This window comes from Budorcas taxicolor, chromosome 21, assembly GCF_023091745.1.
Source record: "Budorcas taxicolor isolate Tak-1 chromosome 21, Takin1.1, whole genome shotgun sequence".
In the NCBI taxonomy this organism is placed as follows: domain Eukaryota; kingdom Metazoa; phylum Chordata; class Mammalia; order Artiodactyla; family Bovidae; genus Budorcas; species Budorcas taxicolor.
In genome coordinates this window covers 4979159-5101054 of record NC_068930.1, presented here as the reverse complement: position 1 = coordinate 5101054, position 121896 = coordinate 4979159, and the positions used below count along the sequence as shown (strand labels likewise).

At 42.8% G+C, this 121896-nt stretch overlaps 1 pseudogene; it reads left to right on the top strand.

The window, feature by feature from the left end:
• Window positions 1–20496: 20496 nt before the first annotated feature.
• Window positions 20497–82882, top strand: LOC128066964 (eukaryotic translation initiation factor 4E-like; annotated as a pseudogene).
• Window positions 82883–121896: the final 39014 nt, after the last annotated feature.

Here is a 121896-nt window from a genome sequence, read left to right as displayed (position 1 = left end):
TTTCCCCTACTTTCTTCATTTTAAGTCTGAATTTTACAACAAGGAGCTCATGATCTGAGCCACAGTCAGCTCTCAGTCTTGTTTTTGCTGACTGTATAGAGCTTCTCCATCTGAGGCTACAAAGAATATAATCAATCTGATTTCAGTATTGACCATCTGGTGATATCCATGTGTAGAGTCGCCTCTTATGTTGGAAGAGTATTTTTTTTTTTTTTACTAGTGCATTCTCTTGGTAAAACTCTGTTAGCTTTTGCCCTGCTTCATTTTATACTCCAAGAGCAAATCTGCTTGTTTCTCCAGATATCTCTTAACTTCTCACTTTTGCATTCCAGTCCCCTATGATGAAAAGGACATCATTTGTTTTTTTTTCTTTTATGGTGTTAGTTCTAGAAGGACTTGTAGGTCTTCATAGAACTGTTCAACTTCAGCTTCTCCAACATTAGTAGTTGGGGCATAGATTTGGATTACTGTGATATTGAATGTTTTGCCTTGGAAACTAACAGATCATTCTGTCGTTTTTGCAGTTGAACTCAAGTATTTCATTTTCGACTCTTCTGTTGACCATGAGGGCTACTCCATTTCTTCTAAGGGATTCTTGCCCATAGTGGTACATATAATGGTCATCTGAATTAGATTTGTCTGATCACATCCATTTTAGTCCACTGATTCCCTAAAATATTGATGTTCACTTCTGAAAGTGAAAGTCGCTCAGTTATGTCTGACTCTTTGTGACTCTGTGGACTATACAATCCATGGAATGCTCCTGGCCAGAATACTGGAGTGGGTAGCCTTTCCCTTCTCCAGCGGATAGCCTTTCCCTTCTTCAGTGGATCTTCCCAACCCAGCAATCGAACCAGGTCTCCCGCATTGCAGGCTATCCATCTGAGCTATCCATCTCCTATTTGACCACTTTCAATTTACCTTGAGTCATGGACCTAACATTCCTTGGCCCTATGCAATATTGTTCTTTACAGCATCGGACTTTACTTCTGTCACCAGTCATATCCACAACTGGGCATTGTTTTTGCTTTGGCTCCGTCTCTTCATTCTTAGTGGAGCTATTTCTCTACTCTTCTCCAGTAGCATATTGGGCACCTACCGACCTGGAAAGTTCATCTTGTGTCATATCTTTTGCCTTTTCATACTGTTCATGGGATTCTCAGGGCTTCCCAGGTGGCCCGGTGGTAAAAAAGAATCCACCTGCCAATGCAGGAGGCACAAGAGACACTGGTTCAATCCCTGGGTCCAGAAGATCCCTGGAGAAGGAAATGGCAACCCACTTCAGTTTTCTTATCTAGAATATTCCATGGACAGAGGAGCCTGGTGGGCTACACAAAAGAGTAGAACTCTTTTGGAGGAGTTCCACTCCTCGCAAAGAGTCAAACATGACTGAGCGACTGAGCACACACATGGGGTTCTCAAGGCAAGAATGCTGAAGTGGTTTTCCATTCCTTTCTCCAGGGGACCATGCTTTGTCAGAACCCTCCACCATCTTGGGTGGCCCTGTATGGCATAACTCAGAGTTTCATTGGGTTAGACAAAGCTGTGATCCGTGTGATCAGTTTGGTTAGTTTTCTGTGATTGTGTTTTTCATTCTGTCTGTCCTCTGATAGATAAGGATAAGAGGCTTGTGGAAGCTTCCTGATGGGAGGAACTGGCTGTGGGGGAATCTGGTCTTATTCTGATGGATGGGGCCATGTTCAGTAAATCTTTAATTCAATTTTCTGTTGATGGGCAGGGCTCTGTCCCCTGTTGTTTGGCCTGGGGACTAACTATTGCAGGGGTAATGGCAACCTCCTTCAAAAGGGCTTATGCCAGCACTGTTGTAGTCAGTGCCCCTGACCCCATGTCAGGCCACTGTCAACCCACGCCTCTGCCAGAGACTCCTGGACACTCACAGGCAAGTCTGGCTCAGTCTTTTGTGGGTTCACTGCTCCTTTCTCCTGGGTTCTGTTTCCCACAAGGTTTTATTTGTGCCCTCCAGAAGACCGTTTCCCAGTTCTGTGGATGTGCTGTAATCAAATCCTAGTGGTCTCCAAGGTCAAATTCCCTAGGGGTTCTCAGTCCCTTTGCTGGATCCTCTGGTTGGGAAATCTGTTGTGGGTCCTAGACATTTCAAAACATTCCAAGAACTTCTTTCGTATAATTTTGCTCCAATTTGTGGGTTGTGTGCTCGGTGGCTTTATGGTGGGGCTGATGGCAACCTCCTCCAAGAGGACTTACACCACACCCGGAGCCTCCCAGGTCTGCTGCAGCCACTGCTGACCCGTGCCAATGCAGGAGACACTCAAACCCTCAAAGGCAAGACTGGCTCAGTGTCTGTGGGGTCTCTGGGTCCTGGTGTGCACAAGGTTTTGTTTGAGCCCTCTGAGCATCTCTGGTGGGTATGATGTTTGATTCTAAATGGAATTTCACCCTTCCTAGCCCCATCTTAATGGGGCTTCTATTTTACTCTTGGATGCGGGGTATCTTTTTTGGTGGGATCCAACATTCTCCTTTTTTTGCCTCTCTTCTTTTCACAGCTATTTGTAAGGCCTCCGCAGATAGCCATTTGGATTTTTTGCATTTCTTTTCCATGGGGATGGTCTTGATCCCTGTCTCCTGTACAATGTCACAAACCTCATTCCATAGTTCATCAGGCACTCTATCTATCAGATCTAGGCCCTTAAATCTAGTTCTCACTTCCGTTGTATAATCATAGGGGATTTAATTTAGGTCATACCTGAATGGTCTAGCGGTTTTCCCTACTTTCTTCAATTTAAGTCTGAATTTGGAAATAAGGAGTTCATGATCTGAGCCACAGTCAGCTCCTGGTCTTGTTTTTGTTGACTGTATAGAGCTTCCCCATCTTTGGCTGCAAAGAATAGAATCAATCTGATTTCAGTGTTGACCATCTGATGATGTCCATGTGTAGAGACTTCTCTTGTGTTTTGGAAGAGGATGTTTGCTATGAGCAGTGCATTTTCTTGGCAAAACTCTATTAGTCTTTGCCCTGCTTCATTCTGCATTTCAAGGCCAAATTTGCCTGTTACTCCGGGTGTTTCTTGACTCCCTACTTTTGCATCCCAGTCCCCTATAATGAAAAGGACATCTTTTTTGGGTGTTAGTTCTGAAAGGTCTTGTAGGTCTTCATAGAAACGTTCAACTTCAGCTTCTTCAGCATTACTGGTTGGGGCATAGACTTGGATTACTGTGATATTGAATGGTTTACCTTGGAGATGAACAGAGATCAATCTGTCATTTTTGAGATTGCATCCAAGTACTGCATTTGGGACTCTTTTGTTGACCATGATGGCTACTCCATTTCTTCTGAGGGATTCCTGCCCGCAGTAGTAGATATAATGGTCATCTGAGTTAAATTCACCCATTTCAGTCCATTTTAGTTCGCTGATTCCTAGAATGTCGACATTCACTCTTGCCATCTCTTGTTTGACCACTTCCAATTTCCCTTGATACATGGATCTGACATTCCAGGTTCTTATGCACTATTGCTCTTTACAGCATCAGACCTTGCTTCTATCACCAATCACATCCACAGCTGGGATTGTTTTTGCTTTGGCTCCATGCCTTCATTCTTTCTGGAGTTATTTCTCCACTCCTCTCCAGTAGCATATTGGGCACCTAGTGACCTGGGGAGTTCCTCTTTCAGTATCCTATCATTTTGCCTTTTCATACTGTTCATGGGGTTCTCAAGGCAAGAATACTGAAGTGGTTTGCCATTCCCTTGTCCAGCGGACCACATTGTCAGACCTCTCCACCATGACCCGCCCATCTTGGTTTGCCCTGTGGGCATGGCTTAGTTTCATTGAGTTAGACAAGGCTGTGGTCCTAGTGATTAGATTGACTAGTTTTCTGTGAGTATGGTTTCAGTGTTTCTGCCCTCTGATGCCCTCTTGCAACACCTACCATCTTACTTGGGTCATGTATGGATGTGAGAGTTGGCTGAGCACTGAAGAATTGATGCTTTTGAACTGTGGTGTTGGAGAAGACTCTTGAGAGTCCCTTGGACTGCAAGGAGATCCAACCAGTCCATTCTGAAGGAGACCAACCCTGGGATTTCTTTGGAGGGAATGATGCTAAAGCTGAAGCTCCAGTACTTTGGACACCTCATGCAAAGAGTTGACTCATTGGAAAAGACTCTGATGCTGGGAGGGATTGGGGGCAGGAGTAGAAGGGGACGACAGAGGATGAGATGGCTGGATGGCATCACTGACTCGATGGACTTGAGTCTGAGTGAATTCTGGGAGATGGTGATGGACAGGGAGGCCTAGCGTGCTGCCATTCATGGGGCCACAAAGAGTCGGACACGACTGAGCGACTGAACTAAACTGAACTGAACATTCTCCTGTTGCTGTTCAGCAGCAAGTTGCAGTTTTGGAGTTCTTACAGGAGAAGATGAGCACACAACCTTCTACTTGGCCATTGCTCCTGTATAGGGATGGGGGTCCCCTAGAAAGCGCAGTGGCTGGGAGCTGGAGTGTAGGGATTGTGGAGCAATCCCAGGGTGAGGGTTGCTGTTGACTGTGGAGAGAAGGACAGAAGTGATGTGAGGGAAGAGACTGTGGTGGGAAATGCCTGTGGAGGAAATCCTGGCAGCATGGAAGCAAGGCGATACTGCTGAATCATGTGTTGGGGATGGAGGCATCACCATCATTACCAAGATAATGTCAATCATGGAGGGATGCTCAACATCACTAATCACTAGGGAAATGCAAATCAAAACCACAATGAGATATCATGACATATCCCCTGTGAAGGTTAGTATCAAAATAAAGCATAAAACATTAGGTGTTGGCAAGGATGTGTAAAAACTGAAATGTTTGTGCACTGAAGTAGGAACGTAAAATGCTACAGCCAATGTGGAAAATAGTATGACGATTTCTAAAAAAAAAAAAAAACCTAACTGTGATTATACCCAAAACGGTTGAAAACAGGGACTCAAACATGTATTTATGCACTCATGTTCGTAGCAGCATTATTCACAATAGTCAAAAGGTGGAAGCAACAGAAGTGTCCATCAATAACATCAATAGATGAATGGATAAGCAAAATATACAATGGAATATTTAGTTTGGTTCAGTTCAGCTGCTCAGTCATGTCTGACTCTTTGAGACCCCATGGACTGTAACACGCCAGGCTTCCCTGTCCATCACCAACTCCCGGAGCTTGCTCAAACATGTCCATTCACTTGGTGATGCCATCCAACCATATTATCCTCTGTTGTCCCCTTCTCCTTCTGCCTTCAATCTTTGCCAGCATCAGCATCTTTTCCAAGGAGCCAGTTCTTCACATCAGGTGGCCAAAGTATTAGAGTTTCAGCTTCAGAATCAGTCCTTCCAATGAATACTCAGGACTGATTTCCTTTAGGATGGACTGGTTTGACCTCCATGCAGTCCACAGATGGAATATTATTCAGCCTTAAAATAGAAGGAAATTCTGATGCATTCCTTATATCATGGATAAATTTTGTAGTCATTATGCTAGGTGAGATAAGCCAGACACAAAAGGACAAATACCTTATTGTCCCAGTTACGTGAGGTACTTAAGAGTAGTCAGATTCATAGAGACAGAAAGTAAGAGAAGCACTATTGGGGGAGGGGAGAAAGGGCAGTTATTTAATGGGTGCAGAGTTTCAGCTCATGTTCTGTAACACTGTGTTTCATAGTTAACTGACGACAATTTTTTATAATAGGCAGATATCATTTTGATCTTTGACATCAGAATATCAGTATCATCTCACACCAAGAATCATAGCTATGTCCCTGAGGTTTTTACCACATTTTTTGAAATAAGGGCACAAATCCACCGGCTTCCTGATGATAAAAATGCTAGCTTTTTTAAACACATGCAATGTGATCAAGCATTTATAGGCAGATTCAGTAAAAGGATCTCCATATGCGGTATACCTTGAACATTTCAATATTTTTAGAGATTGTCCAAAATTCTCTTCTTTGGCCTCTTCTTATTGAATCACACCTTGAGAGTAAGGCTGAAAAGAACATATTTTTTTAAAAAAGGAAGTACAACTTTACATTCTACCATGTAAAAAGGGGGATGTGATTCTTGGCTACACGTAAAAAATGCAGTTTCATGTTTATCCCTTTAAAGTGAAAAGTGAAGTCACTCAGTCGTGTCCGACTCTTTGTGACCACATGGACTGTAGCCTACCAGGCTCCTCCTTCCATGAGATTCTCCAGGCAAGAATACTGGAGTGGGTTGTCATTTCCTTCTCCAGGGGATCTTCCTGACCCAGGGATCAATCCTGGGTCTCCTGCATTTCAGGCAGACACTTTAACCTCTGAGCCACCAGGGAAGTCCTTTAAAGGTGCATTCTTAAACAGGACCTTGTGCTGGAGATGCCTGTGTGGTGCTCTGCCTGAGCTGGAGAGACCAGCTTGCAGCCTTAGTCCCTGTACCCTGGCCTTCCACCCTGCATGTTCCAGATCCACCAGAAGGCGCTGGAGTTGAATAGAAAACCCTGGCATTCAGTGTTTTCTCAAGTGCCAGTCAGAATAAACCAAAGTCCCTGATATACAACATTTCTTCTGGGTTGTGCACAGGGCCCTGCTAAGCCTGTCAGTCCCCTGAGTGAAAACTCCTGCTTGAATGAGAGGCATGGACTACTGTGAACCTGGATGTCTCATGAGGAGCCTTTCTGCTTCTCTGCGCAACCTCTCTGCTAGCCATCCCTCAAAGGAGTCAGGGCAACTGCCCCCCTTGTTCCCTCCTTCTGCTCTGAGGGGTCCCCAAAAGTGGCCAGGTACAAAAATCAGAGACCCAACCTAAGGCTATTGAAAGATTTCTTTAAATAAGGATGTACTCCTTAAGATAATAGTCCCGTATTTTTGTGGAAAAAAAATGTTTGCAGATATGCTATATATGCTTACAGATATTATAATCACATTTTATAAATTATTTCCATACATTCTCAATCTATTATGTGCTGCAGAATATTAAGCATTTCCAGGAAAGTAATGGGGAGGGAATATACCTGGGGAGGCTTTTATTAATTCTCCCCTATATGCCTCTCCCCCCGCCCCCCACAGCAGTGAGAGCTCTATAGTGTGATTTTAATTCCACTGTTTAAATGGCAATGGTGTTAATTTGATTCCCTTTAGACACAGGCCTAAAGGTCTGTGACTTTTCATAGTTTTCACTCTGGTTTTCATAGTTAAGTGTAAGTGAGAAGCAACCTTCTGTATTCCCAGCACTAAGTATGTTTTTACACACATTTTTCATTTCTATCTAATCTCTAAAGCTTTGGAGGCAGTGACTGGTGGTGGGGTAGGGGTAGGGGTAGGGACCCAGGTCCATTAGATCAGTCATGTCAGGTGACACCTACACATTACAAAACTAAGTTAGGTAACATCCTCAAATACTCCTTAGAAAGTAGATAGCTATCTAACTGGTTCCTATAGACGGGCTACCTTATTTCTCACAGAAGACTGTGAGTTATATTCTAATTCTTTTCCTTTTCCAGATGAGGAAAATTGAGGCCAGAGGAAGGTGATCAACAACAGCAGGTGGGAGAGCTGGGATCTGAGCCCAGGAGATAGACGATGGTATTCTGGCTGAGGAAAAGCTCAAAAAATATTAACTAATTTCCACTTAGAGGTTAAGAATGCTACTTTTATTGTACATAGACAAACCAAGTTAACTCTCCAAAGTGGATTTGTTGTTTTCATTCAGCCTCTCAGTCGTGTCTGACTCTTTTCAACACCATGGACTTCCCTGGGGTCACCAGGGACAACAGGCCTCCCTGTCCATCACCAACTCCCAGAGCTTGCTCAAACTCATACCCATTGAGTTGGTGATGCCATCCAACCATCTCACCCTCTGTCGTCCCCTTCTCCTCCTGCCTTCAATCTTTTCCAGCATTAGGGTCTTCTCCAGTGAGTCAGCTTTTTACATCAGGTGGCCAAAGTATTGGAGTTTCAGCATGGAAAACTAACCAAACTGATTGCATGGACCACAGCCTTGTCTAACCCAATGAAACTATGAGCCATGCCGTGTAGGGCCACCCAAGATGGACAGGTCATGGAGGAGAGTTCTGACAAAATTGGTCCCCTGGAGAAGTGAATGGCAAACCACTTCAGTATTCTTGACTTGAAAACCCCATGAACAGTATGAAAAGGCAAAAAGATAGGACACTGAAAGATGAACTCCCCAAGTAGGTACCCAATAGGCTACTAGATATCAATAGAGAAATAACTCCAGAAGGAATGAAGAGGCTGAGCAAAAGCAGAAACAACACCAGTTTTGGAAAGTAAATTAAAATAATTTAATTACTTTTTATATGATTGAGTATTGCTCAGCCAAAAGAAGAATGAAATGATGCCATTTGCACCAACATGAATGGACCTAGACATAATCATGCTAAGTGAAGTAAGTCAGACAGAGGAAGATCATTATCATATGATACACTTACATGTGGAATCTAAGCATGATACAAGTGAACTTATTTACAAAACAGAACTAGACCCGTGGACACAGAGAACAAATTGTGGTTACCAAAGGATAAAGATAGCTGGGCAGATAAATTAAGAGTTTGGGAATACCATATGTACACTACTATATATAAAATAGATAAACCACAAGAACATATTGTATGGAACAGAAAACTATACTCAATATTTTGTAATAGCGTAAAGTGGAAAAGAATCAGAAAAATAATAGATATATATGTATAACTGAATCATTTTGCTGTACACCAGAAACTAATACAATATTGTAAATCAACTGTGTGTGTGTGTGTGGTAGTTGCTCAGTCATGTCAGACCCTTTGTGACCCATGGACTGTAGCCTGCCAGACTCTGTTCATGGGATTTTTCAGGCACAAATACTGGAGTGGGTTTCCATTGCCTTCTCCAGGCTCTCTTTCCAACCCAGGAATCGAACCCACGTCTCCTGTGTCTCCTGAATTGCAGGCAGATTCTTTACCTGCTGGGCCATTGGGGAAGTCAATACAATGTTGCAAATCAATTATACTTCAATAAAAAAAATGTTAATTTCTTTGTACATAGAACAAATTTATTCTCTGAAGTAGATAAAGTAAATTAAAATAATTTAAAGGTAATACTTTAAAGGGTTCCTCAGTGGCTCCTAGTCACCAGAAAGACCAAACCATGCTTAGAAGCTTGGAATTTTTCCATCCCACACCCTCACTTCTCTAGAGAGGATAGAGGGGCTGGAAATGGAGTTAAAATTGATTCTGCCTACATGAGGAAGCCTCCACAAAAATTCTTAAAATATTGTGTTTGGAGAACTTGTTGGTTGGTGAACATATTTGTGTACTGGGAGGGTAATGCACCCCAGGCTCATAAGACAAAATCTCCTGTGCTAAGGACACTCCCAGAACTCGCCAGAAGTATTTCTTCATCAGGCTGTTTATCTGTATCCTTTCTCATGTGCTTTAATACACTGATGTAAGCGAATGTTCCTCTGAGTTCCATGAGCTGCTCACTCTAGCAAATTCATTAAATGAAGAAGGGGTTGTGGGAACTTCTGACTGTAGCCCAATGGGACAGAAGTTGTGGGCAACCTGGGAACCCACAGCTTGAGACTGGCACCTGAAATGGGGATGGTCTTGTTAAACTGAACGCTTCACCCATGGGCTCTGATGCTATCTACTAGTATATGGGGTCATGTAGGACACCGCATACTGAGTTAAGCTGTAGGACACTCAACTGGTGTTTCAAAGTTGCTTGGTGAGGGGAAACCCATATGTATGGTGACCAGAAGCCCCAGATGTGACATTATCTGCGTGGGGGGTACAGGAGACATGCAGGAAGGAAAGGTTGGGTGTTTTCCTAACATGATAAGATGTGCTCCTTATTAATGTATTAAATAAGCTGGCACCCAGTTTAACAACTCCAGCAGTTCTGCAGAACTGATGCTTGTATCAATATTTCATGATAGCTATACCAACCATGGCTGTAGTTGGGCTTCCTTTGCAGCTCAGACAGTAAAGAATCTGCCTGCAATATGGGAGACCTGTATTCAATCCCCAGATTGGGAAGAGCCCCTGAAGGAGGGCATGGCAACCCACTCCAGCATTCTTGCCTGGAGAAGCCTTATGGACAGGGGAGCCTGGCGGGCTACAGTCCATGGAGTTGCAAAGAGTTGGACATGACTGAGCAACTAAGCACATAGCACACCAACCATAATGTAAATGGAAATAGCTAATTGCTATCGGGCACAAAAATAATTTAGGGTTGCCAAATAAAATACAGTATTGCCAGTTAAATGTGAATTTCAGATAAAAAACAAATAATTTTTTAAACATAAGTGTGTCCCAAATATTGTATGGGATCTACTCTTACTCAAAAAAATTATTTTGTTTACAAAATTCTACTATATAGCACAGGAAACTATACTCAACTTCTTGTAATAACCTAAAATGGAAAAGAATCTGGAAAACATTCCTATATATATAAGAAATACATATGTATTTGTATAACTGAATCACTTTGCTGTATACCAGAAATAGACACAACATTGTAAATCAAATATACCTCAATTTAAAAATAGATCAAAAGCCGCATACACATGTTGCTTATCTGAAGTTCAGATTTAACCCCGCTCTGCTCCTCTCCACTGCTTTGGTGCCTGGGACTCCCTTGCTGGGACCGTAGGCCCCCCTCCACATCCTGGGAATGAGGGCAGCCCTGGGAAAGCTGAACTTCAGAGTCTCTTCTGCCAACCACGTTACACCTTGCAGGAACTTGATGAGCCCACTGTCTTGTTTGGTGGCCTTCACCTTTGGATTCCTCATTCAACTGATGTGCACCTTCCTTTCCAACTAAAACCTCTGCAAGGGGCAGAGGGTTATGTTATTTATGTTTAAATAATTTCCCTGATAGCTCAGTTGGTACAAAATCTGCCTGCAATGCAGGAGACCCCAGTTCGATTCCTGGGTTGGGAAGATCTGCTGGAGAAGGGAAAGGCTACCCACTCCAGTATTCTGGCTTGGAGAATTCCATGGACTGTGTAGCTCATGGGGTCACAAAGAGTTGGACACGACTGAGTGACTTGCACTTTCAACTTTTAAACATAAATATGTCCCAAATACTGGGTTAGTTAGTTAAAGTTGCTCAGTCGTGTCCGACTCTTTGCGACTCTATGGACTGTAGCCCACCAGACTCCTCCGTTCATGGGCTTCTCCAGGCAAGAATACTGGAGTGGGTTGCCATTTCCTTTTCCAGGGGATCTTTCCAACCCAGGGATCGAACCCAGGTCTCCCGCATTAGAGGCAGACACTTTAACCTCTTGGTCACCAGGGAAGAGCCTACTTACTGGGGTGGGTGCTCTTTTTCTCTCCCAGTCTGGCTCTCCAAGGACTGGTCCTGGACCTGGGACGAGGGCTACGGGAATCTTTAGGATGTGTCCTAATCACCCTGCTGCCTTGCTCAAGAGGTGAAGTGCACTCTCCTAGGGACCCTGACCTCATACGAAAGGGACTTCAAGGGTGCAGAACTTTAAGGTAAATCTGAAGACTTAATGTTTAGGTTTTGTAAAATGTCTCTGTTACATATATGTGAAGCAAACGAAAACTCGGCAGGCACATGAAGGAGGGGTGCTTTGCTGAGTTAGAGGACGGATATATTCCTGAAGTCTTTTTTCCTGCCTTCCTCTCTGCCGCTCCTGCTACCCCAGGTCTTGTGAGTGACAGAATTTAGTGTAAAGGCCACCCATCACCCTTGGCATGCTAAGGTATAAAGGAAGAGAATTTAAAAGCACATCCTAAGAACACAATAATGAAACATCACTAGTGAACAAGATAGTGATAGATTCGCTATCACCCCATGAGTGTCCAAATTTATTACAAAGAAACACATTTATGGGAGTGTCAGAATCACAACTGGCTGGTGAACAACCATCTACTGGAGGACATTGGAACCCACAAGAAAAAAGTTACCCCACATCCAAAGGTGACCCACTAACTGGAGAACAGTAATTCCAAAGAAGTTCTCCCACTGTAGTGAAGGTTAGGAACGTCACGTCAGGCTTCCCAGCCTGGGGACCCAAAAAAGGGACTGGGAATCCCCAGGGAATTTGACCTTAAAGGCCAGTGGGATTTGATTACAAGACTTCTGCAGGACTGGGGGAAACAGACTCCAGTCTTGGTGGGCACAAACAAACCCTTGTGCACACCAAGACTCAAGGAAAGGAGCAGTGTCTCCACAGGAGACTGAACCAAAACTACCTGCTAGAGTTGGAGGGTCTCCTGTGGAGGCATGGGTTGGAAGGGGCTCACCATGGGCACAGAGGGACTGACAACAGCAGTCTGGGAAAGTCCCCTATGGCGTAAACCCTCTCAGAGTTTGCCATCAACCCAGCCATAGAGCCCACTGATACCAGGGCTGGGTCACCTCAGACCAAAACACTATCAGGGAGGAAGCACAACCCCACCCATCAGCAGATAATGGAATTAAAATTTTACTGAGAAAGCCCTTAGTTTGAACATTCTTTGGCATTGCCTTTCTTTGGGATTGGAATGAAAACTGACCTTTTCCAGTCCTGTGGCCACTGCTGAGTTTTCCAAATTTGCTGGCATAAGGTGCAGCACTTTCACAACATCATCTTTTAGGATTTGAAATAGCTCAACTGGAATTCCATCACCTCCACTAGCTTTGTTCGTAGTGATGCTTCCTAAGGCCCACTTGACTTCGCACTCCAGGATGTCTGGCTCTAGTTGAGTGATCACACCATCATGGTTATCTGAGTCATGAAGATCTTTTTTGTAGAGTTCTTCTGTGTATTCTTGCCACTTCGTCTTAATATCTTCTGCTTCTGTTAGGTCCATACCATTTCTGTCCTTTATTGAGCCCATCTTTGCATGGAATGTTCCCTCGGTATGTCTAAGAGATCTCTAGTCTTTCCCATTCTGTTGTTTTCCTCTATTTCTTTGCATTGATCACTGAGGAAGGCTTTCTTATCTCTCCTTGCTATTCTTTGGAACTCTGAATTCAAATGGGTATATATCTTTCCTTTTCTCCTTTGTCTTTAGCTTCTCTTCTTTTCTCAGGTATTTGTAGTTCAGTTCAGTTCAGTCACTCAGTCGTGTCCGACTCTTTGCGACCCCATGAATCGCAGCACACCAGGCCTCCCTGTTCATCACCATTTCCCGGAGTTCACTCAGACTCACGTCCATCAAGTCAGTGATGCCATCCAGCCATCTCATCCTCTATTGTCCCCTTCTCCTCCTGCCCCCAATCCCTCCCAGCATCAGAGTCTTTTCCAATGAGTCAACTCTTCGCATGAGGTGGCCAAAATACTGGAGTTTCAGCTTTAACATCATTCTTTCCAAAGAAATCCCAGGACTGATCTCCTTCAGAATGGACTGGTTGGATCTCCTTGCAGTCCAAGGGACTCTCAAGAGTCTTCTCCAACACCACAGTTCAAAAGCATCAATTCTTCGGCACTAAGCTTTCTTCACAGTCCAACTCTCACATCCATACATGACCACAGGAAAAACCAGAGCCTTGACTAGATGGACCTTAGTCAGCAAAGTAATGTCTCTGCTTTTGAATATGCTATCTAGGTTGGTCATAACTTTTCTTCCAAGGAGTAAGCGTCTTTTAATTTCATGGCTGCAGTCACCATCTGCAGTGATTTTGGAGCCCCAAAAAATAAAGTCTGACACTGTTTCCACTGTTTCCCCATCTATTTCCCATGAAGTGATGGGACCGGATGCCATGATCTTCGTTTTCTGAATGTTGAACTTTAAGCCAACTTTTTCGCTCTCCTCTTTCACTTTCATCAAGAGGCTTTTTAGCTCCTCTTCACTTTCTGCCACAAGGGTGGTGTCATCAGCATATCTGAGGTTATTGATATTTCTCCAGGCAATCTTGATTCCAGCTAGTGCTTCTTCCAGTCCAGGGTTTCTCATGATGTACTCTGCATATAAGTTAAATAAGCAGGGTGACAATATACAGCCTTGACGTACTCCTTTTCCTATTTGGAACCAGTCTGTTGTTCCATGTCCAGTTCTAACTGTTGCCTCCTGACCTGCATACAGATTTCTCAAGAGGCAGGTTAGGTGGTCTGGTATTCCCACCTCTTTCAGAATTTTCCACAGTTGATTGTGATCCACACAGTCAAAGGCTTTGGCATAGTCAATAAAGCAGAAATAGATATTTTTCTGGAACTGTCTTGCTTTTCCCATGATCCAGCAGATGTTGGCAATTTGATCTCTGGTTCCTCTGCCTTTTCGAAAACCAGCTTGAACATCAGGGAGTTCACAGTTCATGTATTGCTGAAGCCTGGCTTGGAGAATTTTGAGCATTACTTTACTAGCTTGTGAAATGAGTGCAATTGTGCGGTAGTTTGAGCATTCTTTTGCATTTCCTTTCTTTGGAATTGGAATGAAAACAGGTATTTGTAAGGCCTCCTCAAAAACCATTTTGCCTTTTTGCATTTCTTTTTCTTGGGGATGGTCTTGATCACTGCCTCCTATACAATGACATGGAACCTCCGTCCAACAATACGTGAACCATGAACTTCCAGATGTTCAAGGTGGATTTAGAAATGGCAGAGGAATCAGAGATCAAATTGAAAACATCTACTGGATCATCAAAAAAGCAAGAGAGTTCCAGAAAAACATCTACTTCTGCTTTACTGACTATGCCAAAGCCTTTGACTGTGTGGATTAAAACAAACTGTGGAAAATTCTTAAGAGATGGGAATACCAGACCACATTACCTGCCTCCTGAGAAATCTGTATGCAGGTCAGGAAGCAACAGTTAGAACTGGACATGGAACAACAGACTGGTTCCAAATAGGAAAAGGAGTACATCAAGGCTGTATATTGTCACCCTGCTTATTTAACTTATATGCAGAGTACATCATGAGAAGCACTGGACTGGAAGAAACACAAGCTGGAATTGAGATTGCCTGGAGAAATATCAATAACCTCAGATTTGCAGATGACACCACCCTTATGACAGAAAGTGAAGAAGAACTAAATAACCTCTTTACAAAAGTGTAAGAAGAGAGTGAAAAGTTGGCTTAAGGGATGGGATGGAGAGGGAGGTGGAAGGGGAATTCAGGATGGGGGGACACATGTACATCCATGGCTGATTCATGTCAATGTATGGCAAAAGCCACCACAGTATTGTAATTAGCCTCCATTAAAATAAACAAATTAATTTTAAAAAAAAACTGATTTAAATCTCAACATTCAGAAAACTAAGATTATGGCATCTGGTCCCATCACTTCATGGCAACTCACTGGGGAAACAATGAAAACAGTGACAGACATTATTTGGGGGGGCTCCAAAATCACTGCAGATGGTGATTGCAGCCATGAAATTACAGGATGCTTGCTGCTTGGAAGAAAAGCTATGACCAATCTAGACAGCATATTGAAAAGCAGAGACATTACTTTGTCAGCAAAGGTCCATCTAGTCAAAGCTATAGTTTTTCCAGTGGTCATGTATGGATGTGAGAGTTGAACTACTATAAAGAAATCTGAGCACAGAAGAATGGTGCTTTTGAACTGTGGTGTTGGAGAAGACTCTTTAGAGTCCCTTGGACTGCAAGGAGATCAGACCAGTCAATCTTAAAGGAAATCAGTCCTGAATATTCATTGGAAGGACTGATGCTGAAGCTGAAACTCCAATACTTTTGCCACATGATGTAAAGAGCTGACTCATTGGAAAAGACCCTGATGCTGGGAAAGATTGAAGGCAGGAGGAGAGGGGGATGATAGAGGATAAGATGGTTGGATCATGTCACTGACTCAATGGGCATGAGTTTGAGTAAGCTCCGAAGTTGGTGATGGACAGAGAAGACTGGCGTGCTGTAGTCCATGGGATCACAAAGAGTTGGACACGACTGAGCGACTGAACTGAAGACCTCGATGAATTATTCTTTGACTTAAGGGAATGTTGTGGCTCTTTTGTTCCTCTATCCAGACCACTAACACTTTCTCCATCTAAGTGATAAAGCTGTGTGGTTTTCTTACTATTTGTGTGTTCACTGGAACAGTACTTTTAACCTCTCTTTAGAACTTTTCCTGTGCATTTACAACTTGGCTAACTGTTTAGCATAAGAGGTCTACTACTTCTTGGCCTATATTGGATTTTGGCATGCCTTCCTCAGTAAGCTTAATCATTTCTAGCTTTTGATTTGAAGTGAAACATGCAACTCTTCTTTCACTTGAACAATTAGAGGCCATTGTAAAGTTGTTAATTGGCCTAATTTCAGTACTGTTGTGTCTTAGGAAATAAGGCTGTCTGAGGAGGAGAGAAACAGGGGAACAGCTGGTCAGCAGAGCAGTCAGAACACACATAGCATTTATTAATTAAATTCACTGTCTTATGTGACTGTATTTCAAGGTCCCCCCTCCAGAAAAGAATTATAACTGTAACATCAAGGATCACTGACCACAGATCACCATAACATATATAATTTAAAAAGATTTGAAATATTGCTAGAATTACCAAAAGTGATAGAAGCAAGAAGTGAGCAAATACTATTGGAAGAAATGACGTCTAAGACTTACTTGATACAAGGTTGCCACAAACCTTCAAATTTGTAAAAAATGCACTTATCTATGAAACACAAAAAGCAAAGTGCAATAAAAGAAGACCTGCACATACACCACTGAAGATCTGGTGGGAGCTAACAAGGTTCTCCTTAAGCTGATTGAGCTGACACCTTACTGCTTCAGAGGAGCCTCTGACTCAGAGACACTGCATGTCTTCATGCCAAGGCTATTTCACTTCTACAGAAAAGAAATGTCTAGTCTGTGGTCTGCTTTCTTTTTTTTATGTTCAGTCTTTCTCTTTATTGACTCCCTTTCCTCTGAAAACGTGCTTGTCCCCCTCATTCCCTCAAGCTCTTCTTGCCTCTTTCTCCTCTTATGTTATATTTCGAAAATCTTCCTTGGAGGCAGACACTAAGTTTGCAAAGACAGCGCAACACAGTTCCTGTTTACAGTGCAGCACAGAAGCTAGAGCCAGGCGATGATTCCAGACGGAGTGGGAACGCCCATACAGACGGTCACACGGGTCTCCAGAGCCAGGTGATGCTGCCAGATGGGGTGGGAACGCCTGTACAGACAGTCACACAGGCCTCCAGAGCCAAGTGATGATGCCAGATGGGGTGGGAACGCCCGTACAGACAGTCACATGGGCTTCCAGAGCCAGGTGATGATGCCAGATGGGGTGGGAACACCCATACAGATGGTCACATGGGCCTCCAGAGCCAGGTGATGATTCTAGACAGGGTGGGAATGCCAAATACAGACAGTTACATGGGCCTCCAGAGCCAGGTGATGATTCTAGATGGGATGGGAACGCCCATACAGACGGTCACATGGGCCTCCAGAATCAGGCGATGATTCTAGATGGGGTGGGAACGCCCTGTACAGACTGTCACACAGGCCTCCAGAGCCAGGTGATGTTCCAGACATGGTGGGAAAGCCCGTACAGACAGTCACATGGGCATCCAGAGCCAGGTGATGACGCCAGACGGGGTGGGAATGCCCATACAGATGGTCACGTGGGCCTACAGAGCCAGGTGATGATCCAGACTGGGTGGGAACACCCATACAGACGGTCACACTGGCCTCCAGAGGCAGGCAATGATGCCAGACGGGGTGGGAATGCCCATACAGGTGGTCACATGGGCCTCCAGAGCTAGGTAATGTTCCAGACAGGGTGGGCACGCCTATACAGATGGTCACACAGGTCTCCAGAGCCAGGTGATGATGCCAGACTGGTGGGAACGCCCCATACAGACAGCCATATGGGCCTCCAGAGCCAGGTGATGACTCCAGATGTGGTGGGAATGCCCGTATAGGTGGTCACACGGGCCTCTAGAAGCAAGACCATCTGAGGGAAACAGGTGCAAGTAGCCTGGAGAGGACAGTGTGAAGAAAAGGTCTAGAGAGAAATGCTCTGCGAGGTGATTCGGGAGAGTAAGGAAGCAGGGACTCTCTGAGGAGTGAGAAGAGCCCATTCAGAATCCTTTGAAGAACCTCAGCCTTTTTGCTATGTCTGCCTCCAACCCTGCACTGAAATCACTCTTGCAAATATACCGAGAATTTATCATTGGCCAAATGGATGTTTTTTTCAGATATATTTCTGCAGATTCCCCAGCAGGCTGGAAAGTAGGCTGGGCCCTGCTTCCGAGAGGCCTTGCCCCCTCAGCGTCCTGGGTGCTCTTCCCTGCCCTCTCTTTGCCAGCTTGCTTCTGAGCCTCCTCAAGCGTGGTGCCCTCCTCCTCGGCCCCACCGATGGCCAGCCCTTCAGCCCCCACTGAGATGACTGGACCGACAGTGAGGTGCCTCACCCACCAGGAGGGGCGTGAGGGCCTGGGCACCCCAGCCTGGCTTCTCCCATGGCTCTCTGCTCCACCAACAGCCTGTCCTGGAGCCTTTCACTCTGTCAACTCACAGAGCAAGGTATTCACCAAATCCCATTCACTTTACCTCAGGAATGTCTCTCAAAGCCATCATTATTTCTCCACTCGGCATCTTAGGAGATGCAGAGACTTCCTCCCTGTCTGCTGTCACCAGGACACCAGCGGAATTATTTTTCTGAAACACAATTCTGGTGTCTTCCCTGTCTTAAAGGGCATCCCACAGTAGAGTTCAATCTATGGAATGTGGTTGAGCAGGCCCTTTGAGCCATCCACATGGTTTCAGACACATATGAAAGGCGGGGTAACCTCATGGTTTGGGAGACAGAATGGAGAAAGGACCAGGTCAGCTCAGCGGAGCAGCCCCCAGGGCAAACCTGTGACGCATGCATCCGCCTCAGGTGTGACCACTCTGCCTCCTGACTGCGTCCTGTTATTAGTGCTTGAGGCGGAGGTTCTGCCACTGAAGGAGACACTGCCCGCAGAGCCCATGCCAGTGAGGTGGGTGTTACCAAGAGGGATACAGAAACCTCGTTGTTTTAAGCCCCTGCAATCCTCGAGATATTGTTACTCAGTATAGCCCAGCCTGTCCCAATAGACACATCAGAGAAAAAACAGATCTGGACAGCAGTTAAAGTGGTAAAATTAGAATTTACTCAGGAGCTATGGCAAGAAGGGAAAGGAGACATCAGTACAGAACCAGGTGCAGTTTTGAACATAGCAGAGCCAAGGGCCTGTTGGGGTCAGAGGACACAGTTACTAACAGGAGACAAGGGTTAGAGATGCTGGTGAAACCAGCCTTATAGGATCCTTGCTGAGGGCGTGCCAGATGAAGCAGAAGTCCTTGGGAGGTGTGCGCTGGGGAGGGGGGTGGCGGGGTGGTTGACGAATCTGGTGAAATTTCAAGTGTGACCAGGTGTTGAGGGTGGGAGATGCTGGCTTGACTGACCGATCAGTCATCTTACTAAAATCTGGCCCTTAGGATCATGCCAAACGGAGGGCCTAGGTGAAGAAGAGCTCAGAATTGCCAATGGGAGTTTGGCCAAGCAGAGACTGTCAGTACGCCTTGTTCCCCACCAGTAACACTTGTCAGCCTCGCTCTGTTCTCCTCTGGTAAAGTCCTTCTCCCTCCGTGTGTCGTTTCTCCCCTTGAAATTCCCATGACAGCTGAGCCTCCTCGCAGTAGCATCACCCCTGTACACACTTCACAGGGCACTTTTCATTCTGAATTGCAATGAGCTGCTTCCTGACTATGTAACCTTGTCCCTGCAACCCTCATCAAGAACCCTGCTCACTATCAGCACTAGAAGGGCTTCCAAGTGTAAGAAGTCCTCTTCCTAAGCACCGTCTCAAAGCCTCTGCTCAGAAGTTTCTATTTCATCCAATTTTGCTAATCAACTTCTGAAGCCTTCCTGAATTACTTCTGGAAATTTGTAGTCAGTCTAAAACTTGCTGTCAAGTAAATTGTTTTTACTTTCAAACAAATTGAAAGTATTAAAAAAAAAATCTGGGCTTACATAATGGATTGTTGAGGGGAGGAAACATGATGCACATACAGTTATTTTCTTCACCCCAAGTTCTTTTTGGAAGCTTTCAAGGCTCTTGCAACACATGGCCTGACAGCTCTGTGAGGGGATGGAATGCGTTTACTCCTTCTTGTTTCCAGGCAGCTAGCACAGGGCCCAAGGTGGAGCAGGTGCTCAGCCGATGTTCTCTGAACTGAATTTAGTGAGTACGAAAACAGTGCCTATGAAAATAAAAATCCTGCTTCCTTTTCACTGCTAGCTGCTCTGTCCTGAGCAAAGTCTTTCTTATTCTTCAACTTCTGGAACCAAATACAGGGAGGGCACTCTCTATTTGTTTTGAAAATGATGTACTGAGTGCCTTTGGGAGCTACAATAAAAGAAGGAAAAAGAGGGAAGCGGAGGAAGGGGGAAGGGAAGGGGGAAGAGGCAGCGAAGAGAGACAGAAGGTGGTGCTGACAATAATGCACAACAGAAAACTGAGGGGAAAGTGTTAAGCATCACTACCCAGGCCGATAAGTCTCACGGCGTGAGCTTGGGTGTGCAGGGCCCTCATTATCTATAGCCCTGTAGGGCTCTGGGAGCTGGTGCTCCCACCGCGGTGATGACGGGGACAGGCAGGGGCAGCCAGGTAGCTGGCCCAGGACTGAGGCCCTGAATGGGAGCAAGGGCAGCCTGACCCAGGGAGCACACTCTGTGGGTTCTGACACCTCCACTGCTCCAGAAATGAGGCTACGGTTGCCAGGTTCTGGCTTCCAGCTGGAGGTTCCAGTCTGCAGCGGAGAGCCTCATCATGCTGGAAGTTGGCTCACCCACCCAGCTCTGAGGAAGAAGAAAATGCTGGTACCATCTTTTGAACTTCCATTCCTGTAGCCAACCTCCCTCATCCCCCTGCCCCATCCATGCCCCTGCCGCAGGCCAGCCTGCTCCAGCTGGTCCTGGGGTGGCTGGCAGAACTTGTTCTAAACACAGGGCCCAAGGCTTGCAGTGGTCCATGGAATTGAGGAGAAGCAAGTGGTCACTCCCAACTTTGGCTTTTACTGAGGTATACTTTCCATACAGTAAAATGAACAGATTTTAGTGAACAGTTCTTTAATTTTTTGTAAAGACATAACCATACTCCAGAGGTCTCCACTTGCCTACCCTTATCACTGAACAAATTTCTGTACCTGTTCTTGAATCTCAGTTTGGTGTCTGACTTCTTACCAGTGAAATATTTTGAGGTTTATCCATGTTGCTAATGTGTATCAATAGTGCTATTCTTGTTGCTGGTTTGTGTTCCATCCCACGATTATGTCATCAGTTCTCTTGATGATGAACATTTCGAGTTTCCCAGTTTGAAGCTATGATAAACAACCTGGCTTGAAATATTTCTGCACAGCTATTATTGGGAGTGTGTATTTTTATTTCTCTTAGGTCAGCACCAAAGTGACACTGCTGAGAGATGGGGTGATAGGGTAAGAATCCATCAAACTGCTTTCCAGAGGGGTTGTGCCATTTCACACTCTCACCAGTAGTGTGTTAGTTTCCAGGCTGATCTCAATCCTAGCCAGATTTGGAGTTATAAGTCTTTTCAACTTTAGACATTCTAGTGGTGTGAAGTGGTATCTCATAATGTCATTGACATTTTACTGATATGTATGATATCGACCTCCTGTTCATATGTTCAGTGGTTGTTTACTACCTTCTATAAAGTATTTACTCAAGTCTTTTGCTTAATTTTCAAAAGAGAAATTAAGTTCTTTGTCATTGAGTTGTCATAGTTCTTCATATATTCTGGATACAAGTTCTTTGTTGAATATGTATTATAAATATTTCATCTCCTTTTGGGTCTTTTCTTCTTTGTGGCTCAGCTGGTAAAGAATCCACATGCAATGTGAGAGACCTGGGTTTGATCCCTGGGTTGGGAAGATACCCTGGAGAAGCGAAAGGTTACCCACTCCAGTATTCTGGCCTGGAAATTTCCATGGACTGTATAGTCCATGGGGTCACAAATAGTCAGACACGACTGAGCGACTTTCACTTTACACTTACAGTTTTTGCCTCCTTGAAACATTCTTGCTTTCAACCGGGGCAAAAGCAAGGGCCACTTTGCTTCTAGCCTCTAGCCCATATGATCCAGTGGCTAGGACTCTTGGTTTCCATCCAGGTTACCAAGGTTTAATTTCTAGGCAGGGAACCAAGATCTCTCTTCAGGACTGCTCACTGCTACCCTCTGAGATCACTCCTACTGGACTGGTAAACTTGGACAGTCAGGGGTTAAGTGGGCAGGATTCCCCTGGGAGGAGGGGTTTGGTGGGGAGGGAAGGCACTGCGGCAGACAGAGCATATTCTTGGCTATTGTATCTCTAGTACACAGAGATGACGAGATCTGAGAGACACTTGCAGAAATCAGAAGGAACTCTAGAAACTGGACCGAATCCCAGAGGGAAGGGGGAGTTCATTTGACATCAATGGTCTGCCACAGATGATGGACTTGATTTCTCTTGAATGCCATGTGCCTTGAACTAAAGTGTTGAATAAACAAGTCCCCATTCAAGATAATTGAGATTGAAGACAGTGAAATTCAGTTTTTTCTTTTGTTTTTAGTGTGGGAAACACAGAGAGAACTTCACAGGAATAAACCCACAAGACTAGTGTGTTGAGACCTGTCCCTGACTGCTGTTTCAGAAGGCCTCTTGGTTTTGACCACTGGGGAAGATGAAGCTCAGAAGAGTTCGCCAAAAGAACGCTGCCATGGGTCCATCTCAGTGTTTCAGGAGAAGGTCCACAGGCTAAAGGGAAGAGGAGCTAAGGACTGCAGTGTCTTCATGGTGAGCTGCGGACAGCTCGTGGCATCTTCTTCGTCTCATCATCATCCGTAACTTTCCATACGATCACTGAACCTTGCTGTTGGTTTGCAGATCTCTTTTCTCCAAGACTTGCATTTGATTGGAAGAAAAAAGCTAGGAGGAATAAACATCTTCATATTTCTTCTTGGGCTGTTGCAGATAAACAAATGTGTATCAAGAAAGGGCCATCACTCCCTTCTCCCTGATCTTTCCTGGGTGGGCCTTCTCTCTCTGAGAGGAGAGATGGTTTAGGACAGAAGCCATTTCCTGAGAAGCACTGTAGAGAAAACAAGTCCTTTGAGTCCTTGCTTGGATTCCTGCAAGTGGTGTGATTTTGTATGAGCTACTTAACACAGAGGTCATGATGTATCCCCATCCATAAATCAGAAGTAATTATATCTTTACCTGTTCAGGAGAATTACTATAAGGATGAAATGAAATCATTTGGAGATGGACTGTTTCATGGGACCCACACAGAAATCACTACCAAATCCATTCACCTATCAATCTATCTGTCCCCCTTCTTTCTTATGTGTGTGTGTATATCCATCCATCCATCTGTCCATCAGACTCTCCATCTCTCTACTTACCACTTAGCTCTCAGCATCAGGCAGACAGCAGACTCCAGACTCTGGGATGATATATCAGCTATCTAGTGGCATCACTGACCCAATGGACACAAGTTTGAGTAAACTCCGGGAGTTGGTGACAGACAAGGAGGCCTGGAGTGCTGCAGTCCGTGGGGTTACAAAGAGTTGGACACGACTGAATGACTGAACTGAACTGAATGGCATAAAACTGCCACCCATGGTCAGAGGACTTACTAAAAGTGGAAGCAATGTGATTAATAAACTGTTTGGCAGGTATCAAGGAAAAAGTTGCCTCAATGGTTATCAGACCTGGGATGTTTTAGTGGCTCTGGGGGATTTGCTGAAGCACCACTTTTCAGTGTGTCTGCTGGTCTACAAATCCAGTTGACTGTTTCCCCTAGGTGCTGATGGCTTGGTTTAAGAGTTCACTCCCAGCTGGGGAAGGAGTAGGTGGGGCAACACTTCTGTGCCTGATGTTGAATTGGGGAGAACCACTGCCAAAAAGGCCTTCATGGCAATTTTTAAAAGATGACAAACCCACAGGCACACTAAAAATCACCATATATCACAACTTTTCTGCAATGCTTTCAGAATTTATGCTAAAAAATAATCCTCCAAAAGAGAGCACTTATTCAGTGGCAAAGTTAGTTAATAGTTTTGTCTCCCTCCATGTAACAGTGATGTTGCTGCAGGGGCCTGAAGCCTAAGGCTCTCCTATCCTTGCTCTTTCTCTGTCCACATCTTTCCCGTACCTACTTGGAATAAGCTTCTCTTCTGTGCACACAGCAGAACTGTGTATTGTTCCTTAGAACCAGCTGCTTCTCTCTTAACCCTCTTCCTAGGGGAGGTGAAACTCTCATCTTCCAGAGTCCTTCTCTTGCCCTGTTTCATCTGCTGAACTGTTCTATTTGATCTTGTGTCCTGTCAAGAGCTCCATCAAAGGACTTCTGCATCAGGTAAGGTCAGATGCTGCCCAGGAAGCAATTCTTACTCAGTCCTGATTGCCTGTTACAATCACCTGGGGGCTAAAAATATCCACCTGCCCAGGTGCCCTGCAAACTCCAGAAGGGGCCTGCTAAGTTCTAGAAACTCTGTCCTGTTCAGCCCTTCCGTCTTTGTGCTTAACCAACCGTGGTTTCTGCCAACAAAACAAACATGTCCAACATGAAAATGAGGTTGCATTCATTTCCAAATTAAAGAGAAAAAATAAAGTGAGTAGAAAGAATTTTCTCAAATTTAAAAATTTTCCTATAAGTTTTCTTAAAACTTTCAAGTCTTTAATACTGCCTATGTGAATTAGAATACGTTGTTGCTCAGTCGCCAAGTCGTACATGACTCTTTGCAACCCCTTCAACTGCAGCACACCAGGCCTCCCTGTTCCTCACCATCTCCTGGAGTTTCCCCAAGTTCAGGTCCACTGAGTCAGTGATGCCATCCAACCATCTCATTGTCCATCACCCTCTTCTCCTTCTGCCTTCAATCTTTCCCAGCATCAGGGTCTTTTCCAGTGAGTTGGCTCTTCACGTCAAGTGGCCAAACTTTTGGAGCTTCAGCTTCAGCATCAGTCCTTCCACTGAATATTCAGTGTTGATTTCCTTTAGGATTGACTGGTTTGATCTCCTAGCTGTCCAAGGGACTCTTAAGAGTCCAACACTACAGTTCAAAAGCATCAATTCTTCAGCACTCAGCCTTCTTTATGGTCCAATTCTCACATCTGTACTTGACTACTGGAAAGATCATAGCCTTGACTATATGGCCCTTTGTCAGCAAAACGATGTCTTGGCTTTTTAATATGCAGTCTAGGTTTGTCATAGCTGTCTTTCCAAGAAGCAATTGTCTTCTAATTTCAAGGCTGCAGTCACCATTTGCATTTATTTTAGAACCCAAGAAGAAGAATTAGAATATAACTAAATATATTGATTGATTTTCTTGCATTATGTTTTATTATTTTACATGAGATATAAAAACTCTTCATGATGTTAGAACCCCATATGCTCAGTCAATGGAGCACATTTGCAATGATGCTGATACTTGCTTCTGGATGGGATACTGGTCAGGGTCCTCTAAAGAAATAGATCCAACAGGATGGAGGGAGGGGTGAGGAGAGAGAGAAAAAGAAATCCACAGGGCAAGCCTAGAGATGCAGGGAAGCGTTGATGCTGCAGTTCATGTCCAAAAGCCTTCTGAAGGTTGAACTCTTTCTGGCTTAAGGACAGTCAGCCTGATCTTTCTTGAGGCCTCAACTGATTGGACGAGGCTCAGTCACTCCAAAGAGGGATATCTACTTTATTCAAAGTCTACTGATTTAAAAGCTAACCTTATCTAAAAAACACCTTCACAGCAACATCTAGACTGGTGTTTGATCAAATGTCTGTGTATCATGGCCCAACCAAGTTGACACATAAAATTACCCATCACAGGTAGAACATGCGTGTGCCTCATACATTACACTCCGAGAAACTGCCTCTGAGTGGGGGAGGAGGGGTGAATGTGTGGGAAGCTGCCACCTAAGCTGTGGAGCCCAGGAGAGACCAGAAGAGCTGGAAGGTGCTGTCGGGGGGCGGGGAGGAAAGGAAGGCGGGCCACAGCCTTGCCTTGGAGGGAGTGCTCAGCAGCACCGAGGGGCTGCCTTCCCACCCACAGAAGGTGGGCTGCGAGGTACCTCCCAGGAGAGCGGAGGCAGCTCCACCAGCGTGGGGTCCTCTGGAAGTCATCACCACACATTCGCAGGTGGTGGTACTGTGATTTTCATCCTCCTCTCACAGGTAAAGTTGCTGAAGCACAAAGTGAACCCACCACCCAGGTGCACACTGGAGCCACATGAAGATCCAGGACCAGGGCGAGGGCTCCTGCTCCAGAGTCAGAGAGGCCTTCCCTCTTCACCATTCAGCCTCCCTCTGCATGAGAGTGAAAAGAGCCCTAAGAACTCGAGGCTGACATGGTCGAGACCTTGGAGGAAGGAAGTAACAGCTGCATTCTTTTCTCACTCAGCCCTAGTGTCTCAGCAAGGAAAGAGCTGCCCTTCCAAGCCCAAGACAAAGGCACCCACTTCTGTGCTTGTTGGCATTAAGGGGAGGATCATTTGTCCTGTATCGCTTGACAGATAGTGGCTTCAGCGAGAAGATACTGATTCTCCATACCTGGCCACTCCCCATCACTGGAAATTTCCCAGTGATGGTTTCCCTTTCTTGCAGAGGTCCATTTCTTCTTCTCCAAGTCTAGACACCAGCTGTCCCAAATGAGCACATCTTGGGGAGGACAAGTGTGGTGGCAGCAAGCCAAGGGGAGGCTTCCTGGAGACTCAGGAAAGTGGGAGCTTGTGTGCCAGCCAGCGCAGCTTCTCTGCAAACAGCAAGTGCCGGGGGAGACCAAAAAATGCTCTTCACTTTGACAGACCAGCCTGTCTTGTGTTTGCTCAGGGGCTCTCTTGAGTCAGCAGACCTGGTGCTCTCCTTGACCCCCACACATGCACACAGGGAAAGGGAAATAGTCCATTGAAATAGGTTCTCTAAAAGCTCTTGACCTTTGGCTGCTGCAGAGGTTTGGATGTAATTGGGAGGGAAGGGGTGACACCTGGTCACTGGGATTATAGGTGCAGCCCCAGTGAGGAGTGCACCCCATGGAGTGCAGCATCACTGTCCTGAGAGCTTGTCAGCCACTCGGGTGGCACTCTGTAACCACCCAGACCTGCTGGATCATCACCCGCCTTTCCACCGGGGGTGAGTTTGCATGTGGAATTTGAGAAATACAGCTCTAAAGGGGAGCAAACCTGTTGCTTCCTCAGAAGCAGGCGGTGATGAGGGGAGCTCAAAGCAGGCGCACACATAGGTTTCAGGAAGCCAGGGAGCAAAGCAGCACAGTCAGGTCTCCTCTGTCCTCTGCCTGTGCCCTGGGGCCGCGGTCCTGCTGGGAGGAGAGCCAGGGCCCCAGGGTGGGCATGGGACACCCCGCAGTGTTGGGACTTGTGCCAGCTTGGGGTGCCCCTGACAGCCGATCGCCTCCCTCAGCCCTTCCCCTGCTTTGGGTGAAAGGTATGTTTTCATTAATTTGTCAACCATCATACACACTAGTGATTCCTAAATATGCTGCTGACCTCTCCAATTGGTATCCAGATATAATGATTAAATGACCACTACAGCAGTGCTTCAAGCAGGGGTGTTCTCAGAGGGCTCAGGTGGAGATGAGGGGAAAGGTTGGGTCAGGAATGGTTGTTGGCTTGTGGAAACACTGGTGGGGAAGAGGCTCCCACGCTGGCTGCAGGTGTGTGACCCTGGGGCTGGCTGGCACTCACTAGGCTGGGCCTTGGCTCAAAGGGATGTCCCTGCGCTAACCCTGCCCTAGCCTCCTCCCTGCCCTGATGCTGTGAGTCTGCCTTCTTGAGACCACTGGAAGGGGAACTATAGATGCTGGCAACAGTGTCTGCAGCCAGAAAGACAGGATGGCTGTCCAATCTGCAGAGGCCACGGTCCTGCTGGGACTGTTCTCGAGTGGAAGATGGGACCTGTGGCTCTGGGAGCCTGAACCTTGGCCCCTCTCAGAGGACAAGTTATCCTGAAGGAGGACAAACAGGACTTTCAAGAGGGAGGGCCATACCCAGGGACCCCACAACCACACCTGCCTTCTGGATTTGGTGGCCTCCTGGGAACGCCAGACCAGAGTCACAGGAAAGAGGCAACATGTGCCTTTCCTCTAGGTTCTGTGGTCTGGGTGATGGGATTGAGGCCATTCTGGGACTCGGGACTCAGCTACAGATGCCAGCCTCCCCAGGCAGCACAGGAGACCAGGAGGCCTGCCCACTTCCAGCGGGGACTGCAGAGCCTCAGGAGGATGTGCTGCAAGAAAGACTGTGCACCCTGGGATCTGTGCACTCTCCCTGTGGCCACCTTCTAGAACATCAGGCTGTCCATGAGAGACTCAGCCTCACCCACCTGTGTGAGGAGAAGGCAGCCTTTCTGAACGGTGAAAGAAGAAAAAGGAAAGCATGTTTTGGCATACGCACTGTCTCAGCCATGCCCTGTCTCACACATATGCACAACCACATAAACACATATGCTCACCCACATTGACATACTCATCATGAGTCACCCAGACAGCTACATTGAGAAACCACATGCCATCCGGTCCACACGTGCTTCCTGAGGCCCCCTGCGGCAGTCAGACAGTGAATGGCACTCCCGGAAGAACGCAAAGGTGAGGCCTGGGGTCTCCAGAGGCTCTGCACTAACTGCATATGAGATCATGGAACTGGGCCCTGTGTGCATGGAAGCTGAGGGTCTGGCTAAGGGGGTGGTTCTGGCCCTACAGGGCTCAGGCTCCTTAACTGACTCAAGCTGACAGAGATGGGCGGGGGAGAAGGCAGAGCAAGACCCTTCTGCCCAGAAGTGCCCTGAGGCCCTGCCCAGAGGGAGGGTGCTGAGTGCCTGGTCATGGCTGGCCTAGTTCTGCTTCCCAGGAGTTCCAGTCCTCAACTTTGAGAAAGGTGGCTCCTGGGTTAGGTTCCATGGTGGACAAATACTGAAAACAGTAGCCGCTCAACTCTCCCGACTCTTCTAGGGTCACAGGATGTACTCAGCAGAAATGTAAAAGATTTCACAATTAAAATGTCAGATTCCTACTGCAAAAACAACCCAAACAAGGTCCATGCAATCTTTGTGCTAGAGCTGGTCTCCCTCCTGGACCATGAAGCCCAGCTACAGTCACAAAGATGAAAATGTGGGAGCAGCCAGAACTGTCAGCAATCAGACACCTGCCCCTTCACAGGTGGAAGTCCCTCCCTTGGGCAGCCCTGCCTCCCAAACCATCCTTCTCAGCTTGACACCTAAAAGGTATACTTAGGGAAATTGGTGGTGACTTAAAAAAAATCTTCTGTTGCCTTCTTGGTTGATCTCAAATCGGCATCCTATCAGGCATAACAAGGGCTTGCGTGACCCCGCAGTCTGCTGCCCCTTTGTTACCTTGCAAGGTGGTGGACGTGTAGCTTGTCCTGCTCCTAGACTGCAAAGCTCAGCTTCCCCTCCAGGATCTGCCCATTGTGTGCACTTGTGTGAAGCAGGGATTCATAGATGAGCATCAGGATAGCAAATGTGTTGCTCTATATTTTTCCAACAGAGCTGTCCTTTAACCAGGATCTCTACACTGGGCCAATAGTGAGATCCTGAATTCAAGGGAGGATATTGTCTTTTGCATCGGAGCATCAAATGCTGTTCAGTTCAGTTCAGTCGCTCAGTCATGTCCGACTCTGCAACCCCATCAATCGCAGCACACCAGGCCTCCCTGTCCATCAACATCTCCCAGAGTTCACTCAAACTCACATCCATTGAGTTGGTGATGCCATCCAGCCATCTCATGCTCTGTCATCCCCTTCTCCTCCTGCCCCCAATCCCTCCCAGCATCAGAGTCTTTTCCAATGAGTCAACTCTTCGCATGAGGTGGCCAAAGTACTGGAGTTTCAGCTTTAGCATCATTCCTTCCAAAGAACACCCAGGACTGATCTCCTTTAGGATGCACTGGTTGGATCTCCTTGCAGTCCAAGGGACTCTCAAGAGTCTTCTCCAAGACCATAGTTCAAAAGCATCAATTCTTCAGGGCTCAGCCTTCTTCACAGTCCAACTCTCACATCCATACATGACCACATCACTATTATGGACCAGAAAAGCTAAAATAAGCTCACTGCAAGCCTTCTAATCTATTTATAAGCACCCCTCCCCCCATGTCTGCCTGATTGTCACTTCCGTTGTGACCACTGGGGTCACACTGGAGCCCTTGTTATGTATGATAGGTTTTCTAGGTGGCGCTAGTGGTAGAGAACCCACCTGCTAATGCAGGAAACTAAGAGAAACACATTCCTTCCCTCAGTTGGGAAGATCCTTTGGAGGAGGGGATGCAACCCATTCAATATTCTTGCCTGGAGAACCCCATGGACCGAGGAGCCTGGTCCATAGGGTCGCACAGAGTTGGACACAACAGAAGTGACTTAGCACACATGCATGCAGAATTTTTCTAAAAGGAGTTTTGTACTCATTACAGAAACTCAGAAATTTAGATTTTACCTATTCTTGAGCTTTTGAACTAAAAAGAGGGGGGGGGGGGAGTCAAGGGAAGACATTGTCTTTTGCTTTGGAGCTCCAAGCACTATTATGTCGTCACTATTATGGACCAAAAAAGCTAATATAAGCACACTGCAAGCCTTCTAATCTATTTATAAGGCCCTTCCTGTCTGCCTGATTGTCACTTCCTATTATTTCAAAGTCACCTTTGGTCTCAGTTTGTATAATACCAAGAGCTGTATAATACCATCCTGCCCAGGAACTTTTATTTAGTTCTTGATACTGTCCAAGTGGTGGCTTTTATGAACCGTGCTGACAGATCCAGCCTTCCAAAGGCGCACAGATTTAAAAGGAGCCTGAGACACAAAGGGAGCATGCTGTCACAGCCCTTTCCTTTGCTAGAGCTGCAGGGGTGGGGCCTGGGGGCAAGCTCTGTCCCCACTGCTGTTCCCTGGCCTTTCTCTCATCCTCACATGCCTCCTGACAGCCACAGGGCAGTGAGGCTGGTCCCGGTAGATTTTCACAAAGAAGGAAAAGGAGCCCCACATGCAGCCTTGACCTGTTTCCCCTCCCCCTTCCCCACCCCCAAACAGACAGGCCTGCAGAGAAGCCAGGTGCCCCTAGTACCTCCACACCCCTCCCTTCAGTGCACAGGCAGAACCCCAAGCCAGAGCTGACCCCAGGATCCTAGAGGTCGCACTGGGCCACGTGGTCTCCTCTTTCTTCCTGCGACCTGTTGGTGACCTCATTTGAGCTGAGTCCTGTCTGAATCTCAGCCATCTGAGCCTGCAGGTCATGCAGGGCCCATGGGAAAGGGTCTCCATAGCCTCTGGCCTCCATTCCCCTGCCCACATTTTCTCTCCCATCCTCTTCCCAGGGGCCTAGTTTTCCTCTGATATTTTACAGAAAGGGTTATAATTTTATATTCTGCATTTAATAAGTTTTGTTTTCCTCCTTTCGTTAGCACTAATTAATTTTATCTTCACAAAAACGTCATCTGTGAGGCAACATGCAAGCAGGGACCCTTACCCCCAGTTCACAGATTGGGACCTGAAACCAGAAAAACAGGCAAACATGCTAAGACCGCACAACGAGGAGGAGCCAGGATCTCCAGAGTTTCAGGGGACTTCAGAGCAGCGAATATGCAAGGCTTTCCTCAGCCTGCACTGCTTTTGTCATGAAAGTAATGCCCACTCGTTCTGAATTCAGAATGTCTTGGTTGTTCTATATTTTCTCATTTGGCAGGCAATGAAAGAGCAATCACTGTCTAGGGAAAGTATACACATTTTTTGTTTCTTTTCATTCAAAAAACCTCCTTTTAAAAGGTTACGAATCCCTGAGAAGGGCCAAAGTAGGGTGTACATTCTGCCACTTGTACACAGCATAATTTTCAGGGCATGTTTGCATGCCCAGTCATTCAGTCACGCCTGACTCTTTGCGACCCTATGGACCATAACCCGTCAGGCTCCTCTCTCCATGGAATTTCCCAGGCAAGAATACTGGAGTAGGTTGCCATTTCCTGCTCCAGAGGATCTTCCAGACCTAAGGACTGAACCGGCATGTCCCCTGTCTCCTGCATTGCAGGTAGATTCTTTACCACTTGACGACAGGTAGATTCTTTATGACATCTGTGGTAGGAGGGGTGCAATCATGATAAAATCAAACCCCATACCCACTGGGTGGGCAACCCACAAACTGGAGAAGAATAATACCAAAGAAGTCCTTGCACTGTTGTGAAGGTTCTAGGGCCTGGGGATCAGGCAGAGGGACTGGAAATCCCCAGGGAATCTGACTTTGAAGGACAGTGCGATTTGATTGCAGCACTTATGCAGGACTGGGGGAAACAGAGACTCCTGGAGGACACAAACAAAATCTTGTGTGCCCCAGGACCCAGGAGAAAGGAGCAGTGACCCTACATGAAACTGAGGCAGACTTGCCTGTGAGTGTTTGGAGGTCTCCTGCGGAGGCATGGGTGGAAGTGGCCTGCCGTGGGGACAGGAGGTGTGTGTCCTTTTTGGAGGTCACCGGTGGCCCTACCATAGAGACTGCACACTCTAAGACTGGGTCGCTTCAGGCCAAACGACCAACAGGGAAGGAACACAGCACTACTCATTAGTAGACAAATGGATTAAAAATTTACTGAGTGTGATTCAGCCCACTAGAGCAAGACCCAGTTTTCCCCACAGCCAGTCCCTCTCATCAGGAAGCTTCCACAAGCCTCTTATCCATCAGAGGACAGACAGAAGAAGCCAGAACTATAATCCCGTTTATGACAGTAGCATTAAAGTTGGGGGAAGAATATTCAATAAAAGTAGGTTGATATAAAGAAAAGGCTGGTAGGTATGAGAAATGGAGTATTTCTTGCCGTATCAGTAAGCAAGGATGTCACAGTCATCAGTGATGCTAGCCCTCCTGTGATCCAGCCGCTTTTGCCTGCAGCCACTCCCTACAGTGAGCACTGAGGAACTCAGGAAGTGAAGCACAGGATGCTGGCTACAGACAGCTGAGGAGCATATAAAAGGAATGATTTCTGTGAGTCCAGACTCTTGCATCTTCCCGTACGTAGAAAAGGGCTAAATTCCTTCACTTCAGAAATCTAGTTTTCTTTAATTCACAAAAATACTTTCGATGTTCAGACAACCTGCTCTTTGTTGCAAACTTCTGTATAATCTGACTCCCCCCCCCCACCTCCTTGCAGCAGTTTTCTCAAGGTCATGTGAGATGCTGTCTCTTGGACTTGAAGCCCTAAAAATTCCCACTGAATAAAATATAACTCTCGACTTTTAGGTTGTGACCAATATTTTTTTATGTCAACAAGTGTTCTGGGAGAGTGCTAATTGCAGGAGTAAAGGATGTTTGTCCAACCCAAAGCTGTCTGAGCTAGGCAGTCAGGATGTTGAAGAGAGAATCACTGATAAATGAATGAAATCCATTACAAATCACAAGGTGTGAGGCGCCTCGTACAAAGGTGTCCATGTGAGGTTAAGACAACCGTTAGAGGCTGAGAAGATCCCTACCCTGTGATTCTCACAGTCCCTCCAAGAAGGGCCCCATGAGGACAATGAAGCAGAGAAGCCCTGGGGCAGTTCTGCCAGTTATTCCTCTCCTCCCAGGATCCTCCTCTCCACAGGCCCCTGGGACTGCCTCCTGCAGTGGTGGCAAGACACTCACCCCATGTCACCACATGAGGCCCACATCAAGGGAAAAACCTCTCTCTCCTGAAGAGTGTGCCATTTTCACCATTATTAGGCTTCGAAATCAAAAATTCATTCTGAAGAGTTGTAGTCTTCAGAGCGATTCAAAGTTTGAATGCAGATCTCCAACAGGTGTTCCAGTGGATTTCATTCATGTGGAAAACTTGATGCTGGCTGGGCCAGAGGAAGGACTAAAGTAAGCAGAAATAATAAAAGCAGCTTTACCTGTACACACCCACAGACCCCTGCCTACAGGAGCAGGTGCAAAGAGTTACAAAGGTCCAGCCCAAAGTAGCAGAGCTGTAAGGACCAACCTGGTGGAAATCTGTGCCCGATAGTTACAGAGTGCAGCCCAGAGGACCAGCAGGCAGACCAGTTGAGGAGACGCACAAAAATCCCAACAGAAGATTCTTTTGCTGCCTGCTGGGTTCCCAAGTGACTGAAGCAGGCTTACAGTTTACAAAAAGCAGGCTAGCCTTTAAAATTCTTCCTTTCTTGCTTTGTAACAGTGAAAATATGAGGTGGAGCTTTGTTATGAGTTGACTTGCTCCCTCTCTCTATTCCAGTATAGAAATCCTACTGTCAAAACCTGAGCATCTTGCCTACAGTGACCCAGGGTGATGAGCAAAGATGAGGTCACTCTTGAGTGGGGTGGGCCCCTCAACCAATATGACTGTTAACAAAAAAGAACACCACACAGAGACAAAGAAAAAATGCACACAAAGGGAAGGAGATGGAGAGAGACACAGGGAGAAGAGGCTGTGGGCAGACCAAGGTCTCAGAAAGAATCAACCCTGGTCATACCTTGATCTCAGACTCCTGGTCTCGAGAACTGTGTGGCAGTATCCCTCTGCTGTTTAAGCTTGCCCATCTGTGGCAGCTCCTAGCCCACAAGTATATGCTTCATGTAAATTCCTTATGATACACCTGAAGAAAAAAAACTTTTAATTTAAAACAGAAGACAAGTACAATAAAAAAATTGCCTGAAATGCAGATGACACCACCTTAATGACAGAAAGCAAAGAGGAACTAAAGAGCCTCTTGATGAAGGTGAAAGAGGAGAGTGAAAAAGCTGGCTTAAAACTCCACATTCAAAAAATGAAGATCATGGCATCCATTCCCATCACTTCATAGCAAATAGATGGGAAAACAATAGAAACAGTGACAGACTTTACTTTCCTGGGCTCTAAAGATGGTTACTGCAGATGGTTACTGCAGCCATGAAATTAAAAGACACTTGCTTCTTGGAAGGAAAGCTATGACAAACGTAGACAGTGTATTAAAAGGCAGAGACATTACTTTGCCAACCAAGGTCTGTATAGTCAAAGCTATTGTTTTCCCGGTAGTCGTTACAGATGTGAGAGTAGGACTGTAAAGGAGGCTGAGTGCTGAAGAATCGATGCTTTCGAATCATGGTGCTGGAGAAGACTCCTGAGAGTCGCTTGGACAGAAAGGAAATCAAACCAGTCAATGATAAAGGAAATCAACCTTGACTTCATTGGAAGGACTAATGCTGAAGCTGAAGCTCCGATACTTTGGCCACCTGATGTGAAGAGACAGCTCATTGGAATAGACCCTGATGCTGGGGAAGATTGAGGGCAGGAGGAGAAGGAGGCAAGAGAGGATGAGATGGTTGAAAGGCATCATTGACTCAATGGACATGAGTTTGAGTAAACTCTGGGAGATAGTGAAGGACAAGGAAGCCTGGTATGCTGCAGTCCATGGTGTCACAAAGAGTGGGACATGACTGAGCAATTAAACAACAACAACATAACTCAAGGATACATTCCATCACATAATCTAAAATTTAAATAAATTTCTTTCCAAAACACCCTTGACTGAGAAACTTTATTCTGGTATATGCTGTGCAAAAATGGATTAGACACAGTGTCTCTTTCAAGAGTTTATTCAGGTATAATTGATGTACAATAAGCTTCACACATGTTAAGTATACGAACTGTAAAATTGTAAACCGTGAAAATTGAGCACAACCAAGACAGTGAACAGAACCATCTCTTCCAGAAGTTTCTTCTGTTACCTCTGCAATCCTATTCCTGTTCCCTTCCTTCCTCTCCTCCAGTCCCAAGAAACCAGTGATCTGCTTTCTATATTTTCTAGAACTTTACATAAAAGGAATTATGGCATGGCATTTTTATATTCGCTTCACTTCTTTCAGCTTAATTATTTTGAGATGTTTTTCTACTGTGAGCTTCAGTTCAGTTCAGTTCAGTTCAGTTGCTCAGTCATGTCCAACTCTTTGCAACCCCATGAATCGCAGCACGCCAGGCCTCCCTGACCAACACCAACTCCCGTAGTTCACTCAAACTCATGTCCATCGAGTCGCTGATGCCATCCAGCCATCTCATTCTCTGTTGTCCCCTTCTCCTCCTGCCCCCAATCCCTCCCAGCATCAGAGTCTTTTCCAATGAGTCAACTCTTCGCATGAGGTGGCCAAAGTAATGGCATGTATCAATAATTCATTCCTGTTTACTGTTGAGTAGTAGTCTATCATATGGATATGACTTTATTCACTAATGTCTTGACAGGCATTTGCAACATTTCTAGTTTTAGGCTATCCAAACGTATTGCTGTGAACATTTGTGCGTTAAGTCTTTGCAAGGACAAAGGTTTCTTCTCTCTAGGGTAAATATCTAGGGGTGGAATGGCTGGCTCATATGGCATGTGTTTAACTTTTTAGGCGGTCACCAGATGACTTTAAAAGATGCTATAGCTTGTTATGTGTCCACCAGCAGTGCATGAGTGTTATGGCTGTGCCACACACTTGCCAGTGCATGTAAGAACCACTCTGTTCTCATACGTGTGCAATGGTGTCTCACTGCACAGTGCAGGAACTTTGGTGTGAGCCATTCCCCAGAGCCTTATGATGGAGACTCTATGGAACCAGGATCACAGGTAAATGGTGGACCTGCCTTTGCTAACAAATGAAGGAACAGTGAAGACAGTGCTAAAAAGCGTGATGCTTTTCTTTCTGACACACAAAATAAATTCTAGGTGGATTACATCTGCACGTTAAAAATATGTCCGGATAAACAACAAGGTCCTACCATACAACACAGGGAACTATATTCAGTATTCTGTGACAAACCATAATGGAAGAGAATATTTATATATATATATATAAAACTAAGTCACTTTGCAATACAGCAGAAGTATCACAGAGCTGTAAATCAACTATACATAAATAAATTTTTTTAATATTTAAAAATTTCAGGTAAAAAGAACTATTGTTTGTTCCATAGCAAAAACATGCAAATGTCCTGGGCTCCAGTCACATGGGGCTGCTGACCATCCCTGGGGATACTGAACCCTTGTACATGTCAGCAGCTTTGCCATATGTCTCTGCCAAGAAGTGCTTCCCTGTATTATCCACCTCCAACAACTCCTCCTCACTCTGAAGGATCCACAGTGAATAGGTGCCTCGTCCCTGTGAACCAGCTGTTAACTCCAAACCTGTGTGTTCTTACAGTACCTGTCACATTACTTGAAATGAGCAGGTTATAGGGGTTGGCCTCCATGCACCTGTGAGTCTCTGCTGGGTGTAGGATTTGCATTTGGGGGACTGTGTTCCTGGCACCCAGCACAAAGCAGGAACCAACCAGTGTATGCCTAATAAAAGGAGGAAGCATGTGCTTGTGCTTAAAACACACAGGACGTTGTAGTGGGTAGCCAGACAACCCTGAGTGAGTTTAGCTCACTATCACAGCCCTGGACTGTCACAACCCCCCCATCACAAGCCAAGACCCCCTGACTGGGCACTCCCGGCTCCACCTCCCCTCAGGAAATCCATGGGTTGCTGTTGAGATCCCCAGGCCCTTGACTGATTCTTCAACATTCGTGCCTTCCTGGAGTTGGCAGCTTTGCTGGCCAGCCCCAGTGTGCTGTGAAATTACTGGGTACTTTTAATTAAACATTACCTAATGCCAGGACATCTTTTTTGGGTGTTAGTTCTAAAAGGTCTTGTAGGTCTTCACAGAACTGTTCAACCTCAGCTTCTTCAGCATTACTGGTTGGGGCATAGCCTTGGATTACTGTGATATTGAACGGTTTGCCTTGGAAACGAACAGAGATCATTCTGTCATTTATGAGATTGCATCCAAGTACTGCATTTCGGACTCTTTTGTTGACCATGATGGCTATTCCATTTCTTCTAAGGGATTCCTGCTTGCAGTAGTACATATAAGGGTCATCTGAGTTAAATTCACCCATTCCAGTCCATTTTAGTTCGCCGATTCCTAGAATGTCGATGTTCACTCTTGCTATCTCTTGTTTGACCACTTCCAATTTGCCTTGATTCATGGACCTGACATTCCAGGTTCCTATGCAATATTACTCTTTACAGCATCGGACCTTGCTTCTATCACCAGTCACATCCACAACTGGGCATTGTTTTTGCTTTGGCTCCATCCCTTCATTCTTTCTGGAGTTATTTCTCCACTGATCTCCAGTAGCATATTGGGCACCTACAGACCTGGGGAGTTCCTCTTTCAGTATCCTATCATTTTGCCTTTTCATACTGCTCATGGGGTTCAGTTGACTCACTGAAAAAGACTCTGATGCTGGGAGGGATTGGGGGCAGGAGGAGAAGGGGACGACAGAGGATGAGATGGCTGGATGGCATCACTGACTTGATGGACGTGAGTCTGAGTGAACTCCGGGAGTTGGTGATGGACAGGGAGGCCTGGCGTGCTGCGATTCATGGGGTCGCAAGGAGTCGGACACAACTGAGCGACTGAACTGAACTGAACTGAACTGAATGCCATGACATGAGTGGAAAAACAGAGTAGTAGTTTCTACGAAAAACAATTCCAAAGCTTTGGAAAGACTCGGTAATTGTAAATCATGAAAAAGAAAATAATGTTTCATCATGTGTGCATGGGCGAACTCTTCAAAGATGTGAGAGGGAGCAAAATTCCATAAGAATCTGCATTTACAGTCGTGTGCAAATGTCTTAGTTTCTCACATCACTTTAAATAAGCTGAAATTGGTCTGTATAGAGACGTTATGGCTGTGTGTGCTTTGGACAGGAAATGTGGATTGAAAATTTTCAAATCAGATGATCAGCATGTACATCTACATATTTAAATTTCAAGCTAAAATAAAATGTTATATGTATATATATATATATATTATTGTTGCTTCTTTGGTTGCTAAGTTGTGTCTGACTCTTTGCCATCCCATGAACCGCAGGACACCAGGATTCCCTGTCCTTGACTATATATTAACATATAGACACACACACACACACACACACACATATATGTAACATATATATGTGTGTATATATATATAGGGCTTTCCAGGTGGTGCTAGTGATAAAGAACCTGCCTGCCAATGCAGGTGGAGAAGGAAATGGCAACCCACTCTAGTATTCTTGCCTGGAGAATCCCATGGACAGAGGAGCCTGACAGGCCTTGGTCCATAGGGTCGCAGAGAGTTGGACACAACTAAAGCGACTAAGCACACACGCCAGTGCAGGAGACTGAAGAGATGTGAGTTTGATCCCTGGGCTGGGAAGATCCCCTGGAGGAGGAAATGGCAACACACTTCAGTATTCTTGCCTGGAGAATCCCATGGATGGAGGAGCCTAGTGGTCTACAGTGTAGGGTCGCACAGAGTTGGACACGACTGAAGAAATTTAGCACATATGCATGCATATATGTATATATGCACATGTATGTGTTATGTATACACGCACACACATACATACATATGCTTCCATATATACACATTTATATGCATAAGTGTATGTATATATTTGTGTGGGCATGAGTGTACAGGTGTTTTATATATATATATACACACACACATATATACACTTACATATATACACATTTATATACATGTGTATATATGCACTGGAGAAGGCAATAGCACCCCACTCCAGTCCTCTTGCCTGGAAAATCCCATGGATGGAAGAGCCTGGTGGGCTGCAATCCATGGGGTCGCTAAGAATCGGAAACAACTGAACGACTTCACATTCACTTTTCACTTTCATGCACTGGAGAAGGAAATGGCAACCCACTCCAGTGTTCTTGCCTGAAGAATCCCAGGGACGGTGGAGCCTGGTGGGCTGCTGTCTATGGGGTCACACAGAGTCGGACATGACTGAGTGACTTAGCAGCAGCGGCAGCAGTATATATGTTTGTTTGTGTGGGCATGAGTGTACTTACACACACATGTATAATGATTTTCTACTTTAATATATGATTGAATGATTTTGGCTCTTTACTTACGATCTACTTGTCTTATATGTGTTAGATAAGAGAGCTCCTACTAAATACATAACTTATATAAATAAATATACAATATATAAATACAGATTTTAAATATTTATGTGTATACATTAAACATTATACTTCTGTGTAAATATATTTTGTATACCGAATACTTTTTTGCATATAGATAAGTAGTATATAAATTGAACACTTGTTCTTGTTTTTAATTTTTATGTTGCTTTGGAGTATTGTTGATTAACAATGTTTTGTTAGTTCCAAGTGTACAGCAAAGTGATTTCAGTTATACACATACATGTGCCTATTCTTTTTCAATATTTTGTATTTTGTATTTTTGTGTTTGCAAATCCATGGCTGATTCATATCAATGTATAGCAAAAACCACTACAATATTGTAAAGTAATTAGCTTCCAACTAACACAAATAAATTAAAAAAAAAAAAAGTATTTCCTCCTCCTCATTTCTAGGATAGATGCCTATAGCTGCTGGATTCCCAGGAAGCCAGCTCTGAGGTAGAGTCAGATAGGGAAAACCTTTGGGAGCATCGCCTGTGCAAGAGAGACAGGAAGCTGGATCAGGAGAGGAGGGGCCGGGATGAGGAGTAGCCAGGATGAGAAGAAGCCGAGCAGCGCAGCGGTCCTGGGTGCTCTGGGCTTGTAGAGGTCGTTGTCATCCCAATGGGAAGGAGGTGGCAGGGCCTAGACTTGCAGCAGGAAGTGGGCTGTGCAGCGGGGTGAGGCCTTTGGGGAGTCATCGAGCTGGGAGGCCCTGCTGCCAAGAGGCTGAAGGCTAGAAGCCGACTGCCCTCAGCCCCACTGAGGTCAGGCAGTGAGCCTCGATGCAGAGATTCCAAGCAGCGCAGCCCAGGATCCACGGCAGGAGTGGTTGGCTTTGTTCTAGAGTGAGTCTCCTCCATCACATGGAGGGGATTCCAAAGTACTTACGAGAACGCGCCTGCATTCTGAGTCACTTCAGTCGTGTCCCACTCTTTGCGACCCTATGAACTGATCCTGCCAGGCTCCTCTGTCCACGGGCATTCCCCAGGGAGGAACACTGGAGTGGGTTGCATGCCCTCCTCCAGGGGATCTTCCCGACCAGGAAGGGAACCCACGTCTCCTGCAGCTCCTGCGTTGCCAGGGAATTCTTTACCGCTGAGCCACCAAGGAAGCCCGCCTACCAGAGCACCTGGGTGGAAAACTGGTCCTTTCCTTATTTTCATGCCGTTTCTCTTTTTCTTCATCTCAAAATGTCACAGAGGACAGATCCGTCCACCAGTGGTGAGCATGCTCTAGGGAAGAACTTCCTTCTTACAAAGGGGCTGAAGAATCTTTGCACGGAAACCTCACAGTACCTGCACACACAGTGACACACACAGTGACACACACATAAACACATACGCTCAGGCAATGCAAAGTGGCTCTGCTCTGCTAACAACACACAGATGCTTACATGGAGCTGCGAGGAGGGAAATTCTAGCCTCATAGCTCTTCATCCTACTCAAGGATTCCATGAGTCCACAGTCTTAGAGAGGAGTGGCTGCCGCACTGTTGGGTGGGAGACAAAAACTACAGCAGTGACGACAGGTTACAAGCGTTGAAAGCCTGGTAATAGGCCTGGGTGGGAATTTTGGTTGCATGAGACAAGTTTCTTTCCCTCTCTGAGCCGTTCTTTCTGTTTCCCAGCTCTATACAGTGAACAGTGAGATCATTCATACTGAAGTGCATGCTGCCTGGTGAGAGCCAAGTTTAGAAAAGCAGTTGCTATATTGTCAGCTACTGTTTGTCTTCAAATATGCTCAAATACATAAATACGTGTGTGCAGAAAACCAAAGTGAACAGTGGTTATTACTGGGTGAGGAGATTACGGGTGAATTTTTTTCACATAAATTGTTCCCCATGAATTTTTTTCAAGAGATATTACATTGGTATTCAGAAAGAAAAATAATTTAAAACATAATTAATTAAGGTTAAAAATCGTACTGTTTTCTGCAGTGGGCGAAGCCAACAGAAGAGTCAGTTTTGTGGCTTGACTCCCCCACCTCAGGAAGGAGAAAGTATCATGAAGGCACTTTGACCAGCAGATCTCAGAGAGGCTGGATTACTTGCCTTAGCTGTGGAACAGTGGCTAACATCCTATAGGACACAGGGCTAATGTTTTCGGGCCCCAAGTCATCAGGTGAACCCACACTTTTCCCCCAGCTCATTTATAAGTTTCAGCACCCAATTACTTCTCTTTTAAGAAAAAACAAATACAATTTATTCAAAGAATGGCACCACTTAGCCAGCACAGAGGAGTCCACCTGCTGCTGCCATTGGAATGGTCTGGCCCCAGCAGAGCTCTCTGGTCATTGTGTGACCTCAGCCGTGCTCTCGGAGGCTGCCTAGGAGAAGTGCTGGGTGTTCACATGGGGCTGCCAAGCTGTGTTGGGAACTCCCAAATCCTGAGATAGTAAGGACCATGAGGTTTCATACCTCGAAATTTGGACAAGCTTGTCTTGAAGACCACCTCTGTGCTGAACCTATGCAACTTTGCAAAATGCATTCTATAGCTTGGATTGGAAGCCGCAGACTCACTCCAGGTGAGGTTGCCCTCAGGTCTCCGGTTGTCCCCACTTCCTCCCTGTTGTTGCTGTTCAGAAGCAGCTAAGTTGTGTCCGACTCTGTGCCCCATGGACTGTAGCACACCAGCCTCCTTTGTCCTCCAAGTTCTTGCCTGGAGAATCTTCCTCCCTAGGCAATTCATAATCATGTCACCTCACCTTTCCTTCTTTTTTTCTTTTAAAAATCTGAGGTCATTTTTCTCTCTTCCAATTGCCTTTATTTTTTTTTAATTTAACAAAGCATACTTCTAGTAAAAAAGTGACATAGTAAAAAAAAGAAAAAATCATAAAGCAAAAATTAATGGTTCACAACCACTTACATGCCCTCACCGTTTCATCCGGAAGTTGAAGGTATTCTCAAAGTTGTCAAGTCTTCCCTAGGAGTCAGAGAGCATAACCACCTAGGCCGACACATTTTTATTTCATTCATTAACATTTTGTTCCTTTATGATGATGATCCTCTGTTAACTTCTGGTTGTTCAGAGAGGGAATCATCATACAGCAGCATCCCCTCATAGGCCATGGTCTAGCTGCTCACACCCCATGTTTCAGATTTGTGCCACTCAGGACACCTGGAGTGACACTGATTCTGAAGTGGAAGAGAAGCTCTGCACCAAGCTGCAGAGGGCAGTGGTTGGCTGGAGGTGGGGGTGGGGAGAAGAGTGGGCACATCCTTTTGCTCCACAACTGTTCATAGATGCAGGTTGTGAGTTTGTGGAGACCGCAAGACCGTTCACCCGGTGTCCTCATTTGTATTTATGAAGCCTTCTTAGAAATAGTTTTCTCTGAAACTTCAGCAATGTAAGTTTGAAGGGTTTTCTTAAAGTCATATCACCTTGGGGAGCGAAAGAAGGAAATTAAGAGAACTAAACTGTTTCCAGACTGCGCTTATCTCAAACTATCTTACCTTTAGAGTCTCATGTCTCCTCCCTTGCCCCTTGCCCTGTGCTGGAGGCCTTACCTTACCACTTAGTCAGTTAAACAGGCAGGGAAGATGGCTGATGTTGTGAGCCTGCAATCCGCCTTTCAGTCACTGCTGGATGAGGCTGGGGCTCAAAGCCACCTTCTTGCAGTGTTGGCACTTTCCAGAGTCATCACTTCCTTGGGGGCAGCTCTTCATGTCATCAGCCATGAGTCTGAGGCCACAGAGGTGACCCAGTGATCCAGAGTGCCAGACAGGTCATGCAGAGCTGGCACAAGGCCACAGACAACACCGAGTAACACCAGATGGGCAAAGCAAATACTGCTTCTGTTGAAGCCAAGTTTCGCATGCATGCCCCAGGGTTTATGGTCATTTTACCCCAGAGTTGAATTCAGCTGTTTTCCACTCCACCCTCAGTCTCTGAGCCACACTGTACCTGAAACCAAAGACATGTACACCCACTTGTACCCATCCCATGCTATCCCTCAACTGTGGGTTCCCTTTCCTGTAGCCCCAAGCTCCACTTCCTTCTGCCGGAGCTGCTGCTCTGGGCTTTTCTCTCCAGTCTCCCATCCCTGTTCTCTATAGAGCGAGGCCTTCCTTCTTCTTGTCTGTCCACTTCTCAGACATCGGAGGAGCCAGTGATGAAGAGTGTCAGGAAGGAGGATGGCCAGGTTGGAAGGAGCAGATGATGGGTAGGAGAAGTTAAGATGAAAGAAGGAAGGATGCAGGGCATGTCCTGGGACACAGCAAATGACACTCCCCAGGCCTGTTCAGAGGTATCCATGTGCCCTGAACCACGGTTTTATGCTTCCTTGATTAAGTTCCTTACAGTTGACTCACAAAAGTGTTTGTTGGATTCAATTCTAAGCCAAGTAAAAGTTGGAGAAGCTTTTTTTGCAATATAATCACAGTGAAGCAGATGACAAATGGTGAGTACAGGGAAATGCTGAATCATACATTTGCCCCCTGAGCTCAAATGTAAACCCATGGAAGCTACCCAAGTGTTCATGGATAGGTAAATGAGTAAAGAAGATGTGTACATATTGTTAGGGACCAAACAACGGGCTCTAGGACCTGAGTCATGTTTACCAGAAAGAGACAGGATATGCGCTCATCCTGCCTGGCCAATCATGTAACGCCAGCTACTCCTGTAACTGAGACAAAGAACTGCCTGTATATAAGCCGCCATACTCCTTTGTTCGGGACTCTTGTCGGATTCCATTGTGCTGAAGAGACTTGGGCCCTAGCACGCTAGAAATAAACTCCCTTCTTGCCTTTGCAGTACTGTGGTGGACTTGCTCTCTCGGTCGGTTCGGAGATACGGGCTCGGTGCATAACACATATATACAAAGGAATACTACTTGGCCATAAAAAAGAATGCAATGCTGCCATTTGTGGCAACATGGATGGACCCAGAGGTTATCATACAAGTGAAATAAGTCAGACAGAGAAAGACAAATATATCACTTATCGGAAAAAATAATGCAAACAAATTTATTTACAAAACAGAAACAGACTCACAGACATAGAAAACAAACATGGCTACCAAGGGGGAAAGTGAGGAGGGGAAGGACAAATTATGAGTTTAAAAATAACAGACACGTTAAGAGATACACTGAAGTGAAGTGAAGTGAAAGGCACTCAATCTTGTCCTACTCCTTGTGACCCCATGGACTGTACAGTCCATGGAATTCTCCAGGCCAGAATGCTAGAGTGGGTAGGCTTTCCCCTCTCCAGGGGATCTTCCCAACCCAGGGATTGAACCCAGGTCTCCAGCATTGCAGGCAGATTCTTTACCAGCTGAGCCACAAGGGAAGCCCAATATATACATGTGAAGTGAAGTGAAAGTTGCTCAGTTGAGAGATACACGACTATATTTATAATAGATAAACAACAAGATCTTACTGTATAACACAGGGAACAATATTTTGTAACAATAATGAAAAAGAATATATATTTATATATATATATATATATATATATATATACACACACATAACTGAGTTGCTTTGCTGTACACCTGAAGCTAACACAATATAATAAATCACCTATTTGTTGCTGTTGTTCAGTCAAGCTGTGTTCGACTCTCTGTGATCCCATGGACTGTAGCACGCCAATCTCCTCTGTCCTCCACTATCTACCAGAGTTTGTTCAAATTAATGTCCATTGAGTCAGTGATAATATCTAAATTTCTCATCCTCTGTTGTCCCCTTCTCCTCTTCCTTCAATCTTTCCCAGAATCAGGGTCCTTTCCAATCAGTCAGCTCTTCAAATCAGATGGACAAACTATTGGAGCTCCAGCTTCAGTATCAGTCATTCCAGTAAATATTCAGGGTTGATTTCCTTTAGGATGGACTGGTTGGATCTCCTTGCAGTCCAAGGGACTCTCAAGAGTCTTCTCCAGCACCACAGTTTGAAAACATCAGTTCTTCAGCACTCAGCTTTCTTTATGGGCCAACTCTCACCAAGTGTACAAGACTACTGGAAAAAGAAAGTGATCTCTCTGCTTCTTAATACGCTGTCTAGGTAATGACAACCTACTCCAGAATTCTTGCCTGGAGAGTTCTATGGACAGAGGAGCCTGGGAGGCTACAGTCCACAGGGTCGCAAAGAGTTGGACACGATTGAGCACGCATGTGTTGATGAGGCAGCAACAATTGTGGGGGCTCACCAGGGACTGTCCGAGGAACTTCCAAGGAACAAGGGTCTTTTAATTATCTATAGTTAAATTTTAAAAAGAAGTTTAAAAAAAATAAACACAGATTCCAAATGACTTTTCTGTGCCCTTCACAGCTAGACCCTCAGTGAGCCCCTACTCAGCATCTTCAGTCCTATAGACCATCTTGTCTCCTTCTCAAGTCTAGACATTGTCCCTATTTACACTTTGCTTACTGTGAGTTACCAGCCCCTTGCCTTCCAGTATGTATCCCTGTGACTACTTGCCCAAGATGGTTCACATAGAACTTGTAGTCAGAATCTTGTAAGACTATTTCCCTGGAAGCAGCTTCAAGAAGAATCCAGGTGTAAAAGGAAACATTTCCACTTAGCAGCACCTTCCAATGAGACATCCACCACAGCTGCTCTCAGCTGTGAACTGTGAACTCCGGACAGCACAAAGTATTTTCTCTAATGCTGTGCTAAGAGTCCTAACCAAACTCGTGCTTGGCTTGCAGCTGCACTAGGTTGGTCCTTGAAAGTGACCTCAGGCACCGTGTTGAGTCTTTGCTCGAGAAAACACAATGCTGCCAAACCCTAAAATGCTCATTATCTCAACCCACATTGCCAAACCACTTTCAATAATTCTTCACTTAACCCTTTCTGCAATTTCCCATTTACTCAGAGTCCCGAGTCTCCTTTTTGGTTCACCTGCCAGCAGCAGATAAACAGGAAGCTTGTGGGCCCCAGTAGCTGGTGAGGGTCTGCTGCCAACATGCAGGCCAGGATGGAGAGAACTTGGCTTCAGAGTGGGCAGGACCCCTAGGAGCTGGGCAGCTGGCTGTGGCTGAGACTCTCTGGAAAGAAGAGAAGACAGACTGACAAGCCCGCTGTCTATGCCACTGAGCCCACACCCAGGCACAGAACAGCTTAGCCTTGCTGCCAGCCTGGGCCTGGTCAGGGCAATCTGATCATGGTCTCGGCAGATTTACCACCTCAGAAAATCACTCTTTCCTCTTTAAATTGTAAAAAATGTTTTATTTTTTCCCACAGCTTTTTTAGAATATGTTTATTTTTAAATTGTGGCAAAATACATATATCATAAAGTTTACCATTGGAATCATTTTAAAGTGTATGCTGTAATGAGTTTCAGTACATTCACATTGTTGTACACCCACCCCCTCCAGCCATCTCTCAAAAGTTTTCATCTTCCCAGATTGAAATTCATCCCCATTGGACACAAATTCCATTCTTTGCTCTCCCAGCCCTTGGCAACCACTAGCTGATTTCTCCTTCTGTGAATGTGACTATTCTAGTGACCTCACATGAGTGCAATCAAATGCATATAAAATTTTGATCCTTAAATAAAGGAAGTAGGGGAGTGCTTATGCTTAGGGCCAAGAATCTAAATGAGCAGAGTGCTGGGTAGACATAGCAGTCCCTTTCTCAGTACTGTATTTCATATTCCTAAGATACATGCTTGCTCATATGCATCTGTAAGTTTGACTGTCTCAGACTGAGAAGCCTACAAGGCTTGTCACTGTGATCGCTACATTCCCAAGTCCTAGTAAAGAGCCTGGCACACAGCAGGGGACACGGAATCATGCATTTCCTAAGCTCTTGAACCCAGACATACTTTCCCCAGACGCATCCAGCTTCCACCAAGCTCTCCACACCCTTCTTGTCCATAGACGGGCTTTCTGCACAGAACAGAAAAACACTTTGTCTTCTCTTGCTACATTGCCTCGTGAGAGTTGCTGTGGACTACTAGATGAGGCATTTCTCATCCCTGCTGCCTGGTCCCATCTCTGCCCTAAACCCACAGGGAAGCATAAATAACTCTCTTTCTAAGCTGGAATGTTTCCAAATTGCCACAGACAGGTTAGTGAAAGGCAGGAGTTCCTGCTAAGGAAATAAACTTCGTGTGAGAGAATGAGCTTCAGAGCATGCAGGGAGCCCATCTAAACAGTGACGGGGAGGGCTGTGTCTGCTCATCCCACGTGGCTGATGGGCACTAGGCTGCACTTTGGGGATGACTTTCAAATCGTCAGCCATTAATTTCAACCTAAAGAGGTTCAGGAAAATGCCTGGAATAGTCAGCTCAAGTAACAACTCACTTCCACTGGAGATGGACCTTATAGCCAACATGTCCAAGCCCTCACATTTCTGCAAGGAAGGGTCAGGTGCTGCTGGAGCAGGCCCCTGATTGTGAAACTCGAGTTCGGAGAAGGTGGTCAGAGAGTCTAGGGCTGGACTGCGGGTTCTCCACTTGACACAAGGGAAAAAGCAAGTTTGGAGGAGGGTGGTTGTTAAACCATGTGGCAAGGCCAAGGTGTCAAATCTCAGAAGAGTACAGCACCTAAATGTCCATCGACAGATAAATGGATAAAGTTGGGCTTCCTTCATAGGTCAGTCTGTAAAGAATCTGCCTGCAATGCAGGAGATCCAGGTTCAATTCCTGGGTTGGGAAGACCTCTTGGAGAAGGAAATGACAACCCACCACAGTATTCTTGACTGAAAAATCCCATGGACAGAGGAGCCTGGCAGGCTAAAGTCCATGGGGTCGCAAGAGTCAGACATGACTTAACTACTAAGCCACCACCATAAAAAAGAATGAGATAATGCCATTTGCAGAAACATGGATGGACCTGGAATGATTATACTAAGTGAAGTAAGTCAGAGAAAGACATATATCATGTGATATCACTTATATGTGGAATCTAAAAAAATACAAATGAGATTATATACAAAACAGAAACAGATTCACAGACATAGAAAACAAACTTATGGTTCCCAAAGGAGACAGGTGGGTGGGAGGGTTAAATTAGGAATTTGGGAATAATATATATATATATATATTTGTTGCTGTTGTTCAGTTGCTCAGTAGTGTGCCACTCTTTGTGGCTACGTGAAGTGCAGCATGCCAGGATTCCCTGTCCTTCACCATCTCCCTGAGGTTGCTCAAACTCATGTCCATTGAATCTGTGACGCCATCAAACCATCTCATCCTCTGTCACCCCCTTCTTTTCTTGCCCTCAATCTTTCTCAGCATCAGGGTCTTTTCTAATGAGTCAGCTCAAAACAACAGGTGGACAAAGTATTGGAGCTTCAGCTTCAGCACTAGTTCTTCAAGTGAATATTCAGGGTTGATTTCCCTTAGGATTGACTGGTTTGATCTCCTTGCAGTCCAAGAGACTCTCAAAAGTCTTCTCCAACACCACAGTTCAAAAACATCAATTCTGCAGCACTCAGCCTTCTTTAGGGTCTGACTCTCACATCCTTACATGACTACTGGAAAAAAATAGCTTTGACTATATGGAACTTTGTCAGCAGAGTTATGTCTCTGCTTTTTAATATGCTGTCTAGGTTGGTCATAACTTTTCTTCCAAGAAGCAAGTGTCTTTTAAATCATGGCTGCAGTTATCATCCACATTGATTTTGGAGATCAAGAAAATTAAATCTGACACTGTATCCACATTTTCCCCATCTATTTGCCATGAAGTGATAGGATTGGATGCTATGATCTTCAGTTTTGAATGTTGAGTTTTAAGCCAGCTTTTTCACTCTCCTCTTTCACTTTCATCAAGCGGCTCTTTAGTTCTTCTTCACTTTCTGTCATAAGAGTGGTGTTGTCATCCGCATATCTGAGGTTATTGATATTTCTTCCTGCAATCTTGATTCCAGCTTGTGCTTCATCCAGCCCAGCGTTTTGCATGATGTACTCTGCATATAAGTTAAAAAAGCAGGGTGACAACATACAGCTTTGACATAGTCCTTTCTCAATTTTGAACCAGTCCCTTTTTCCATGTCCAGATCTAACTGTTGCTTCTTGACCTGCATACCGATTTCTCAAGAGGCAGGTAAGGTGGTCTGGTATCCCCATCTCATGAAAAATTTTCCACAGTCTGTTGTGATCCACACAGTCTGTTGGCCACCTGATGCAAAGAACTGACTCATTTGAAAAGACCCTGATGCTGGCAAAGATTGAAGGCAGGAGGAGAAGGGGATGACAGAGGATGAGATGGTTGGATGGCATCACTGGCTCAATGGACATGAGCCTGAGTAAACTCTTGGAGTTGGTGATGGACAAAGAGGCCTGGTGTGCTGCAGTCCATGGGGTCACAAAGAGTCGAACACGACTGAGTGACTGAACTGTAGAGCTCATGATGAAAGTGAAAGTGAAAGTGAAATGCACTTAGCTGTGTCCAACTCTTTGTGATCCCTATGGACTGAATTCTCCAGGCCAGAATACTGGCATGGGTAGCCTTTCCCTTCTCCAGGGGATCTACAAAAGATAAAGAGATCTCTCTGGCCTGTGTCTATCATGGCACAACAGGTCCACCCACATTTAATACAGGCTCTGCTTCACTTTTTCAGCTTTTCTTAGCTGAGAAGCTTCCAAATTGGAAAAGGACTATGTCAAGGCTGCATATTGTCACCCTGCTTATTTAACTTATGTGCAGAGTACATCATGCAAAGTGCCAGGCTGGTTGAAGCACAAGCTGAAATCAAGATTGCTGGGAGAAATATTAATAACCTCAGATATGCAGGTCACACCACCCTTATGGCATAAAGTGAAGAGGAACTAAACAGCCTCTTGATGAAAGTTAAAGAGGAGAGTAAAAAAGTTGGCTTAAAACCAAACATTCAATAAACGAAGATCATAGCATCCAGTCCCATCACATCATGGCAAATAGATGGGGAAATAGTAACAGACTTTATTTTCTTGGGCTCCAAAATCACTGCAGATGGTGAGTGCAGACATGAATTTAAAAGATGCTTGCTCCTTGGAAGAAAAGCTATGACTAACCTATAAAGCATATTAAGAACTGAGACATTACTTTGCCAACAAAGGTCCATCTAGTCAAAGCTATGGTTTTTCCAGTAGTCATGTATGGATGTGAGAACTGGACTATAAAAAAGCTGAGTGCTGAAGAACTGATGCTTTTGAACTATTGTTTTGGAGAAGACTCTTTAGAGCCCCTTGGACTGCAAGGAGATCCAATGAGTCCATCCTAAAGGAAATCAGTTCTGGATATTCATTGGAAGGATTGATGCTGAAGCTGAAACTCCAATACTTAGGCCACCTAATGCAAAAAGCTGACTTCTTGGAAAAGATCCTGATGCTGGGAAAGAATAAAGGTGGGAGAAGAAGAGGACGACAGGGATGGCTGGATGGCATCACCAATTCGATGGACATGAGTTTGAGCAAATTCCAGGAGTTGGTGATAGACAGGGAAGCCTGGCTTGCTACAGTTTGTGGAATCACAGAGTGTTGGGCACGACTGAGTGACTGAACTGAACTGGTTTACTTTGGCTATGTCCACTGAAGTTCAAGGCCTCACGAGGCTAACAAAGTCTTTCAGGTGTTTTACAAGTTCCAAAAAGTGATGAAATGATGAAAGGGTATTTGTTTTAGGATTTCCTGACATTCACACACACAAAAATATTTTGAATGTAGACTTCACTACTTCTAAAACTAGCAACATAACATTTCCTTTAAAATGTCAACAAACTTTCAAAAAATGCTGCAGTCCTGGCCTGTCTGATCTACAGTAAGCCCCAAAGTGAGTTGAGAAGACATACACCAAATTTATCTATCTATTGGCTTGTCAAGGACTTATTGGCCAAAGCAAAATTACAGAGATGCCATCCCTGCAGAAGTTTTGTGTGGAGAAACATTTCTTCATGGACTTTGTGGAAGAGACCCTGATTCAAGGATTTAAGTGCAGGTAGTGTTTGGGGGAGTTGCCTGCTAGGGGGTGGGGAAGTCAAAAGGGAGGAAAGACAGTCTCCAGGGTAGAGGGTGGGAGAGTGGGGAGTGGGGTATAATCAAACAAATAATCACAGGGACAGCTGGAGCTTATCTCAATAGGGATCTCTACCCACAGTGGAAAAGACACCTCAAAGTTATTCCAACCAAGGGGTGAAGAAGCATTGTAAATTATTACCATAAATTTTAATGTTCATCTTTATCCTATGCAAGGCTTTAAATGCAAATATCAGCATTTAACTCATACAGAATCATCAAAATTATGCAATTTGTATTTGGTAGTTGACAATACATTTATATCTCTTACCAGAATGGTGGCCACATGAAACTAACTCATCTGGCTTTATTTCATCCATTCCTTCCACCCTCCACTGACTACCTTCGGCTCACTGGTGAATAAAGACAGCCCCAAGGGAGTGGTGGGTTGGCATATCTTTCCATTTCCTTCTGTCTCTTCACTGTCAGCATAATTGATTGGCTAATATGGGGAAGTAGCAAGCGTAAGAAAGGATGTGATAAGGTTGGTTCCCTAGTTGCTCCTTAATCTGCTCTCTGCAGAAGAAGCAAGTTGTGATGTGATCAGAAAATGTGACCTCCTGGACTGTTGGCACCTCTTTATTCAGTCAGGGACGTGACACACTTACCTTGTACTTACTCTCTCCTGGCATCCGGGACCCCTAAATTCTGGGCTTGTGGGCAATTGGGAAAGCTCTGTGGAAACTGGGAAAGCAAGGAACAACAGTCTGGATCACATATGCCATGGGAATTTCCTCTGCACAGGCCTCACCAATTTCGCTTACAAAAGCCCAAGGATAGAGCTACTCTAATCTCATGACAAGGACAGAAAAGCATTCAACCCAGAGCAGGGTCCTTCTGAAGGTGAGAACCTTGGAAGGCTGGTCCTGGCTAGGATATTACCCATCACAGCCCTCCTGTGGTACACCCGTGCCATGCCAGAGGGATGATGAGAGAAAGCCTTGGGCAGAGATGCAGATGTCTGCCACCTTCACTTAATGTGTAAAGGTAGGTGCTGGAGTAGGTGGAGGGTGCTGGGCAGTCTCCAAAGACATCTCTGAGCTTTGAACAGAAGAGCATTGTACTTCAGGGTTTGTTTGCTGAGTGTGCTGGACTCACCATTTCCCGCAATGTAGATGAGTCAGGAGATTTGTCACCAGGGATATTTCTTATGTGTCAGCCCCATCAAAATGAAGATCACACGTTTCCCTCACCAATTTACCCGTTCCCATAGTTTTAAAAATCGAGGTATGGTATATTTCCAATATAATATTAGTTTCAGGTATACAATATAGTGATTCAAAATTTTTAAAGATTATACTTCACTTACAGTTATTATAAAACACTGGCTATATTTGCTGTACTATACATCACCTCCTTATAGCTTGTTTATTTTACTTTTAAAAATTATCTGTATTTAATATTGAGGTATAGTTGATATACAGTAGTATATAAGTTTCAGGTATATAGCATAACTATGATTTTTTCTTTTTTAAATTATTTATTTTTAATTGAAGGATACTTGCTTTTCAGAATTTTGTTGTTTTCAACAAAACAGAAAGGTATTTTAGAGGTTACACTCCATTTATAGTTCTTATAAAATATTGGCTATATTCCTTGTACTGTACAATAAATCCTTATAACTTACTTTTTTAAATTGGAAGATAGATGCTTTACAACGTTGTGCCAGTTTCTGCTGGCACAACAACACAAATCAGCCATAAGTACATATATATATGTATATATATATATATATATATATATATATATATCTCCCCTCCCTCTTGAGTCTGCCTCCCACCCACTCCCGTCTCACCCCTCTAGGTCATCACAGAGTGTCAGGCTGGGCTTGCTGTTTTATACAGCAGCTTACCATTAGCTGTCTGTTTCACATATGGTGGTGTATATGTCAGTGCTACTTTCTCAATTTGTCCCACCCTTTCATTCTCCTGTTGTGTCCATAAGACCATCCTCCTCTATGTCTGTGTCTCTATTTCTACCATGCATAGTTTCATCAGTACCATTTTTCTAGATTCCATAATATGCATTAACGTATGATATTTGTTTTTCTCTTTTTGACTTATTTCACTCTGTATAACAGGTTCTAGGTTCATCTACCTCATTTCAACTGACTCAAATTCATTCCATTTTATGGCTGAGTCATATTCCATTGTATATATGTACCACAATTTCTTTATGCTTTCATTTGCTGATGGACACGTAGGATGCTGCCAAATTCTAGCTATTGTAAATAGTGCTGCAGTGAACACTGGGGTACTGTGTCTTTTTGAATAGTGGTTTTCTCAGGGTACATGCCCAGTAGTGGGATTGCTGGGTCATATAGTAACTTTGTTCCTAGCTTTTAAAGAAACCTCTATATAGTTTTCCATGGTGGTTGTATCATTGTTCATTCCCACCAACAGTGCAGGAGGGTTCCCTTTTCTCTATATTCTCTGCAGCAATTATTGTAGATTTTTTAATGACGGCCATTCTGACTGGTGTGAAATGATACCTCATTGTAGGTTTTTTTAAATACAAATTTATTTATTTTAATTGGAGATTAATTACTTTACAATATTGTGTTGGTTTTGCCATATATCAACATGAATCCACCACAGGTATACACGTGTTCCCAATCCTGAACACCCCTTCCTCCTCCCTCCCCGTATCATCCCTCTGGGTCATCCCAGTGCACCAGCCCCAAGCATCCAGTACCATGCAATGAACCTGGACTGGCGATTCGTTTCTTATATGATATTTTACATGTTTCAATGCCATTCTCGCAAATCATCCCACCCTCTCCCTCTCCCACGGAGTCTAAAAGACAGAAAGAAAAACACCAATACAGTATACTCATTGTAGTTTTGATTTGCATTTCTATAATAATGAACAATGCTGAGCATCTTTTCATATGTTTGTTGGTCAGCTGTATGTCTTCGCTGGAGAAATGTCTGTTTAGGTCTTCCACCCAGTTTTTGATTGGGTTGTTTGTTTTCCTTATATTGAGCTGCATGAGCTGTTTGTGTATTTTGGAGATTAATCCTTTGTAAGTTGCTTCATTTGTAATTATTTTCTCACATTCTGAGGGCTACCTATTCATTTTGCTTATAGCTTCCTTTGCTGTGCAAAAGATTTTAAGTTTAACTAAAATCTGTTTTCTATCTCAGTTTAAATAAAGCTATTTGTTTATTTTTGCTTTTATTTCCATTACTCTAGGACGTGGGTCATAGAGGATATTGCTGTGATTTACATTGAAAGAATGTTCTGCCTATGTTTTCCTCTAATAATTTTATAGTTTCTGTTCTTATACTTAGGTCTTTAATCCATTTTGAGTTTATTTTTGTGTATGGTGTTGCGAAGTTCTCTAATTTCATTCTTTTCCATGTAACCATCTAGTTCTCCAAACATCACTTTTTGAAGAGGTTGTCTTTTCTCCATTGTATGCTATTGCCTCCTTTGTCAAAGGTAAGGTGCCCATAGATACTTGGGTTTATTTCTAGGCTTTCTATCTCGTTCCATTGATCTATATTTCTGTTCTTGTGCCAGTACTATATTGTCTTGATGACAGTGACTTTGTAGTATATTCTGAAGTCAGGAAAATCGATTCCTCCAGCTCCACATTTCTTTCTCAGGATTGCTTTGGTGATTCAGGGTCTTTTGTTGCCATACAAATTACAAAATATTTTGTTCTAGTTCTGTGAAAAATATCATTGGTGGTTTGATAGGGATTGCATTGAATTTGTAGAGTGCTTTGGGTAGTATAGTCATTTTCATAATATTAATTCTTCCAGTTCAAGAACATGGTATATCTTTCCACCTGTTTGTGTCATCTTTGATTTCTTTCATCAGTGTCTTATACTTTTATGCATACAGACCTTTCGTCTCTTTAGGTAGGTTTATTCATACGCATTTTATTATTTTTGCTGCAACGGTGAATGGGATTATTTCTTTAATTTTATTATCTGATTTTTTTTGTTGTTGTTAGTCTATGGGAATGTAAGGAATTTCTGTGTATTAATTTTGTATCCTGCAACCTTTCTAAATTAACTGATTTGCTCTAGTAATTTTCTGGTGGCATCTTTAGGGTTTGCTATGTAGAGTACCATGTCATCTGCAAACAGTGAAAGTTTTATTTCCTCTTTTCCAATCTAGGTTCCTTGTATTTCTTTGTCTTCTGTGCTTGCCATGGCTAGAACTTCCAAACCTATATTGAATAACAGTGGCAAGAGTGGGCACCCTCGTCTTGTTCCTGATCTTAGAGGACATGCTTTCAGTTTTCGCTATCTAGAATAATATTTTCTATGGATTTGTCATGTATGGTTTTTATTATGTTGAGGTGAGCTCCTTCTATGCCTACTTTCTGGAGACTTTTTTAAAAATCACAAATAGGTATTAAACTTTGCCAAAAGCTTTTTCGGCATGTATTGAGATTATCATATGATTTTTATTTTTCAATTCATTAGTATGGTATATTATTAAATCACAAGCATTGATTTGTGTATATTGAAGAATCCTTGAATTCCTTGAATAAACCCCAATTAATTATGTTGATTGTCCAGTTTAATGTGTTGTTGAATTCTGTTTGCCAGAATTTTGTTGAGGATTTTTCCATCTACATTCATCAGTGATATTGGTCTGTAATTTTCTTGTGGCACCTTTGTCTGGTTTTGGTATCTGATGGTGGCTTCATAGAATAAGCTTGGGAGTGCTCCTCCTTTTACAATTTTTTGTAAGAATTTGAGCGGGATAGGTGTTAGCTCTTCTGTAAGTATTTGATAGAATTCACCTGTGAAGCCATCTGGTCTTGGGCTTTTGTTTGTTGGAAGATTTTTGATGACAGTCTTGAGTTCAGTGCTTGTGGTTGATCTGTACATGTTTTCTATTTCTTCCTGGTTCAGTCTTGAAGGTTGTACTTCTACAAGAATTTGTCCATTTCTTCCAGGTTGTCATTTTTATTCTCATATAGTTGCTCATAATAGTCTTTTATGATCCTTTTATTTCTGCGTGGTCTGCTGTAACTTCCTTTTCTTTTCTAATATTATTGATTTTAGTCTTTTCCCTTTTTTGCTGAGTTTGAGTAATGCGTTGTCAATTTTATTTATCTTCTCAAAGAAACAGCTCTTAGTATTAACGATCTTTACTAACGTTTTCTTCACTCCTTTTTCATTTATTTCTGCTCTGATTTTTAATGATTTCTTTCCTTCTACTAACTTTGAGGTTTTTTGTCCTTCTTTATCTAGTTTCTTTATGTGTAAAGTTAGGTTGCTTTATGCTTTTTTCTTTCTTGAGGTATAATTGTATTGTTACAAACTTCCCTCTTAGAACTGCTTTTGCTGCATCACGTAGACTTTGAGATTAATGATCAATTGGAAAGAAATAGAGGAAAACAATAGAATGGGAAAGACTAGAGATCTCTTCAAGAAAATTAGAGATACTAAGGGAACATTTCATGCAAAACTGGGCAAAATAAAGGACAGAAATGGTACAGACCTAACAGAAGCACAAGATATTAAGAAGAGATGGCAAGAATACACAGAATAACTATACAGAAAAGATCCTCATGACCCAGATAATCACGATGGTGTGATCACTCACCTACAGCCATACATCCTGGAATGCAAAGTCAAGTGGGCCTTAGGAAGCATCACTATGAACAAAGCTAGTGGAGGTGATGGAATTCCAGTTGAGCTATTTCAAATGCTAAAAGATGATGCTGTGAAAGTGCTGCACTCAATATGCCAGCAAATTTGGAAGTGGCCAAAGGACTGGAAAAGGTCAGTTTTCATTCCAGTCCCAAAGAAAGGCAATGCCAAAAATGTTCACACTACTGCAAAATTGCCCTGGTCTCACATGCTAGTAAAGTAATGCACAAAATTCTCCAAGCCAGGCTTTAACAGTACGTGAACTAAGAACTTCCAGACGTTCAAGCTGGAAGTAAATTACAGAGGAACCAGAGATCCAATTGCTGACATCCACTGGATCATCAAAAAAGCAAGAGAGTTCCAGAAAAAACATCTACTTCTGCATTATTGTCTATGCCAAAGCCTTTGACTGTGTGGATCACAACAGACTGTGGAGAATCTGAAAGAAATGGGCATACCAGACCACCTGACCTGCCTCTTGAGAAACCTGTATGTAGATCAAGAAGCAACAGTTAGAACTGGACATGGAGCAATGGACTGGTTCCAAGTTAGGAAAGGAGTACGTCAAGGCTGTATATTGTCACCCTGCTTATTTAACTTATATGCGGAGTACATCATGCGAAATGCCAGGCTGGATGAAGCACAAGCTGGAATCAAGATTGCCAGGGGAAATACCAATAACCTCAGATATGGAGATCATACCGTCCTTATGACAGAAATTGAACAAGAACTAAAGAGTCTCTTGATGAAAGTGAAAGAGAAGAGTGAAAATGTTGTCTTAAAATTCAACATTCAAAAAACTAAGATTATGGCACCTGGTCCCCTTATTTCATGGCAAATAGATGGGGAAACAATGAAAACAGTGACAGACTTTTTTTTGGGAGGTGAAGGAGCTCCAAAATTACTGCAGATGGTGACTGGAGCCAAGAAATTAAGACACTTGCTCCTTGGAAGAAAAGCTATGACCAACGGAGATAGCATATTAAAAAGCAGAAACATTACTTTGCCAGCAAAGGTCCGTCTAGTCAAAGCTCTGGTTTTTCCAGCAGTTATGTAAGCATTTGAGAGTTGGACTATAATGAAAGCTGAGCACCAAAGAATTGATGCTTTTGAACTATGATGCTGGAGAAGACTCTTGAGAGTCCCTTGGACTGCAAGATCAAACCAGTCACTCCTAAAGGAAATCAGTCCTGAATATTCATTGGAAGGACTGAAGTTGAAGCTGAAACTCCAATACTTTGGCTACCTGATATAGAGAACTGACTCCTTGGAAAAGACACTAATCCTGGAAAAGATTGAAGGCAAGAGGACAGGGGGACAACAGAGGATGAGATGGTTGGATGGCATTAGTGACTCGATGGACATGAGTTTGAGTGAACTCCAGGAGCTGGTGGTGGACAGGGAGGCCTGATGTGCTGCAGTCCATGGTGTCACAAAGAGTCAGACACGACTGAGTGACTGAATTGAACTGATAGGTTTTGGGTCATCATGTTTTGTTGTCATTTGTTTTTAGGTATGTTTTTAATTTCCCCTTTGCATCTGCCTGAAATTGTGTCTGCCTGAAATGCAGGAGACCTGGCTTTGATTCCTGGGTCGGGAAGATCCCCTGGAGAAGGAAATGGCAATCCACTCCAGCACTCTTGCCTGGAGAATCCCATGGACGGAGGAGCCTGATAGGCTACAGTCTATGGGGTCGCCAAGAGTTGGACACGACTAATCAACTTCACTATTTCCCCTTTGGTTTCTTCAGTAACCTGTTGGTGGTTTAGAAGCATATTGCTAATCTCCATGCGTTTGTGTTTTTCATAGATTTTTTTCCCTGTAATTGATATCTAATCTCATAGCATTGTGGTCAGAAAAGATGTTGGATATGATTTGAATTTTGTTTAATTTCCTGGGATTTGAATTGTGTCCCAAGAGGTGATCTGTCTGAGGGATTGTTCCATGTTTACTTGAGAAAGAAGTGTATTCTGCTGCTTTTGAATGGAATGTCCTGTAGATATCAATTAAATTTATTTGGTCTAATGTGTCATTAGGGCTTGCACTTCCTTGTTAATTTTCTGTCTGGATGATCTGTCCATCAGTGTAAGTGAAGTGTTAAAGTTCCCCACTATTATTATGTTACTGTCAAATCCCCTTTTTGCAGCTGTTGGTGTTTGCCTTATGTATCGAGGTGCTTCTATGTTCAGTTCAGTTCAGTCGCTCAGTCATGTCCGACTCTTTGCGATCCCATGAGTCACAGCACGCCAAGCTTCCCTGTCCATCACCAACTCCCAGAGTTCACTCAGACTCATGTCCATCGAGTTGCTGATGCCATCCAGCCATCTCATCCTCTGTCGTCCCCTTCTCCTCCTGCCCCCAATCCCTCCCAGCATCAGAGTCTTTTCTAATGAGTCAGCTCTTCGCATGAGGTGGCTAAAGTATGGGAATTTCAGCTGCATCAGTCCTTCCAATAAACACCCCAGACTAGTCTCTTTTAGGATGGACTGGTTGGATCTCCTTGCAGTCCAAGGGAGTCTCTGGAGCCAATTATACAGAGTGAAGTAAGCCAGAAAGAAAAACACCAATACAGTCATCCTGCTTATTTAACTTATATATGGTTCTATGTTGGGTGTATGTTTATTTATAATTGATCCTATTATCATTTACATTATTGTTTGGGGTTTGTTTTTTCATGTCTTTTCCTTTTCTTCTGTGTTCTTTTCTTTTCCTTCTCTTATGTTCCTTAACATTTGTTATAAGTCTGGTTTGGTGATGCTGAATTCTCTTTCATTTGTCTGTAAGGCTTTTGACTTCTCCATTGAATCTGAATTAAATCCTTGCTTGGTAAATAATCTTGCTTGTAGGATTTTTCCTTTCATCTGTTTAAGTATATCCTGCCACTCAGTTCTATCCTGCACCATTTCTTCTAATAGGTCAGCTGCTAACCTTATGGGGATTCCCTTGCATGTTATTTGTTGCTCTTCCCTCGCTGCTTTTAATATTTTTATATGTGTATAATTTTTGTTAGTTTGATTATTAAGTGTCTTGGCATTTTTCTTCTTGGGTTTATCCTGTGTGGGACTTCCTGGACTTCTGTGGCTATTTACTTTCCCATGTTAGGGAGGTTTTCAAGTATAATCACCTCAAATATTTTCTTACACCCTTTCTTTTTGTCTTCTTCTTCTGGAACCCCTATAACTTGAATGTTGGTGTGCTTAATGTTGTCTCAATGGTCTCTGAGACTGTCTTCACTTTTTTTCATTATTTTCTCTTTATTCTACTCTGCTTCAGTTATTTTCACTATTCTATCTTCCATCTTACTTCTCCACTCTTCTGCTTCAGTTATTCTGCTATTTGTTCCAGCTACTGTATTTTTTATTTTAGTTGTTGTGCTGTTCATCAATGATCATTTGCTATTTAGTTTCATACATCTCAGAGGATGAGATGGTTGGATGACATCACCAACTCAATGGACATGAGTTTGAGTAAACTCCAGGAGTTGGTGATGGACAGGGAGGCCTGGTGTGCTGCAGTCCATGGGGTCACAAAGAGTCAGACTCGACAGAGTGACTGAACTGACTGACCAACTGAGTCCTTGTAAGTCCTAGTTAAACATTGTTTGTATCTTCTTAATCTGTGCCTCCATTTTAGTTATTTGTGCCTCCATTCTATTTCTGAGATTTTGGTTCATTTTTACTATAATTACTGTGAATTCTTTTTCAGGTAGACTGCCCATTTCCTCTTCATTTGTTTGGTCTCATGGATTTTTATCTTTCTCCTTCACCTGCTGCGTATTTCTTTATCTTCTAGTTTTGTTTAACTTACTGTTTGGGGGTCTCCTTTCTGCAGGCTGCAAGGTAATAGTTCCTCTTGCTTGTGGTGTTTGCCCCCAGTGAGCCTTGTGTAAGCTTCCTGGTGGGGAGAAGTTGTACCTGTGTTCCGGTGGATGGACCTGGATCTTGTCTGTTTGTTGGGCAGCGCTGCATCCAGTGGTGAGCTTTGGGTTGGGCTGTCTATGAGCTTAGTATAGCTTTCGGCAGACTTTTTGCTAATGGGCAGGGTTGCATTCCTATTTTGCTAGTTGTTTGGTATGAGGTATCCAGCACTAGAGCTTGCTGGCTGTTGAACTCTAGGTCTTAGTATTGAGATACAGGCTTCTGGGAGAGCTCTTACCAATTAATATTCTGTGGAGTTGGGAGTTCTCTGGTGTTTCAACGTTCTGGACTCAGGTCTTCCACCTTGGAGGCTCATACGTAACCCCTGGCTAGAGCACCAAGAGCTTGCAAGCCACACAGCACAAAGGAAAAGGAGGAATAATAATAATAATAATAAAAAAGCAGATAAACAAACAAAAAAAAAGTGGAGAGAGAAAACCCCAAGACAAATGGTAAGAGAAAAACTAAATAGCCAAAAACATACAAAGAAATACACTCAGAAAATGTAAGAAGAGAAAAAAAAAAAGAAAGAAAGAAAGAAAAAAGAGGAAACAAAAAAGAAGAGAGTAATCAAATTAATAAGACAACCCATAAAGGGAAACAAAACTAAAAACTAAACTAGCAGAAACAAAAAATGAAGAGGATGACCCAGACAGATGTTATGGGGAGGGAGGTGGGAGGGGGGTTCATGTTTGGGAACTGACCTGGCCCGAAAAAAGAAAAAAAAATGAAGAGGAAATCAAACACAGAAAACAAACTAAAAAAGGGCAGAGAAAACATAAAGCAAGCAAAAATAGAATGAAAAGGATAAAATCTAAAAACAAAAGCGAGATGGGAACAAAAGGAAAAGTTACCAAACATCAAAGAAGCACAGTAAAACTAGGAAAATATAAAATATAGTTAAAATAAGATTCAAACAAAAGAAAAAAGTAAAAAAATAAAATTAAAAAAATAATAATAAAAAAAGAAAAAAGAAAAACATGGAAAAAGGCAATATAACAAAAAGTACAGTAGAAATAGTAAAATTAAAATATATTTTAAAATTACAGCATAAGAAATAAAATGGAAATAAAATAAAGATTAAAAGAATAATAAGAAGAACATCAGTAGAATGGAAACATACACATAGAGAGAGTAGGAGGAAGAAGAATATTTTCCTGTAGCCTCAGCTGTCAGTGCCCTTACCCCCACAGTGAGACTTAGCCTACCCAGGAAGTCCTTCAGTATTTCTTGGAAGGTCTCTGGACCTGCTGTGCACAACGTGGGGCCAGCTCAGGCTCTGACCTGGCCTTATGCCAGCATGTGCTTGACTCCAAAATCTGCAATTGCCCCCAAAGTGCATAGCCTCAAATGTGAGAACACACATTGTCTAGGGTTGGAAAGATCCCCTGGAGGAGGAGGCATGGCAACCCACTCCAGTATTCTTGCTTGGAGAATCCCATGGACAGAGGAGCCTGGCGGGCTGCATTCCATGGGGTCACAAAGAGCTGGACACGACAGACTGAGCGACCAAGCACACAGCTGGTAGACGTAGAGGTTACCAAGCCAATTGCGGGAATTTAACCTGTTGCTCCTGCAGCTGCACATGAGACTCTTCCTCTTCCTTGGTCACACTTCCAGAACTCAGTTTCAGTTTTGGGCCTGCCTCTCTTTGTGTGCTGTCCTCTGATGGCTGTTCCCCACCCAGACAAGAGGGTTGAAAGCCCGGGGCTCAGTGGCTCATTCAGGCCAGGCAGAGGGAGTGATACGGCAGTCCCAGTCGGAATGTGTGGGGAGTGCCTGTGGTGGCAGAGACTGCCAGGGAGTTGCTACAGCTTAAGGTGGGCCTTGTGTTCTCCTGGGGGGAGTCATACCTGGACCGAGGGATGCTCAGCAGTGCCAGGCTGCAGGCTTCTGGGAAGCTGTGGGTGGTGATCTGCACTTGCTCACAGGTTTGTGGCAGCTGAGGCAGGTGTCCTGCCCACTTCTGAACTTGGAGATAGCAGCCAAGGTTTGCACCGCCTCTGGAGCCTATGTAGATGGTGCCCTTTTGTCTGTGAGTGCATGGAGTTAGAGGTTCCTGGGCTGGCCCTCCCTTTCCATGCATCCCAAGACAATGATCTCTTGCCTGTCCAGCAAGCCCAGCCTTTTCCCTGGACTCCCTCAGGTGTGTTATGCTAGCACCCCCAGGCTGTCTTCACAGCAGTCAATCCCCATCATCTCCCTGGGTTCTGACCTCCAAGGTCTATGCCTCAGCACCCAGCCCCCACCACCCTGGCAGGCATGCAGACAAATGTCTCATACTGAGGGGTGTTGGTTGGCACCAACATCTATGCAGAATTTTCTCTGCTTTGCTCTCCACATGCCTGCTGCTTCACTCTCTTCTGAGGCTCTGAAACTTCCCCCTGTCCCTACCAGTGAGGGGATTTCCTTGTGTGCAAAAATTTTTCCTCATTCACAGCTCCCTCCTAGAGGCACAGGTCCTGTCTGGATTCCTTTGTCTCTCTTTCATCTTATTTTTTTTAAAATTTCTTTACCCTGCCCTGTTATGTGGAGATTATCTTACCATTTTGGCAGTCTGCCAGCATTCAGGAGGTGTTTGTTCTGTAGGAGCTGTCCCACATGCAGAAGTATTTTTGGTGTATTTGTAGGAAGGAAGGGGATCTCTGTGTCTTCTCTGCCATCCTGATGGCCTCACTTTTGTTCATTTTATATATTGTAGTTTACATCTGTATGTTTCTATTTTGCAGCCTATTGTGACATGTGAGGTTGCTTGTGAGGTGCCTGCAGCACTCACAGAAGAGAGACAGAGATTTGGGCAGAAGAGAGACAGGGACAGCCTCTGTATGGGAGGAACACAGAAGCAGAGGAGCAGACGGAGGTCAGAGGGACAGAATCTGCTGGTTTCCCAGAATCTATCCAGCTTAATTGGAAAGCAGAGCCTACCCAGGAATGAACGGAGGTGGCTGGAAAATGTTCTCTCTGTTCTGATTACAAGGGCTGGAAAGGCATTGGTGAATTGGGCTGACTGCAAAGAGAGTGTATATGTTGATAGCTTCTGGGTAAGCAATTTGATCACATGTATTTAGAACTTTGATAATGTTTATACCCTCTGCCCAGGAATTACTCTCTTAGGAATTTATTCTAATGCACATTTATTGAAATACATTTAACTTGGGAAAATTATACACAGTTCAATAAGGAAAAATCTTCCAAGTTTCCAAATGAGGAGGTGCTTTGCAGCTTAAAGATTACTTTGCTTTGGAATAATAATTACAAACCTGGTAAAGAGTTAGACAGATACATATTTCCATTTGTCCATCAGAATCCTGGTCTGTACCTGTGACCTGGGAGAATTACTATGGGGATGCCTTTCACTGTCACTCCACTGTAGTGTAGCAACTGCACAGAGATGGCCATGAAACTTTATGTGCTTTTTTTAACTGGGACTCTCTGGGAAACTGGCTCTGATTATATATAGCATCTGCCAATTTCTGTGGTGTAACTACTTCCACTGTGGCCTATATCAAGCTACAATAGGAGGTCCCTAAAGATGGGTTGGGGCTGGGATGAGCACAGTCACTCTCCTGAGCCATCCCAGAAACTCAGCCCACTTCTGGGGAAAAGTGACACTATGTGGTGAGGACTCCACAAGGCCTGTCTTTGTGTTTGGAGGTAGCCTTTTGCTCTTCTCAGTTTTGCAGGGGCGAGGAGGGAGTGTGACAGCCACTAGGCACCATCCCTAGAGAGGGCAACCCCTGCATTTGAGGCCGTCAGGGGTTGAAGGTTCCTGCTGCTCTTTGGGGAGGGGGTGCCTCTGTGCTCGATTTCCTTGTTGGTCCAGGAGGTGCTCCCTGCCTCATATGCCCCACCTCACCATATGCCCTACCTCATGGCAACAGGGCCAGCTCTGATCGCTGGCCTTGCTCCTATCCTCCCAGTCTTCCAAGGATAGCAGGGACAGACTGACTCCTTGAGGGACATTTAACAGTATACATAACAGGAAACAGGTCTTAATGGAGAGGAAGGACAAGGAATCACCGAGCAGGGCGAAGCTGCAGGAAGCACTGGGTGTTCTTGTGCCATCCTGTTGGACAGAAGTGGGATGTAGATGGCCAGGCCCAGGAATCTATGTTACTGACAAACTTCACCATCCTGTGTTTTCAAGGGATGCAGCCACACCATGAATATGAACTAAGTGGAAACCAGAGTGACCACATCCTTGTCTGTCCTTGTCTGTCATCTTGTCTGTCATCCCCACTGGCTTCTGCTTCTGAGCTACAGTCACAAAGTCCATCACGGCCTGAGCCATGAGCAGAGCACACCTGGATGGGGATCCTTCTTGGTGCAGCCAAAGTGTCTGAAGATATTTCCAAACTCAGATTATATTTTCATACTGCTATGATCTGAATTTTATCTCTCCTTAAAGTTCATATGCTAAATCCAAATGCTCAAGGATGATAGCATTAGGAGGTGGGATATTTGGGAGGTGATTAAACTATAAGGATGGAGCCTTCAGGGATGGGATTGGATTTTTATAAAAGAGGCTCCAGAGAGATGTCTCAGCCCCTCCATGTGAGGACACAGCAAGAAAGTGTAGATTATGAACCAGGATGCAGGCTCTCAGCAGATCAAGATCCCACCCACACCTTAATCTTGGACTTCCAGCCTCCAGAACCATGAGAAATAAACTTTGTTGTTTATAAGTCATCCACTCTGTGGCATTTTGTTATAAAGCCCAAAGGGATTAAGACACAGACATTCATTTCCTCACAAAATATTTATTAAGCACCTACTAGGTGCTAGGCACAACTGTGGGCACTCAGGATACCCCAGTTACCAGTAACAAGAAAAAATAAATAAAAATTCCTACCTGTGAAGATCTATTTTTTGCAAAGAGAAGACAGATGATCAATGATGTGCTGTGTTGAAGGTGGTCAGTGCTTGAGAAATAATAGAGCAGGGCAAGGGGATAGAAGTACAGTCTGCCCTTGGAGTCTGTGTGTTCCTCTCTGCAGATTCAATCAACTTTGGATAAAAAAATATTCTGGAAAAAAAAAAAAAGAACTAACTCCAGAGAGTTCCAAAGAGCAAAACTGGACACACGTAGCAGTTATTTGCATTATATTTACAACTATTGGCTTCCCTGGTGGCTCAGAGGTTACAGCATCTGCCTGGAACGAGGGAGACCCAGGTTCGATCCCTGGGTCAGGGAGATCCCCTGCAGAAGGAAATGGCAACCCACTCCAGTACTCTTGCCTGGAGAATCCCATGGAGGGAGGAGCCTGGTAGTCTACCGTCCCAAAGAGTAGGACAGGACTGAGCGATTTCACTTCACTTCACTTCACATAGTATTTACATTATATCAGATGTTATAAGTAGTTATGTTGTTGCTGTTCAGTCATAAAGTCATCTCCAACTCTGAGATCCCATGGACTGCAGAAAGCCAAGTTTCCCTGTCCTTCACGGTCTCCCAGAGTTTGCTCAGATTCAGGTCCATTGAGTCCATGATGCTATCTAACCATCTCATCCTCTGCTATCGCCTTCTCCTTTTACATTTAATCTTTCCCAGCATCAGGGTCTTTTCCAATGAGTTGTCTCTGCATCAGGTGGCCAAAGGATTATTCAGGACTGATTTCCTTTAGGATTGACTGATTTGATCTCCTTGCAGTCCAAGGGATTCTTAAGAATCTTCTCTGCACCACAATTCAAAAGCATCGGTTATTCCCCATTCAGCCTTCTTTATGGTCCAACTCTCACATCCATACCTAACTACTGAAAACAAACAAACAAACATAGCTTTGACTATACTAACCTTTCTCAGCAAAGTGATGTCTTTGCTTTTTAATATGCTGTCTAGTTTTGCCATAGCTTTCCTTCCAAGGAGCAAGCATCTTTTAATTTCATGACTGCAGTCAGAGTCCGCAGTATTTTTGGAAACCAAGAAAATAAAATCTGGTGCTGTTTCCACATTTTCTCCTTCTGTTTGCTGTGAAGTGATGGGACAGAAAGCCATGATCTTAGTTTTTTGAATGTGGAGTTTTAAGCCAGCTCTATTGCTCTTCTCTTTCACTCTCACCAAGAAGTTCTTAAGTTCCTCTTCACTTTCTGCCATTAAAGTGATATCATCTGCATATCTGAGATTGTTGATATTTCTCCCAGCAATCTTGATACCAGCTTGAGCTTCATCCGGCCAGCATTTCATTTGATGCACTCTGAATATAAGTTAAATAAGCATGGTGACAATATACAGCATTGACATACCCTTTTCCCAATTTTGAACCAGTCCATTGTCCCATGTCTAGTTCTGTTACTTCTTGACCTGCATGCAGGTTTCTGAGGAAACAGATTAAGTGGTCTGGTATTCCCATCTCTTAAGAATTTTCCACAGTTTGTTGTGATCCACACAGTTAAAGGCTTTAGCATAGTCAGTGAAGCAGAAATAGATTTGTTTTCTTGAGTTCTCTTACTTTAAGATCCAATGAATGTTGGCAATTTGATCTCTGGTTCCTCTGCTTTTTATAAACCCAACTTGTACATCTGGGATTTCTCGGTTCACGTACTGTTGAAGACTAGCTCAAAAGATTTTGAGCATAGCCCTGCTAGCATGTGAAATGAGTGCCATTGTATGGTTGTCTGAACATTCTTTTGCATTGCCCTTTTTGGGGATAGGAATGAAAACTGACCTTTTTGACCTTTTCCAGTCCTGTGGCCACTGCTGAGTTTTCCAAATTTGCTGGCGTATTGAGTACAACATCATCTTTTAGGATTTGAAATAGCTCAACTAGAATTCTATCACCTCCACTAGTTTTGTTCATAGTAATGCTTCCTTAAGGCCCATTTGACTTCCCACTCTGGGATATCTAGCTTTAGGTTAGTAACTACACCATTGTGGTTATATGGGTTATTAAGACTTTTTGGTATAGTTCTTCTGTGTATTGTTACCCTTTTCTTAATCTCTCTCACTTCTGTTAGGTCCTTACTGTTCCTGTCCTTTATTGTGCCCATCCTAGATAAGTAATCTGGAGACAGTTTATAATATATGGTAGGATGTGCACAGATTACATGCAAATATCATATCATTTTATAAAAGGAGTTTGAGCATCCATGGATTTTAGCATCTTTATGAGTGAGGGTGGGGGGAGAGGGTTCTGTGGGTACTGAGAGATGAATGTACTTGATGGGCACCAGGGAGGAAATCCAAAACTCTCCCTTAATTTTCCCAGCAATCAGCCACATAATTTAGTGAACTAATGCGTTGGTCCAGTCGGTCTCCAGCACAGAGCCCACTGGGTCCTGTTCCTACATTCACACTCCCATGTTTGCATCCAAGTCTCACTGCTGTGGAAAGTAAATCCTCTCTAAAGGATTTACCAGAATGTCCCAATGGCACAGGTCATTAGGTCCCTGTGAAACAGACTCCCTTCCTTGATGAATGAGACAGAAATCCTGGTCCTGACGGGGTTATATTTGTGGTGGAAAGATGCAAACTGTCCCAAACATGGGAGGAAGGGTTGGAGACAGCTGAAGGTTCTGGAGTGTGTGGAAGGGTATGTGGAGGGGAGGAATGTCAAAGGAAATGCTACAGAGGAAGATGAGCATTCCTCAGGTAGACGAGGGAGACAAGGAGCTTCCAGCAAAGGAAACACTCGAACACTTTCTGCATTCTTACCTGATCACCTGCAGATGGTCAGGTCCCCATTTACCTTGTCCACTCCCTCCTTAGTCCCTACAGGATGAGGACAGTCAGTGCTAGGTAAATACTTATTATGAGGAAGAAGAGAAGGAAAAACACAAGGAAACACCCTTCAGTGGGGAGACAGGCTAGTCTGGTAGAGCTGAGGTGGGAAAACCAAGGGAAGAGGTGAAATTAGAAATTCAGGGGAGGCAGAGGCAAGAGTAGGCCTGGTGTGCTGCAGCCCATGGGGTCGCAGAGAGTCGGACACAACTGAGCAACTGAACTGAACTCAACTGAACAGAGAGGCAAGAGTCTGGTGTGGCATAGTGAGGAGCTAGGCTTCATTCTGAAGGAGTGATGGGAACTCTTTGAGTATTTTAAGAAGGCGAGAACACATGGTTGGTGTTACATAGTAGAAAAATTGCCCTGGAAGTGGTAGGCCTGATGGACATGGAGCAGAAAAGGTAGTTGGAGCGTTGGACAGGATATGTGCTTGCAGACCAGCTTAGAAAACTTGGGAAAGCTGGAACAGCATGGCATATTGAGCAGGGTGGTCAGGCCAGGCAGGCAGGGGTGGAAGGAGGGCAGGGCAGAAAGAAGGCACATCATGTTGCTTAAAGATGCATTATGTTTCTTCAAGAATCAAGACTGCACGTTGAAAATATTTTTTTTCATCCATCCTAATTGGCATTTCTTCACTTACATTTTTTTCAGGTTAGAAATTTGTGGTAAATTAAAGGAAAACACCAACTTAGTGTGTGCAAAAGGATCCCAACAGTGTAATAGAACTGTGTTATATCAGTCCCGGTGAAATTGCAGAGATCTAGCCTACACTCTGCTCTGCACCCTTCCTCTCAGGCACTGCGCACAGAAAGGTGTCCCCTCTGTTCTAACCATGGTGTAGGCTCAGTCCACTGTAGATTTTAATGGCAGGGCTCTGGGTTAGCATCTCTTCCCACTCAGACTTGGAGTGAGAGTAGCTCTACCTTTACATACTCTAAATTCTCTTTTTGTTGTTGTTTTTCTGAGCTTCAAAATTTAACATGGGAACTTGCTTGTGAGCTTCATTACTCTTGCTCAAACTGGATTTCTGTTCATGAAGTTCCTTTTTATATCAACAAACAGATTCCTCAGGAGGCCAAAAACAAACCTGGACTTGACTACCTAGCAATATTATGTTGGCTATATGATGGTAAACTGGTAATCAATTTTCCTCCCAAATTTTTATTATGAAAAACTTAAACATAAAGAAGAAATGAGAGACTACTACAGTGGACATTCACATATCTGCCAACAATATTCAATATTCCACACTTCGTCATGTGAACTTCTCTACCTAACCTAGCTGCACTTTTTTTGGACCTATTAGAAAGAACGTTACACTACTTTACCTCTTCAGCATGCATTTCTTGGGGAAAAAATAATTCTCTATGACTACAACAGCATCAGTTCAGTTCAGTTCAGTCACTCAGTCGTGTTCAATTCTGCAACCCCATGGACTGCAGCATGCCAGGCTTCCTTGACTATCACCAACTTCCAGAGCTTGCTCAAACTCATGTCCATCGAGTTGGTGATGCCATCCAACCACCTCATCCTCTGTCCCCTTCTCCTCCTGCCTTCAATCTTTCCCAGCATCAGTGTCTTTGCACCCTACTCCAGTACTCTTGCCTGGAAAATTCAAAGGACGGAGGAGCCTGGTGGGCTGCAGTCCATGGGGTCGCTAAGAGTCGGACACGACTGAGCGACTTCACTTTCACTTTTCACTTTCATGCACTGGAGAAGGAAATGGCAATCCACTCCAGTATTCTTGCCTGGAGAGTCCCAGGGATGGGGGAGCCCAGTGGGCTGCTGTCTCTGGGGTCGCACAGAGTCGGACACGACTGAAGCGACTTAGCAGCAGCAGCAACAGTTTTTCACATCAGGTGGGCAAAGGATTGGAGCTTCAGCTTCAACATCAGTCCTTCCAATGAATATTCAGGACTGATTTCTTTTAGAATGGACTTGTTGGATCTCCTTGCAGTCCAAGGAACTCTCAAGAGTCTTCTCCAACACCACAGTTCAAAAGCATCAATTCTTCAGTGCTCAGCCTTCTTCATAGTCCAACTCTTACATCCATACATGACTACTGGAAAAACCACAGCTTTGACTAGACAGACCTTTGTTAACAAAGTAATGTCTCTGCTTTTTAATATGTTGTATAGGTTGGTTATAACTTTTCTTCCAAGGAGCAAGCATCTTTCAATTTCATAGCTGCAGTCACCATCTGCAGTGATTTAGGAGATTCCCCCCCCCACCACCACACAAAAAAAGATCTCTACTGTTTTCAATGTTTCCCCATCTATTTGCCATGAAATGATGGGACTGGATGCCATGATCTTAGTTTTTTTAATGTTAAGTTTCAAGTCAGCTTTTTCACTCTCCTCTTTCACTTTTATTAAGAGTTTCTCTTCACTTTCTGGCATAAGGGTAGTGTCATTTGCATATCTGAGATTATAGATATTTCTCCTGTCAATCTTGATTCCAGCTTGTGCTTCATTCAGCCTGATATTTTGCATGATGTACTCTGCACATAAGTTAAATAAGCAGGGTGACAATATACAGCCTTGAAGTACTCCTTTCCCAGTTTGGAACCAAACTGTTGTTCCAGGTCTTCTCGACCTGCATACAGATTTATCAGGAGGCAAGTAAGGTGGTCTGGTATTCCTTCAACAGCATAATTACACTTAACTTTAATTCTCTAATATCTACCAGTTGTCTCTAAAATGTTTTCTAATTAATTAATTTGTTTTAATTGGAGGCTAATTACTTTACAATATTGTGGTGGTTTTGCCACACATTGACATGAATCAGCCATGGCTGTACAAGTGTTCCCCATCCCAAAACCCCTCTCAACTCCCTCCCCACTCCATCCCTCTGGGTTGTCTCAAGGCATTGGCTTTCAGTGCCGTGTTTCATGCATCAAACTTGGACTGGCAATCTGTTTCACATATGGTAATATACATGTTTCAATGTTATTCTCTCAAATCATCCCACCCTCGCCTTCTCCCACAGAGTCTAAAAGTCTGTTCTTTACATCTGTCTCTTTTGCTGTCTCACATATAGGGTCATCTTTACCATCTTTCTAAATTCCTTATATATGCATTAATATACTGTATTGGTGTTTTTCTTTCTGACTTACTTCACCCTGTATAATAGGCTGTAGTTTCATCCATCTCATTAGAACTGATTCAAGTGTGTTCTTTTTAATAGCTGAGTAATATCTCATTGTGTATATGTACCACAGCTTTCTTATCCATTCCTTTGCCAATGGGCATCTAGGTTGCTTCCATGTCCTAGCTATTGTAAACAGTGCTGCAATGAACACTGGGGTATACATGTCTCTTTCAATTCTGGTTTCCTCAGTGTGTATGTATGCCCAGCAATGGGATTGCTGGGTTGTATGGCAGTTCTATTTCCAGTTTTTTAAGGTATCTCCACACTGTTCTCCATAGTGACTATACTAGTTTGCAGTCCCACCAACAGTGTAAGAGAGTTCCCTTTCCTCCACACCCTCTCAAGCATTTATTGTTGGGCAGCTGTGACTGGTGCACTAAGCATGGGTGAGAGGAGCTACCCCATGTCCAAGGTCAGAGGCAGAAGCCGGGAGGACCCCATGCCTGAAGGTCGGCGGCCAAGAGGAGTAACCCCACGTCCGAGGTCAGGGGCAGCAGCTGAGAGTGCCAGGCTGCAACAGCACAGGAACAGTCGAGAGGAGCCACCCCGCATCAGAGATCAGGGGTGGCAGCCAGGAGGAGCCACTCCACGCCTGAGGCCAGGGGCGGCGGCCGAGTGGAGCAACCCCACATCCAAGGAGCGGTGGCTGTGTGGGTACAGGAGGACTTGGAGGAGCTATCCCACATTGAAGGTCAGGAAGGGCGGTGGTGAGGAGATACCCTTCGTCCAAGGTAAGGAGCAGTGGCTGCGCTTTGCTGGAGCAGTTATGAATATACCCCACGTCCAAGGTAAGAGAAACCCAAGTAAGATGGTAGGTGTTGCAAGAGGGCATCAGAAGGCAGACACACTGAAACCATATTCACAGAAAACTAGTCAATCTAATCACACTAGGACCACAGCATTGTCTAACTCAATGAAACTGAGCCATGCCCGTGGGGCAACCCAAGAAGGGTGGGTCATGGTGGAGAGGTCTGACAGAATGTGGTCCACTGGACAAGGGAATGGCAAACCACTTTGGTATTCTTGCCTTGAGAACCCCATGAACAGTATGAAAAGGCAAAATGATAGGATACTGAAAGAGGAACTCCCCAGGTCTGTAGGTGCCCAACATGCTACTGGAGATCAGTGGAGAAATAACTCCAGAACGAATGAAGGGATGGAGCCAAAGCAAAAACAATACCCAGTTGTGGATGTGACTGCTGATAGAAGCAAGGTCCGATGCTGCAAAGAGCAATAGTGCATAGGAACCTGGAATGTCAGGTCTATGATTGAAGGCAAATTGGAAGTGGTCAAACAAGGGATGGCAAGAGTGAACATCGACATTCTAGGAATCAGTGGCCTAAAATGGGTTGGAATGGGTGAATTTAACTCAGATGATCATTATATCTACTACTGCGGGCAGGAATCCCTCAGAAGAAATGGAGTAGACATCATGGTCAACAAAAGAGTCCAAAATGAGGTACGTGGATGCAGTCTCAAAAACCACAGAATGATCTGTTCATTTCTGAGGCAAACCATTCAATATCACAGTAATCCAAGTCAATACTCCAACTAGTAATGCTGAAGAAGCTGAAGTTGAACAGTTCTATGAAGACCTACAAGACCTTTTAGAACTAACACCCAAAAAAGATGCCCTTTTCATTATAGGGGAGTGGAATGCAAAAGTAGGGAGTCAAGAAAAACCCAGAGTAACAGGCAAATTTGGCCTTGGAATGTGGAATGAAGCAGGGCAAAGACTAATAGAGTTTTGCCAAAAGAACACACTGGTCATAGCAAACACCCTCTTCCAACAACACAAGAGAAGACTCTACATATGGACATCACCAGATGGTCAACACTGAAATCAGATTGATTCTATTCTTTGCAGCCAAAGATGGAGAAGCTCTACACAGTCAACAAAAACAAGACCAAGAGCTGACTGTGGGTCAGATCATGATCTCCTTATTACGAAATTCAGACTTAAATTGAAGAAAGTAGGAAAACCACTAGACCATTCAGGTATGACCTAAACCAAATCCCTTATGATTATACAGTGGAAGTGAGAAATAGATTTAAGGGCCTAGATCTGATAGACAGAGTGCCTGATGAACTATGGAATGAAGTTCGTGACATTGTAGAGGAGACAGGGATCAAGACCATCCCCATGGAAAAGAAATGCAAAAAAGCAAAATGGCTGTCTGAGGAGGCCTTACAAATAGCTGTGAAAAGAACAGAAATGAAAAACAAAGGAGAAAAGGAAAGATATAAGCATCTGAGTGCAGAGTTCCAGAGAATAGCAAGAAGAGATAAGAAAGCCTTCTTCAGCAATTAATGCAAAAAATAGAGGAAAAGAACAGAATGGGAAAGACTAGAGATCTCTTCAAGAAAATTAGAGATACCAAGGGAACATTTCATGCAAAGATGGGCTCAATAAAGGACAGAAATGGTATGGACCTAACAGAAGCAGAAGATATTAAGAAGAGGTGGCAAGAATACACAGAAGAACTGTACAAAAAAGATCTTCATGACCCAGATAATCACGATGGTGTGATCACTCATCTAGAGCCAGACATCCTGGAATGTGAAGTCAAGTGGGCCTTAGAAAGCATCACTACGAATAAAGCTAGTGGAGGTGATGGAATTCCAGTTGAACTATTTCAAATCCTAAAAGATGACGATGTGAAAGTGCTGCACTCAATATGCCAGCACATTTGGAAAACTCAGCAGTGGCCACAGGACTGGAAAGGGTCAGTTTTCATTCCAATCCCAAAGAAAGTCAGTGCCAAAGAATGCTCAAACTACTGCACAATTGCCCTCATCTCACATGCTAGTAAAGTAATGCTCAAAATTCTCCAAGCCAGGCTTCAGCAATACATGAAACATGAACTTCCTGATGTTCAAGTTGGTTTTAGAAAAGGCAGAGGAACCAGAGATCAAATTGCCAGCATCCTCTGGATCATGGAAAAAGCCAGAGAGTTCCAGAAAAACATCTCTTTCTGCTTTATTGACTATGCCAAAGCCTTAGACTGTGTGGATCACAAGAAACTGTGGAAAATTCTGAAAGAGAGGGGAATACGAGACCACCTGACCTGCCTCTTGAGAAATCTGTATGCGGGTCAGGACACAACAGCTGGAACTAGACATGGAACAACAGACTGGTTTCAAATAGGAAAAGAGTACATCAAGGCTGTATATTGTCACCCTGTGTACATCATGAGAAATGCTGGACTGGAAGAAACACAAGCTGGAATCAAGATTGCCAGGGGAAATATCAATACCCTCAGATATGCAGATGACACCACCCTTATGGCAGAAAGTGAAGAGGAACTAAAAAGCCTCTTGATGAAAGTGAAAGTGGAGAGCGAAAACATTGGCTTAAAGCTCAACATTCAGAAAGCGAAGATCATGGCATCCAGTCCCATCATTTCATGGGAAATAGATGGGGAAACAGTGGAAACAGTGTCAGACTTTATTTTGGGGGGCTCCAAAGCCACTGCAGATGGTTATTGCAGCCGTGATATTAAAAGATGCTTACTCCTTGGAAGAAAAGTTATGACCAACCTAGATAGCATATTCAAAATCAGAAACATTACTTTGCTGACTAAGGTCCATCTAGTCAAGGCTATGGTTTTTCCCGTGGTCGTGTATGGATTTGACAGTTGGACTGTGAAGAAGGATGAGCGCTGAAGAGCTGATGCTTTTGAATTGTGGTGTTGGAGAGGACTCTTGAGAGTCCCTTGGACTGCAAGGAGATCCAACCAGTCCATTCTGAAGGAGATCAGTGCTGGGATTTCTTTGGAAGGAATGATGCTAAAGCTGAAACTCCAGTCCTTTGGCCACCTCATGTGAAGAGTTGACTCATTGGAAAAGACTCTGATGCTGGGAGGGACTGGGAGAAGGAGGAGAAGGGGACGACAGAGGATGAGATGGCTGGATGGCATCACTGACTTTGATGGACATGAGTCTGAGTGAACTCCGGGAGTTGGTGATGGACAGGGAGGCCTGGCGTGCTGCGATTCATGGGGTCGCAGAGAGTTGGACACGTCTGAGCGACTGAACTGAACTGAACTGAGACTTTTTGATAGCAGCCATTCTGACGGGGTGAGATGGTACTTCATTGTGATTTGCAGTTCTCTGATAATGAGTGATGTTGAGCATCTTTTCATGTGTTTGTTAGCCATCTATATGTCTTCTTTAAAGAAATGTCTGTTTTGTTCTTGGCCCATTTTTTATTGGGTTATTTGTTTTTCTGATATTGAGCCCCATGAGCTGCTTGTATATTTTTGAGATTAATCCTTTGCCAGTTGCTGTGTGTGCTCCTATTTTCTCCCATTCTGAATGCTGTCTTTTCACCTTGCTTATAGTTTCCTTCATCTTGCAAAAACTTTTAAGTTTAATAGGGTCCCATTTGTTTATTTTTGCTTTTATTTCCATTACTCTGGGAGGTGGGTCATAAAGAATGTTGCTGCGATTTATGTCAGAGAGTGTTTTAGCTATGTTTTCCTCTAGGAGTTTCATAATTTCTGGTCTTACATTTAGATCTTTAATCCATTTTGAGTTTATTTTTGTGTTTGGTGCTAGAAAGTGTTCTAGTTTCATTCTTTTACAGGTGGTTGACCAGTTTTCTCAGCACCACTTATTAAACAGATTGTTTTTTCTTCATTACATACTTTTCCCTCCTTTGTCAAAGAGAAAGTGTCTATAGGTGTGTGGATTTACCTCTGGGTTTTCTATTTTGTTCCATTGATCTATATTTTTGCCTTTGTGGCAGTACCATACTGTCTTGATGACTGTAGCTTTGTAGTATAGTGTGAAGTCTGACACGTTGATTCCTCCAGTTCAATTCTTCTTTATCATGATTTCTTTGGCTATTGGAGTTTTTTTGTATTTCCATACAAATTGTGAAATTATTTGTTCCAGTTCTGTGAAAAATACCATTGGTAGTTTGATAAGGATTGCATTGAATCTATAGATTGCTTTGGGTAGTATACACATTCTCACTGTATTGATTCTTCCAATCCATGAACATAGTATATAAAAGACAATAAAAGTTGTCCAATTTATTGGTATATAGTTGCTGATAGTAGTTTCGTATGATCCTTTGTATTTCTGTGTTGTCTGTTGTGATTTCTCCTTTTTCATTTCTAATTTTGTTGATTTGATTCTTCTCCCCTTTTTTCTTTATGAGTCTGGATAATGGTTTGCCTATTTTCTTTATCTTCTCAAAGGACCAGCTTTTAGTTTTGCTGATTTTTGCTACAGTCTCCTTTGTTTCTTTTTCATTTATTTCTGTTCTATGTTCTGCTCCATCTATTTGTGTCATCTTTGATTTCTCTCATCAGTGTTTTATAGTTTTCTATGTATAGGTCTTTTGTTTCTTTTGGTAGATTTATTCCTAAGTATTTTATTCTTTTTGTTGCTATGGCAAATGGGATTGTTTCCTTAATTTCTCTTTCTGTTTTCTCATTGTTAGTGTATAAGAATGCAAGGGATTTCTGTGTGTTAATTTTATATCCTGCAACTTTACTATATTCATTGATTAGCGCTACTAATTTTCTGGTGGTGTCTTTAGGGTTTTCTATACAAAGGATCATGTCATCTGCAAACAGGGAGAGTTTTACTTCCTCTTTTCCAATCTGGATTCTTTTTATTTCTTTTCCTTCTCTGATTGCTGTGGCTAAAACTTTCAAAACTATGTTGGATAGTAGTAGTGAGTGGGCACCCTTATCTTGTTCCTGACTTTAGGGGAAATGTTTTCAATTTTTCGCCATTGAGGATAATGTTTGCTGTGGGTTTATCATATATGGCTTTTTTTATGTTGAGGTATGTTCCTTCTATACCTGCTGTCTGGAGAGTTTTTATCATAAATGGATGTTGAACTTTGTTAAAGACTTTCTCTTCATCTATTGAGATAATCATATGGTTTTTATCTTTCAATTTGTTAATGTGGTGTATCACATTGATTGATTTGTGAATATTGAAGAATCCTTGCATGCCTGGGATAAAGCTTACTTGTTCATGATGTATGATCTTTTTAATATGTTGTTAGATTCTGTTTGCTAGAATTTTGTTGAGGATTTTTGCATCTATGTTCATCAGTGATATTGGCCTATAGTTTTCTTTTTTGGGGTATCTTTATCTGGTTTTGGTATTAGGGTGATAGTGGCCTCATAGAATGAGTTTGGCAGTTTACCTTCCTCTACAATTTTCTGGAAGAGTTTGAGTAGGATAGGTGTTAGCTCTTCTCTAAATTTTTGGAAGAATTCAGCTGTGAAGCTGTCTGGTCCTGGGCTTTTGTTTGTTGGAAGATTTTTTATTACAGTCTCTACCCCTGTGCTTGTAATGGGTCTGTTAAGATTTTCTATCTCTTCTTGGTCCAGTTTTGAAAGGTTATGTTTTTCTAAGAATTTGTCCATTTCTTTGAAGTTGTCCATTTTATTGCCATATAGTTGCTGATAGTTTCTTATGATCCTTTGTATTTCTGTGTTGTCTGTTGTGATTTCTCTTTTTTCATTTCTAATTTTGTTGATTTGATTCTTCTCCCCTTTTTTCTTTATGAGTCTGGCTAATGGTGTGTCTATTTTCTTTATCTTCTCAAAGAACCAGCTTCTAGTTTTGCTGATTTTTGCTTCCTTTGTTTCTTTTTCATTTGTTTCTGCTCTAATTTTTATTATTTCTTTCCTTCTACTAACGCTGAGGTTCTTCGTTTCTTCTTTTTCTAGTTGCTTTAGGTTATTTATTTGTTTTTTCTCTTGTTTCTTGAGGTAAACTTGTATTTCTATGAACCCTCCCCTTAGCACTGCTTTTACTGAATCCCATAGGTTTTGGATGGAGAAGGAAATGGCAACCCACTCTAGTATTCTTGCCTGGAGAATCCCAGGGGCAGAGGAGCCTGGTGCCATCTATGGGATCTCACAGAGTTGGACACAACTGAAGCGACTTAGCAGCAGCAGTGCATAGGTTTGGGGTTGTCATGTTTTCATTTCCATTTGTTTCTATGAAAATTTTTATTTCATTTCTAATTTCTTCCATAATTTGTTAGTTATTGAGAAGTGTGTTGTATAGCCTCCATATGATTGTATTTTTAATAGTTTTTTTTTCCTGTTGTTGACATCTAATCTTACTGCATTGTGATCAGAAAAGATGCTTGAAATGATTTCAAATTTTTTGAATTTACCAAGGCTAGATTTATGGCCCAGGATGGGATCTATACTGGAGAATGTTCTGTGTGCACTTGAGAAGAGGGTGAAATTCATTGTTTTGGGGGGAAATGTCCTATATATATCAATTAGGTCTAACTGGTCTATTGTATCATTTAAAGTTTGTGTTTTCTTGCTAATTTTCTGTTTGGTTCATCTATCCATAGGTGCTAGTGGGGTATTAAAGTCTCCCACTATTATTGTGTTACTGTTAATTTCCCCTTTCATACTTGTTAGCATTTGCCTTATGTATTGAGGTGCTCCTATGTTGGATGCATACGTATTTATAACTGTTATATCTTCTTCTTGGATTGATCCTTTGATCATTATGTAGTGTCCTCCTTTGTCTCTTTTCATGGTCTTTACTTCAAAGTCTCTTTTATCTGATATGAGTATGGCTACTCCTGCGTTCTCTTGGTCTGCATTTGCATGAAACATGTTTTTCCAACTATTCACTTTGAGTCTGATATGTCTCTTGGTTTGAGGTGGGTCTCCTATAGACAGCATATATAGGGGTCTTGTTTTTGTATCCATTCAGCCAGTCTTTGTCCTTTGGGTGGGCTTTCAACCCATTTACATTTAAGGTAATTATTGATAAGTATAATCCTATTGCCATTTACTTTGTTGTTTTGGGTTTGAGTTTATAAAATTTTTTTATGTTTCCTGTATGGAAAATATCCTTTAGCATTTGTTGAAGAGCTGGTTTCATGGTTGCTGAATTCTCTCAGCTTTTGTTTGTCTGTAAAGCTTTTGACTTCTTCATATTTGAATGAGGTCCTTGCTAGGTATAGTAATCTGGATTGTAGGTTTTTCTCTTTCATTACTTTAAGTATGCCCTGCCATTCCCTTCTGGCTTGAAGAGTTTCTATTGAAAGATTAGCTGTTACCCTTATGGGAATCCCCTTGTGTGTTATTTGCAGCTTTTCCATTGCTGTTTTTAACATTTGCTCTTTGTGTTTGATCTTCATTAGTTTGATTAATACATGTCTTGTAGTGTTTCACCTTGGGTTTATCCTGTTTGGGACTCTCTGGTTTTCTTGGACTTAGGCGGCTGTTTCCTTCCCCATTTTAGGGAAGTTTCCAACTATTATCTCCTCAAGTATTTTCTCATGCCCTTTCTTTGTGTCTTCTTCTGGGACTCCTATGATTTGAATGTTGGGACATTTAACATTGTCCCAGAGGTCTCTGAGGTTGTCTTCATTTCTTTTCATTCTTTATTTCCCCCCTCTCTGCTTCATTTATTTCCATCATTCTATCTTCCACCTCATTTATCCTATATTCTGCCTCAGTTATTCTACTGTTGTTTCCCTCCAGAGTGTTTTTGATCTCAGTTATTGCATTAATCATTATTGATTTACTCTTCTTTATTTCTTCTAGGTCATTATTAAATATTTCTTGCATCTTCTCAATCCTTGTCTTTAATCTATTTATCTGTAACCCCATTTTGTTTGCAAGATTTTGGATCATCTATACTATCATTATTCTGAATTCTTTTTCAGGTAGACTCCCTATCCCCTCCTCTTTGGTTTGGTTTGGTGAGCATTTATCATGTTCTTTTACCTGCCAAATATTTCTCTGACTTTTCATTTTGTTTAGATTTCTGTGTCTGGGGTGTCCTGTCTTTGGCTGGAAGTTCATGGTTCCTCTTTATTATGGAGCCTGCCCTCTGTATGTGGGGTTGGACAAAGTTTCCTGGTTAGGGCAGCTTGCACCTGTGTTCTGGTGGGTAGCTGGATCTCTTCTCTGAAGTGCAGTGAAGGGTCCAGTAGTGAGTTTTAGGGTGTCTATAGCTTTGGCATGGCTTTGGGCAGCCTTTCTTTTAATGCTCAGGGCTGTGTTCCTGTTCTACTGGAGAATTAGCTAGGTATGTCTTGCTCTGGAACTTTTTGGCTCTTGGGTGGAGCTTGGTTTCAGTGTAGGTATGGAGGCTTTTGGGTGAGCTCTTGTCAATTAATGTTCCCTGGAATCAGGAGTTCTCTGATGTTCTCAAGTTTTGGAATTAAGCCTTCTGCCTCTGGTTTTCAGTCTTATTCTTACAGTAGCCTCAAGACTTATCCATCCACACAGCACAGATGATAAAACTTCTAGGTTAATGAAAAATAATTCTCCACAACAAGGGACAAACAGAGAGTTTCACAGAGTTACATGGAGAAAAGAAGAGGGAGGAAGGAGATATAGGTGATCAGGAGAAGAGGGGGAGTCAAAAGAGGAGAGACCAATCTATCCAGTAATAAGTTTCCTAAGTGTTCTCCACAGCCTGGAACACCTAGAGAGATTCACGGAGTTAAGTAGAGAAGGGAAGGGGGAGAGAGGAGATAGAGGTGACCTGGGGAAGAAAAGGGAGAGTCAATAGGGAAGAGAGCAATCAAACCAGTAATCATGTCCCTAAGTGAAAATGGATACTGAAGATTAAATTCTTAAAGGTACAAAATTGATAACAAATACCAAAAAGCAAAGATTAAAAATCCGGAGTAGAGTTTAGACTCTCAAAAATACAATATTAAAAATGCAAAACAAAACCAATCACAAAAATTGTAAAATATATGTGTATATATATATATATGAAATTTACATTAAAACTAGGGTCTTTTTTGGGGAGGAGTGAGGCCTATGGAGAGCTGCTGCTGGTGTGGTTGCCAGCAGGACCTGCTGGGTTTCACAAGTGCCTGTCTTCCATTCATTCATCCTTTCCATGCTGTGCGCATGCCTCAGAGAATGAAAATGGATCTAGGTCTGTCTGTTCTTCCAAGTCTTTACCCTCTGGAAGATTTCACAGACACAGTTTATTGGAAATAGAAACTTAAATTTTCAAGTTAATTTTCCATTTGATTTTCTCTTTATCTCTTCTACTGGCTTCCCTCCCAATTTAGGAAACCACCCCTACTCCGAATCCCCCACCTACAGTAGAAGAGAAAACAGAATCTAATCAGGAGGTTGCTAACCCAGAACACAAAACACCCTTCACAAAACAGATGGGCACTCTGGTTTTTTAAAAATGATAAAAGCAAAACTTGGCAAGCAAACCTTTGATTGATATCTAAGTTTGATATTGTTGAAGACTTTTGGGCTCTGTACAACCATATCCAGTTGTCTAGCAATTTAATGCCTGGCTGTGACTACTCATTTTTAAAGGATGGTATTTAGTCTATGTGGGAAGATGAGAAAAACAAATGAGGAAGACGATGGCTAATTACTCTGAACAAATAGCAGAGATGAAGTGACCTCGACTGTTTTTGGCTAGAGACACTGGTGTGCCTTATTGGAGAATCTTTTGATGACTACAGTGATGATGTATGTAGAGTTATTGTTAACGTTAGAGCTAAAGGTGATAAAATAGCAATATGGACTACTGAATGTGAAAACAGAGAAGCTGCTACACACATAGAGAAGATGTACAAGGAAAGGTTAGGACTTCCTCCAATGACAGTGATTGGTTATCAGTCCCATGCAGGCACAGCTACTCAGAGTGGCTCCACCACTAAAAATAGGTTTGTTGTTTAAGAAGACACCTTCTGAGTATTCTCATAGGAGACTGCCTCAAGGAATTGAGATTTTGGAGCTGAACCAAATCCTCTTCAAAAGAAGCGTGGACTGCATTTAAATTTGATTTCCACCTAACTGTGACTAAGATACAAGAGAAGTCTCATTTGCCTTTGTCTTGTACTTCTGTGTCTATATTTTCTTTTCTTTCTTTTTTTTTTAGAGTGTCCATTATCCCAATCAAAGAATTACAGTACACATCATCCCCAGAATCCATAAATGTATTCCTGGTCCACTCTGTAATAGCTTAATAAAATTAACCATTACAAACACATTTGCCCCATCTACAATATTAAAAAAAAAAAAAAAGAGCTTTCATTTCTATTCCTGACAAGAAAACGATTTTGTTTATGTTCCATTGTATGCAGGAGCATATTTTGCTGATTTGAAAGAGTATGATGCATACAGTTTTCTGGCAATTTTCTTTGTTTCTTTTTACAGCATTATCTTTGCTATACTCTTGCTGATGGCTGCTAGATTTTAATTTATTTTTTTTCCCACTTGATAAGATTAGTGCTTCTGATTTCAGTTTTTCCATTTGTTTTGCTTTAGTTTTTCTTTCTCATGTAACATTGGTGAAGAATCCAGAAATATGACACAAAAGTGGAATAAACATCAATTTTGTGCATTCTTTGATAATTTTCTTTTGTAACTTAACTAAAACACTTTGCTAAAAACTTCTGCATTTCATTCAAATCAGTGATCTATGTTTTTGTGATTTCTTAAACTTAATTGTGGAGTATAAAAAAATGTAACATCATAATTCATTCCTAATTAGAATTAGTATGTCTGTTTTTGTATCTTTATGCTGTGTTTTAACACTTTGTATTACTTAAGTTGTTTTGTTTTGGTTAAAAAATTGGGTCAAGTAGAAAGGCAGTTCCAGTCATATTAAGACAGTGTACGAAACTGTAAATAAAATGTGTACAGTGAATTTTCTTTTGGGCAGCTAGAATTGCCCTTTTATTTCTCCATCTCTGTAGCAAGAATTTGTACTTATTATTGCAAGGCAGCCTCTATTGTGTCTTCCACAGGAGCAGCGTAAGTTTGGAGCATAAGTTTGTTTATTTTGTTTATTTTAATTTTTAATAAATTGAATAGGTAGCATCATAAAAAATAAAGTCTTTTCTTTTGCAAGGTAATAGGTTATAAATATGAAAATTAAAGGAGTAATAAAGAACTTAAATTTTTAATAAATTAAAGTGATAATAGTAAAAATATATCTAGGAATTTCTCTGGAGCTGTTTTGGGCAGTGTGGGATCAGTTCAGTTTCAGATAGTTCCTTGTTCCAGCTTGTGCTTGTTCTCAAGCATAAGCTCCTTTAGTCAATGTTAACGAGTGGGTTTTAATCTGCCTCCGTCACTTCCAGAGCCGTTCCCTCTTCTTTGTTTATTTTGGATCCTCTTTTTGCAAGTCTCTTCAGTGTCTAATTTCTGCCCTGACACAAGGCGGCAAAGTTGGTCACTTATTTAGGCTCACTTGTTCAGTTGTGCTGTGGGGAGGGAGAAACACTGCAAACAAATATCACTGGCATGTGCGGGGTGTGCTCTCAGTGTCTTGGCCACAGTGGGTTTGTTCCCACTCACAGGGCGTGTGCTTCCCCAGTCTACACTGCTCAGGCTTCAGGTTGCTCTGCAGGGGAACTGTCCAAAGTGGGCCCTGGGTTTTGTGCACTTCCCAGGTCTAAGCCACTCAGGTTCAGGTTCTTGGGTAATCCACAAGGGCACAGACTCAGTTGGGCCTGCGTTTTGTGCCCTTCCCAGGTCCGAGCAGCTTAGGCGACCAGGTGCTTGGTGAGTGTACTGTTGCAGGGGGTCCCTACATCTCAATCACCTCCCCAGTCCCAGCCACTTTGTTTCCAGGGTGCACCGTGAGAGCACTGTCTCAGATGTGATGTGTATCTCCTTTGGGGAGCTTATCTCAGGCTGTGACCCTACTGGCAGATGTCAACTGTCTAGGATCCCAGGAAGATGTGGTTAGCAACTGGGAGCCTGCTAACAGTTTGGTGGAGGATGCCAGTCTCTGAGGCTGAGATTGCAGTAGCCCCTTGCCTTCTAGCTCTGGGTGTGGCTCTCCTACTTCTCAGCCTCCAGCTGGGGTGGGAGGGAGTGAGGGGTGGAGGAGCCTGTATGCAGCTGGCTAGCTCTCCTTTGGTACTGGATCAATCCTTTGTTCTGTAAGCAGGCCAGTGTGCACGTTAAAGCCTTTCGCAGGAAAATTCTCTTTCTTTTCTCTCTAGCAATCCCACAGTTTGGGTTGCTGTCTCACGTTAGCTCCCTCAGATTGTCCTCAGGGCACTCAGGCCTGGTCCTTATCCTAAGCACTGATTATGCAGCCCATGCCTCTCTGTCCAGCCCCCACTCCCAGGTGGCATACACAAGCGTCTGGGCTAATTCTCCACTGGCCCTTGTGGTTAGGTGTGTATTCTGCAGGTTTTTTTTTTCTTCTCCCAGTTACATTGCCCTCTGAGAGTGCAAAACTCCCTACAGACCCACCAGTGAAAGGGTTTCCTGCTGTTTGGAAACTTCTCCTCCTTCACGACTCCCTCCCCAGGACGGGTCTCTGTCCCTAACTCTTTTGTCTCTCTTTTTGTCTTTTATATTTTGTCCTACCTTCTTTTGAAGAGATTGGGCTGCCTTTCTGGTGCCTGGTGTCCTCTGCCAGCATTCAGAAGTTGTTTTGTGTAAGTTGCTCAGCATTCAAATGATCTTTTGATGAATTCATGGGGGAGAAAGTGGTCTCCCCATCCTATTCCTCCACAATCTTGGGAGGAATCTGAAAATTTTTTTTTATAGCTCAATTACAAAAATGTAGATGCAACCAAGATTGACATGTTGCATTTGGTGACTGCACCTTCTCAGTCCTTTTTGATCATGATATTTAGAAGAGACCAGGACAATTGCCTCATGAGATGTCCAAGTTCTGGATTTGATGGTGATGTCATTTGTGGCATCATTTGACACTCTCAACTAGAAGTCAAAACAAAAGGTGCACTTGGATTTAGTGTAGACATTTCCACCAAGAATACTTTAACTTGGCTAAAATATTTCCCATTTTAAAACTGTGCCAAATTGGGTTTGATAGCCCCAAGAATACAATGAGGTCATGTTGTAGCCATGTTGAACATCTTCCTGACTCCTTTGTCTGTGTCTGAGTGTCAGAACTATGGTAAATTACTTCACTGAAAAATCCATGAACATCACCACTGTTCTAGGTGGTGGAACAGTGCAGATATGGATTCCAAGATGTTTTTGAATCAAAATAACCCTGAAGCTTCCGTTTAGCACTTTAGCTTCTTGAGTTTTCTTTAGCAATGACATTCACATTGTCATGTAACTAGCACCAACATCCATCTGTCTTCCAACTGCTCAGCTTCCCAAACTAAAACTCTGTACCCATTAATGGACAACTCCCCATTTTCTTCTCACTCCCCAGCTCGTGGCAACCATTCTGCTTTCTATCTCTATGGGTTTGTTTTCTTTAGGTACTTCGCATAAATGGAATCATACAATATTTGTCCCTTTGTGACTGGCTAATTTTCACTTAGCATAAAGTTCTCAGAGCTAATCCATGCTGTAGCATGTGTCATTCTATTTTAAGACTGAATACTATTCCATTGTATATATAGACCACATTTTGTTTATCCATTTATCTTTTGATGAACTTTTGAATTATTTTCTTTTGGCTATTATGAGTAATGCTACTATGAACATAAACGTGCAAATGTCTGTTTGAGTTCCTGCTTTTAAACCTTTGCAGTATATACCTAGAAGTGGAATTGATGGATTTTATGGTAATTTTATGTTTTTTTTTTAAACTTATTGAGAATAATCATAACCTTCAAGTGTGGCAAATGAAAGTATGGTGAAATTTCTATACATAATATTAAAGAAATCACAAAGACAATTTACACATTTTAGTTAAGGTCACATTTTCCTCAGGTAAATAGAGTCTGTGAAGCAGCTTCTTGATCTCAGTTTCTGAGACCAGCATCTCAGTGATTGGTGCATAATCTTCATAAGGACCCATGTAAAGGCTTCCAAAGTGGGCCAATCTGCAGGGAATAGTCCAGGCAGATGGACAGTGAATTATGAGAACCAATAGAACAGATGACATAAACATTCATCAAAGCTGCCAGGTCCAGCAATGTACAAATTCCAGAGGTGTTATTAATAGGATGAAAGGAAGTAAATTTTAGCTACTGGTTCAGATATGCTAACTCAGGGAGAAATCATGCCGACTTTGAGAATGCAACTCTCTACATTATACTGGCCATCTTTTTTTTTAATTATGGTAACAGAGAACTCAGCATGTCAGAAACTGGGCCAGTCTCTCTCTCTTTTTTTGAAATTCATTTTTGGTTTTTACTCAGACTAATCTGAGGGAATTTACTCTTTTATGTTGCTGGAAAAGGGATTTCTGAAGGAGGAGAAGAAACTGAAATCTGAAAGAGGAAAAAAATAACAAAGAAAACAAAAGAAATGGAGATGAACCAGCATCTAATAAGTAAATGGATAGCTTTACATGTATGTATATGCCCTGTAAGTATCTATTTCTCTGGAACCAGTGAGTTCCAATGCCAGCAGATACTCTGAAAACTGTCACTGAACTCTGCAGCAGGAAGGCAGGGAACAATCAGCCAGTCCTCTGCATGATCAAGGTGGGGGGGGGTTCCTAAAACCCAGTGACAGGACAGGGAAAACCAGCAGCCTGCCTCTGCAAATAGGAGAAACTGAATTATTCACTCTGGAAAATAGAGTCATCCAGAGATCATGAACTCCTTAATGCAAAATTCAAACTTAAACTGAAGACAGTAGGGGAAACCACTAGATCATTCAGGTATGACCTAAATCAAATCCCTTAAGACTATACAATGGAAATGACAAATAGACTCAAGGGACTAGATCTGATAGAGTGCCATAAAAACTATGGATGGAGGTTCATAACAGTGTACAGGAGGCGGTGACCAAATCCATTTCCAAGGAAAAGAAATGCAAAAAGGCAAAGTGGTTGACTAAAAAGGACTTACAAATAGCTGAGAAAAGAAGAGAAGCAAAAGGCAAAGGAGAAGAGGAAAGACACACCCATCTGAATGCAGAGTTGCAGAGAATAGCAGGGAGAGATAAGAAAGCCTTCCTAAGTGAACAATGCAAATAAATAGAGGAAAACAATGGAATGGGAAAGATTAGAGATCTCTTCAAGAAAATTAGAAATACCAAGGGAACATTTTATGTGAAGATGGCACAATAAAGGACAGAAATGTCATGGATCTAATGGAAGCAGAAGATATTAAGAAAAGAGAGCAAAAATACACAGAAGAACTATACAAAAAAAGATCTTAATGACCCAGATATGGTGTTATCACTCACCTAGAACCAGACATCCTAGGGTGTGAAGTCAAGTGGGCCTTAGGCAGCATTAGCACAAACAAAGCTAGTGGAGGTGATGGAATTCTAGCTGAGCTATTTCAAATCCTGAAAGATGATGCTGTGAAAGTGCTGTACTCAATATGCCAGCAAATTTGGAAAACTCAGCAGTAGCCACAGGACTGCAAAAGGTCAGTTTTCATTCCAATCCTAAAGAAGGGCAATGCTAAAGTATTCAAAGAGATGGTTGGATAACATCATCAACTCAGTGGACATAAGTTTGAGCAAACTCTGGAAGATAGTGAAGGACAGAGAAGCCTGGTGTGCTGTAGTCCATGGGGTCACAGAGAGTTGGACATAACTTGGGGACTGAACAACAACAAGAGACACTTTGCTCACCCAGCTTAGGATCTGAGAATCTGGGGTTAAGATGTTCTCCAGACACAGTGCTCAGGGAGCTGTTGACCCATATACCATCCCAACAGAACTCTGATTCTCCATGAACAGCAGCAATCACCAAGCAGGACGTGAGTGGCTGAGAAGGAGGACTATAAACAGAAGTCCCTTCAGCATGAGAGAGCTTTCCTCCTGAGGCAAGACTAGATCACAAACACCAGCATGGCCTTCTTCCACTGTTTTAATTTTCACTCCATTGCTCACCACGTGGATAATAGCTGGAGTCACACAGAGGAGCTTCTGTTCACACAGATGCTGCACCATCCACAAGCCCCTTCACATGCCACTTTTTCTGCCATATAGAATCAACAGCAAAGACCAGATGGGGCCCTGCATATCTTTTCAACAAAATTAGACACACTTTTGCCTTACTGTTCCTGCTCTTCTTGACCCCTGGCTGTCAGTGCTCTTTCAGCCCTGGGAACCATCATAGCATGGAAACTCAGGTCTAGGGAACAAGGCTGAGTGTCTGCTGCTGGGGTCCATGATGCCCAGGATACTGGTGGGGACAGATGGGGCTTGACTCAGTTCCGTTCTCACCGTGCTTCCTCCCTCCTCAGCAGCTGCTGCTAACACTCCCTTAAGCTCTCCTGGGAGACAACTGGCTACACTGTGGGCCCATGTCTCTCACCTCACTCTGGTCCTAGGCACAGATGCACTGGACAAAAGGCCCTTCTGCAGAGGTAATCCGCATGACTTTTTATATCAAGTGTTACAGCATCTCCTGAAGAGGGCCTTAGTGTAGAAAATGAGGCGCACAATTGGGCACATGATAATTGCATGCATAGTCCATGTAAATTGTCCCTGATGTTCTCCCAGCGACCACTCAGGTCACGTGTAGCACTGGGATCCTTTTTGTGAAGTTCAGGCCTAGAAACAAGTGATCTCTGGTTTGTTCTTTCTATATATCTGTTCATTCCCTCACATCTCTATCTGAGAAATGATGGCTGGGCTCTGAAACTCTGCCTTGCTTCTGCAGTCTCTCTCAGCTTTGGATAATGAGATTTGGATGTACTGGAAGACTTTCTTTAAAAATACCTGCAGTACCTCCCTATAAATCATGGTCCATTAACCTGTAACTGCTTTTGGAACATCCCAAGGTTCACACAGAAGCTTTATTTTCTAAGGTGCTTAAACTTATACGATTGAAAAGAACTATATAGACAAAGAGTGCTCAGTTGCTCATTTGTATCCTACTCTTTGCAGCCTCATGGACTGTTGCTCACTAGACTCCTCTGCTCATGGAATTTTCCAGGCAAGAATACAGGAGTAGGGCCATTTCCTACTTCAGGGGATCTTCCTGATCTAGGGATCAAACCCACATCTCTTGCATCTCCTGCATTGGCAGGCTGATTCTTTACACTATACCATCTGGGAAGCCCATACACAAAGGGAGAAGATGCTAATGCTAACATGACTTTTTTGATTCAGTATCCATAGTCAGAACTGACATTTATAACCCAAATTATTATAAATGTTTCTGTTTAATTTTTCCCAACTATAGAAGTAATAAATTGTTCTAGCAATGATAAACTGAGCAATTCAGACCAGCTCTTGTTCTAGGAAAAACTAAACTATTTGGATGGTGCTAAAACATATCATCTTAAAAACATCCAAAAGTTATATATGTGGGCATGCTGTCACTTCAGTTGTGTCCAACTATTTGTGACCCTGTGGACTGTAGCCCACCAACCTCCTCTGTCCAGGGGATTCTCCAGGCAAGAATTCTAGAGTGGGTGGCCGTGCCCTCCTCCAGAGTATCTTCCCAACCCAGGGATCGAAACCAGATCTCTTATGTCTCCCACATTGACGGGAAGGTTCTTCACGACTAATGCCACCTGGGAAGCCCCATCCAAGAGCTAACTGGAGAGTAAAGAACCATTCAGATCACACTTTAAAAGAAGACAAAAACCAGAAAAGGTAAGCCAAAGACTCAGAGGTATTTCCCCCTAGGAATCTTCTCTATACACAAACAGCAAGAAAACTGATTTTTAGGTCAGAAGGAATTCAAGTCAAAACCCCAGGCCTCCTAAAATAGGACTGCAAATAGACTACATCGACACAGAGTCAGGGCTCTAAAGGCCAACACTTCCAGGGTGAGAGTAAAGTGGACATAAATAAACCTGTGTCTAGACTTGCAGCTTGCCTTTGATCTGTCTATGTGCCAAAGGAACCTCAGGCTTTGAATAGGATATAAGGAGTCCTAGCTGAGAGGTACATACCAATCCTGACATAGAAATAGATGCTGCATCCAGAAATTGGAGTACTGTCTTACTATTAAAAGAGATTATGCTGGAGAGTAAACTCCAGGATATATTTTTTAAGGGGAAAGAAAGATGGAAAAAATCTGTCCCATGTAGCATGCTTCATTTATTTGGTAAGGGTAGAGGTAAAATATATACATATTACATGTAATATATAGGTATGTATGTATATGTAAGCTTATATTTTTGAATACAAAATAAACAATAGATTGTTCTCAGTTTAGTGTGTTTTACAAATTTGACTTTGGGGTTATATGTTTTCTCCAACTGAGCTATTTCAAATCCTAAAAGCCGATGCTGTCCTAGTGCTGCACTCAATATGCCAGCAAAATTTGGAAAACTCAGCAGTGGCCACAGGACTGGAAAAGGTCAGTTTTCATTCCAATCCCAAAGAAAGGCAATGATAAAGAATGTTCAAACTACCACACAATTACATTCATCTCACACACTAGTAAAATAATGCTCAAAAGTCTCCAAGCCAGGTGTCAACAGTACATGAACCATTAACTTCTAGATGTTCAAGCTGAATTTAGAAAAGGCAGAGGAATGAGAGATCCTATTGCCAACATTTGTTGGCTCATCAAAAAAGTAAGACAGTTCCAGAAAAACTTCCGCTTTATTGACTATGCCAAAGCCTTTGACTGTGTGGATCAAAACAAACTGTAGAAAGTTCTTAAAGAGATGGGAATACCAGACCATCTTACCTGCCTCTTGAGAAATCTGTATGTAGGTCAAGAAGTAACAGTTAGAACCAGATATGGAACAGTAGACTGGTTCCAAATTGGGAAAGGAGTACATCAAGGTTGTATATTGTCATACTGCTTATTTAACTTATATGCAGAGTATATCATGCAAAATGCCAGGCTGGATGAAGCACAAGCTGGAATCAAGATTGCTGGGAGAAATACTAAAAACTTCAGATATGCAGATGACACCAATCTTATGCAGAAAGTGAAGAAGATCTGAAGAGCCTCTTGATGAAAGTGAAAGAGGAGAGTGAAAAAGTTGGCTTAAAGGTCAAAGTTCAAAAAACTAACATCATGGCATCCAATCCAATCACTTCATGGCAAATAGATGGGGAAACAATGGAAACAGTGACAGACTTTATTTTGGGGGGTGCTCCGAAATCACTGCAGATGGTGACTGCAGTCATGGATTTAAAAGATGATTGCTCCTTGGAAGAAAAGCTAGGACCAACGGTGACAGCATATTAAAAAGCAGAGACATTACTTTACCAACAAAAGTTTTTCTAGTCAAAGGTATGGCTTTTCCAGTAGTCATGTATGGATGTGAGTTGGACTGTAAAGAAAGCTGAGCACCAAAGAATTGATGCTTTTGATTGGTGGTGTTGGAGAAGACTCTTGAGTCCCTTGGACTGCAAGGAGATCCAACCAGTCACTCCTAAAGGAAATCAGTCCTGAATATTCACTGGAAGGACTGATGTTGAAGCTGAAACTCCAATACTTTGGCCACCTGATGAGAAGAGCTGACTTATTTGAAAAGACCCTGATGCTGGGAAAGATTCAAAGCAGGAGGAGAAGGGGACGACAGAGGATGAGATGGTTAGATGGCATCACTGACTCAATAGACGTGAGTTTGGGTAAACTCCAGGAGTTGGTGATGGACAGGGAGGCCGGCGAACTGCGGTTCATGGGATCACAAAGAGTCGGACACAACTGAGCAACTGAACTGAACTGAACATTTCATTGTGCCCTAGTGGCTCAGTGGTAAAGAATTTGCCTGCCAATGCAGGATAGGCTGGTTCAGTCCCTAGGTCAGGAAGATTCCCTGGAGAAGAAAATGGCAACCCATTCTGGTACACTTGCCTGGGAAATCCCATGGACAGAGGAGCTTGGCAGGCTGCAGTCCATGTAGTTACGAAAGAGTCGACATGACTTATCAACTAAAAAACAACAGCAATTCTGTTTCATTAATCATTATGTCTATTTCTATGACAATACCATGCTGTTTTGATTACTGTAGCTTTTTAGCATTGTCTGAAGTCTGGAATGGTTATGCCTTCAGCTTTAGATTTTTGTTTTGTTTTTTTGTTTTTTCCTGATAGCTTCAGCACGTCTGGTTCAAAATTGGGAAAGGAGTAGGCCAAGGCTGTACACTGCCACCTTCTTGTTTAACTTATCTGCAGAGTATATCATGCAATATGCCATGCTGGGTAAGTCACAGGCTGGAATCAAGATTGCTGGGAGAAACATCAGTAACCTCAGATATGCAGATGACATCAATCTTATAGCAAAAAGCAAAGAGTAACTAAAGGCCCTCTTGATGAATGTGAAAGGGGAGAGTGAAAAACTGGCTTAAAACTCAACATTTGAAAAACAAAGGTCATGGCATCTGATCACATCACTTCATGGCCAATAGATGGGGAAACAATGGAAACAGTGACAGACTATTTTCTCGGGCTCCAAAATCACTGTGGATGGTGATGGCAGCCATGAAATTAAAAGACATTTATTTGCTCCTTGAAAGAAAAGATAAGACAAACCTAGACAGTGTATTAAAAAGCAAATGTATCATTTTGCCGACAAAGATTCATATAGTCAAAGCTATGGTTTTTCTAGTAGTCATGTATGGATATGAGAGTTGGGCCATAAAGAAGGCTGAGCACCAAAGAATTGATGCTTTCAAACCGTGGTGCTGGAGAAGACTCTTGAGAGTCCCTTGGACTGCAAAGAGATCAAACCAGTCAATCCTAAAAGAAATCAATACTGAATATACATTAGAAGGACTGATGCTGAAGCTGAAGCTCCAATACTTTTGGCCACCTGATGCAATGAGCTGACTCACTGGAAAACACCCTGGTGCTGGGAACGATTGAGGGCAAGAGGAGAAGGGGATGATAGAGGATATGATGTTTGTATGGCATCATCAACTCAACGGACATGAGCTTGAGCAAACTCCGAGAGATAATGAAGGGCAGGGAAGGTTAGCATGCTGCAGTCCATGGCGTCACAAAGAGTCAGACAACAACTGAGCAACTGAACAACAACGACGACGTGGTTTAAGGAGATTCATATGGGTGCCGAGTTGACAATGGGTGAAATTGTGATGGATAATTTTATGTGTCAACTTAGATGGATCATACTACTCAGATATTTGATCAAATAGCTGGATATTTCTCTGAAGGCCTTTTTAAGATGAAATTGACATTCAAATTGATAGACTTTGAGTAAAACAGATTACATGCCATAATGTTAGTGGACCTCATCCAGTCAATCAAAGCCTTAATAAAACAAAGACTGACTTCCCCTGAGCAGGAAGAAATTCTTCCAGATGACTGTCTTTAGGTTTGAACCGAAACCCTGCAAATTTTGGACTTATCAAACTTCACAATCACATGAGTCAATTCCTTATAATAAGTATCTATATGTGTGTGAATGTGTGCAAACACACATCCTGTTGGTTATGTTTCTCTGGAGAATTTCCTAATACACTAGAAAATCTCGCTAAAAGAAATGAAAAAGATTGAATAAATGGAGAGCTATTCCATGTTCATAAGATTGAGAAGATCACATTGTTAGGATTTCAATTCTTGCCATATTGCTTGATGAATTCAAATAAATCCTACTAGTTTTTGTTCTTGTGAAGAAAATAGACAAATTCATTAAAAAAATAGTATGTGAAAATGGAAAAGAACTAGAAGAAACAGCACATTTAAAGAAGAAAAGCAAAATTCAAGAATTTAAAGATGTTTTAATGTTACAGGAATTACAGATAGAGTGGTAGTGGAAGAAAGATGGGTAGAGAAAAGCATAACCCATACGCAGTCTAAAAATAGACACAAACATGACTTATGCCAAACGTGCCACTGCTAGTCAGTCAGAAACAGATGGTGTTTCTAATAAATAAATCAATTAGCTATCTGTTTGACAAAAATAAACCTCAACTCCTATCTCACATTTTAAACAAAAGTTAATTCAAGGTGGATCATTTATCTCAGCATAAAAACTAAAAAAAACCCCTAAATTTTAGGAGAAAGTATAGTAGAATTTCATAATGCTGTAGAAAGCACAAACCACAGAAGAAAAATATGGCAATCTGGACTCTTAAAATGAAGGCCTTTTGTTCAACAAAGGACATCATTAAGAAAAGGAAAAGTCAAGACAAATGGAAGACTATCTCTGCAATAAATAAACATGATAAAAGACTCATCTAGAATGTATAAATAATTCCTATGAATAAATAATAAAAATATTAACAACTCAAATAAAAATGGGCAAAAGACTTGAACATGCAGTTTACAAAAGAGTATATCCAAATGCCCGATAATCATATAAATCAATGTTCATCATCATTACTCATCAGGCTTCCTTCAGTTCAGTTGGTAAAGAATCCATCTGCAATGCAGGAGACCCCAGTTTGATTCCTGAGTCAGGAAGATCCACTGGAGAAGGAATAGGCTACCTACTCCAGAATTCTTGGGCTTCCCTTGTGGCTCAGCTGGTAAAGAATCCGCCTGCAGTGCCGAAGACCTGGGTTCAATCCTTGGATCGGGAAGATCCGCTGGAGAAGTGAAAGGCTACCCACTCCAGTACTCTGGCCTGGAGAATTCCATGGACTGTATAGTCCATGGGGTCGCAAAGAGTTGGACACGACTAGGGGACATTCACTTTCACTTTCATTATCATTACTCATCAGTGAAATGCAAAGTTTGGCAATACCAAGTACTGGTGAAGATTTGAGGCAAGTTACACTTTCATACTTGGATGAAACATAAGCTGGGTCAATAACTTGAAAATTTGTCCCCGAACACCAGGTTGAACTCCCTGCATCATACAGCAAACTCCCACTGGGTATCTATTTTACATGGTGACGTACATGTTTCAGTGCTACTCTTCAGTTTGTCCCACCCTCTCCTTCTCCTGCTGTGTCCACAAGTCAGTTCTCTATGTCTATGTCTCTATTGCTGCCCCACAGCACCATTTTCCTGGTTTCCATATACATGTGTTAATATATGATATTTGTTTTTCTCTTTATGACTTACTTCACTCTGTATAACAGGCTCTAGGTTTATCTACCTTAGTTCAACTGACTCAAATTCATTCCCTTTTATAGCTAAGGAATATTCCTCTGTGTGTGTGTGTGTGTGTGTGTGTGTGTGTGTGTGTATACCACAACGTCTTTATCTATTCATCTGTTGATGGGCATCTAGGTTGCTTCCAAGTCCTGGATATTGTAAACAGTACTGCAATGAACATCAGGGTACATGTGTAAAAGTATCTTACATCTTAACTGAAGTAATTGCTATCATTTTCACTCAAGGAAAATTTTCCTTGAGGAAATTTTTCAGTATGTCGAGAGCTCAGGTGTGCATCCATTTCTGGCTTCTCAAGCAGGGAGAAAAACACAGCTATGTGGGACTGACAGCAGCCACAAGCCAGCTTTGACCATGAAAGTATGAGCATAGTCCTAAGTATTCCAAGACAGATCTTGCTGGCACCTACATTGGTCTATTCTGAGGAATCTTTTAAATAAGACTCCTGGCAGCAGGCCCCTGTTGTTCAGTCACTCAGTTGTGTCTGACTCTTTGCAACCCCATGACTGTAGCACACCAGGCTTCCCTGTCCTTCACCATCTCCCAGAGCTTGCTCAAACTCATGTCTTTTGAGTTGGTGATGCCATCCAACCATTCCATCCTCTGTTGTCCCCTTCTCCTTTCATCTGTGTTTCCCAGCACCAGCACCTTTTCAATAAGTTGACTCTTCACATCAGGGGGCCAAAGTATTACAGCTTCAGCATCAGTCCTTCTAATGAATATTCAGGGTTGATTTCCTTTAGGATTGACTGGTTTGACCTCCTTGCAGTCCAAGGGACTCTAAAGAGTCTTCTCCAACACCACAGTTCAAAAGCATTAATTTTTCAGGGCTCAGCTTTCTTTATGGTCCAACTCTCACATCCATACATGACTATTGGAAAAGCCATAGCTTTGACTAGATGTACCTTTGTCAGCAAAGTGATGTCTCTGCTTTTTAATACACTGTCTATGTTTGTCATAGCTTGTCTTCCAAGTAGCAAGCATCTTTTAATTTCAAGGCTGCAGTCACTGTCAACAGTGATTTTGGAGCCCAAGAAAATAATCTTTCACTATTCCTATTGTTTCCCCATCTATATGCCATGAAGTGATGGGATAGGATGTCATGATCTTTGTTTTTTGAAAGTTGAGTTTTAAGCCAACTTTTTCATTTTTCCCTTTCACCTTCATCAAGAGGCTCTTTAGTTTCTCCTTGCTTTCTGCCATAAAAGTGGTGCTATCTCCGTATCTGATATTATTGATATTTCTCCTGTCAATCTCGATTTCAGCTTGTAATTCATCCAGTCTGGCATTTCACATGATGTACCCTGCATATAAGTTAAATAAACAGGGTGACATTATACAGCCTTGCTGTGCTCCTTTCCTGATTTGGAACCAGTGTGTTGTTCCATGTTTGGTTCTAACTGTTGCTTTTTGACCTGCATAAAGGGTTCTCAGAGGGCAGATAAGGTAGTCTGGTATTCCCATTTTCTTTTTTTTTTTTTTTAATTTAAATTTATTTATTTTAATTGGAGGCTAATTACTTTACAATATTGTATTGGTTTTGCCATACATCATCATGAATCCATCACGGGTGTACATGTGTTCCCCATCCTGAATCCCCCCACCTCCCTCCCCATCCCATCGCTCTGGGTAATCCCAGTGCACCAGCCCCAAGCATCCTGTATCTTGCATCCTGTTTCTTTCAAGAATATTCCACAGTTTGTTGTGATCCACACAGTCAAAGGCTTTAGCATAGTCAGTGAAGCAGAAGTAGATGTTTTTCTGAAATTCTCTTGCTTTTTTCTATTATCCAACAGATGTTAGCAATTTGATCTCTGGTACCTCTGCCTTTCTAAATCCAGCTTGAACATCTGGAAGTTCTTAGTTCACATACTGTTGAAATCTAGCATGGAGGATTTTGAGCATGACCTTGCTAGCATGCACAATGAGTGCAATTGTGTGGTAGACCCATGTGCCTCAGAAATATACCCTGAGTATATATTCAAAGCAGTCACTGGCCCCATCTTTCTGAATGCTGTATCTTGGTGTTCTTGGTAATTCAGTTATTCTTCAAATTATTCTTTACATGAGCAGCCAATGAATCCAATTTCCTAAATAAAGATTTAAAGGTGTCCCTCCTTATGAAGACATAATGACTTTAGGCTTGGTTGAGTGTGTTTGCTATCCTCAAAGCACCTGGAAACATCGTCCACCTTCTAAATGTGTATGCCAGTGTTCAGTTCTATCCAATGACAATGACTTTCTGTTCAAGTGGCACACTATATTCACAATACTGTCAAGAAAATATGCAATAGAGAGCAGGCAAAAATCACCTTTGGGAATTCTCCCATATATCTGCTTTTCCCAGCTATCTTCAGAAATACATGTATGCATGTGCAAACCTGACTTAAAAAGAGCAAGATTTTGTGATGTGCTTTCCAGATGGTGTATCAAGTAATGGTTATGTAGTGGAATTTAGGACCATGGAAAGAACTCTTATGTCTCCAACGTTGCTCATTTAATTTCTATCAGGTTCAGCTGTCCCCACACTGGCACTGTCTCATGTATGTTGCCCTCACGTTCCCCTTAGTCTGGATAGCCTGCCAGGTTGCTGACTGGAAATGAGCTTGCAAACTTCAGTCTCCTCCACAGAGCTGACAACTCACATAGAAACACACAGGGCACTGATTTAAGAGCTCTTGTGGGCCCTTCTAGAATTCCCACTCCTTAGTCAAACCAAGGCTTTTTCTAGTAGTCATGTATGGATGTGAGAGTTGGACTATAGAGAAAACTGAGTGCCAAAGAATCGATGCTTTTGAACTGTGGTGTTGGAGATGACTCTTAAATGTCTCTTGGACTGCAAGGAGATCCAACAAGCCAATCCTGAAGAAAATCAGTCCTGAATATTCATTGGAAGGACTGATGCTGAAACTGAAACTCCAGTACGTTGGCCACCTAATGTGAAGAACTGACTCCTAGGAAGAGACCCTGATTCTGGGAAAGATTGAAGGTGGGAGGAGAAGGGAATGACAGAGGATGAGATGGTTGGATGGCATCACCAATTCAATGGACATGAGTTTGAGTAAGCTCCAGGAGTTGGTGATGGACAGGGAGGCCTGGCATGCTGCCGTCCATGGCATCACCAAGTGTTGGACACAACTGACTGAACTGAACCAAATCTTAATTTTTTAGCTCAATCCACTTGGGTAAACTTGCTTTTATTTTAGCATTGTACATATGGAGTTTCTGATATCTCCTTCTTATCTGCTGTTGTATAGGTCTTTTAAAAGAAAGTCTTTTAATAATTAAAGTAGTTTTATTATTAATGATGACACGGTTTATATATTTACTTATTAGTCTGTATAAACTACAGACAGGAGACATTAAGCTGAGCCACTTGTGAGAAGAAATCTGTCTGGCCGCTTCCTGTCAGGAGGCTGCTGACCCTAGGGCAAGAAGGATATGCAAGAGGATTTGCCTTGTCCATGGTGTAGGTTAAATTATGACCCCAGAAACATGAACGAGCCATTCAAAGGTCACATGTGAATGGTTCCAGGGTTGCCCCAGAGTCAGGCACACTGGACAGGTGTACAGCCAGGTGTGCCATGTGTGACATCTGAGGCTGAATGAATCTGAGCCCTGGATCTTGTTCCTGGACTGGAATCATGTGAGCCTACAGGGCAGAGTCCCAGTGATGGATGCCATTCCAACACCTACCACTCCCCTTCTTGGCTCAAATCTGTGTCCCTGAGTTCAATCCCTTATTGTGGATATGAAACAATGATAATTAACCAACACTGCACGTTTTCTAAGTTAAGAGACATTATTTTTTAGATGAGCTTCAAGTTCACCATATAACTGAGGGGAAGATACAGAGATTTCTGTACACATATGCCTCCTACTCACACACATGTATAGTGTCTCCCATTAACAACATCCCCCACCACTTGCTACAATTCATGAACCAACAGTACCACATAATTATCACTCAAAGTCCATAGTTTACATTAGGGTTTACTCTTGTGGTGTACATCCTATGGGTTCAACAAATATATGGTCCCATGTATCCACCATCATAATATCCTACAAAGCAGTTTCACTGCCCTAAAAATTCTCTATGCCTCACCTATTTATCTATCCCCCCAACTCCTGGCAATCACTGATCTTTCTTACTCTCTCCATAGTTTGTCTTTAACAAAATGTCATAGAGTTGGAATCATTTAAAGTTTTTTCAAATTGGCTTCTTTCACTTAGTAAAATGCATTCAAGTCTCCTCCATGCTTTTTCACAGCTTGATAGTTCATTTGTTTTCAGCACTGAATAATATTACATTATCTGAATATGTTTGGGCTTCCCAAGTGACACTAGTAGTAAAGAACCTGCCTTCTAATGCAGGAGATGTAAGAAATGCGGGTTCAGTCCCTGAGTGGGGAAGATGCCTGAAGGAGGGCATGGCATCCAAATTCAGTATTCTTGCCTGGAGAATCCCATGGACAGAGGAGCCTGATGGGCAAGAGTCAGACATGACAGAAGAGACTTAGCATACATGCGTGCATCAGTTTACTTATCTCTTCATCTACTGAAGGACATCTTGGTTGCCTTCAAGTTTTGGACAATTATGAATGAAACTTATATAAACATTCAGCTGTGGGTTTTTGTGTGGACATAGGTTTTCAGCTCCTTTGAGTAAATACCAAGGAACACAATTGCTAGATTGTACAGTATAAGAATGTCTAATTTTATTTTTAAAATTTCCCCAAACTGCCTTCCAAAGTGATTGTATCAGTTTGCATTCCTATTTATGAACATTTTTAACATACAGAGAATTCTCAGATATACTGTCTCATCCAATCATTAAGATAAACTCATCAGGTGATACAATTAACCCAACTGTGTGATTGGAAATGGTGGCTCTGAGAGTAAGGAAATTCCCTCAGGGCCACACAGACAGGGTGAGCAAACTCTCTGAGAAGTAAGTCTTAATATAAGTTAAGCTTGATGTAAGTTATGAGGCGAGAGACCTTACAAAAATGGAGGGTTGACCAAAATTTAAGGAAAATGATGCAACAAGATCCATAATGCAAGGAAGAATTAAAGAATAAACATACAGAGACAAACTGCAAAATTACTGAAATTAAAAATACTCTAGAAGGAATCAATAGCAGAATATCTGAGGCAGAAGAATGAATCAGTGAGCTGGAAGATAAAATGGTGGAAATAACTTCTGAAGAACAAAATAAAGTAAAAAGAAGGAAAGAACTGAGAATAGTCTCAGAGACCTCTGGAACAATATCAAACACACTAACATTGAATTTTAGAGGTCTCAGAAGAAGAAGAGAAAAAGAAAGAGTATGAGAAAATTTTTGAAGAGATTATCATTGAAAATTACCCCAACATGGAAAAGGAAATAGTCAATCAAGCCCAAGAGGAACAAAGAGTCCTATACAGGGTAAACCCAAGGATAAAGATGTCAAGACACATACTAATCAAACTAACAAAGACTAAACACTAAGAAAGAATATTAAAAGCAGCAAGGGAGAAGCAACAAGTAACATACAAGGGAAGCCCCATATGCTTAACAGCTGATCTTTCAGTAGAAATTCTGCAGGCCAGAAGGGAATGGCAAGATATATTTAAAGTACTGAAAGGAAAAATCTACAACCAAGATTACTGTACCTGGCAAGGATCTCATTCAAAATTGATGGAGAAATAAAAAGCTTTTCAGATGAGCAAAAGATAAGAGAATTCAGTACCACCAAATCAGCTTTGCAACAAATGTTAACGGGATTTATATGGTCAAGAAATACAAGAGAAGAAAAAAGATCTACAAAATCAACCTCAAACAGTTAAGAAAATGGCAATAGGAACGTATATATCAATAATTACTTTAAATATAAATGGATTTAATGCTCCAACCAAAAGACAGAGACTGGCTGAATGGATACAAAAGCCAGACCCATATATATGCTGTCTACAAGAAACCCACTTCAGATCCAAAGACACCTATAGACTGAAAGGGAGAGGATGGAAAAATATATTCCATGCAAATGGGAAGCAAAAGTAAGCTGGAGTAGCAATCCTCATAGCACACAAAATAGACTTTAAAATAAAAAAGATTACAAGAGATTAGAAAGAACACTACATAATGATCAAGGGATCAATCCAAGCAGAAGACATAACAATTGTAAAGAAATGGAGTAGCCAAAGAATGCTCAAACTACCACACAATTGCACTCATCTCACACGCTAGTAAAGTCATGCTCAACAAGCTGGTTTTAGAAAAGGCAGAGGAACCAGAGATCAAATTGCCAACGTCCGCTGGATCATGGAAAAAGCAAGAGAGTTCCCGGAAAACATCTCTTTCTGCTTTGTTGACTATGCCAAAGCCTTTGACTGTGTGGATCACAATAAACTGTGGAAAATTCTGAAAGAGATGGGAATAGCAGACCACCTGACCTGCCTCTTGAGAAACCTATAAGCAGGTCAGGAAGCAACAGTTATAACTGGACATGGAAGAACAGATTGGTTCCAAATAGGAAAAGGGGTACATCAAGGCTGTATATTGTCACCCTGCTTATTTAACTTATATGCAGAATACATCATGAGAAATGCTGGCCTGGAAGAAACACAAGCTGGAATCAAGATTGCCAGGAGAAATATCAGTAACCTCAGATATGCAGATGACACTACCCTTATGGCAGAAAGTGAAGAGGGGCTAAAAAGCCTCTTGATGAAAGTGAAAGTGGAGAGTGAAAAAGTTGGCTTAAAGCTCAACATTCAGAAAACAAAGATCATGGCATCTGGTCCCATCACTTCATGGGAAATAGATGGAGAAACAGTGGAAACAGTATCAGACTTTATTTTGGGGGGCTCCAAAATCACTGCAGATGGTGACTGCAGCCATGAAATTAAAAGACGCTTACTCCTTGGAAGGAAAGTTATGACCAACCTAGAGAGCATATTGAAAAGCAGAGACATTACTTTGCCAACAAAGGTACATCTAGTCAAGGCTATGGTTTTTCTTGTGGTCATGTATGGATGTGAGAGTTGGACTGTGAAGAAAGCTGAGCGCCGAAGAATTGATGCTTTTGAATTGTGGTGTTGGAGAAGACTCTTGAGAGTTCCTGCAAGGAGACTCCAACCAGTCCATTCTGACGGAGATCAACCCTGGGATTTCTTTGGAGGGAATGATGCTGAAGCTGAAAGTCCAGTACTTTGGCCACCTCATGGGAAGAGTTGACTCATTGGAAAAGACTCTGATGCTGGGAGGGATTGGGTGCATGAGGAGAAGGGGACGACAAAGGATGAGATGGCTGGGTGGCATCACTGACTCGATGGACATGAGTCTGAGTGAACTCCAGGAGTTAGTGATGGACAGGGGGCCTGGTGTGCTGTGATCCATGGGGTTGCAAAGAGTCAGACACAACTGAGCGAGTGAACTGAACTGAACTGAACTGACCTGATGCACCCAACATAGAAGCACCTCAATACATAAAACAAACACTAACAGATGTCAAAGGAGAAATTGACAGTAACACAGTAATAGTAGACTTTAACACCTCACTCACACCAATGGACAGATCATCAAAACAAAATTAATAAGGAAACATAGTCTTAAATGATACATTAGATGAGATGGATCTCAGTGATATTTTCAGGACATTACATCCAAATGCAGAAGAATACACCTTCTTCTCAAGTGCACATGGAACATTCTCCAGGATAGACCATATCTTTGGTCACAAATCAAACCTCAGTAAGTTTAAGAAAATTGAAATAATATCAAGTATATTCTCTGACCACAACACAATGAGATGATATAAATTACAAGAAAAAACTATAAGAAATACAAACACATGGAGATTAAACAACAGGTTTAAAATAACCAATAGGTTACTGAAGAAAGCAAGAAACAAATGGCAATGAAAACACAACAACTCAAAACGTATGGGATGCTGCAAAAGCAGTTCTAAGAGGGAAGTTTATAGCAATACAACTCTACCTCAAGAAACAAAAAAAACATCAAATAGACAATCTAACTTTTCACCTAAAACCACTGGGAAAAGAAGGACAAAAAAGCTGCACAATCAGTAGAAGGGAAGAAATCATAAATATCTGAGCATATATAAATGAAAAAGAAAGGAAAGAAACAATAGTAAATATTAATAAAACTAAAAGTTGGTTCTTTAAGAAGATAAACAAAGTTGACATGCCTTTAGCCAGACTCATCAAGAAAAAAAGAGAGAAGAATCAAATCAACAAAATTAGATATGAAAAGGAGAAGTTAAAACAGACAATGCTTAAATACTAAGGATTATAAGAGACTATTATGAACAACTATATGGCAATAAAATGGATAATATGGAAGAAATGGACAGATTCTTAGAAAAGTTCAATCTTCCAAGACTGAACCAGGAAGAAATAGAAATTATGAACAACCCAATTACAAACATTGAAATTAAAGCTGTGATTAGAAATCTCCCAGGAAACCAAGGCCCAGGACCAGATGGCTTCACAGGAGAATTCTATCAAACATTTATAAAAGAGCTAATGCCTATCCTTTTAAAACTCTTTCCAAAAATTGCAGAGGAAGGAACATTTCCAAACTCATTTCACAAGGCCACCATCACCCTGATACCAAAACCAGACAAAGGCAACACACACACACACCCAAAAGAAAACTACAGGCCAATATCACTGATGAACATAGATGTAAAAATCCTCAACAAAGTTTTAGCAAACAGAATTCAGCAACACATCAAAAAGCTTATACACCATGATCAAGTTGGGTTTATTCCAGGAATCAAGGGTTTTTCAATATACATGAGTCAATCAATGTGATACACCATATTAACAAATTAAAAGATTAAAACTATATGATAATCTCAGTAGATGCAGAAAAAGCCTTTGACAAAATTCAGCACTCATTTATGATTAAAACTCTTCAAAAAATGGGCATAGAAGTAACCTACCTCAACATAATAAAGGCCATATATGATAAGCTTACAGCAAACATTATTCTCAATGGTGAAAGACTGAAAGCATTCCCTATAAGATCAAGAACAAGACGAGGGTGTCCACTTTCATCACTACTATTCAACATCGTTCTGGAAGTCCTAGCTACAGCAATCAGAGAAGAAAAAGAAATAAAAGGAATCCAGATCGGAAAAGAAGAAGTAAGCTCTTACTGTTTGCAGATGACATTATACAGTACATAGATAACCCTAAAGATAGTATCAGAAAATTACTAAAACTAATTAGTGAGTTTAGCAAAGTTGCAGGATAAAAAAATCAATACACAAAAATCACTCGCATTTCTATATACTAACAATGAAAAATCAGAAAGAGGAATCAATCACATTTACCATTGCAACAAAAAGAATTGAATATCTAGGAATAAACTTACCTAAGGAGACAAAAGAACTGTACCCAGAAAATTAGAAGACATTAATGAAAGAAATCAAAGATGATATAAACAGATGGAGAGATATTCCATGTTCCTGGATAGGAAGAATCAATATTGTGAAAAAGACTATACTAACAAATGCAATCTACAGATTCCGTGTGACCCCTATCAAATTACTGATAGCATTTTTCACAGAACTAGAACAAAAATTTTCACAGTTCATATGGAAACACAAAAGATCCTGAATAGCTGAAGCAGTCTTGAGAGAGAAGAAGGGAGCTGGAGAAATCAACCTTTCTGACTTCAGATTATACTACAAAGCTACAGTCATCAAGACAGTATGTTACTGGCACAAAAGCAGAAATATAGACAAATGAAACAAGATAGAAAGCCTAGAAACAAACCCATGCACCTATCAGTTCAGTTCAGCTCAGTTCAGTCACTCAGTCGTGTCCGACACTTTGTGACCCCCTGAATCGCAGCACGCCAAGCCTCCCTGTCCATCACCAACTCCAGGAGTTTACTCAGATTCATGTCCATCAAGTCGGTGATGCCATCCAACCATCTCATCCTCTGTCATCCACTTTTCCTCCTGCCCTCGATCCTTCCCAGCATCAGGGTCTTCTCAAATGAGTCAACTCTTCGCATCAGGTGGCCAAAGTATTGGAGTTTCAGCTTCAACATCAGTCCTTCCAATGAACACCCAGGACTGATCTCCCTTAGGATGGACTGGTTGGATATCCTTGCAGTCCAAGGGACTCTCAAGAGTCTTCTCCAACACCACAGTTCAAAAGCATCAATTCGTTGGCACTAAGCTTTCTTTATAGTCCAACTCTCACATCTTTCTACTCTCACATTTTTCTACTGGAAAAACCATAGCCTTGGCTAGATGGACCTTTGTTGACAAAGTAATGTCTCTGTTTTTAAATATACTCTCTACTACTACTACTACTAAGTCGCTTCAGTCGTGTCTGACTCTGTGCAACCCCATAGAATGCAGCCCACCAGGCTCCGTCATCCCTGGGATTCTCCAGGCAAGAATACTGGAGTGGGTTGCCATTTCCTTCTCCAATCCTTGAAAGTGAAAAGTCAAAGTGAAGTTGCTCAGTCGTCTCCAACTCTTAGCGACCCCATGGACTGTAGCCTACCAGGCTCCTCTGTCCATGGGATTTTCCAGGCAAGAGTACTGGAGTGGGATGCCATTGCCTTCTCCAGTATGCTCTCTAGGTTGGTCATAACTTTCCTTCCAAGGAGTAAGCGTCTTTTAATTTCATGGCTGCAGTCACCATCTTCAGTGATTTTGGAGCCCAAAATCACTGACACTGTTTCCATTGTTTCCCCATCTATTTCCCATGAAGTGATGGGACTGGATACCATGATCTTCGTTTTCTGAATGTTGAGCTTTAAGCCAACTTTTTCACTCTCCACTTTCACTTTAATCAAGAAGTTTTTTAGTTCTTCTTCACTTTCTGCCATAAGGGTGGTGTCATCTGCATATCTGAGGTTCTTGATATTTGTCCCGGCAATCTTGATTCCAGCTTGTGTTTCTTCCAGTCCAGTGTTTCTCATGATGTACTCTACATAGAAGTTAAATAAGCAGGGTGATAATATACAGCCTTGACGTACTCCTTTTCCTATTTGGAACCAATCTGTTGTTCTATGTACAGTTCTAACTGTTGCTTCCTGACCTGCATACAGATTTCTCAAGAGGCAGGTCAGGTGGTCTGGTATTGCCATCTCTTTCAGAAGTTTCCACAGTTTATTGTGATCCACATAGTCAAAGGCTTTGGCATAGTCAACAAAGCAGAAATAGATGTTTTTCTGGAACTTTCTGGCTTTTTCCATGATCCAGCAGATGCTGGCAATTTGATCTCTGGTTCCTCTGCCTTTTCTAAAACCAGCTTAAACATCAGGAAATTCACAGTTCACGTACTGCTGAAGCCTGGCTTGGAGAATTTTGAGCATTACTTTACTAGCATGAGAGATGAGTGCAACTGTGTAGTAGTTTGAGCATTCTTTGGCATTGCCTTTCTTTGGGATTGGAATGAAAACTGACCTTTTCCAGTCCTGTGGCCATTGCTGAGTTTTCCAAATTTGCTGGTATATTGAGTGCAGCACTTTCACAGCATCATCTTTCAGGATTTGAAAGAGCTCAACTGGAATTCCATCACCTCCACATGCTTTGTTCGTAGCGATGCTTTCTAAGGCCCACTTGACTTCAGATTCCAGGATGTCTGGCTCTAGATGAGTGATCACACCATCGTAATTATCTGGGTCGTGAAGATATTTTTTGTACAGTTCTTCTGTGTATTCTTGCCACCTCTTCTTAATATCTTCTGCTTCTGTTAGGTCTGTACCATTTCTGTCCTTTATCGAGCCCATCTTTGCACGAAATGTTCCCTTGGTATCTCTAATTTTCTTGAAGAGATCTCTAGTCTTTCCCATTCTGTTGTTTTCTCTATTTCTTTGCATTGATCGCTGAGGAAGGCTTTCTTGTGTCTCCTTGCTATTCTTTGGAACTCTGCGTTCAAATGGGTATGTCTTTCCTTTTCTTCTTTGTTTTTTGCTTCCCTTCTTTTCACAGCTATTTGTAAGGCCTCCTCAGACAGCCATTTTGCTTTTTTTGCATTTCTTTTTCTTGGGGATGATCTTGATTCCAGTCTCCTGTACAATGTCACGAACCTCCACCCATAGTTCGTCAGGCACTCTGTCTATCAGATCTAGTCCCTTAAATCTATTTCTCACTTCCACCGTATAAGTGATTTGATTTAGGTCTTACCTGAGTGATCCAGTGGTTTTCTCCACTTTCTTCAATTTCAGTCTGAATTTGGCAATAAGGAGTTCATGATCTGAGCCACAGTCAGCTACCGGTCTTGTTTTTGTTGCCTGTATAGAGCTTCTCCATCTTTGGCTGCAAAGGATATAATCAATCTGATTTCAGTGTCAACCGTCTGGTGATGTCCATGTGTAGAGTCTTCTCTATGACCAGTGCGTTCTCTTCAAGTCCAAATTTGCTTGTTACTCCAGGTGTTTCTCGACTTCCTACTTTTGCATTCCATTCCCCTATAATGAAAAGGACATTTGCTTTGAGGTGTTAGTTCTCAAAGGTCTTGTAGGTCTTCATAGAACTGTTCAACTTCAGCTTTTTGAGGATTACTGGCCATGGCATAGACTTGGATTACCGTGATATTGAATGGTTTGCCTTGGAAACAGAGATCATTCTGTTGTTTAAGAGACTGCATCCAAGTACTGCATTTTGGACTCTTCAGTGACTATGATGGCTACTCCATTTCTCTTAAGGGATTCATGCCCACAGTAGTAGATATAATGGTCATTCACCCATTCCAGTCTGTCTTAGTTCACTGATTTCTAGAATGTCAATGTTCACTCTTGTCATTTCTTGTTTGACCACTTCCAATTTGCCTTGATTCATGGACCTAACACTCCAGGTTCCTATACAATATTGCTCTTTACAGAATTGGACTTTACTTTCATCACCAGTCACATCCACAGCTGGGAATTGCCTTTGCTTTGGCTCCATCTCTTCATTTTTTCTGGAATTATTTCTCCACTCTTCTCCAGTAGCATATTGAGCACCTACTGACCTGGAGAGTTCATCTTTCAGTGTCCTATCTTTTTGCCTTTTAATACTGTTCATGAGGTTCTCAAGGCAAGAATACTGAAGTGGTTTACCATTCCCTTCTCCAGTGGACCACATTCTGTCAGACCTCTCCACCATGACCTGTTCATCTTGGGTATCCCCACATGGCATGCCTTAGTCTCATTGTATTAGACAAGTCTGTGGTCTGTGTGATCAGATTAGCTAGTTGTCTGTGATTGTGGAAGACGGTATGGAGATTCCTTAAAAAACAGGAATAAAACCACCATATGACCCTACAATCCCACTCCTACGCATACATTCTGAGGAAACCAAAATTGAAAAAGACACATATATCCTATTGTTCATTGTAGTGCTATTTACAATAGCTAGAGCATAGAAGTAACCTAGATGTCCATCGACAGATGAAAGGATAAAGAAGTTGTGGTACATATACACAATGGAATATTGCTCAGCCATAAAAAGGATGCATTTGAGTCAGTTCTGATGAGGTGGACAAACCTAGAACCTGTTATACAGAGTGAAGTGAGTCTGAAAGAAAATAAATATATTCTAACATATATATATGGAATCTAGAAAAATGGTACTGAAGAATTTATTTATAGGAGAGCAATGGAGAAAGAGACATAGAGAATAGACTTATGGACAGAGAATAGACTTATGGACATGGGGAGAGGGGAAGAGATGGTGAGATGCATGGAAAGAGTAACATGGAAACTTACATTACCCTATGTGAAATTGATAGCCAACAAGATTTTGCTGTATGGCAAAAGAAAGGAAACTCAAACAGGGGCTCTGTATCAATCTAGCTGGGGTGGGAGATGGGAGGGAGTTTCAAAAAGGGAGAGGGTATATGTATACCTATGGTTGATTCAAGTTAAGGTTTGACAGAAAACAGCAAAACTTTGTAAAGCAATTATCCTTCAATAAAAAATAAATTTAAAAAATGTCACCTCACAGAAATCAAAATCCCAAACTGGTATCATTTACAGGAGTGAATCCAAGTTCTGCATCATAAGATGCAGAAACCATACACTGAAAATTCAATATATCCACTAGCCTGGAACTCATGAAATTTGAAGGGCAGACATGGGACCATCCTGTTGAGACACTTCTGAATTCCAAGGCCATAGGTCACACAAAGAAAATCCTCTCTATTCAAGATAACACTCAGGGAGCAAGCAGCAAGGGACTTGGTTGTTCTCACCACCACCACCACGACCACCCGCCCCCCCCCCCCCCACCTCAGCAGGGGCCCAAGTAAAGGCTTGCTTAAAAAAAAAAAAAAACCTTCCCTGGCCTCAAAAACCACACAGTATAAAATCCATACACATTACCCTCTAATGGAATTTTACCCATCACATTAGTAGTTTCCACATTTTCACAAAGCAGCATATTAAAAGGGGGTGAATGGTATCTTTCAATTTTGCCAATAAGAACTTAATTTTTAAAAAAATATCCTTCAGTGTCACCACGATTTGATTAGAGAGAAAGAATATTTTACCACCAAAAAGTAAGGAGGACATAATCTCAACATGATTATATTTTGTTTCTGCAATTCCATTGTCCTGCTTTGTCTGTTTTGACAAGGGCCCATGAAAACTTCATCAGTTCTGGGTACCACACAGGGACTGGCACCTGGGGCTATTGCTTAAGAGTTTTGTTTTAAATTAAAAGACACACAAACACACACACACACTTGCCTGCAAAGTTGCTTCAATCACTCTTTGTGATCCCATGGACTGTAACCCACCAGACTCCTCTGTCCATGGGATTCTTCAGGCAAGACTACTGGAGTGGGTTGTATGCCCTCCTCCAGGGGATCTTCCTGACCCATTTGTCTTATGCCTCCTGCATTGGCAGGTGGGTTCTTTACCACTAGTGCCACCTGGTAAGCTTATATGTATGTATGTATGTCTAAATATATATGTGTATATATATATATACATATACACATATAATATACACATATAGCACATGTGTATGCAAATATATGTGTTATAACACACACACACACACACACACACACACATATATAAAATATGCACACACACACATATAACCATCTATCTTCAGATGGCAGTAAAAGGACCAGGGGTCAAATAGGTTTCCTTGCTCAAGCCCACATTCTAACTATGGGCAGTCTGCCTGGGTCTCAGCACACTGCCTCACACACTATGTATGTTGGATGCCACTGCATAGCCTCCTGTATGCATACTCATGAGCCCATGCACATCCCTGACACATGGAGGCAGCAGCCCCACAGACCTCTGTGCTCCTGTGCACATTCCTGTCTAGACGTGGAAAATGCAGCTGGTGCCTGAGCCTTTTCTGCAGGCCAGGCAGCCCCCAGTGCTAGTGCACCTCCTGCTGAGGCAGCAGAATCATCATGCTCCCTGCATCCTCCTCGTGAGTGCAAAGCACAACCCGCCACTGCCTTAGGCAGCACACACTTCCTACTGGAAGAAAATCTGAAATGATCCAGGGAAAGGGTGCATAGATGGCTGGGTGGGAAGATGCCCTATTCTAGAATCCCCTTGCCACTCCAATTCTTTCTTCCAAGCAGGGCTGTTTTTCACTGGCTTTCTGAGCCCACAAGGAAAAGACAGGGAGAAACAAGAAATCCAAACTGTCAACAAGGACTGGGGAGAAGGAGGGTTACTCAGATCCTTGGCAGGAGCTGAGCTCAGCCAGGAAAGTGGAAACATAGCCAGCGCCCTCGTGATTCAAGGAAACATTGGTAGCAATAGAGTGGGGACTTGGGGGACAACTGGCTATTCCAGCAACCTGGCAGCTGGGGTCAGAAGCTCCTGGAGCTAGAAGGGATTGGGAGGAACAGAAGCAGCTTGAGGAACCCAAGCTGACCAGTCCTGGTTAGGTCAGGAATGGTCCCACTCCTGAGCCCAGGGCCCTCTCCAAACTGCCTCCTTGGGGAATGTGTTCACTCCAGCTCCCTCGTGAAGCTATCCTTAAGTGATGTCCCACGATTCACAGTCCTGATCCCTGAGTCTAAATGTGTACAAGCAGCCCCTAGAAAGAGTCTTATTTTCCAGGATTTGAGAAGCACTCTTCCACCTCCCCGTAACACATCACTAGACATATTTCTTATTCTTATGGTTTCTGACAGATATTTTATTTTCTCTGCTTTGGCACCTTAATCAGTGGTTCTTGACTCTTTTTCTGCTCCAATTTAGTTCGAGGAACTAAATGGGATGGGATTCTACAAAAGAGTAGGTAAATGTTTATAACTGATTCACTTTGCTGTGCAGCAGAAGCTAACATAATATTGTAAAGCAACTATATTCTGATAAAAATTTATTTCAAAAACAAGGAGGAAGAAGGTAGCCCTCTCCCCCTCCCCAGTTTTCCTTGGATTATAAAACTGTAGCTCAGTAAGTTCTCGGGGTAGCATTCTCCTGTCCACTCACTTGTAAACCTCAAAATGCATCCTATTCTAATAAGTCACTTCTTATCTATCACTTTGAAAAGTGAGAATTGTTAGCTGCTCAGTCTTTTCTGGCTTTTTGTGACCCCATGACTTTGCCTCTCACTAAATTCTTTCTAGGCTGACACATAAAGAACCAGAGCTCCTCATAGTCCCTTGAAACCCATTTCTGGGGTTTCACATCCAGGCCAGGATCTAGAAGTTCTAGGAATTCTTGGTCCCCTTTCATCAGGGGTCTCCAGGAGAAGGTCTGTTCTGACAGAGAAGGGTCCTCTTTCCTGGACTGCCCTAGACAACAAGGCTGCCCCATCTCCTTGAGCTCACCAAGTTTGAAGTATTTATTTGCAACCTTAATAAAGGCAAGACAAATTGAAAAAGAAACTGGTTTTATGAATGACAAATTCAATTTCTCACAAGTTGACTCTTCTCCAGCATGACTGTTTGTGAGCATCTTCTGAGATCTCACATAGGCACCACTCCCTTGAAGAAGGCTTCAGGAACTCCCCAAGACCACCCCCCACCCCATGGCCTCTGTCTGTGCTGCTGGGAGGCTGAGGTCTAACAGTTGTTTACACATCGGCAGCCCTTAGAGACTGAACACCATAAGCATGGTGGTGGCACAGAGCAAGGTCACTCATCCTGCATTCACTCCTGTGTCTGGCATACAGCAGGAGCCTCTAACTAAATATTGGCAGATGACTAACTTTCTTGTGTCTTTTACATCTTCATAAGTATTATATCCCTTATGATAAATCAAAACAGGCAATATGTGTCTTCCTACCATACATGCATGTGTGTGTACCAAGTAACTTCAGTTGTGTCCAACACTCTGCAACTCTATGGACTATAGCCTGCCAGGCTCCTCTGTCCCTGGGATTCTCCATGCAAGAATACCAGAGTGGGTTGCCATGCTCTCCTCCAGGTGATCTTCCCTACCCAGGGATTGAACCCACATCTCTTGTGTCTCCTGCATGGGCAAGCAGATTCTTTACGAGTAGTCCCATGGGGGAATCCCTCTACCATGCATAAAGTGAATTGAAGTCGCTCAGTCATGTCTGACTCTTTGCCACTCGATGGACTATAGTCTGCCAGGTTCCTCTCTCCATGGAATTTTCCAGGTAAGAACACTGGAGTGGGTTGCCATTTCCTTCTCCAGGGGAACTTTCTGACCCAGGGATTGAACCCAGGTCTCCTGCACTGCAGGCAGACTCTTTACCAACTTCATGGAGGTGGGTCAGAACACCAAGTGATGGCTATGTCCCATCCTTTCAGCTGCAGGCTTCGAGAAAATAAGTGAAGACCAACCAAATGAGAAAAGCAAAACCTATAGCAAAAGTCAGTGAGTCACCATGATCTGAGTTTGCCAGAAACTCAAAGCCAGGCAGAAGAGGAGGAGATTTATAATGGAAAACAGAGAGGGCTTCAGGGGTGCCTTATTGGCCTGGGGAGACTGTGGGTTCACTGGAAGTGGGGTGTACTGTGTGGTTGCATAAGGGTACATATTTGGTTTTCTCTGGATGGTTCTGAATTGGAACTGGGGACAAAAATTAGGGAAACCACCGGTTATTAGTCAAGGCCTGGCCAATTTTAGCCAGCTGATTGTTACAGAAGTTGTTCAGCTTCCTGGGTTGTCACAGTAACTAGAGATGGCAGTCTGGACTCCAGCAAGTCTGACTGAGAGCAGGCTGCTTCTTGGGCTGGTCCCAGTCCACCAAGGCCTTGGTTAGTTAAGCTGTGGTTCCAAGTTTTATTTTTACTATATGATCCGGTCTTTGTTGCCAGGGTCCAGCCCCGGTGGATCCAGGGTAATTCAAAGCGGGGACGGAATTGGCGATTGAAGAGAGATTAATTAGAAATTTAAAGAGAGATTAGAGAAGAATGATGTAGTGAAAAAATAGAGGAGAAAAGAGACTGATATTCCTTGGTTTACACGGAAAGCTAATAAAGTCTCAAGACAAGAAACTTGCACCGTCTACGTTAGGCCACAGGCACCCACTTGAATAGCGGAGGGTGCCCCGCCTTGGGCTCCCTCTCGCATGGGTCTTAGAAGCTCAGGCAAATAAGTAGACACGGAGAGCCTCTGTGTTTCAAGGGATCAGCCTGAAAAGGAGAGGGAGTGAGAGGGGAAAAAGAGAGAAAAAGAGTCGACACGGGGGAGGCCAAGCTTGTGCAAAAACCCCATAACTTTATTTTCAAAAGGTGCTTATATACCCTAAATTTTACATAATGGAAGATACAGAGTCATTCAGGGGCAGCAGTCCTGACCCTTATTGATACCAGGCTTTCTTTCTGCATATCTTTCCGTATACAAAAGGTCTCAGGTGATTTACATTATCTTCTGGCCAAGAGGACCATTAACACTTTATGGCTCTCTTCCTTGGTGAATGTTAATCTCATTTCCCCTGAAGTGTTTTTCTTTAATCTGCATCAACCTCAAAGCACCAAATAAAGTTACATTCCTGTAGAACAAAGGTGCAGTGGGTTATAACAAGGTACTTAACTCAAAGATTTATGTTGCTACTTGTTTTTTCTATATACCAACTACATCAACAAATAAAAGATATGAAAATTTGGCAGCAAGTATTGGCTCAACAATGAAACCCTTAATCAGTCCTATTCTAATGATTTTGACTCCTCAGAAGCCCCTACATTCCTAGGATGTTTTATGCTTCCTGTGCCTCTTGCCATCAGGAGGCTGTGAGCCATCACATGCGTAGTTGTAAAAGGTCCAGACAGACCTGTCAGGCAAGTTAGAAAGCTACCAGAGGGGTTTGAGCTGAGACACTCCTTTTATATGCAGGAGACTGTTAGCTGGAGCTCTAAGTTAACTTTTTCCAGAAAAAGGTGGTGGGGGATAGCCCCCTGTTAATGTCAGAGGAGTTGGTGAAAGCATAATATAGTAAAGCAGACAGATTTTGGTTCTGGGGGTATCTGCTTGAGAAAATCCAGGGGAGGGCCCTGAGGCCTGATCCTGCCTTTGCGTTTTGTCAGGCCCCCTTCCTCATGACCTTTGCAATGGGCGGGATTCCCCATGTTGGGTTCTGGCAATTTGTCCCTTTCTATTTTCAGTTTCTCAGTTTGGAATCACTAATATGAACATGCTGCTCAGAGCCACAGAATTAGGTAGCAGAAACAAAACCTAGAATCCTTTGCTGCAGCCCCAATTGTTGTGTGAATACACACACACACCTCTGTCTCCATGATTCAGGAGGATGTTCTCTCAGCCGGCCTCTCTTCCAAAAATTACATAAAATCCTCACACATCCGGGAATATCCACAAAGGCAGACAATCTATCCTAAATGAAAGTTACTCCTTCATCATCACAGCTTTCTTAAACAGGGGACAGAATTCAGCACTTCTTGGACTATATTCTCTCACCCAACTCTGCATCCACTCCATTTAAATCCCACGGTCTTTCCCAGGAGTCCTGTATGTGTTCAATCAGTCCTATTCTAATGTGGGTTTTTGGGAGTGACTTCTCAGAAGTCAGACAGGGCTCTTTTTGGTCTTCTAGTATCTGTCTTTGCAGACAAATTTCGAAATCCATAAACACAAGAGCTACAAATTAGCTTGTGAAACCCATAATCAAAGGCTGTGGATTCCAGGCACTAACACAGCCAAGGCTAGTCTGTGCTCATCCCAGCACTCCTCTCCTGGCTCAAGCCAGTCCAGATGCACTAATTGGACCAGCACCACGTGGTCCCTGCGTCCTTGGTGTTCCCAGATGCCAGCCACCAGCTCTGCTATTTTCCACCCACCTAGCGCTGCAGTCCGCGTGGCGGTGCTGGAGATCTAGCCCAAGCGTGTCCCACCAGCACCGCAGGGATGCAGACCCTCCCCGCTGAGAGAAGGCTTTCTGTAGCTCTGTCTGTTCCCTCAGGCCCCAGTGAATGTGCAAGCTGCCTAAGAGAGTCTGTATTATCATTTCATTTTAAACCGATTTTATCAGACTCAGAGGGAGAGGCGCATGGGAGTAGAAGGGCTCTCTCCCATGGGAGCCTGCCTAGCTGCAGGGCTGGGCTTTCCCAGGAAGGGTCAGCACTAGGAGTCTCGCCTTCCCCAGTCAACGAACCCTGCTTGCCACTCTACCGATCTCACTCCTACAGGCAGGGTTCCATCGGCCACCTGGAGGCGCCCTTGATAATGAAAGGTTTTTGGTGAATCACGACACTGGGATTCTTGGCCACCGGAGGAGAAGAATTCAATCCGGGGCCAGAGCCAAGGTTTGATCACTTGGAGCTTTTGTGTAATAAAGTTTTATTAAAGTATAAAGGAGATAGAGAAAGCTTCTGACATAGGCATCAGAGGGGGGCAGAAAGAGTACCCCCTTGTTAGTGTTAGCAATGAAGTTATATACTCTCCAATGAATCCAAAGAATGTCTGGAGGTTGTAAAGATCTCACCAGACCTACTCCCATAATTTACATTTTAAGATAACAGAATTAGCCAGAAGGTTTAATCCAGAGACTGTCCTCAAGCAGAATACATTGTTGTTATATAATCCTTGTAAAGAGCATATCTACTCCCACAATTTACAGAATTAGCCAGAAGGTTTAATCCAGAGACTGTCCTCAGTCAGGATACATTATTGTTATATGATAAGGCAAAATGATAGGTTACTGAAAGAGGAACTCCCCAGGTCAGTAGGTGCCCAACAAGCTACCGGAGATCACTGGAGAAATAACTCCAGAAAGAATGAAGGCATGGAGTCAAAGCAAAAACAATACCCAGCTGTGGATGTGACTGGTGATAGAAGCAAGGTCTGATGCTGTAAAGAGCAATAGTGCATAGGAACCAGGACTGTCAGGTCCATGAATCAAGGCAAATTGGAAGTGGTCAAACAAGAGATGGCAAGAGTGAATGTCAGCCTTCTAAGAATCAGCGAACTAAAATGGACTAGAATGGGTGAATTTAACTCAGATGACCGTTATATCTACTACTGCAGGCAGGAATCCCTCAGAAGAAATGGAGTAGCCATCATGGTCAACAAAAGAGTCCGAAACGCAATCTCAAAAACAACAGAATGATCTCTGTTCGTCTCCAAGGTAAACCATTCAATATCATGGTAATCCAATTCTATGCCCCAACCAGTAACACTGAAGAAGCTGAAGTTGAATGGTTCTATGAAGACCTACAAGAACTTTTCGAACTAACACCTAAAAAAGATGTCCTTTTCATTATAGGGGAGTGGAATGCAAAAGTAGGAAGTCAAGAAACACCTGGAGTAACAGGCAAATTTGCCTTGGAATGCAGAATGAAGCAGGGCAAAGACTAATAGAGTTTTGTCAAGAAAATGCACTGGTCATAGCAAACACTCTCTTCCAACAACACAAGAGAAGACTCTACACATGGACATCACCAAATGGTCAACTCTGAAATCAGATTGATTCTATTCTTTGCAGCCAAAGATGGAGAAGCTCTACACAGTCAACAAAAACAAGACCAGAAGCTGACTGTGGGTCAGATCATGAACTCCTTATTATGAAATTCAGACTTAAATTGAAGAAAGTAGGGAAAACCGCTAGATCATTCAGGTATGACTTAAATCAAATCCCTTATGATTCTACAGTGGAAGTGAGAACTAGATTTAAGGGCCTAGATCTGATAGATACAGTGCTTGATGTGCTGGGAGCCAGTGTGAGGAACTCCGCCTATGGCAAAGGTCATGAAGAAGGGGGCCCGGCATATGCAAAGGCGGGATCGAGCCTCAGGAGACCACCTGTTCCCGAGCATCTACCCCCAAAACCAGAGTCTGCCTGCTTTACTGTGTTATGCTTTCCACCTACTCTTCTGACATTAACAGGGGGCTCTCCCCCCAACACCTTTTTCTGGAAAAAGTTATTTTAGGGCTTTTAGATAATAAATCTCCTGGGCATAATAAGAGTGTTTCAATCCAAAAACCCCTCTGATGGCTTTCTAGCCTGCTTGCTGGACTCTTACAGCTGCGCATGTGATTGTTTGTGGCCTCCCGACTGCAAGAGGCACAGGAAGCTTATAACATCCTAGGAATACAGGGGCTTCCAAGGAGTCAAAATCATTAGAATAGGACTGATTAAGGGTTTCATTTGTTGAGCCAATACTTGCTGCCAAGTTTTCATATCTTTTATTTGTAGATATAGTTGGTATATAGACAAAACAGGTGGTAGCCCTGGCATTAGCAACATTAGATCTTTGAGTTAAGTACTTTCTTTGTTATAACCCATTGCACCTTTCTTCTACAGGAATGTAACTTTATTTAGTACTTTGAGGGTGATGCAAATTAAAGAAAAAACACTTCAAGGGAAAAAGAGTTTTCTGGTTGATAGACATTTATCTAGGAAAAGAGCCATAAAAATGTTAACAGGCCACCTGGCCAGAGGATGATGTAAAGCCACCTAAGAGCTTTTGTATACATTTATCTGAAGCAACTGATTTTGATAAAGGTTAGGTCTGCTGACCACACATGACTTTGTATTCTATCTCTATGTATAACAAAAAGTATATAAGCAAACCTGGAAAATAAAACGGACCAGTTTCTGGAAAGACTGGTTTCCTCCATGTGGTCTATTCTCGTTCTCTTCTTTTCTGGCTGAATTCCCATCTGGAGCATGGAGGCTCACCATGTATACTTACCTGCCCTGGCTCCTAAGACCCACGGAGAGGGAGCACAAGGCGGGGCACCCTCTGCTATTCAAGCAGGCACCAGTGGCCTACGTAGATGGTGCAAACTCCTCGTCTTGGAGTTTTATTGGTTTTCCACATAAACCAAGTTATTCAGCCTCTTTTTCTCTACTTATTTTCCTACTACACTATTTCTTTCTAATCTCCCTCCATATCCTTAATTAAGCAATTAATTCCTCAGATGCCAATGCCGTCTCCGCTTCAAATTACATGGATCCACCGGGGCTGGACCCCAGCACTGAAGAACTATGGAAAGAGGTTCGTGACACTGTGCAGGAGACAGGGATCAAGACCATCCCCATTGAAAAGAAATGCAAACAAGCAAAATGGCTGTCTCGGGAGGCCTTACAAATAACTGTGAAAAGAAGAGAGGCGAAAAACAAAGAAGAAAAGAAAAATATAAGCATCTGAATACAGAGGTCTGAAGAATAGCAAGAGATAAGAAAGTCTTCTTCAGCAATCAATGCAAAGAAATAGAGGAAAAGAAAAGAATGGGAAAGACTGGAGATCTCTTCAAGAAAATTAGAGATACCAAGGGAACATTTCATGCAAAGATGGGCTCAATAAAGGACAAAAATGGTACAGACCTAACAGAAGCAGAAGATATTAAGAAGAGGTGTCAAGAATACATAGAAGAACTGTACAAAAAAGATCTTCATGACCCAGATAACCACGATGGTGTAATCACTCACTTAGAGCCAGACATCCTGGAATGTGAAGACAAGTGGGCCTTAGAAAGTATCACTACAAACAAAGCTAGTGGAGGTGATGGAATTCCAGTTGAGCTCTTTCAAATCCTGAAAGATGATGCTGTGAAAGTGCTGCACTCAATATACCAGCAAATTTGGAAAACTCAGCAATGGCCACAGGACTGGAAAAGGTCAGTTTTCATTCCAATCCCAAAGAAAGGCAATGCCAAAGAATGCTCAAACTACTACACAGTTGCAATCATCTCTCATGCTAGTAAAGTAATGCTCAAAATTCTCCAAGCTAGGCTTCAGCAATATGGGAATCGTGAACTTCCTGATGTTCAAGCTGTTTTTAGAAAAGGCAGAGGAACCAGAGATCAAATTGCCAACATCCTCTGGATCATGGAAAAAGCAAGAGAGTTCCAGAAAAACATCTCTTTCTGCTTTATTGACTACGCCAAAGCCTTTGACTGTGTGGATCACAATAAACTGTGGAAACTTCTGAAAGAGATGGCAATACCAGACCACCTGACCTGCCTCTTGAGAAATCTGTATGCAGGTCAGGAAGCAACAGTTAGAACTGGACATGGAACAACAGACTGGTTCCAAATAGGAAAAGGGGTACATCAAGGTTGTTCATTGTCACCCTGCTTATTTAACTTATATGCAGAGTACATCATGAGAAACTCTGGACTGGAAGAAATACAAGCTGGAATCAAGATTGCCTGGAGAAATATCAATAACCTCAGATACGCAGATGACACCACCCTTATGGCAGAAAGTGAAGAGGAGCTAAAAAGCCTCTTGATGAAAGTGAAAGTGGAGAGTGAAAAAGTTGGCTTAAAGCTCAACATTCAGAAAACAAAGATCATGGCATCTGGTCCCATCACTTCATGGGAAATAGATGGAGAAACAGTGGAAACAGTATCAGACTTTATTTTGGGGGGCTCCAAAATCACAGCAGATGGTGACTGCAGCCATGAAATTAAAAGACGCTTACTCCTTGGAAGAAAAGTTATGACCAACCTAGATAGCATATTTAAAAGCAGAGACATTACTTTGCCGACTAAAGTCCATCTAGTCAAGGCTATGGTTTTTCCTGTGGTCATGTATGGATGTGAGAGTTCGACAGTGAAGAAAGCTGAGTGAAGAAGAATTGATGGTTTTGAACTGTAGTGTTAGAGAAGACTCTTGAGAGTCCCTTGGACTGCAAGGAGATCCAACCAATCCATTCTGAAGGAGATCAGCTCTCTGATTTCTCTGGAAGGAATGATGCTAAAGCTGAAACTCCAGTCCTTTGGCCACCTCATGCGAAGAGTTGACTCATTGTAAAAGACTCTAATACTGGGAGGGATTGGGGGCAGGAGGAGAAGGGGATGACAGAGAATGAGATGGTTATATAGCATCACTGACTCGAGATGTGAATCTGAGTAAACTCCGGTAGTTGGTGATGGACAGTGAGGCCTGGCGTGCTGCGAATCATGGGGTCGCAAAGAGTCTGACACGACTGAGCGACTGAACTGAACTGAAGGCATGTATAGAAGGAAAAAAGTTTGTCCTTTCTTCCTCTTTGAGAATTCCAGACCCCTCTCTCCTTGGGGACCCCTCGACTTCTTATCAACCTGCCTAGGAAATGACTCTCCCAATAGGTGGAAGCCATCCCCTCCCCTTGCCCTCTTGCCTCCTGAGGCTCCCCATACTGTGTCTGAAGGCGTTCCCTCAGCACTCAGATCAGGGGCCAAGCTCTGCCCCAGCCTGACCTGGAGGCCTGCACACCACATTTTTGTCTATGGTCTGCTGTGGAAACTTAACTGTCCAAGTCAAATATCATTGATTGGGCAAACAAAACTGGATTGTGTCATGTCCTCTAAGGTCATTTGGAAATGTTTTGTGAATTTGCTACCATTTTGCATGATCAAACAAGTGATAGTTTGGAGGTATAGATTGAGCTGGTCTATGAATTAAAAGGATTGGAAAAGACTCTGATGCTGGGAGGGATTGGGGGCAGGAGGAGATAGGGGACGACAGAGGATAAGA